The sequence below is a fragment of the Rhipicephalus sanguineus genome, chromosome 2, assembly GCF_013339695.2.
Source record: "Rhipicephalus sanguineus isolate Rsan-2018 chromosome 2, BIME_Rsan_1.4, whole genome shotgun sequence".
Lineage (NCBI taxonomy): Eukaryota > Metazoa > Arthropoda > Arachnida > Ixodida > Ixodidae > Rhipicephalus > Rhipicephalus sanguineus.
In genome coordinates, this window is record NC_051177.1 from 189,807,519 (window position 1) to 189,951,697 (window position 144,179).

The 144,179-nt window shown below is 47.7% G+C and overlaps 1 protein-coding gene and 1 long non-coding RNA gene across 3 annotated transcripts; one reads left to right on the forward strand and one right to left on the reverse strand.

The window, feature by feature from the left end:
* The first annotated feature begins 22,969 nt into the window (after nt 1-22,969).
* LOC125757525 (uncharacterized) lies at nt 22,970-25,711 on the forward strand. The gene is made up of 2 exons (XR_007415292.1): nt 22,970-23,672; nt 25,467-25,711. It is a non-coding gene; the product is annotated as an uncharacterized LOC125757525 (long non-coding RNA).
* A 9,486-nt stretch (nt 25,712-35,197) lies between these two features.
* LOC119383934 (uncharacterized) lies at nt 35,198-121,509 on the reverse strand. Of its 2 annotated transcripts, none has more exons than XM_037652210.2 (8): nt 121,313-121,509; nt 105,605-105,708; nt 71,667-71,869; nt 59,669-59,837; nt 57,112-57,393; nt 47,756-47,900; nt 45,227-45,496; nt 35,198-35,359 (listed from the first exon to the last, which is right to left on the reverse strand). In XM_037652210.2, the coding sequence occupies exons 1-8, from the start codon at nt 121,467-121,469 to the stop codon at nt 35,241-35,243; spliced, it is 1,449 nt and encodes a 482-aa protein (XP_037508138.2). In that variant the 5' UTR covers nt 121,470-121,509; the 3' UTR covers nt 35,198-35,240. The 2 variants fall into 2 exon arrangements, with proteins under 2 accessions (XP_037508138.2, XP_049268675.1); XM_049412718.1 differs by lacking the exon at nt 71,667-71,869 and adding an exon at nt 84,211-84,413.
* Between the last annotated feature and the right edge of the window lie 22,670 nt (nt 121,510-144,179).

Consider the following 144,179-nt stretch of genomic DNA (forward strand, 5'->3'; position numbering starts at 1 on the left):
CCAAATCGCCTTTCTCGTACAATACGTGTCGGTGACGTTCGTCGTAATGGTTCTTAGAGCGTTTCTGGGAAGCGAGAGTACAAAGGTGGGCGATACGCCGGGCCTCTTCTGCACGGCAAAGGATTTCGGCGAGAGTAGGTTGGTCGGTTTCAGAAAGCGGAAGAATAGTGTCAAGAGCTGTGCGGGGTTGGCGTACGTAGAGCAGATAAAATGGACTGTATCTGGTCGTCTCGTGCTGTGCAGTATTGTAGGCAAAAGTAATGAAGGGCAAGACGGCGTCCCACGTTTTGTCTCCGGAATCAACATACATGGAAATCATGTTGACGAGAGTTCTGTTGGTTCTTTCGGTTAAACCGTTCGTCTGCGGGTGATACGGGGTGGTGTGGCGAAAATGAGACTTAGCGAGACGAAGCAGGTCGTCAACTACATCGGCAATAAATTGCCGCCCACGATCACTCATGATAACACGTGGGGATCCATGGCGTAATATAATGTGCGACAGCACGAACTGCGAAACTTGAGTGGCCGTTGCCGCAGGTATTGCCGCAGTTTCGGCACAGCGTGTCAAGTGGTCGACGCCCACTATAATCCATTGGTTGCCGTTCGTTGATCGCGGAAAAGGTCCGAGCAGGTCAACACCAACGACTTCAAATGGAGAACCAGGGGGTGCTATCGGATGAAGTAGTCCTGCTGGCTCGTTTGTCGGACGCTTGTAGCGTTGACATCGCTCACAGCTCGCAACGTATGCAGTCACAATTTGACGCATTTTCGGCCAGAAGAAGCGTTCTTGTGTGCGCTGATATGTCCTGGAAAAAACCCATATGTCCAGACGTAGGGTCGTCGTGCATAGCTCGGAGGACGCGTTGTCGCAAACTTGTTGGCACAACTAGAAGTAAACGGGCGCCTATGCCGGAATAATTCTTCTTGTAAAGAACGTAGTCCTTTACGACGAAACTTCGTTGACCGTTCCTTCCGCAGATAACGAAAGGGGCGAGACTGTTGTCACTGCTTTGCTCTGCGCGAAAAGTGGTCAGGTGAGGAAATGGGGCATCGACAACCGCTAAATATTCATCGACGTTGTCTGCGTCACACTCGGTTGTCGGAAGGGGAAGCCGCGAGAGGCAATCGGCGTCGGCATGACGACGACCGCTCTTGTAACAAACTTCAAAGTCATGTTCTTGCAGTCGTAACGCCCAACGAGCCAGACGGCCGGATGGGTCACGTAGTCCAGTGAGCCAGCATGAAGAATGAAGTCTGTGATAATGGAAATGCGGCGTCCGTAGATATACGGGCGAAACTTGTGGACGGCGAATACGACCGCGAGGCATTCCTGCTCTATGACACTGTAGTTGCGCTCCGGTTTACTTAAACAACGACTGGCATAGGCAACGACGTGTTCAGTAGCTCCATGGCGTTGGACCAAGACGGCGCCGAGACCTACACCACTGGCGTCGGTATGTACTTCTGTGGCAGCAGATGGGTCATAGTGGCGAAGCACGGGCCCTGAGGTAAGAACAAACTTGAGTTGCGAAAACGATGACTCGCATTCTGCTGACCACCGAAAAGGCACATCCCTGTTGAGTAGGCACGTCAAAGAGTAAGCGAGGTCGGCGAACTTAGGCACGAAGCGACGGAAGTACGAGCATAAGCCCAAAAAGCTTCGCAACTCTCGTACAGACTGAGGTGGTTTGAAGCTGCTAACTGCAGCGACCTTCTGAGGGTCGGGTCGAACTCCATGCTTGTCAACCAGGTGACCGAGAACCAGAGTCTCACGGTTGCCAAAGTGACACTTCTTAGAATTCAGGGTGAGCTTAGCTTTCTCAAGGCAGGTTAGAACAATGTCTAGACGATGGTTGTGCTCATCGAATGTACGGCCAAAAATTTTAATGTCGTCAAGGTAGCATAGACAAAGTTGCCACTTTAGTCCACGCAAAATAGTGTCCATGAAGCGCTCAAACGTGGCTGGAGCGTTACACAGGCCAAAAGGCATTACATTAAATTCAAAGAGACCATCTGGGGTTATGAATGCCGTTTTCTCTTTGTCACTCGGATGCATGGAAATTTGCCAATATCCAGACCTGAGATCCACGGATGAGAAGTACGACGCAGAATGCAAACAATCAATGACGTCATCAATCCTGGGAAGCGGGTACACATCCTTCTTAGTAACAGAGTTGATGCGTCTGTAGTCCACGCAGAAACGCTATGTACTGTATTTCTTCCGGAAAAGAATCACAGGGGCAGCCCAAGGGCTACATGATTCTTGGATGACCTTTTTTTTAACATCTGTTCTACCTGTTCAGCAATGATCTTGCGCTCTGCAGATGACACACGGTACGGTTTCTGCCGGATAGGGTGAGCGGATCCTGTGTCGATCACGTGGCGAGTCCGCGAATCGGGTACACTTGTTTGCTCTTCATTCTGTGCAAAGTCGGAAACAGTGGCATGCTTGGCAAGGACTTTGACCAAGGCTTGGCGTTTTTCTGATGACAGCGACTTGTTTATCATGCTTAGAAAGTTGGTTTCTGCATGGTGAGTTGCCCGAACAAGGTCTACACTCTGGTCGCTTAAAGACGCAATCAAACTGTTCACATTTTGTTCGAAGAGAGCGAGCCGCCTTCCACTGGGCAGCATGACAGGTTCAGTAGAGTATTTTAACACCCACAAAGCCGATCGCCCATTGCTGATGGAAAGAACGCAACGCGGCACGAGCACATTTTTCTTGGCGCGATTAAGGGGAACCGGCTCCACAAGAACATCAAACGTGCCGGCGTCTCAGGCAGAGGTGTCAACAGGTACGTTCTTCATCGATTTGGGTGGCAAGATGACGTCCTCAATGACGGCGATGGACCCTTGGCAGCGCTTGGAATCGTCAGTAAATACCGACAGAAAAATTTCACCGGCGCCACAATCTACAGTGGCACCACACTCTCGTAGAAAATCGATCCCCAAGATAATGTAATGTGTGGAGCTAGCCAGGAAAGCAATTTCTACCTTGAACACCTTGTCGCCCAAAGTAACACTCACAACACACACGCCGATAGGGCTTAGCGTCTCGCCACTCACTGCACGAAATGTTGCACTGTTGTTCCAGCGAAACATCACTTTATGTCCTAGCCGCAGTTTAAAGTTAAAACTCATGACCGAAACAGCTGCTCCAGTGCCTATTAAAGCCATCGTAGGTAGTCCATCAACGAGAACGGGGACCTTATTTTGCGTCATAGAAACGGGTGGAGGCGCGGGGGGATGTAGTGACAAATGCTCGGCGACCTCACCTCCATCGGCCGCACCACCTAGTTTCTCGGCGGTGGGGAAGTGACGCGGCGACCAGGAGACGCAGAACGGTGCCGGCGCGCAGTAGGGGGCGTCAAGCTTCGTACGGAGGAGGGCGAGTCGCTGCGGAAGTTCTGGTGGAAATTGCGTTCGACGTGCGTGTCACTGCGGGCATTTTGCTGGAAACTGTTACCGACATACGTGTCCCGCATTGAGCGCATACCACCGCGCCAGCTGTTTTGTCGAGGAGAAGCCGGTGGTCCCTCGTAGTGGCGCTGTGGTGCGCGACGTCTTTGAGCGCAGAATCGAGCCACATGTACACGGAAACCGCAGTAGAAGCACACAGGGGCCTCACGCACGTCACCAAACCTACCACGAGGCACCGTGTACCTGTGATCGTCCCACGAGGACACCATTGTAGGTGGTTGGATGAACGCGTTCTGGAGACCACTGCGACGATGTAGGTTGTCGGTTGGTCGCTCCGGTGCTCCTGATAGGGGCACGTCGTAAACCGTGGTATCAACGGCAGCACACATTGCGTCGTATGACAGAGAGGCATCACTGGCACGTGCTCTTGTCGTGGTGACAGCATCACGTCGTCCAAGTTCTTCGCGCAAGATTTGTCTAATCGTTGCGGCAAGATCGCATGGTGGTGTTGGAGTGACGTCGACACTTGCAACGGTAGTGACGTTGGCAAGTCTACCAAACTTGGGAGTGATGCGCCTAGCCTTCAGAGTCTCAAACGTGCGGCAGTGTTGAATTACGTCCGCTACAGACTGCAAGGTGTCCTTTCCGATGAGGATATTGTTGACATCTTCAGCAATCCCTTTGAGGAGATGCCCAGCCTTGTCATCTTCTTTCATGCGTGGGTCTACAGACTTGCACAATTTCAAGATCTCCTCAACGTAAGTTGTGCAAGTCTCGCCGGGCACTTGAGCACGCTGCATTAAAGTTTGCTCAGCGTGCTTCTTCTTCATTGAAGGGTCCCCGAAGCAGCTCGCTATTTCCTTCTGAAACTCTTTCCACGTCGCTATTGTTTCTTCGTGGTTTTCGAACCACACCAACGCCGTTCCTTCCAGAAACAATCCGACGTTGGGAAACCGGGAGGCCGAATCCCAATGGTCGTATCTACTCACACGATTGTAGTGTTTCAGCCATTCGTCGACGTCTTCTCCAATCTTACCAGAGAAGGTTCGTGGCAATATAAAAGAGGGTGGGAAAAGGAAGTGCGGTTGAGGGCTGATGTGAGGGTGAGAAAGGAAAGAAGGAGGCGAGAGTGTAGTGCACACATAGCTTTGTATATTATGGTATAGGAAGGGGTGGGAAGAGAGGTGAGGAAGACAGAAAGGCGGAGGGGAGAGGGTGAAGCATAGCGTAGCCGTGTATAGTATAGCAAGGAGTGGGAAACGGAAGTGAGGGTGAGGAGGGATGTGAGTGAGGATGAGGAGGAAGGAAAGACGGAGTTGAAGGCCATCAAAATCACTGTTTCCTCAGTCATCGCACTATTGCGTAGCTACCCCAATTCTGTTGTTGTCTAGCAAAGTATGGCTGCGATCACCAGTTCCTTCATTTATGCAATCACAGCTATGCAATCACAGCTACCATTCTTAGCCTTTACTTCTTAGAAATGTCAGTATATATGTCAGCGCTTCTAATTTATTTGCATGAGAATAAGCGGAAATTCGTGTGTCCTTGTTTCCCTCACCCTCATTCTTGCGCTCTCTGTGAGTATGTATTTTGTAACGAAGTGCCTGATATTGCCACGGGGTCGTGACGTCGACGAAGGCAGCAGTCGGCGTATCAAAGGTGAAACTCTTTATTTGGCGGAACTTGTGGCCGGGAAACGGAAAGTCAAAGCAGGGGGATGAAACTTCGCGGTTTTTCTGTCCAGTGACCGCAGCGATCCTAATGTTTGGGGGCTGTACTACCCACGTACATAAATGAACGTTGTTCCATTTTATATTTATATTACCAGGTTACTTCTTAACTCCGGAGCTTTTAATACGCAAGTGATCCTAAAGGTTATTATAGTTCGAGATTACGAAAATACGAGCGCCACCCGGAGTGGAAAAAGGGAACTGCGCCGTCCTATCTCTCACGGCGAAAAAGGGGCGTGTCTTGTCGCACGCCGATGTATGCTACGGCCTACGGTGTCCCAAAGGCCACTTTTGCCACCGTAAAGTTTGTTTCAGCGAAACTGGCGAAACCCTTGCGAGCTTCAGCGAAACAGACGCATGAATGGATTCGCGCCGTGATCACAAATCGTGCTGTGCTGAGTGGTGTGGAAATTCTTCACGCCACACTGGCATCAAATTTTTTAGCATCCCGGCGGACGAAAGATACGATCTGCATGCTGCTCGTCTTGCTTTTCTACACTTGCACGGCATATCAGGATGCGGTGCAGCGGTAGCTATTCAAGTTGTGTTTTGCTGTGTGAATGGTACGCTTAGGCAATAAACTCTGTTCATTCTTCTTGTCTAATTTTTGTGTACACGTAAACAAAAACAAAGTCTCACTTAGAATAAATGGTGCGAAAATAGGTGGATGGGCAAACCTTCATCAATTAGAACGCAACGATTGCCGTTTTGATGATGTGGCGGGTTGTGCAACAGGAAGAAGGTCGCGCGCTCGCCATCTGAATACTTTCCACTCGCTCAATTTGGCTTGCTGGTGCATCCCAATTGAATTGGGCGCTAAATCACCCCCCCACCCCCCGCCTCAGTCCTCAGTAAAGATGATGTCCCCCAGTGCGTGTCTGCGCTGCGCCGCCATGTTTTAGTACCGCCCCCAAACACCAGGTGTTCGTCCGGCGCTGGGAGCGAATGTCGTGTTCCATGGATGATATAGGAAGTTTCACTTCCTTGGTCAAAGCACGGCAACACACAGTGGACAGACACTAAAGCGGCGAACAGAGAGCCGGCCGTCGATAATCTGATGATCGCTGGGACGCGTCGTGTTTTATACATCATGCATCGAATTTTCCAGCCTTATCACTGGGGGTCGCCCAAGCTCTGGAATATTCTTCACTATTCGCGTGATGTGCGCAATCTTAACAAAGTGATCTCCTACAATCTGGAATGTTCGCAAACATTCTGGCGTGGCTTGCGCAAGCAAGTAGTAACACGTGTGAGGGGGATTTAACAAAGAAAATAGAAAGAAAGGAGCGCGTGTGGCATCGCCCCTCTGAAGAGGCATCGTGTCGATGCTTAAACAGAAGATGGATGTGGATACAGAAATAAAGTGCAATAATTAAGCAAAACATTACAGTGCCCAGGTTCGCTAACGCGCAAAGAACGGCTTAAAGCGCATGACACGAACGATTTCAGGTCGTGCGCGGCGCCGTTGCGAGTTCGTTATGCCGTCCGGAATAATCTCGTAGTCTAGGGCGCCGAGACGTCGGAGCACCTTGTATGGCTTGAAGCATCGTCGAAGAAGCTTCTCGCTAAGTTCCCGTCGGCGTATGGGCGTCCACACCCGCACACAGTCACCGGGTTGGTATTCAATATGGCTTCGTCCAAGATTATAGTGACGGCTGCCGACCCTCTGCGGGTTCTTGATGCGCAGGCGGGTGAGTTGACGAGGTTCTTCGGCGCGTTGCAAATAAGCGGCGACGTCGAGATTACCTTCGTCGGTGGCAGTTGGCAGCATTGCGCCTAGCGTCATCGCTGGGCTCCTTCCGCATACCACCTTGTATGGCGTCATCTGCGCCATTTTCTGTATGGCCCTGTTCTACGTGAAGGTCACATACGGAAGCATACAATCTCACGTCTTAATCTCGACGTCGACGTACATGGTCAGCATGTCGGCGATGGTGTTATTTAGACGCTCGGTGAGGTCATTGGTCTGTGCGTGGTAGGCGGTGGTTAGTCTGGCTGTATCCGAAGATTCCCTGAGTTAGGTCCGCAGTAAAGGCCGTACCTCTGTCAGGAATGAGGACCTCTGGCGCGCCGTGACGCAGGACAATTTTCTCAACGAAAAATTTGGCTACCTCAGCAGCACTGCCTTTGGGCAGGGCCCTTGCCTCTGCGTAGTGGGTGAGGTAGTCGGTAGCTGCGACGATCCATTTGTTTCCGGAATTCGACGTCGGCAACGGCTCCAGTAAGTCCAGCCCGATTTGCTGAAACGGTCGTCGAGTTGGCTTGATAGGCTTCGAAATCCGGCCGGCCTAGTCGGCGGTGTCTTGCTGCGCTGACAGTCTCGGCAGGTTTTACGTAGCGAGCGACGTCGCTGGTAAGGTGCGGCCAGTAGTACTTTTCCTGTATTCTAGCGAGCGTGTAGGAAACACCGAGGTGTCCAGCGGTAGGGTCATCGTGTAGATCCTGGAGGACTTCTGGTCGCAATGCTGAGGGCGCCACAAGAAGGTAGTTGGCTCGAAGTTCTGTGGCGGTCCTGCCCTCGAGGTATTCCACAAGGCCCCTGACTTCCGGGTCGGCTCGCTGTCAATCGGCGAAGTCGCCGGCACTTATGGTTCCCAAGAAGCAGTCGTCCTCCTGGTCGTCCTGCGGCGGTGGGCCGACGGGGCACGCGACAGGCTGCCGGCGTCAGAGTGCTGTCTTCCGGACTTGTAAACGACGGTAATGTCGAATTCTTCGAGTGTCAAGCTCCACCGTGCGAGACGACCTGTCAGCTTTCTGGAGTGACAGCTCCAGCAGTTGGAGTGAAGTTGGAGTGACAGCTTTCTTGTCAGTGGGTGGTGGGAAAGCAGCGATGGCAGCTGTTTTCCGCGTGACTGGGTGCACTCTGGACTTGCTGATCACGTGACCTAAGAGACAATAGCTCCTCTTATGCAAAGCGGCACTTCTCAGGCTTCAAATGGAGGCCAGAGGTCTTGACTGCTTGAAGTACAGCGTCAAGGCACCGGAGGTGTTCGTCGATATTTGAGGCAAACACAATGACGTCGTCCGAGTACACGAGGCAAGTCCGCCACTTCAATCCTGCCAGTATTGTATCCTGAACGCGTTCGAAAGTCGTATGTGCTGAGCAAAGGCCAAAGGGCATGACCTTGAACTCGAAGAGGCCATCTGGTGTTATAAAGGCAGTCTTCTGTCGGTCTCTCTCATCGACCTCGATTTGCCAGTAGCGCGTGTTGAGGTCCATCGAAGAAAAGTACCGGACACTGTGGAGTCGGTGCAGGGTGTCGTCTATCCATGGGAGAGGGTACACGTCCTTTTTGTGATGTTGTTCAGGCGGCGATAATTGACGCAGAAGTGTAGGGTACCATGCTTCTTCACTAACACCGCAGGTGACGCCCACGGACTCTTGGCTGGCTGGATGATGTCGTCGCCTAGCATTTCGTTGATTTGTTTCTTTACGGCCTCGTGTTCTCGCGTTGAAATTCTGTACGGGCTCTGACGAAGTGGTCTGGCACTTTCCTCTGCAATACTGCGATGTTTTGCGACAGGGGTCTGCCGAATTCTTGAGGACGACGAAAAGCAGTCCTTGTATTGTAAAAGTATGGTTTTGAGCTGTTTACGCGTATACTTCGGAAGGCTGCGATTGACTTCTAAAGCTGGTTGAAGACATTGGTTCGTCGGAGTAGGCTCGATGAAATCCGTGAGGGCGAAAGGAGTGGTGGCTTCCACATTTTCTTCGATGTAGGCGACCGCCGTGCCTTTGTTCACGTCCTTGTACTCATTGCTCAAATTTGTAAGCATCACTGTTGCTTTCCCTCTCCGCAGCTCGGCTATTCCTCTTGCGACGCGAATCTCGGAGTTAATCAACTGGTGCTGGTCGCCTTCAACGACGCCTTCTATGTCTGCTGATTTCTGCGTGCCGACGGAAATGACGACACTGGTGCGAGGGGGAATGGCGACTTGGTCTTCCAGCACATTCAAGGCGTGCTTTCCCGGCGACGTGTGCGGCGACAAGTCCCGGCGACAAGTCCCGAAAACAGCTCTTGCTTGACTCCTCGCATTAGGAACCGGAGCTTCTTCTCAGACATGGCGGGGTCGACGTGACGGAAGAGGCGGCTCATTTCTTCTCTGTACATCCCGACGTTTTCATTTGGGAGCTGTACACGGCTATCCTTACACACCATACTTCTGAAGGTACCGAGGAATGTGGCGCGAAGTAGATTCCAGCTCGTCAGGGCGGCCTCTCTGTTCTCGAACCAGGTCCTGGCTTCATCTTCAAGGGTGAATATATGCGACCATGTTTCTCATCACAGTCCCAGTAGTCGAACTGGGCAACTCGGTCGTATTTTTCCAACCAGCTTTCCGGGTCTTCACATAGCAATCGGCGGAAAGTCGCCGGCTCCCTGGGATGATTCATGACGGCTCGTTGAGGTGACAAAACAGCCGTCATGGTGCTTGTTGTCTTCGTCGTCGCGGTCTTGGTCTTGTCGGGTACGGGTCCGTATTCTGATGGGAGACCTTGCTGCCTACGGCTCGCTCACTGGTTGGCGTTGATGTTCCCTTGACGGTGTGGGCTTGGCTCACAGCTGGAGGGGGGCGTTCGGTACATGGACCAGGAAACATTTCCACCAGATGTCATGGGGTCGTGACGTCGACGAAGGCAGCAGTCGGCGTGTCCAAGGTGAAACTCTTTATTTGGGCAACTTTGTGGCCGAAAAACGGAACGTCAATACACACTGCACAATACACACTACAGCAATACACACTGCACACTGATAGCGGCGAACAGAGCGTCGGCCGCCGATAATCTGATGATCTCTGGGACGCACCGTCTTTTATACATCATGCATCGAACTTTCCAGCCTTATAACTGGTAGTCGCGCAAGCTCTGGAATAATATTGACTATTCGCCTCATTTGCGCAATTTTAACAAAATAATCTACTAAAACCTGGAATGTTGCGAGACATTCTCGCGTGGCTTGCGCAAGGCAGTAGCAACACGTGTAAGGGGGTGGAAAGATAGGAGCGCGTGTGGAAATATATTTAGGAGTCTTTTTCATGTGAATTATGCGGATGTGTGCATTATGTTTACGGTACCGTGAAATGCGTGTTCGTAGTTGCTTTTGTTTCTAGATAAAATAATTTGTTGAATTTTTCTTCACAGGATAGCGCGCACTTACTACGGAGAGAGAGGGAGAAGAACATGACAACACAAGAGCTTGTGTCGTGTTCTTCTTGCTCCCTCCCCGTAGTAAGTGGGCACTATCCTGTGAAGATGACTACCTACTAACTCGCCCAGTTTTCTGCTTTGTTGCTGAAGTTTGCGTGAACGAAGCCACTATATGATTACATAGTGGCTTTTTTTACAAGCCGCTATGTATTATGAGGCACGCCGTTGTAGAGGGCTCCAGATATTTTGATCATCTGTTCTTCAACGTGCCCTGATATCGCACAATATTACGGCCTGTAGCTCTCGCCCCGAATGAAATGCGACCACCGCGGCCGTAATCGAATACGCCACCTTCGGATCGAGCACTGTAGCCGATGTAGTACCGTCGCGGTGGACGTGGCTTTTGTTTGTATTAGTGGCACGAGCACCGAGCGACGCTCTGCTATCTTGCAGACCACCCCGTCTTGCGCCACGGCGAGTGGTCCGAAAACGCTGATAAAATGAGAACGTATATAAAAGAGATGCAATAAGTTAAGCTTGGTGTTGTATATGATATAGTGGACACTAAGGTTTGTCATACGTTAAAATTAGGCTTGTATAACTGGTTTACATAAGTGTAGACAGCAATTACATCAGATACCCATCGGATGGCGCTCGTTCCGGCACGTGACGATCAGATCTCAAGCACGTGCTTCGCTCCACGCGGCTTGGGCAGTGCGCAAAACAGTCAACCTGCGCAATACACTAGGCCACACAATCCCCGAAAACATATATAAAAGTTATAATATGATTTGAGCTAAGCGATGCATATGGTAGAGTGGACATTAAAGTGCGTCATAAATTAAAATTGCCGTCAAATAATGAGTAGAAATTAGCATAGGCAGCAATCACGCCTCAGAAACCTATCGCATGAGGCTCGACACGCAAGAAACCACGAACATCCGCTGCGTTTCTAGTTTACCACGTTTAGACAAGCTTATCCAAAAGCCGGTGCGAGTGCCATCTCTAGACCCCGAACTCTTGCATTAGGGTCGCTTTAGGAATTTTTTGGCCTGTTGATAATTAACAATTTCAATCCGTGTTTCAAGATGTCATAATATTTAGTATTATTGTCACTCAGACATGGGTCAGACAATTTACCTAAATTTGACATTGAAAAAAATGTTATTTGTGTTTGTTTCCTTAATGTACATTCGCTGCTGTGCGTGTGGCAGGAATTCAGGCAAACACGGACAAATCAGCGGTTTTTTCTTGCCAGCTATTGTCACCGCTTTAGTCAGATTGGAATAAAGAAATTGATTGATTGATTGATTGATTGATTGATTGATTGATTGATTGATTGATTGATTGATTGACATACAGTGTTTCAGCCTCGTACATATTTTTTTTCTGCAGCTGTGTGAGACCAAGAACAACGTCACAGATCTGCATTATAACATCGTAGCCGATGACATTCAGTACGATGACATCGTGAACTCGTGCGGCTACGGCGAGTACTCCCGACTGCACGTTTTGAACAGACTGGCTGCATTCCTGGGGAAAAATTTCACCTCGCCCGATCAAGAAAGCGCCTGCAAATTGGTCACGTAGCGCACTATTGGCCAATACAGTGTTGTTTCTTTTGCACGACCCCTAACTTCTCGTCATGTATAGCGTCAACCTGTTTATACAAGTATTGTAATTTATGTGGCCCTCATAACATTTCCGCCTCAATTCACGGTGATAATGACACCGTTATTTGAAATATAAACTCCCTACTCGTAACTGGCGTTTTATGCCGTGTACGCATTTAAGTAAACTTTAGTAGAAGTCCACAAAGTCCACTCATTTTCCTTCATATCATGCTGTTTCCGGCCCGATACAACAATGCTGCACCTCGTCTTAACATCTTTTTTCGTCTTGACTCAACAATGTGGTGCACTGTGCGAATAAATTTTAACCACGATAATATCTCTTCAGCTCAATTTACTCGTAAAAGATTGTGCATGATAATAGTATTTTAATATGAGTTTAACTTTCATTATTAATTGTTAACTTACGAGGAACGTTGCAAGAATAAAGGAAGGTAACATCGTAGTTTTCCCATTGGAAGGATAATAATGTTGGAACTGAAAATTCCTGTGTGACTGCAATTCCCATGTGGTCACTCAGCAGTTCGTGTGTCTGCACGCGAAACATGCTTTTCTGCAACAATACTATGCACCCCTTTCACACGGAACATTATCTGTCATTCCAATTCAATGAGAATATGTCTTGATGTTTTCTTCTTTTTTGCCACGTCTTGAAGCACATACCGAGTGCGATTTCATTCGCCTAAGGAATGCGTTTCTCGGACTTGTGCATGTGTCACGTGTGCATGCGTGACTCGTGCACGGCCTTGGTGAATATACAAGGATTTATAAGAGGAAACAAATTGTGATCAAACTGAAGCTTCTGATGAATTTTAAATGCGGAGCATTTCTTAGCGAACCTCAGGCACTTTGGCCGTTTCTATCTACGTATCTACCTATCTAGCTGCCTACCTCTGGGCGCTCTCCTGGTCGTCTCCATAACTTCTTATATACCACAGTTGGCATAGCAGGGGATCAGTGCATGACGAACACGCTAGACTGGTCATGACATTAATACCGCAAAATGTCTGTCGCGTACGTATTGATACCCTTTCCCTCAGTCAGTCACGTGTGGCACGTGCCCGTTTACCACAGTTCATGTTATGCGGGCATGCGCCACAGTGTGATTCACAGTCTCATTGATAACTGCTTTGTGACACGCGAAGAAGCCGCCGCTTAGTGTCCCGACGTCATACGGCTATACTGCAACAACGTGCACTTCGACCGCTGTAATGCTCGTTGTCTCGGCGCTGCGGACGACGTTCTGTGTCATCCCGCATGCGATAACACAACTGGCTACAAGGACGAGCAGGTGCACAGGGATGCCCTTGCCAAGGTAGCCAAGATGAACGCAAGTGACAAGGGTGGGCAGCCGGGTTCAATTTGCCTGTGCTTCGGCAAGTCCTACATGATGACAGCCAACATCGACGTAAGCGACGGCCTCGTTAATGGAAACTTGGGCACCTTGCAGCACATAGGGCATCAACATGGTAACCTCGTACGACTGCCGCTTGAATTTCCGATGTACACGGTAGGCATTTTCGTCCAAACCAGGACAAAGCACGTCACTACCGCACATCCCTCAGTACCATTGAAATGGCTGCCCGTGGGACTGCAAACCACTACAACCACGATATACGCCAGGCAAAACATCTCGTGTAAGAGGACGCAGTTTCCCCTCGCGCAAGCAAACGCAATAACTATACATAACCCACAAGGGGCCACATGCACCAGGTAGTCAAGGAATACGACAAGCACGGTCGACTTCAGTTAGTCTACGTCGCCTTTTCCTGGGCTACCATCCTCGACTGCCTATACCTCACCGGGGAGGACCGCGCCTCTCATCATATCCGATGGCTTGAACATTTATTTATCAAGACTCAACAACGTCTGTTTCTTATACTACATGAAACAGGTTTTCGATGAAGCCAGAGCATCACAACACCCTAGAGTACATACCTTCCCACGTCTAGGACAGGAGGCTTCATAGATCATTTCTTCGTAAGATGCATCCACGATTTCCGACAGCTGGACTATACCTCGTACTTCACGACACGTAGAACCCTCGTGGCCGCGAAAAGGAGGTTTAAAAAAAACTTCTGGAGTGGAGGCGGGGCGCCGCCGCTGAAACCGACGACCGCCATATTGCTCCAGGGAGAAAACGTGTGGGTCGTCGCTTGAGCCCGCGCGGAAGTTCCACAGATGGGGAATTTCTCCACTCTTTTGGTGACAAGCGAGTGTTGTGGATGTCTCGTTTGTTGGACTGCGATCCACTCGATAACCACATTTACAATTTGTCGAAGATTGCCAAGCTGTACATAAAAAACGCCGGGCCTGCGCGGAGGGCGCAGCACAGTCACAGCGAAATCTGGAAGAGCGGCTTCTCTAGAGCTCGTTCCAAACTCCCTTGGGGAAACCAATACAAGTAAACTGCGAGGTACCCACTACGCCGCAAATCATAATTTTTGTAAGGTAGGGAAGCATTCACTATGCCATTATTCATCTTTCTGCGGATAGCGAAGTACCCGCTACACATCTGTAAGGCATATATGTGAACTTTGTTGATGGTGCCTGTGGCTGATGACTACGAAGAATAATGGCTGAGCCTTTTCTAATGGATTTGAAGCAATTAACAACCCGGTCACTTGTTGTGAAATTAGCATTGTGTGACGCCTGGTCATTATTTTACTCTTCTGACACGCTATATTACACATTTAACGCGATTCCTTTCGCGGTATGACGTCTGTAAGGATGTTTTTGCAAAGGAGTTCCAGTCACTAGCATCTGTGGTAGAATACTCGACTGCCACGCAGAGGACCCGGGTTCAAATCCCATCTGAGCCTGTTTATTTCATTTTTTTTTACTTTGCGCGATAGCGGTTACGGAAACCTGCGGCGGCGGGGGACAACTACCCACTGCCGTTGTGATCTGACAACAGCTTTCGCTGTAAAATCAGACTTCACATTTCAAAAGAAATCGACCGGAAAAAACTTTGGCAGATCCCACGCGTTTTGGGAATCTGTTTCATGCGAAGCAGTCAGCGAGTACTTCTATGCTGTATTTTATGGCTTTGAGCCAAGCGTTACGGGGTGGATCAACGTGTTATTGTAAATGTAGTAGCTGTGTGCATATCGTGGACTTACCAGGCACGTCGACAACACAGGCGTTTAAAGAGTAACTTAAGGCGCGACGTAATGTCAACCTTCACGTTAGAGTACATACGTCAGTAATATCGAAACCATGTGCACTTTATGGTGCCGCTATGTGGATATCATACGTAACTTTCGTTAATGTATTCCTCTGGGGTCGAGCAATGCTTCAATATATAGCTTGCTTAATCATCGGAATACAAATGTAATGTTTATTACACTGCTATAAAAGCGGAGCCAACACTAGAACCAAAGACGTTAATCTGATATGACGCCGGTATCGTAGGAGTACATACGAACTGCAGTGTGTATTGCTTTCTTGCAAAATTAGATGGCCAGCACTATAACCACACTTTACGTTGCACCGAAGTTACGCCTGCATAGGCTGCTTTTCCAAACTATATACCTGGCGTGCCTCTGTGGTAGAATACTTGAGTGCCACGCAGAATGCTCGTGTCCGATTCCTGCTGTGATCCTAATATTTATTCTTTTCATTCGTCGGGTCAACGCTGCCGATGTCGGTTTTTCTTAACGCTCTCGCATTTAAATTACTAATGTCTGTCCTCGCCGTTCCTGGGTAGATATAAACTGTCAATCACATGTGACGCATAGCCGTACACCGCGGCCCGTGGTAAACGGCTATGTGCCGCACTTGTCTGGAGGAAAGGGTTTGATGACGTACGCGACAGGATTTTCCCGTTATTCATGTCATGACCCGACAGTCATATTCGTCAAATCCTCTTACCCTCCCATGCCGATTTTGGTCTACACCTAATTAAGGACGCGATCATGAGAGCACCCAGACGTAGGCGGATGGATAGATAGATAGATAGATAGATAGATAGATAGATAGATAGATAGATAGATAGATAGATAGATAGATAGATAGATAGATAGATAGATAGATAGATAGAAACGCTCAAAGTGCCAAAGGTTCGCTAAGAAATGCTTCGCATTTAAAACTCCTAAAGTGCAGTAAGAAGGCGGATGACAAGGACTGTTATTTTTTAAAATTTGTAAACGAGTGTAAACAAGAGCTGCAGCAAGCTAGTCAATTAATCTGCTTTCGTATCTTTTTTTGCTGTGTTTAGTTTTTAAGGGCGTGTGTTTCATACGGTTACTTTTGTGACTGTCTGCATTATGATGCATTTTGAAGTTATTGTGTAACTTGTGGCTTTATCTATTCACGTATAAACCACATTGTATATGTTTCTTTTTTTCTTTTGAAATTGTATAAAAGCTGGGGCTGAATAAAATTTTAAGTACCACTTATTAACTCCACCATGTCATTTTCTTCGGGAATGCTGGAAGCGAATTCTACGTGTTATCAGGTACGCTTCAGCCCATGAACTTTGGCGTAAAAAACTGCCTTCTTCAATCTTGCAGGACAAAAAAAAAAATCGGTCACATAAGTGACACTAACTGTCCTGTTCTCCTGCTGAAACGCCCCCGTGGAAGCTCATAATTACGCTGCCCGCGCGCAAGCTGCGCTGCCTCTTGCCTGGAGCAAGATGGCTGCCAACCGGTTTCCCAGGCTTCACCCACTCGCGTGGGCGCGTATAGGGGACCTCCACTCCACAAGTTTTTTTTAAACCTCCTTGGGCCGCGATTATGCACGGATCCGATGACGAGTCCTGTCCAGCTGATGGTGCTCACTGATCACGGTGATGATGACCTTGTTCAAGAACTGTCAAGAGCCCCTTCCACACATGCACACGGTTTCGCGAGACGTGCGTGTTCTGCACAGTCACCTTCCCGCCGCTTGCATCGCATAACATCGACTCCGACGATACGTGGGATCTGCCGATTTTTTTGTTCATAATATTTTCATCTGTCTTGATGAAAAAAATCGCATCTGAAGCAATTTTAGGAGCTATAGCCTACTATTGCTTTCTACTCGCCACCGGTTCCTGTCGGTCATGTTTGTTCGCAAGTCGCCGTCCTAACAGACGTGTTTGCAGTTTTGCTGGCCTGAGTTTTATGCGACGTAGAAGACCGTAAAAATGCGTAAACTAAAAGCATAATTTGCAATGTTTCGTTACCAAAGCGCTCAGCCGATGAGCGATGCCACCAACTGCGATTAACACTTTTCATAAGCCCTGTAGACTAGGAACGCCAACAACAATGGCGTTCGGTGAGCGTCTTATTCACTGCTAATGATATTGTACACGCCATGTGAAAAGGATGTTGTGTGGAACAGTTGCCGTTTTCATTGGTCCCCCTCTCTTTAGATTCATTTTGTCTCCCCCCATATTATTCCGATTGTTTCAAAACTGTAGCAGTATTGAGTAGCATATCAGGGTCAAATGGTGACCTAAGAGCAAATTATAATGTATGAAGGTGAGAGCGCTCGCGTATCTCATATACAGGGTGTTTCTGCTAAAAACCACCGAGTATTAAAAAAAAGAAACATAGGTGCGACGCGTACCGAATTGACGCAGTGTTGTTCTGAGCTATATAGAACACATCAGGATATTTTTCCAGTCGGCCAAGCTCGGCAATTAACAAAGATTGCTGAATTAACTTCTTAAATAGTAACTCGAACGGAAAAATCTTCATTACCGAAATTGCAGCGCTTGTTCAGAAACATGAGATTTTTTAATCAAAGCTAACATAATTCTCCTGCTTAATTTTTTCCAGCCTTTCTTTAAAACGCGCGAATTCAAACAAATATCCAACGTGACTGCCGCCTAACGCGCGGTGCTCTTAGTGTCCTCAGTTGTAAATTGAACGAATCATCAAAGGCTGCTCTGCATGGAGATCGTATGAACAGGCTCTCGGTTACTGGGATAGACGTTAAACGATGGCAGGGGCAACCTGTCTTAAAAAAAGAAAAAAAAATGCCTTCGACGAAAAAGCGGCCGACACCTGTTAGTGAATCTTTCATCTCGCTCCTTCATCACGCTGTCACCCTCGCCCCTTCCATTGTACTTCTTCATTGATGCGAAAAGGAAAGAAAGAAATGCGTATTCGCTGCGCCATACGCTGCCTAAGGTCTCGTATAAGGCATTTCCACGCGCCGGCCACTTTTTCATTTAGGAAGTTTTTTCTTGTAAAAAACGGTATGCCCTTTTTTTCGCTTAACGTCCATGCCACAATCCCCGGCAGCCCGTTGAATGGATCTCTGCGCGAGGAGCAGCTTTTCTTAATTCGTTCAACTGACATTTGAGGGCACTAAAAGCGCCGCGCGTTAGGCGGCAATCACGTGGTATTTTTAAAATTCGCGCGCTTTAAAGGAAGGCTGCAAAAAAATTCGCTTCTGAACAAGCGCAACAACTTTTGCATTGAACATTTTTCGCTAGAGGTGCTACTTGAAAAGTTCATTGAGCAATCTTTGTTAATTACCGATCTTGAAGGATTGGAAAAAAAAATATTCTGATGTGCTCTATATGGCTCAGAACAATAGCACATCAATTTGAGATGCATATCGCCTACATTTATTTTTTTGTTCCTTGATGTGTTTTAGCTGAAACACCCAGCATTATTATTCATGGAAGGATATGAAATCCTCCTCCGAAATGCTGTGTATTCAAAAGAAATTTCGCACAGCTCGCTCTTAAAACTGCTTGTGCCAGTTCCAGAATTTTCATTGATGCGTAAGCCGTATTTTACTCGAAAAGCTACGCTGCCAAAATAAAGCCGCAACGTAAGCCAAAACGCTATCTATGTGGTTTTCCATTAAGGGCGAGTCGATGTTGGCAATCTGTGGCGGTCACGTTGTTTTCGTGGCGTTTATGTAATCCGTTCTGTACTGTTTACTCACTGATGGAAAACACGGCAAGTTACACGATTGAGCAGCCCGTCCAAATGATGAGATTTTATTATACAAATGTATGTTCGTTGGTGCAAACGTTGCGCCGAGAAATCATATTCGTTGACAGGGCGCATTTTTGGATGAATGGCTATGTTAACAAGCACAATTGCCGTATATGGGACAATGCCTACCCACACGAGGTTCGCCAGGTGGCAATCCATCCACAAAAGCCTACTGTCTGGTGTGGATTTTAGGCCAGCGACGCCATGGATCCATCTTCTTTGAGAATGAAGTTGGTGAGGCCATCGCCCTCAACGGCAAGTGCTACAGAATGATGATAACCGATTTTGTTTGAGCGAAATTGAATTAAATGGGCCTAGACGGCATGTGGTTCTTGCAGGACGGCGCTACGTACCACACAGTGGTGGTAATGGTGGACACTCTGCGTGAACGATTTAAGAGTATGGGTATCTCTCACGGAGGTGAACTGAATTGACCACCAAGATCGTGTGATTTGACTCAGCTAAACTTTTTCCTGTGGGGCTTCGTGAAGTCGCAGGTCTATGCCAATGAGCCACAATCGACCGTTGCCCTTAAAGTCAACATAACCCAGATCATCGCTAACATTCAGCCGGATCTATGTGGTAGAGTCATTTAAAATCGTACCATTCGTATGCGTGCCACCGTGAGAAGCCGCGACAGACATTTCTACGATGTTATATTCCATATCTAATGGCAAGTCTGTGCTTTTAAATTAAAAGAAATAATTTCATTAATACCTCACACACAGCTTCTTTTATTCCAGTTTAACATGGCCCCGCCTCTAATAGAAAACCCTATATATGAAATTTTTCAATTTCGTCAAAAACGTTGCTGATTTTTAGAATCACGGAAAGTTGAACTAGTTTTGGCGATTCATCTTTAAAGAGAGTAAGACGTGCACACATGGATATCGCAGAAGAGAGTGAGACAACGCCAACGCCAACTATCAACTTAAAGTGCGCGCTGTGGCCAAAGCGAAACTAAACACAAAATTTATCTGCGCACGCGTGATGTGTGAGCGTCACCTGTCATTCAGGCACACGTGCGGATAAGCGCAAGGGATCACAGTATAGGCATTTTATTTCTTGGCTATGCACGTTAACCGAAGGTTCGCGAGCACATACGCTTCCACTACAATTGATATTACCACGAGCCCTTATTTCTGTATTTTGATGTATTCGGGTTTTACCCAACGATCTACTAGCAGCGGTCGGTGCAGGCCGCACCGCAATGTTTCGAAGCTTCGCGATGGCTTGGGGTGGTTTTGTTCAGATTACAAGGTCGATTCAAATAGGTTGCGAAGCTTCGGGCGAAAAACGGTTCAGAACCTATTGCCAAGGACACCAGCAAGGAGAGTTATGGGTGCTGCGATTGAAGGGCGACTATGTTTGGAGGGAACAAACACTAATAGCGAAAAACCACGCTTTATTCAAGGTTAAAGCAATTTTTATGCTTTAAAATTTACATTTATTTCCCGAACAATATTATGTAGGTGCAATGTGCCAGGAATGTATGACAGTGTTTATATATTACGAAAAAACCCCAGGCCTGCGCTGAAACCGCAGCACAGTCACAGCGAAAGCGGGAAGAGCGGTGTTTCTAGAGCCCGTTCTAAGCTCCCTTGGGGCTACTAATACAAGTTCACTAGAAAGGTGCCTACTACGCCATAAATCACAATTTTTGTGAACTTGGGAAGCACCTACTAAGCCATTATTCGTCATTCTGCGGGGAAGCGAGTCACCAGCTACACGTCTGTAAGGCATTATGTGCACTTTGTTGACGCGACGACTGATGACGATGAAGAATTATGGCTCAGCACTTTGTAATGGGTTGGAAGCATTAAACGGCCCACTAGTTATGTAATTTGCATTGGGTGACGCGCGATCGCTATTTCCCTGTCCCGTCATGCTGTATAACATACGTTGACGTGGGAGAGAGACGGGGGGGGGGGCGAAGAACTTTACTGAGATCCCGAGGAGATGGATCATGCGCTTATGGGCTTCCTTGGCAACCAATACAAGTGCACGTGCGAGGAACCCATTACGCTATAAATCATTGCAATTTTTGAGGAGTAGGGAAGCAGGCACTGTGCCATTTTTCGTCATTCTGCGGAGAGCCGTCGTACCTGCAAAACGCATGTAAGACATTATGCGCACTTTGTTGATGCTGTGCCTGATGACGACGAAGAATTATGGCAGAGCCCTTTGTAATGGGTAGGAAGCATTCAAAAACCTACTCGTTGCACAATTAGCATTGTGTGATGCCTGGTTACAGAATTCGCGTTGTGCGACGCTTGGTGCTTATTTTACTCTTCTACCACCGTATATTGCATATGCTAATGTGGTTCCTTCCCGACATGAAGCCTGTATAGGACCTTTTTGCAAAGCAGTTTCAAGCACCGGCATGGCTCAGAGGTTGAATACGGGGCTCCCACGCAGAGGGCCTAGGTTCGAATCCCCTTCCATCCTGAAATTTTTTTCTTGTTTCTTTTTTTTTCTTATTTCGAGCGATAGTGGTTACGGACAGCGGCAGCGGCGGCGGCGGCGGCGGACAACTACGGCGCCAAAAACGGCCGGTGAAATGATCTCATAACAGCTTTCGCTGTAAAATCTTTTTCTTAGTGCCCCCTGAATAGAGGCGCACGTCATTGTTGTTCAGTGCAGCCCTTGCGGTGCATGGAAAGGCACGCTCGTAAGTTCCCCTGCGACGGTACGCCCCTGACATGTCCTGGTGTTTCGCACTTGCATGCGTTCTGCGAATTATTGTGGGGAGAATTTGACTTTTGCTGTGCGCGAAGTTACGAGGTGCGTTTCATCGTTGGTGAACGTCTTGGTTACGTTGTTCAACGGGCAACGTCACGGCGCGGCTAACATTTAACGCCGAACGCTTTTCGCGGTACTCGCGGAAACGATGTGGTGTTCCAAGGATCAATATTCCCACTGTCCGGTTTCCTTCGTGAACACGCGGTGCCTGCTATATTTCCTGTTATCGGTGAGCAGATCGCTAAGTTACCTGTCGTGCTACAATTCGCATGCATTGATAAGTTACACCTAAGGTTAATATATCGGAACATAAGGCAAAACATAGTGCACGTATTTTGTACGCACTATTTGTACTTATTACGACATTCGTTGCTCATTGTGTAGGGTTTGATAAAATTTCGTTATTGTGACCATTGCATAGAACTGAAATATCATTACTTTGGCGTGACCAGGCGTAATTTCTTCTCGTTAGAACTGAAGCACACATGCAATGCGCTCGTGAAGTCCCCTGCGCATGTGCGAAGCAAATAAGCAACGCTGCAAACATGAGAGGCGGGATCGAATCCCGGCTGCGGCGGCTGCATTTTCGATGAAGGCGAAAATGTTTGAGGCCCGTGTGCTTAGATTTAGGTGCACGTTAAAGAACCCCAGGTGGTCGAAATTTCCGGAGCCCTTCACTACGGCGTCTCTCATAATCATATCTTGGTTTTGGGACGTTAAACCCTAGATATTATTATTAAACATGAGAGGTACGCTGCTTCCTACTTTATTCACGCTGTGGAAGAAGACACGAACGCAGAATAAAAGCTCCAAGAATAAGGTATCCTGGAAAAACCAAGGCGAATTAACGGCAGTACACTTAAACACCGCTGTTTAGTCACGAGTCGATAATAGCTTAGCTAGCATTGGCTTCAAGCGCACTCGCCAAGGGCTTGCCGGCTCGCCGTAACGGGAGTCCTTAGCTATCAGGGGCCTAAGAAAACTATTCTGAGGTCAAATTTCACGCAAGTGCCAAAAATGACGTCACTTCTTTACCAGATATTGCGGCACATCAGCTTTATTTTGTTCCCTCCTCACACAGATGGCGCTAAGCCCCATGAGCAGCTGATGAGCAGCCATTTTCTGAACGTATGGGCTTCTATGGAAGCTTGGCTACCATTCTGATTACGCGCAGGACGCGATGAGTCAAGTTTATTCGAGAGCATGCGCGAGCGCCAGCGATGACGCTGGAATGTTCGGTAACTTTAAAAGCACGGGTTTCCGTCAAGAAAAAAAGCAAGGTTATCCAAGACTATAGCAAGGCGGACTTTGATGGAATGAACAGAGAATTAAAATTTTTTTGTTGACTTCTTTTTTGCTGGTTTTGAGCAGCGATCAGTTGAGCAGAATTCGTTAGAATATAAGAACAAATTGCTCTCACTTATTGATCGCTTTGTACCTAAAAGAAAGGTTTCATCAAATCCTCGTTCTCCGTGGTTTAATAACACGTTAAAACGCATGCGCAATAAAAAGAAGCGGGTATTCAGACGCGCGAAATTAACAGCCAGAAGTGACCGTTGGTCATCCTATCAGATATTTAATAGAGAATTCTGCACTGCACTTTCGAAAGCCAAAAAAGAATTTTTTGATAAAACTCTTCCTTCGCTACTCCGTTTTAACCCGCGTAAGTTTTGGAGCATCATCAGCGGAACGAAAACGCGACAAATTCAATTAATCGAGTCTAATGTCCCAGTTGCTCTTAGCGAGTGCTGCAATGTTCTGAATGAGTCATTTGCGGCACGCTTTCATAAAAGCACCTCTACGATATTCCCGCATTTAACAAGAACCAATTTCTTCCCAATGGACCCCATCATCATTGACGCAGTTGGTGTTGAAAGACTGATTGCCAATTTGAAAGTGTCTTCATCGGCTGGTCCATATTGTATTTCGTCAAAAATGTTGAAGTGTACACAAGTCTATTCTGCTTTAATATTGTCAAAACTTTTTGAACAGTCATTGCAGACGTCCACACTGCCATCTGACTGGAAGGCTGGGAAGGTGGTCCCTGTGCATAAATCTGGTGATGTGTCCCTGTGCATAAATCTGGTGATCAGTTGAGCAGAATTGGTTAGAATATAAGAACAAATTGCTCTCACTTATTGATCGCTTTGTACCTAAAAGAAAGGTTTCATCAAATCCTCGTTCTCCGTGGTTTAATAACACGTTAAAACGCATGCGCAATAAAAAGAGGCGGGTATTCAGACGCGCGAAATTAACAGCCAGAAGTGACCATTGGTCATCCTATCAGATATTTAATAGAGAATTCTGCACTGCACTTTCGAAAGCCAAAAAATAATTTTTCGATAAAACTCTTCCTTCGCTACTCTGTTTTAAGCCGCGTAAGTTTTGGAGCATCATCAGCGGAACGAAAACGCGACAAATTCAATTAATCGAGTCTAATGTCCCAGTTGCTCTTAGCGAGTGCTGCAATGTTCTGAATGAGTCATTTGCGGCACACTTTCATAAAAGCACCTCTACGATATTCCCGCATTTAACAAGAACCAATTTCTTGCCAATGGACCCCATCATCATTGACGCAGTTGGTGTTGAAAGACTGATTGCCAATTTGAAAGTGTCTTCATCGGCTGGTCCAGATTGTATTTCGTCAAAAATGTTGAAGTGTACACAAGTCTATTCTGCTTTAGTATTGTCAAAACTTTTTGAACAGTCATTGCAGACGTCCACACTGCCATCTGACTGGAAGGCTGGGAAGGTGGTCCCTGTGAATAAATCTGGTGATGTACATTCCCCTAATAACTACCGTCCGATATCATTAACATCCATCCCAGTAAAAATCTTGGAACACGTAATATACTCGCACCTTATAGATTTCCTCGAGTCTAATTCCTTCTTTAGTATTTATCAGCATGGATTCCGTAAAGCAGTTTCGTGCGAAACGCAGTTGCTGTGTTTTACTAACGACTTATTTATTAACGCAGATCTTGAACTTGATACTGACTGCATATACTTAGATTTCGCTAAAGCGTTCGACACCGTCTCACATGAACTACTCATTTTCAAACTTAATCAGCTCAATATTGACCCCAACGTACTTGCATGGATTAAAGAATTTCCAGTATGTGACAGCTAACAATTTTTGTTCCCCTAATTCCGCTGTAACCTCTGGTGTACCACAAGGGTCCGTTTTAGGCCCGCTGCTTTTCCTAATTTATATTAATGATCTTCCTTCTTGTGTTTCTTTCTCAACAGTCCGACTATTCGCAGATGACTGCGTAGTTTACCAAAAGATTACTAGCCATGCCGATCATCTTAACCTCCAACGCGATCTAGATGCAATATATGAATGGTGCAAGAAATGGCTCATGATACTTAATATTACTAAATGTAAGAGCATGCGAGTTTCACGCCACACCACTACCCACTGTTCGCGTACATACTCCCTCAATAACATTCCGTTACCATCTGTTGAAAATTATAAATATCTTGGTGTTCATATATCTTCTAATCTTTCATGGATTATGCACGTAGAATATGTGAGTAACAATGCTAACCGCATGCTTGGTTATCGGCGTCGAAATTTTTCCTCTGCCCCACCGTCCATCAAGCTAACACTGTACAAAACATTGGTAAGATCAAAATTAGAGTACGCATGCGCCATATGGGACTCAACTCATGCCATTCTCATTCAAACTCTCGAAGCCATTCAAAATCGCGCAGCGCGTTTCATCTTATCGAATTATTCACGTCATTCCAGTGTCACATCCATAAAGAACACCCTAAACTTGCCTGACCTTTCGTTGCGCCGCAGATTGTCTCGCCTTAACCTTTTTCACAAAATCTATCATTACAACAGCTATTTGAAGGACGCCCTATTTCATCCACCTCGTTTCATATCACCGAGGACTGATCATCGCTATAAGGTGGGCCTACCATCCTGTCGCACCAGACTGTGCAATGACTTGTTTGTTCCTAGGACAAGCGCCGCCTGGAACCACCTTCCCGCCTCCATCGCCTGCATAACGGACGAAAAAGATTTCAAGCTCGCCGTACATGATGCCCTGTAACTTCTTTCTTTTTTTTTCTTTCTTTCTTTTTATTGTTTGTTAACTGCACTTGTAATTGTTTCCCCCACTCCTTTCTGTAGTGCCTTCGGGCCTTGAAAGTATCTTTAATAAATAAAAATAAATAAATAAACTGATGTATATAAGACGACGCGATCTGCTCATGTCAAGATTACCGGTGGCCGACAACTGCGATGGCCACAGTCAGCGTGCAGCGCGTACTGCTTGTAATTTTAGTTTTCATTTCCTGGGCAATGTTCGCCCGATAAAGAGTTTTTCACCTCTACCAGCTTGTGCTCATGCGTACTTCACAATCACGACCATGTGGTATTTGGCGTGGGTACTTGTCCGTTGATGTTCCGGAAGCCCAAGGAAAGCCGTGGGCCAAGCTCGAAGAAGATGACTCTAAGGACATCCCGGATCGTCGAACGAGCCGCAGGCAGCAACGACAGCCTCCACAGTACGAGTCCCTTCCAGATGACAACTGTCAGGCCAAGTCCCTGACATCGATAGCAGCAACGACAACCGATCCAGTGCCCCAACCGTCAACCCTGCAACCATAGGCGTGCGCAGAATCCTCAATTGAGGGTAGGTGGCGAAGCGAGGGTAGGCGGCCACACCTACCCTCGCTGCCTGTACAGCGAGATGGGCCTTCGTGGCGTCGCCATCGACGCGCTACACCCAGGGCGTGGTGAACGGACACGGGATATCGCCGACTATCTCGTGGCATCCGAGTGGACACCTCGAGGGCCGTCGTATTTACTTTTACCAGGGCGCTACTTGTCGCCCCAACGCCAACCATACACAGGCCCAACTCAGGGTTGGTCGCTTAGCCCGTATCCAGAAAACTAAAAATGGCAACAGATAAAAGTGCGATTGCTGCTCTAACACATCTCGAGCTAGTTGGTTGATCATGATCACCAAACTAGCTCGAGATGTGTATGCACAAGGCAAAAAACAGTGCGCACTTCACGAGGACGGACAGGAGGAACACGCCTGTGCTTCAGCGCGTGTGCCCTGTGTTCCTTCTGTTCGCCCTCGTGAAGTGCGCGCTGTTTTTTGCCTTAGTTGCTGTTCGTCGTAACAGCGAAATTTTTCCGGCGGCGACTCTGCGAAGAAACATTAAGAACAGGCCGTCAGCCAAACGGGGCCTTGAAAATGAAACTAAATGAAACTTCACAGTCAGAAGACCTGACGACACCACGTAGGAGCAGCGGAACAAAGCGACGCAACCGTGATCGGACACCAAAATTTAACCGTAACCGAAGACGACGAGCGTTCGACATCCACGTACTTCTTGACGGCCACGCAGTCACTGCTTTACTGGACGCCACAGAGGTCTACTCTGTTATTAGTGGATCTTTCGCCGCCGATATCAAGAAAGTTAGGTCTGCATACGTAGGCCGCCAAATTCTAACGGCTGAAGGGCAATTGATTCGCGTGTTTCACGGCCTATAGGTGTGGCTACGCGTCTTACAACATGGCGCCCAACTAGATTATTGCGCCGAGCCATGCTTCTGCGGAAAGCTGAAAACTCACTGCCTCTGGCGCGTTTCTTGTAACTTGTAGCTGCCACTTCGCGACACTATGAAAGCACTCAACCCTTTATCTACCGTGGCTGTCTTCTTCTGTGCCTCCTATGAAGTCCTTTCCGTGCCCAGTGCGACACACATCAGGTAAGGTTTCTCCGGAAAGGCGCTTTGATGCGTGGTGCTATTCGAAATATTTGGAGGGCACGCACGCGGCTTAAAAAAACAAACAAAAATAAACTTGGAGGACACTTGCACCTCGCTTTCAAGCGTAGAACTCGATAACGTAATCGGACCGTGTTCGTACCGCCTCGCCAATCGCTAGCCTGGCTTCGCTGCTTGGTGGAGACCTAATCCATGCCGCAGGGAAAGCAAAGTGCGGACGCCCTCTGGCTCCAATATCCATTCATGCGGTGCGAAGAAACATGGGCATCGCCCCGGGCCACACGGCGGGGCGATGCCGTTTAAAAGGGCGCCCGTGGGCCCTTTGCGCCATCTCGCGGGTTGTAGCCAAGCCGCTGAAGAACCTACAAGATGTGCTTACCACCAACGCTAAATGCTATATATAAATAGCTCGCCGTCGATGTGCTAGAGGATGTATGTGGGCAGCCGAGCGGCTAAATGCATGGCGCCACGGCGTGATGGGTCGACACGGGTACCAATATGGGCTTTTTGGTTCATTGTAAACTGGCTAGTAGCATAGCGCGGGGTGGTAGCGCTTGTGTTCGTCTCGTACTTCTTCTTCGTCCGTGTGTCTTTCCGCGGTATGCTACTCGCCAGTTTACGATGGGTCGCAGGTTCAAATCCCCGGTCCCACTCCAACCAAAGGTTTTTTATTATTTCTTTTTTTGTATCTACCTCGAATTTCCGCTCACGGACAACGCTCATTTTTCGCTCACTACCAGCGACGCCGCCGCCGCCGCCGCCGACCCCGACACCAGACTTCCTGCGCAACGAGCTCTTCAACGCTATCGCTTTAAAAAGGAAACGTGGACTGACAAATGAACAACGACCACGCTCAAGCAACGCCGCACGTGAGAAATGGCAGCTGCTGCCGGCGATAATCGAGATGGTGTTTCCACCTCGCGCCGCATGGGGGCGCATTGATCTGTGAAGCACGCGAACAACGTAGACCGGCATCTGCATGGCAAGTGCCCGTTCATGACCGGATTTATCTAGCGGAATTCCTTATCTTGAAATCAGGCTGGCGAGAGGTATTGCTTAGTATTGATACGTGGTTGTGACGATGACGAAACCGAACCTGTGAAGGCGAGTGAAACTTTATTGGGCGAACTTGTGCCCAGTAGAAGAAGTATCACATAAAGTGGTACGAAGGCGGCAAGTGCAGAGTTTGATCGTACTATTATGACCTGTGCTAAAGAGCGTCGGCTCGAATACATGTGGCATCGAAGATTCTAGTGCTGTCTTTGATAACCGTGTTAGTTCCAGAATAAACTATACTCTTCGTGTTGCGCGCCCAAGCTTATCAGAACAATGTGATATAATGGGCAATATCCCACATTCAGGTGCGCCGCGCGCAAGGCCGAAAAGGAAGCGTGCGTGGCACTTCCCCTTCCACCCCCCCACCCCTTCCTCCTCTGAATAAGCATCATTCCGATGCTGCAAAAGAATACGAATTCGAATAAAGAAACGTATACATGAATATAAGGAAAGTACATAAACAAGCGTTAAAACGAAGTTCTCAAATTTCACCAGCGCGCATACAACGGTTTTATTCACCACATGCACGACCTTGGGGCGTGCCCAGCTCCGCTGAGAGTTCCTGATGCTGTCGGGGGAAACCTTGTAGTCGAGTGCGTCGAGACGTTGAAGTACCCTGCACGGTGCCAAATATCGCTGAAAGAGTTTCTGGCTAAGTCCGCATTGGCGTATCGGCGTCCAGACCCACACACCGTTGCGGGGCTGAGATTCTATGTGACGTCGTCAAAGGTTCTAGTGATGGCTGTCGATCTTCTGCTGGTTCTTGAAACGCAGGCGGGCGTGCTGCCCAGCTTCTTCGCCGCTTTGCAAATAAGCGGTGACGTCTAGATTGTCTTCTTCGGTGGCAGTTGGTAGCATGGCGTTGAGTGTTGTTGCCAGGTTTCTTCCGTAAAACACCTTGAACGGTGTCATGTGCGTTGTTTCTTGCACTGCCATTTGTAAGCGAAAGTTACATAGGGACGAACGGTGTCCCAAGTCGTGTGTTCGACATCGACGTACATTTCCAGCATGCCGGCGAGGGTTTTATTCAGACGCTCGGTGAGGCCATTCAATTGCAGTTGGTAGGCAATATTCCTTCGGTGAGCCGTTGGTCTTTATTTCACGATCCCTTGCATTAAGTCTGCCGTAAAAGCCGTAACCCTGTCGGTGATAAGGACTTCCGGGGCGTCGTGACGCAGTACGATGTTCTCGACGTCATTCTTCGATGTCAACCCAAGTCTTCCCGCTTGCCAACAGCAACGGGTCCGGTGCCTTCTGCAGCAATACAATCACTGTTTCTCATCGTCAAAGATCCGACAAACGCCACTTGCTAAGCACCGCATCATAACGGCAGAAAATGTTCGACCCCTCCGTCAGAGTTTCTAGCAGGTTTCGACACGGCAACGAGAAGTTATAAAGCGACAAGTCGACGAAATCCTGCGGGATTACATCATGCAGCCTTCAAAGAGTCCGCGGACATCACCTGTGGTCTTGGTGAACAAGAAGGATGGAACTCTGCGTTTTTGTCTGTCGATTACCGTCGCCTGAACACGATCACAAAGAAGGACTCATATCCGCTTTCACGGATAGACGACGCCTTAGGTCGCCTGTGTAACAATTTTCTCCGAGTGAACTCAAGATGCACTGTTGGCAAATTGAAATCAGTGAGACAGACCGCGAAGAGGCCTCCTCTATGACACCCGAAGGCCTGTTCGAGTTCAAGGTCAGCCCATTTAGACTTTGCGCGGCGTCTGCGACGTTCTAGCGCGTTATGGAAACAGTGCTGGCAGGTTTAAAGTGGCATACTTGTCTTATCTACCTGAATGACGCAGTCGTATTCTGTCCCATTTTTAACAAACATCACCGACACCTTGCAACAGTACTTCAGGCAAAGAGGTCACCTGGCCTAACACTCAAATCGTAAAAGCGCCGATTAGCGTACGAAGAGCTCCACTTACTAGGACAGGCCATCAGCAACTCATACACCCGCCTCGACCCACGGAAGACCGCCGCCATCGCTGCATTCCCGACACCCGCCAAAAAGAAGCGCGCGTAGATGTCTTAAACCACTATGGGGCAGTCATCGACCTGAGATACGAGTCAATAACGCTATCCACGAAAAGAGCACTACCACCGCAGAAGATGCCAGGAAACCGAGCCTTAAATGTGCTCGAAGGCCATGTCGCCATTCCGCGTCGTTCCACTGTCATTCCTCGTCCAGTGTTAAGAATCTGAAGACTTAGCAGCCGTCGATGAGGGTGACCAGTACATCTTGCTCAACTGTGAGATTTGTGTCGCCAGAGGCATAGCTGAACTGCACAGCGGGAAAGCGAGGGCGATGGTCACCCATTTCAGCCACGAATACAAGCACGTAAACAAAATCGCCCTCATAGAGGAAGTTGTGGGTGACACCGACGCTTTCGCCCTCAATGACTCTACCGAACCTCCTCCGACGATCCAAGTTCCCGAACAAGGTTTCGACGTGAACCCGACGCTTACATCGCATAGGCAACAAAAGCTCAAGGGCCTGCCCCGGCAATAGAAGGACTGCTTCTCGTCGTCATAAAGGATTCCACAAAGATCATGTTGCCACAAGCCGCATTATAACCGAGGAATATGCCCGTCTGCGCCGTCAGCGCCCGTACCGAGTTTCTGCACGCAGATGCGAGGTCATAAAGCAACAAATCGACGAAATGCTGCGTGACAAAATCACACAGCCGCCCAAGAGTCCGTGGGCATCACCCGTAGTATTAGTGAAAAAGAAGGATTGGTCCTTGCTGTTCTGCGTCGATTATTGTCGTTTGAGCAATATCGCGAAGAAGGATGTCCTTCCCCCTTGGAGTGAAGACACCTTGCTACAGCTGTGCGATACAAAGTACTTCTCGTCGATGAATTTGAAAACGGGCTACTGACAAACAGACGTCGACGAAAGGGATCGAGAGAAAACCACCTTCATCACGCCAGATGGCCTGTTTGAGTTTAAGGTCATGTCGTTCGGGCTTTTTTCGGCCCCTGCGACGTTCACACGTATAATCAACACAGTATTCGCAGGCCTGAAGTGGCAGTGCTGTTTCGTCTACTTGGATGATGTAGTTTTTCTTGCGAACTATGATGATAGTGTTAGGGAAAAGTCGACATTTTACGGCAGGCTTAACCCTTTGTGGGGCAGTGGGACTCATATGTCGTACTTCTTTCTTCATGTTCGAAATTTTTTAGATCAAAACCACTGAATCGATTGATTTCAAACTTTTAGTGCGACCGCGAGAATATTCTAGAAAGCGGTTTTGCTGGTTATTTTTATGTTATTCGCAAGGTGTCAGCAGGTAGCCGTGTTCCAAACGAACCATTCCACTTGGTATCCTTTTATTGCGATAGCAGTTATATGGACACTTTCGGTTGGTTTTTGCCGTCGCCGTCTGTCGACGCCGTCATGTCCCGGGTATGTATATGTGTGTATATATTGTGGCGAAGCAGTTGGTACTGTTTAACGGTCGCGCTCTCCAGCGGCTCCTAGTGGGTCGTCCTCTTCTAAACACCGCTCGCGCTCGGAGCCCATGCCTTTACCTTGACTGTCCCCACAGTGCATTGTCGCCGAGTGCCGTCCAATAAACAGCTTAACAATATCAATAAAATCCACAGAGAAAAATAAATCAGAACAAAAAATCACAGCATATCCACGGAGTGAATGATGATGAGTGGGCGAAGCTGCGGAGGTTCATCGGTAAACCGTGAATCTTCCGTGAATTCTGCCCAGTACATCATCGCCGACGTGAGCTCGGGCGCGCTTATACTAAACGTTCGATGAGTTATGACGACTTGCACCTCACTTTAATTTTACATGTACGCTGTGAATTTTCATTGTTTAGAAAACCATTGCTTTAGAAAACATCTGGCGTCTTTCGTTAAGCAGCTGGCGTCTTTTCGTTTTGCTTTAAAAACATCTGGCGTTCTTTCGTTTTGCTTTTAGAAAACATCTGGCGTCTTTCGTTGGTTTATTTCATCAGTCAATGGCGTTTTGAACAAAATTTTTATTGTTTAATCACGCACAGGAGAAATCTCACCAGGCACTACCTTGGAGGTAAACAATGGCTGCTAATGGGAATGAGAGACAGAAGCAGTCGGCTTTTAGCTAACACTTACACTTCTACTTCTACTAACGTTTCCTACTGGAACATGCCAATGGCTGCTAATGGGGAATGAGAGAGAGAAGAATTCGGCTTTTAGTTAACGCGCACGCTGCGAATTTTTTATTGTTCAACAACGCACAGGAAAAATCTCCCACCGGCACCACCTTGGAGGTCAAGATCTGGTACTAGCGTTACGACTGGTTACGTACTACTACGAGGGACGAACGGGTGCCGCCTTAAGGAGCTTCGCCCCTAAAAATTTTCGAAGCGCAGCACCGGCATTCGAATATTCAACCTCTCGCTCCGCAGTGCGCTGCTTTAAACTACTCGACGACGCACCTCCGGCTGTTTAGCATATCAACGTCAAGATATTTATATACACCATATAACGCTAACGGCATGTAGAGTTCGGAGGTGCTACAGTATGTGTAGTATAACCCGCGAGATCGCCCGAAGGGCGCACCTAAAGCAACGCTCTTCCATTTTTCTTCAGACGCGCACTAAAAGGTGGCCCCTTTCTGTAGCCACTGACGATATGAAACACCGAGCGAACGATGCGTCTAACGCCACCGCGTGGCCGGAGACGCGGAGAGGTCACTCCACGTGCCGCAATTTTAAAGAAAAAGAAGTCTGAGAGCGTGGGTTTGTAGCGCGCTGTTCAAATACGCAGAAGTAACAACCGCAACAGTTAGTTCACGCTCGCCCTGTGTGTACCTGTGCGTTCTTTTCGAGTGTCCTTCCTTGTGTTTGAGCAGTGCGCTGCAAGTGTCGAGCTGTGACCGTTGTTAGTTCACGGTCGTCCTGTGTGTGTTCTTTTCGCCACTCCTTTGCGCTCGAGCGACGCGTTGCAAGGACTGAGCTGCTTGCCGTTCTTCGTGTAACATTCTATTTTGTTGCTATCGCATTCATTGCTTCGCCGTTGCGGTGAAACTATGACTTTTTTGTCTTCAGACTTTTGCGCGCTCTCCACCCGATTCAGCATGATCAGTATGCTCGAAAAGTTTGCTTCATACTCACGAGTTCCTAAATGTGCCAATATAGCAATTTTATTCATTCCTACTCATACAGTTTCCTCTATAATTTGTGCAATGAAAAGTTGACAACCATTCAGCGATATATTTTCGAAAGCACAGCCAGTCTAAGATTATGTGCAACTGATTGCAGTGTCCCATTTACATTTTGCGTCACGCAAGAAAGTCTCTTCCAGTGGAGGATGCAGTTGAGCTTCTCCACGGGCGAAAATTAGACTGTTGCAGGTATGCCCAGTGCCAACATCTGCTGCTTGAGTGCCGTTAGCAAGTGGATGTCCAATAGATATTAAGTTTAATTGTTTGTGATAGAGAGTACGTGTTTGTAGGCTTTGTTCTTTGTAAGGTAGCAGCACTTCCCATAAAGTACTTTTTTTCTGAAACGACTGTCTTTCAGTGGTTAGTAGGACACATATATTCCACATTTTTCTCGAAAACCCTTAACCATAGAGAGGTCAAATTTTGTACATATTATAAGACGCTCATAGAAATGACAATGCCGCTCTCAATAGGTGGCGTGCGTTGTTCATAACATTATGCGCCATAAAGATGCATTATTATTGTACTCTCTAAGGTGTTCAATAAAGCAAGACAACTATCTTTTGTTAAAGCAGCACCTATTGTATTTCTCTTGACAAACACTTGGCGCGTAAGCCATACGAACTATGCGAGACACAATAAAAAAAGCATGCGGCGCATCACGCGCACGTAAAGCGATAAAAGAACGGCGCAGACACAACGAAAGAGATAAAAATTACTGCAAATCCAACGTGCGCAGTTTGAATGACTGTGCGCATGTCGAAGGCCGCCGACTATGCTGACGCCTAAAAGGTAGGTTATGATCGCACGTTTCGCACGGCGGTACTCATGTACGTTGCCCCACCCTCTGACAAGATGAGTGTTCCACGCGAGTAGCGCTGGCTGACACTACCAGGGACCACACTAAGAGAGATATCCAACAAAGTTGAAGGAGGAACATCCTCTGTCTTCGGTTAATCCGTAGAGCGCATTCGATGCATAATGCAATGGTGGTAAGTTTAGGCAGCAACGACGTAAACGGTGTCTTTTCGTCCTCTTTAATCAATTTCAAGTTACATAATAAAAGGTACACTACAGTTTAAAAATCAACAAATAATGTGCTGTGTGCTTTCCTTGGCTTATATGTCTGTCGTATTCACTTCGTTATACAATGTTAGCTAGTGAAAAACGAAGCTGCTAATGATGGGTGACAGTAACCATTGATCCGGTATCGAGGTCCTGCCAAGAGATCTTTTAGGGGTATATCAGTTGCTACATGTTTTGTTCCGGCATATCATCAAAGTTATTAGAATGCTCGATACTGTCCGATACGCGGGAAAGGAAGAAGATAAAATCGCAACGAAGATTAGTGCCATGCTATCGTGCGACCAGACATTTTGCTTTTCTTCCCTTCTCGCCTGTTTTCGCGTTTCTTCTTTTGTTTCAATGGTGTCAAGTAAGTTAAACTTGCACCAATGCTATCGTACGCAGCACATGGTTGCGTGCGCATTTGAAAGCTCTGTGAACGGGGCTCCATATATGTACAGTGATAAATGAAGTTCAGAGGCTGCTGACTTGAATTATTGCCATTTTCACATCAAAAAGAGCATTTCACAAAAGTCATAACGCAAGACATTTTATTAACGCCAAGTAAAACAACATGTCTAGACTTTCAAAAGAGAGCGTGCCAGGGCTGTTCTGTTGACTTTCGCCGTCTCGGTCTTCGGGAATGAGTCCACGAAGAAGACTCCACCATACAAGTGCTTGTGAACGGCAAGGCTGGCTGCGAGATCAAGTAAAATTTATTGTCGAATGGGTCGTCTGACATGCATTCCACATGTGACAACAGTTTCAAAACAATAAGATGCCGCAAAGGACCACGGATGATTCTCAATAATAGTGGGGGATGATTACTGCATCTACTTCAGAAGTGCGAAGACGCAACTGCACGACATACATGGTGTTTATCTGTGACACACTTGTTTTTGAGTATTTATGCACAGTTATGTATGGTAATGTAATTCTTCTGGATACCACTTCTCGTATGTCAATGCAACACTTTCCTTCCGCCATATGTCATGATTCGTTAAATAAAACAACTTATAGACTTACTGGCGCATTGACACCCGACTGAGTTAATGCGCTGTTTCGCTATAGTGCGCAAAGAATCCATACTCTAGATGTGCATCCTAACTGTTTAGTGAAATCGTGCATCTATCATCCGGTTTCATAGAAAAGCAGACCAGTCATAAGGTATGCTGAACGAATGGCAATATTTCGCATTTACCACGTGCAATGAGGCGCTTCCTTTGCCAACTCCCCAATCTGGAGCTTAACGTGAACATGACAAGGAGTCGTCTCATTCTCGTATTAACTGCGCTTGAGATTTACTTTCCAACGGCAGTGTCTTTGCTAACTAACATAAAGCTTCGCAAGTTTATTGTTCAGCTTCGTGTGTTGTACCATAGAACACTTCTTTCAGGGTCAAAGTGGTCATCACTAATGGTTGTGTTATAATTTCTAAAGCGCTCCATACATATTATTGGGACAGGGATTATATGGGTCATCCAAGAGCATATTTGCCGTCACCCTCAACATCAGCGTTGCCGTGATGTACTCTACAAAGTCCAAGGACGACGAAATCGCCCTGCGCATAGTATGTTCTATGTGCGAGTGAAAGCGTGCGAGGCCAGCCGACGATCGCGGCTCAAGCAGAGAGGAAACGCGCCGTGCGTCTTCAGCAGGGGGCTGCGTTGGCTGCGACACTGACTGCTTACTTTGAGCTTTTAGGAGTGGTAGCGCACGCACTATCTTGAGGGGGTTCAGGGGAAGGCTCATAGCTTTCAAGTACGTGCTATGTTCTCACAGGTCAGTTTTCGTTGAAGCAATACACAGCGCGAAGGTCGCTTCGCTCGCTGCAGTGGCCATGTTTCTTTACGACAACGTTTTGTTGAGTCAAACCAAGTTGGATGATAAAGGAGTAAGCTGCTCGCCTTCCTTCGCACAGCCTCCGAATTTGTTGCTCTCGCATTGAGGGGACAGGGTAAGCCCTATTCTTCCCTTGATTTCTGGGTTTATTGTGGTGGACTTTTCTCAGCTTGCTCACTAACTAATAAAGGTAGAGGCCACATGTTTGAATAATTTTGTTCAGTTCCTCGTCTTCTACCCAATGAACTCACATAGTTTAATCTGCCCCCCCCCCCCCCAAAAAAAAAATAGCAGTTTTTTTGTCCAGTACAAGATATCAGACAAATTTTTGTATATTTTCTTAGCCTCCAATTAAAAATGATTATTTCTACAGCCTCAACTTTAGTTCAGTACATTGCCACATACACGTTTATTATATGCGCTGAAAAAAAATCAGTGTGCTATCTCCTGTCCTTTTGAAAATAATCGCACAAACATGACGAAAAATGCCGTTATGAGAAAACAAGGTTCAATGTAAATAACTTCAATTTCACGCTTTTCACTATGACAGCATTTTCTGACTTACATATTCACTCTTGGCTAAAGTTGCGTTGTCAGACGGCATTTCGTTTCACATAAAAATAGAATTGCTTCATTCCCTTTATCGATTTACGATGATAGGAAGCTAAGTAAACAGCGTCTGTAAATGGTACATGAGACATATTTCAAAAATAAATCACTTATTTTTTTTTTCAAATGTTCGGTTACCCTGTCCCCTTTTATGCTTAGCGTTTGCGGCGAAAGTGCGACTTCTTTCCAGACCATCTTTGTAATTGCTGGTTCACAGCTTGTTTACGATACACTCCTTAACTCAATTACTGACATTGTATCAAGCTGTGTTTGGGTGCAAAACTTAGTCCTGAATCGGGACAGATAAGTGCCTTCATACAGATAAGTTGTATTCATAGAGCGTAAAAAGCCGTTTGCTTGTTGTTTATTCGCTGTAGATATCTGGTGCCCTAAAGGACCACACTGAATTTTTTCATCCATTTATTACTGTACTTTCTGCCCACCTTCAGAAAATCTTTAGGTTCTGACTTAGTTATATTCTCGTGGAAGGCTGCAACACTTGTGCCTTTGTAGAAATAAGATTATTAGAAGGGTCACTCTATGTAAAGAAAGACATCTGTATCTCCATGTTTCCAAACAGCATCAGGTCATAATATGCCTACCCATCATACTTCAATAGTCCAGCAGCAGTCTCACGTCTCTTCACCTAAATTTTCTTCATAGCTGCTTTAATATGGCGTATGTGCCTCGATTTATTTATCGCGTCAGAGCGAACATCTACTTAAATATTCAAACTGATGCTGACATCGTAATGTTTTTTTATACGCTTCGTTATAACTTATTTCCTGAATTGAACGCTGCAGATAAACCCAGCGTTATTTCTTCGATTCCCAGAATTCTTTTTCTTTGCTCATTATCGGTTTAGCGGAATTTTCTTGTCATCCCAAGGTAATGTTAGGTCGGGTGTTCCATAAAAATAGCATTGTCTTTATTATGATTAATAGGGGGAGACATTCTGTGGCTATGCATCTTAAGCCATGGGGACGTAGCTGGCAGATCTATGTATCTACGGAAGTAGTACAGAGATGCTTCGCGCCCCTTTTGGTCTGAAAATTGGTAGGTCAGCTGCAATCTCACTATCAGCCATTCGAATCCTCTACATCTAGTTGATCCAAAAAGCGGCAAGAAGTGGAAGATGGAAGCTTGCGATGAAAAAATCCGTAAACAGGGGGTGGGTGCTCGAGCCGACGTTTCGACAAGTGGAGTTGTCTTCATCAAGGCTAGAACCAGCCTTGAAGAAGACAAGTCCACTTGTCGAAACGTCGGCTCGAGCACCCACCCCCTGTTTATGGATTTTTTATTCACTACACCTAGTTGGTTATATTTCTCGTAAACAAAAAAAAAATTGGCCGCGTATCTGCGTGCTTCGCTGCAAATGTCGTGTAAAGACGATAGAAGATGCGCTGTGTGAGATATGGACGCCATCTGGCAATACGTCGGGAAACATGAGTGCTGTGTTGCGTGCTGGTAGTCCCGGCGCAGGAGCAGGCGAAGACCGGCGGTGACCAACGTGACCGGCGGGGACGCCGGCAAGCCCGAAAACGCGGTTTGCGCGAAGCGCTGAAGCAGAGAAACGTCCGCACTCAACGAGTACTCTCCACACACTTTTATTTACACGTCGCCTGGGTAAAACAGGAACGCCAGAGCGGCGCCCACAACCGGCAGCCTGAAGGCGGCCCACAACGCTGCTTTTTCATTTTTTAAATATTTTTTTTTCACCTTCTTGGCCTTCTCAAAACTAAAGTTTTTCAACACCAACCCATGGCATTCGTACAGTGCAATACAGAACCGAAACCGAAACACAACAATGAGCTCGTGCGAAGGGCACGGAGGAAGGCAAATTTCAGCGCAGTCGCACTTTCAGCTTTGTTGAAACAGCGCTCACTAGACGACGACGAAGTAAAAGAAGGCACAGGACAGGCAGCGCCTGTCCTGTGCCTTCTTTTACTTCGTCGTCGTCTAGTGAGCGCTGTTTCAACAAAGATGAACGCATACCAGCTCGCTCAAGCTTCCATTCTTAGGCATTTTCAGCGCAGCTTAAGAAACTAGGGTCCTTAAAATTACGTATGCATGCATTTTCTATTAAAGGAACACGCCACCTAATACTTACCTAGTGATGTTGCACCTCAGATATGCATGATATTTACTTTTTGATCGACAACGTTCACAAGTATGAACAGCCGTACCAGTTCAAGACGGCTGGCCCTTGGGCAAGTGGTTCAACTTTGGCCGAGTGGCTGAATCGAGGGAAGTGCCGACAAACAGAAAGACAGACAGAAAGACAGACCAAAATTTCTGCGTTTAAGTTCCCCAAGAAAGACTATCGTCTTTAAAAGGCACCCTGTGAGTGCGTCTGTGTTGTAGTTTGCGCCGACGCGTCTCCCCCCGGTGGAGCACAGCGAAGTGGCACCATGCCTCGGGAATGTTAAAGTTTCCAATAATTTTGTTTTGTAAACAGAGCGCGACGTGATCACTTCTTGTTGCAGCTCCGCTTGAGGGCGTATAGTATGGTATATCGACAAAGAAAGCATTTTTTTTTATTTCGTTACTAAAATAGTACAGTCTGAGGAGTAAAACCATGCACTGGCGAGCCCGTAGGAGCGCTCGAAGCCACTTAGAAATGGCGCCATGATCCACGCCTCCTGGCGGATGCAAGGGCTTCTTTACATGTTGTTTCCCATTATCGTTTCTGCATGCATCTACTTTTTAACCACATTTATGACTCACTCGATTAAATATGTTCATTTCCTACCGTTTTCATAAGTTTTGATAGGAAATTTTTCCAGAAGTAATGATTTTGCACCGCAGTCATTGGCTTATGGTGCGAGTACTTTCCGCACGTGTTTTGAAACTTCATGTACTTTTTCCAAAAAACTATCCGACCGATGGCGCAGAATTTTTCTGAGTTATACTTAAGTTCCTTCCAAATAGTCTCAACCTAATAATATGAAAACTTTTGAGTTATAATTAAGAAACCTAATTAACTCGAAAGGCCCTCCTACGGCACGCGACATGTCCAATAATTCTTTTTTCTTGTAGATATATGTACAAACCCGTTTTCAGAGCCAGGAGTTGATGCCACTACCTTGTGAAACTGGCATGCCAGATTTTAGGGTCACACTGCTTTTCGTTTCTGAGAAAACGTACATTTATTTTACAGTCTAGTATAAAATATGGCACAAAAATACAAATGAGTAACGAAAACCACAGAGCCGAAATTGCGTGAAGTAAAGGACAAAAACCTTCTCTTTGAGCACACAAGATTTTACAATCTGAAACAAAGATGGCCCGCTCACCTTACCGTATCCCTTTAATAAACATTGATTTAAAAAAACACATAGGAATATTATTGATTTCATTATTGTAACGATGCGCTCGAATTTTCATTGTCGTAAAGCGAAGACATAAATTTGGAGCTATATCAACCGGTGCTGTCACACATTCCTGCTCTGCAGCTTTCTCTGAAGAGCCACTGAAAATTATAGCGGAGTAACATCTGCCCCATAACACGCGCTACCGATAAGAGGTACACAAAAAACCGATAATATTCCGACAAATAACATTCTGCTGTATACACAAAGCCTAATGGCAAATGAGGAACCTCAATTAACCGAAATTCGGCCTTTTGCTGACGATTGTAAATTCTATAAAACTTCTGAAACTACTGAAGCATCCCGCTCAGCGCCTTTAGTGGTTTAATACGCGGCATAATTCATGGGAAACGAGTATTGGTTGCAGTAATGCATGTAGAATATCAAACATTAATTATTGGGGAGTTTTGTGCGCAGTTATAAGGGGAAACTACTGAATTACAATGGTTATTATAATTTTTCTAAACGTGTCGAACTGACAAAGTTCTCTGGTAAATAGTTATGCCTGTTTGAAAAAGCTATTTCATATTCTCACAAAAAGGAAATGTTAAATAAGAAGGCATTTAAAAAGACAGGACAGTTACGCCGCATATCAACTTATGCCCGACATAATATCAAGCTTGTTTTGCTGAAATCTTTCTATATAAATTTTTAAACAAAATCATTCGTTGCAATCAACACCCTTCTTAAGTGCCATTTGGCGTTTTAGTATCCTTATAAAAAATTCTAAGTAGGTTTGAAACTCTATTCGCTTGATATGTTTCAGTCAGTTACAGTTTTTCGGCGTTTCATCGGCAGCCGTTTCGTCCTCCCTAAATCTCCACGTATATTTTCTGCGTTATCATATTGAATCACTACCTTGCTCTTGGCGCAGCATAGCCCAAGTAGCTTTTGCGCCAATAAAACCCAAACAAACAAACAAACAAACAAACAAACAAACATATTGAATCACTGAAATTTGTGCATATCCTCATATGCTTAAACATTTTTGCGTGCAGCCATGTTAAACGTTAAGGAATTCTGGCATTTAACTTTATGTGATCATATGTCACGCTAGAGAGCTGATTGTCAGTTCCGATTCGGGGGGTTAAGCGGGCACTTATCTCTAAACCCCGTTCCTAACGAAAAACTTATGAGACCGCTGACACATTGCGCGAGTGGGTAAAACGTCGATTGTCACAAACAAATCAGTAATAATTTCTGGGGTTTTAGGCGCCAGAACCACGATATGATTGTGCGGCACGCCGTAGTGGAGGGTGCCGGAAATTTTGAGCATCCTTTGTTTTTTAGCTTGCACTGATATCGCAGGGTGCACGCGCGTCTAGCAGTTCGCTTCCCCGAATGCAACCACCGCGCAAGGGATCGATCCCGCGACTTTCGGGTCAGCAGCCGAGTACTGTAACCACTGTTTCACCACGGCGGTTGTCTGAAGACAATCAGAACGCGGCATTACGAGGGAATGGAAGGCGAGGTGTGCATAGACGCGGCCGCCGGTTAACGCTGCCTGCTAGCAATAATAATAACTAATGTTGGGGTTTAACGTCCCAACATCACGATATGATTATGAGAGAAGCCGTAGTGGAGGACTTCAGAACTTTTGACCCCTGGAGTTTTTTAACGTGCGCACACGGGCCCCTAGCATTTTCGCCTCCATCGAAAATGCGTCCGCCGCGGCCGCGATTGGATCCCGCGACCTGCGGGTCAGCAGTCGAGCACCGTAAGCGCTAGACCACCGTAGAGGGTAAACCCCGCCAGCGCAGCTGTCATATATTATGCACAGCAGCAGCGCTCCAATGCTGCTGGCGTTCTAATACGGCCGTGGTCACATCCCTTAGCCATACTCAGCGAAGATGCATGTGCTAAAGAATTTGTCCGTTTGCTAGTGTGAAAAAAACCTCTAGCCCATGTATGTGCCACAAAAACTGGCCAAACCAAAATATTCACCACTGGTACATTCAATATTAAGAAGGAAGCACACTGGCGGCAAACGCCAACGTCACAAATACGATAAACCCCTCTACTTACCACTGCTCCACTAAGCGCATGCGGCTTGCGGCAAGGCCTAAAAGACGTATATCGCACCAAAACGACGCATGCTCCTCAAATGGAAACTTTAAAAGGGCATACGCTAAATTCAAACGGGACTTTACGGATACACATTACGCGTTAAGGCTCTGGGTGTGTGATCGACTGTGGTTCGAAATTTTGTGCAATTTTGTGTTATGAGCTAAACAGCTTCGTTGGTCGTCCACCTTCGCAGAGTGGAATGGCTCCTCAAAATTTGTGACAACTCGTTGCTGAGCACTTCTCTGTTCTGCGACTGTTAGCAATATCTTGTTCACACTTTCTACATCACGCCTTATATAAGGCAATATAGGTTGGGCGAGTTGGTTTCTAGCTTCCCTATTTACAGCGCGAGACGACACCACAGAGAAAAAGTACACAGCACACAGAGCGGTATGTCTAGTGTGCCTTTTTCCCAGTGGTTTCGTATCGCGCTGTAAATAAAGATTTTATAAGACGCCATTTCGAGGACGTCTTTAAAATAATGCGAGGAAATGGAAATTGAGTAACTACCTATACTTACTAAATGTTTACAAACAGTAAGAAAAGATCGTGCAATAATGTTAGCTAAACATTACAGAAAAGAGGATCTGGATCTTTCCGCGACATCTTCAAGATGTTTGTAAGTGAAAATTCATGGAGCATCTCCATTGAAAGAACGAAGATGTGTGAACCGTACAGGGTCAGGGGACAGCGACAGATCTCTTATCCTGATTTTAAAGCCATCGAGAAGCCTGTAAACAAAGCATAAAGAAACAATTTTCAGTGTGAGTCTGCGCAAGTGCCGAATAGCTTCTGATAATAAAAAACTTTACTGCTAACAAAAACTGCAGAGCCGATATTGTGGTCTTCACAATTAATGTAATCTTTCTCAAATTAACAAGTGCAGAAATGAAGACCCAGGGACGTGATCCATGCAGGTAAGTGAAAAAAAACATGGCTGATCCCTCAGTCATAGGAATCGGTATAACACGAAAGTGAAACTTGTCATCACAGAAGTAGCGCTTATTGGGTAGCGATATATGAGAGCTTGTACAATGGCTATTCGTGTTTGGCAGCTATAGCACTGTTTGACGTGGATACACCCATGTTGACAGCATGTCTCTATCGCGACGACTAACGCCTATGATCATGGTTAAACCGTTGTGGTAGCTGACGGTGTGAACATATATTTGCATACAGCGAATCGTGAATACCGCGTAAGGATGATATCAACAAGCTCATAATCAACACTGGTACCCGGTATGCACTTCCTTCAAAGCGTCGTCAATTAAGGAGAGAAACGGCAGGGTTTGCGCTTTCTAGTAATGGGTAGCCAAAGCCTGCGCTCATGCATACACTAACACACACTGCGCTTCAACAACACGGGATGTAGAGGTTCGTAGCTTGAGCCGCAAACGCGTGCGTCCTGCTGGTTTCTGTGTCGCAGGCGCTGCTCTCGCTCCACCAAGGCACGACATTCGCCCGTCGAAATCGCGTCCTTTCTGCAACGCGTGTTGCAGCAGTTTTGTTAGTCGGTGCTCTCGCAACTGAAGCAGTCGGCGGCGGAGAAATCCCGTTGGTGCACGTGGAAGCCGCACTACCCCGATGAGCCGACGCACGCTAACACGAAGCCAAAGGCAAAGAACGTAATTGCGTCGCTGCGTCAAGGGTGCCTCGGCGACGCCAGCGCGGCCAGTCTACCTCTCTGGTATCGAGACGCTTTAACCATGACCTCCGATATCGCGTGCAATCTCGGAGTAAGCGCTAGTAAGTGTCGATCGTGAAGCATTCTTTTCCCATCTCACAGACGGCGGCACCGCCCCGCTCCGCCCGTCGCGAAAGAGAATGTGTGAAAGGTAAGGCGCGTTCGCGCCGTGCCTAGCATCTCTCGAGTTAGCTTAGTCGGTAGCGCGTCGGGCGCTTGCTGTCGCGTCTGTAACGTCGTGGGTTCGATTCCCAGCGGGGTATCTTTTTCTCGGTTTTTTCTTTCTCACTTGTTGGCATCCATTTTATCAACGTCATATCCGTGACGGATGTACTTGGTGGACCCCGGCATAAAACACGTTCGTGTTAAAAACTCACAGGGTTCGTTATGGATTCGCCTAAGACGACTCGAAGGCGAAAGCCATCATCTTATCTTTCTACTCGGCCGACGTATGGCTATTTACCTCTCCCCCCGCCCATTCTTCCCCAAAGCTTTCTCCACCGAACATGGTTTTGCACTGCCTCCAGGATCGTGGGTATTGCAAGCTTCTTCGCCATGACTGGTTTTGCACAGCCTCCGGGGTCGGCCCACCCCAACCTTCGACAATGTGATGATATCGTTGGATGATGTCATCATGTGACGTCATATTATGAGGCATCACAGAGACGTCATGATGACATCACAAATTTTGGCAATTTGTGGCCTCAGGAAGCCGTTACATCTGATCACGTGGCTTTTTGCGTCGTTCGTGTTGACGCCCATGGTCAGGTATCCATGGCTTTCGCCTTAATGATTGGCAGTACCTCTCGTTGTGTACCGGCTTCTGACTACTCCCGAAAGTAGTCACATTACTCTGAAGACACGTAGAGTTCTGTTGTGTATTTTATGCGCCGTGTGTAATGTACACACTAGTACATTACACACTATGTACCTCTGTAAAGTCATTTAGAGAAAGCAATTTACGCTTCAGTTTTCTCTACAAACAACTCACTGGAAATAGTGGACTTTATCTTCTCGGCGAGGCTCTGCAAGTCCTGCTCTCTGCCTTTTTCCGTAAGGACGATGGCAGCCGCAGGTGCCTCGCCTAAGTCCGGGTGCGGAACGCCAACCACAGAAACCTCCTCAATCTCGTCCGCATAGTGGCGGAGTAGGAGTTCCTCCAACTCTGCAGGGACGACCTGGTTGTCCATGCACTTGATCATCTGTTTTAGCCGCTCGACTATGTACAACCGACCGCTTTCGTCGTAGTAGCCTGCGTCACCTGCATAAAAATAATAGTCAGACTACACAGACCCACTCGCTCAGATGATGAGGCCTCCACAATATGTTACGTACATGCAGAATTCATCATAAATTCAAAATCAATCCTATAACACTACCTTACTAAATTATCAGCTTGTGTGATAAGGATGCATTCATTCATAGGAGACCCGCCGTGTCGACTTGGCGGCTGCGACGTTCCTCGGCTATGCACGATTGCGCAGCTCTGATTTTCGGCCGTGGCGGTCACATTTTATCGGGGTCAATGTCGCAATGGGTTCCATTGTCTTGCTGCAACACATTGCACCTAAACATTGCTTGTCCTTGTTCCTTCGTTTTTGTCTGTTGTCTCCTGCTGCTATGCTTCTTAAAAATAAGTAGAAAACTTATCGAGCTTCACACTTTCCTTCAATACCCCTGTTTACTTAAACTTGGATGCAAGTTTAACTACCATGATTGCTCAAAACTAATGCAGACTCTCCGTTTATGGCTTGTCTGATAATGACATCATTGATTTCAGTGGTAAACCACTCGAATTCGGGTAACATAGCATTGATCTATACAAGATGTTTGATGTAACAAGAACAAAGGACTAAAAAGAAACCAAGAGCCCTTGCCCTATCGGGAAAATGGGGGGCAAGCAGTGCTCGGCGGGAACGTGCCTAACCAACCAATTCTCTTTCTTTCTTTCTTTCTTTCTTTCTTTCTTTCTTTCTTTCTTTCTTTCTTTCTTTCTTTCTTTCTTTCTTTCTTTCTTTCTTTCTTTCTTTCTTTCTTTCTTTCTTTCTTTCTTTCTGTCGCATTGCGCAATGATTCCTCGTAACTGTTTCCTTCCTCCATAAGGAGAATTGGACCGTCATCAGCGCTTAGCAGCTCAACACTTCAGTCACTGCAGGCAACAACGATGGTCAAGTGGTCAGATCTACATAAAAATACAATATGGCAACGTGAAAATACAAGCTGCCGTGATAACCTTGACAACAGAACCAATTTCCACATCAGAAACGTCTGATCACCGATATGTCCACGATCGAGAGTCCTTCAATTGAAGCGGCACATTTAAATACGCAGGGGACCGGCGCACGTTCGAGGGTCGCATTTCTGTGCTGTCACACTTACTACGCCAGCGACACTTGTGAAGCAGTAGCAGTGCAATCTTATTTGAAAAAGAGGTCAAGAGTAACTGAATGAGACTAAAGACATAAGGCTTGCCGTCATGTGGCACTCGTTATGATATTTTTATGTTGCGCCAAATTAGTTAATCATTTAGATCGATTATGAAACGTTTAACTTTTCACTTTAGGGCGAAGTGCATTTCGTTACGTTCTAGAGGGCACTCCAGAGCGACCGATCAATTTTTTTCTGGTCAGGTATATGCTGCGTGGCGATTTTTCTTCCGGCGTTTAAAGAAAGCCCGCGATATATGAAATCAAACCGATTGACTGCGTTTGTTCGTTACCGTGTCGCAGCGCTGTCAACCAAGGTTCGAGCGAAACAATTCTGCGGAAACCTATCGCTTATCATGGATGACGGCAGACTTATGAATGGACATATGAATGGCCTACGTACGTTCCACTTGTGGCGGGACGAACCTAGGCCAGACTGGACGCTGCCTAAACGACCGCTTGCGGGAACATGAGAACAACGTAAGGAACAAGCATGGCAGTAATCTGCGATTCGCTGTGCCAAATGCGGGTGCGCGCCTCTGCTTTAGGTCACTAAGGTAGTGCGCAAGAAAAAAGACAATCGCGCTCGAAAATTTTTCGAGACTTTCACAATAATGCGCAAAGGCTCGATGTGTGCCAGCGCCCTATCACTCATCCTTTATGACAAGGAATACAGCTCCCTACAGCAATCTTAATGATCTACCCGTCTGCTATCATCATCAGTACCACGTGCATCTGCAACCATCTTCCTTTCTACTCCCCCCACCACACACACACATTTTTATAAGCTATACTTCTGCACGCGCAATAAAAACTTTGTTGGCAGTCAGTACCCGTCCTCGTGTGATATTTCTCTGTCCATGTTTAAACAAATACTGTGTTCCATTCATATCCATTCATCGGTATGAACGGAGACCGAAACTTCCACAATGGCGGACTTCTTGAACATGCCCAATGGTTAGAACATCCAGTGGCGTTTGTTTCAATTCCGTAATGTTCCTTAAACGCAAAGAGAATGCATAGCTGTGCAGTCATGTTTTCAGAGCGTGCCAAAAGCAATAAAACTGCAACTGCGTTGGTAGCCGAATTCGTACCTGTTTTACACCAACCCTCTTTGTCAAAGAGTTCGGCCGTTTCCTTTGGTCGCTTGTAATAGCCCTTCACCACAGACAGTGAGCGGAAGCAAATCTCTCCTGTCTCGTGGGGGCCTAGTTTTTGACGAGTGTACACGTCCACAACCTGTGAATAGAAAATTTACTTTATCGTTCAGGTTAAGTCGAAGGAAAATTGTCGTGATGATTTATATACAAGAGCTTCCTGAAGGAATGGCATGTTTTTGATGAATTGAGTGCGATGAAGTAAGAAAAATACGGACAATAAAGAGTCCGCTAGAGCGTTCGACAAAAGCTAAGCTATACTCATCTCATAACTACCTAGCAGTACTCCCGAAGCTACAAAGAATACATAGGCATATCCTTGCTCTCCATATAATATAGCTTTCTGAATTATTGTAGTGGTTACCGGCTAGTAACCGTAATAACCACCCTAACCACTATGACGTACAGCAACATGGCAGCGCCAAAACCGTCCGCTTCCTTCCGAATTTATGATTTTTCGTTAATGCATTAAGCTGGGCTGGTCGGTATTGATTTTATGCTTCCATATTGCTAGCGAACATGCACAAAGGACGACATAGAGACAGAACAATGATTTTTGTGATCTTTACTGGCTTTCTGCCTGGACAGTAAGAAATAGATGGCATAATCTGTCATCGCTTAGTCTCACCTAACGTTGCGGGCAAACCATCAGATTTATTTTGTCGCTATTATTTAGATAAATTGATTGTTTTGATGCTGCTAGGGCTACCAAGGCGGTTCCCGATCACTAAAATGGTTTTGGTGTCAATTGAGCAGATGTCGCCACAGCATTAGCGCCGGTGATGCGTTGACGATACGAAACGCCTTGAATGCCTATAATTGTTTACTGCGCGAATACTTTGATGTTGCGCACAAGAATGATACGTGATGACGGTTGAAAGCGCGTTGAGTTAATCAACGGTCCGCTATAGGACAAAGATCCAATTTTTTCCGAAAGAAGCAAGGGTTAGTAGCGCTAAATGTGTTTTGTTAGACACAGCCGGCTTTTCCCGTCCGGCCTTGGGTTAGTGTGTACTAGAAGCCTTTCGGTGCGGTCAAAAAAGAACTCGGTAAAAGCGGCACTATGAACGCTATTATAAAAAAAAAAACCTGGTTCCTCATAAACGCCAGCGAGCGCGTTCTGTAAAAGTGGGTTTCTGAACATCAATTAAACGGCAAGGTGACGTTTCCGAAGAAGTTCTCGCGTGCGATCCTAACTGCTGGAGGCAGTTACAGAAAAAGCAGGCGAGCTGACGCCAAAGAGACGACGAGCGGACGACGCCACGTGGATGAACTCGTCCTGAGAGCCTTTCGTCTCTCCTATTGGCAATAAGCCCTCCAGCTTCCACAGTGCTGCAAGGTACTTCTGAGATGATGTTCTGAGACATGGAGTTAATTTCCTTTCCCTACTATCCTCTGCTAGCTTCAACACTAGCTAAGGAGGGAAGGTGTTTGAGGTTCGAATCGGCGCCCCTCGATGACTCGAGTGCACGGTGGCAGCGCGAAGGAAGAGCCGTTGTCCAGTGAAGAGACGCTTTATTGCCACGCTCAGGCGTCTGCCCGGGTCCAAGCCCGAACCTCCGCTCTCTTCTCACATCCAAAACAGCCTCTTTTCAACCTTCAGTTAGACAAAGAGTCTCTCAACAAACCAATCACACTTGGGGGTTGGCATCACCACAACCAATGGCACAAACACTTTCATGACAGACACGGCATTGGTCCAACGTACGACACAATCTACAACACGCGAGGGGATAGGTTCACTGCGCAACACGTGTCATCTCACTCTCCCCTACGTTATAGCCTGAGCATGCCCCTGACGTCCGCCAGCGCCGAAAGCTCGGCTCTGGCTCAACAGGCCCGCGTACCAACGTCTCTTTCAAGAAGCCGCCACAAAGCAGCGCGAATCTTCCCAGGCCCTGGCCACTGGCGAAATGTGTACGCGATAGTGCGTTGCACGCCAGTCTAATGACACTCGGTCATTACATGCAGCTGGGGGCCGGTTCACCTGAACGCTTCGAGTTCCGTAATTACGACCAGACAGCGATTGTACACAAAGACATCCCCCGGTCGCATCCGGCCAAGCGGTCGCAAGACCAATTCCTCGCGTTCCCTTTTGCGGCGCCGACACGTGTTTCTTGTTAGCAGCAGGTTCTCGGAACGGCAGCGCAGGTAAACGCTCAAAGGGGTGCATGCGGATGCTAAACAATAACTGAAACCAGACGGCCGTGTGTCGCGGTCGTCCCACCGGCGCGATGGTTCTTCCCGTTCCGCTTGTATCTCCTCCCTTTTGTTACCAGCAAGGAGGCGGCTTTGGCGGCCCTGCGCTTTGACGGCGTCACCACAGAGTCGCCTTTCTTTCCCAGAGCGGGGTTTTCCGCGTCTGCTCTTTGCGGCGCCGACACGCGGGATTCTCTCTGCGCTGCGCAGAGTTTGTACACTGAACCACACAACAACACGCCGACTCTGCATGCCTCAGACTGACTGCATGCCTGCATGCCTCAGACTGACTCCTCCCCCCTCAAGAGTGTTACTGGACACTCGATGTCCACGTAACACGATAAAAAAAAAACAAAAAAAAAACACCGCACAAAATAAATAGGAAACTCTTCACGCACGCAAGTGCTGGACCAATTTCCATTTCACACTCAAAATAACAACTTTCTCGACATACTGCGGAGAAGAAACAAACAAAATCCGTGCGACGAACAACAATTATGACACACTCTGAATGAAATCAACAGTATTAATGAGCTCATGGTAGCTTGACACAAGGCACGCAAACTTTTCGGAGTCATGTTGCATAGTGTCTCTCACATTCACCACACCATCATTGTCCCAACACATGAGACTCACTTTGTGCGCCCTTCAGGCCCCGCAGAACACACTCAAAGGAGGCGACGGACTCCGCGTCAGCTATATCTATAGGCTCAAAGGATCGCACCCGGTTCGAAAAAGAATCAATACATTCCCCAAAACATCGCTTCATTACATAGCAACACTGGCCCTACAAAACAAATCTGATACAACTATACACACAGTTCTATGACTTAAGGGTAAGTCTACACTGCAATAACAAAAGAAATGCCTACGATAACAATACATTTTCATATATACACAAATGTTCGTCTTTCTGAGCTACGTTACAAAACACTTGACACTTATATCCGAAATGCAAAAAGAAAACTTGCTCATTCATTCGATCCAGAGTAACTAGTTCAATGGCTACCGATAAAGTAATAAACAGTCTGCGTCAGACATAACAGGCTACTTACATAACATTTATAACAGTCTACTGACATAACGGTTATATGAACACAACCCAAATGATCATCCGAGACGCGAAAGAGCATCAGCAGCCTTGTTCAGCGCGCCTTTGATATGAACAATTTGTATGTCATAATTTTTGGATCGCCAATGCCCACCGCATTAGCGTAGCACTTGAGGGAGCCGCGCGAGTCAGGAAAGTCAGCGGGTCATGGTCAGTCTTTATTTTGACCTTTGTGCCAAATAGCCACGTACCCAAAGACTCTAGCGCCCACACAATTGCAAACGCCTCCCGTTCAACTGTGGACCACTTTTGTTGCAACGGGCTCAATTTCTTACTAAGGAATGCAACTGGCCGTTCATTTACCATGCCGTGCGACCCGTCTTTTGCCTGGCGCCAAGCATCGGCCAGTGACTCATCTCGTTTTTGCTCCTCTACGAAAGAACTCGCAGTGACCGGCCCAAACCGCTCGCTGTCCTCAATAATATCTTCTCCTACAGAATTCTGACTTTCCAACTGCGTGAAATAAGACACCTGCGGTTCCAACGCCTGTGCGTCCTGCTCCTCCTCTCCTTTATCTTCTAACGAGGTGTTTGTCTCACCCTCGGTGTTAGGTACCTGTTGCTCACAGCTTGGTGGTTCCTCTAATGTGCGCTGCACGGCGTTAGCACTAGGGTTAGAGCCTTGAGATACCTGCTCTTGGTCTCTCAATGGTAAATGCTGCTCCGGTGCCATCTCCTGTGTAGTGCAGCTGATTCCCATATCATACTCCTTCAGGTCACTCATTAACTCTTGACGGCAGAGACGAAGGCATTCGTAATCTTTCGGAGTAAGTAGTACGGACGCACTGGTACTCAACTCATCAGTTACGGCGCAAAGTAAAGTCACACGCTGAGTAGCGCTCCCTGACGAGTGTGGAAGGCCGAGAGGCACATACATTAGGCGCGCTGTAACGCCCTGACCGAAAGCAACAGTTAGCTTTATTATGCCACTACTCTGACCCAAAATCTCGGCGGTTACCTCCTTCGCTCGTATCACTGTGATATCCGCACCTGAGTCAATGCGCGCGAAACAGGGCTTGTCTCCGACGAAAATTTCAATCCTCGGATCTCCCATCAGTGAATTGTTCATAAAGGCAGGGTACCGCGACGGTGTGGCTGGGCTCTCAAATGACCTTTCCTTCTGGGGAGCTACGCACGCGACCTCTGCTTTCTTAGCGGCAGTGTCTCGTGAAGACTCGCAATCCCTTTGAAAGTGGCCCCTTTGTCCGCATCCAAAACATACTCCTGAGTTAGGGCTGAAGTTTCGACCAGTGGATTGTTTGGGGTGCGGCCTATAATTCTGATTTCTTACTGCAGTGCCGCGGTAATTGCTCTGCCTGCTGCCGTCGAGGCTTTCTTCAAAATTTGCGGCTAACTCCGCTATATCCTTGGGCTTCAACCAGCCCTTTACTTCCTGCTGAGTGACCAGTGAGCGGAGATCATTTGACATTAACTGCTTCAGCCTATCAGCTATCAGCAATTCCTGAAGGCTCTCAAATGACTGCACCTCTCTACTTCTGAGGTAGTATGTGAACATTGTCTCCAGGCGTGCCGTCACTTGGCTCCAAGACTCGTCTGCCTCTCTTTTAATTTCTAGAAACATTCGGCGGTACTCACTTGGAGTCATCCGCAGTTCCTTTAAAACTTTAGATTTTAGATCTGGGTACGCCATTACCCCAGCCTCCGATTGATTGGCAACAAATGTCCGCATCTTGTCACTTAAGAATGGCAATATAACAGTGCCCTGCACTTCCTCAGGTATGCTCAACGCCGCAAAAAAAGCGTCCACATTCTTGAACCAGGCGGGGATCATTGGCTCATTAGTGGGCATGGGCGCAAGGACTGCTTTCAACTCTTTCGCGTACCATGCAATACCGCTATGCCGGTTCCGGATTTTCGGCTCCTCTGAAGAGGCACGCGACGACCTCATCTTCTCCAGCTCAAGCTTGAGCTTTAATGCTTCTATCTCAAGCATCAACTCCCGAGTGCGATCCGATCCATTTACACTGTCACCGTCCATAACATTTCCCTCTGAATCCGACATCTCCCAGAGTGTGCCTGAACGCAAGTGCATTCAGTAAAAAGGGCCCCGAGAGAGCACAAAGCGAGCCTCACCTTGCCGTGATGCGTCGCCCACCGTCGTTGTCAGTTGCAGCTGCGTCCGTCCCGTCTCTGACGCTTGTCGTTACGAAGTCGCTCGATGCTCGCGGTGCTCCACCGGACCACTCTCGCCGTTGCGTCAGTCCCTCACGTCGACGTCTCTTGCCGCTCTCCTCCCGATGCAGGACACCGCAGCGCCTCGTCAGTCGCTCAACGAAGTCGTTCGGCTTCGCCCTTGTTCGCTGACACCTAGCGCTCACGTGTCGCTCGACTCCTGGCTCCAAAGTTGACCGGCAGGCTCGGAATGTCAATACTGCTTCAGGCAGCTCACCAGCAGGTCCCAATAGCAGCGAGCGTCTTGACAGCTTCGCCGGGCTTCAGCACCTTCCTCGCTGCGGGCTCTCCGATCCTGTCGACTGCGCCAGTTAATTTCCTTTCCCTACTATCCTCTGCTAGCTTCAACACTAGCTAAGGAGGGAAGGTCTTTGAGGTTCGAATCGGCGCCCCTCGATGACTCGAGTGCACGGTGGCAGCGCGAAGGAAGAGCCGTTGTCCAGTGAAGAGACGCTTTATTGCCACGCTCAGGCGTCTGCCCGGGTCCAAGCCCGAACCTCCGCTCTCTTCTCACATCCAAAACAGCCTCTTTTCAACCTTCAGTTAGACAAAGAGTCTCTCAACAAACCAATCACACTTGGGGGTTGGCATCACCACAACCAATGGCACAAACACTTTCATGACAGACACGGCATTGGTCCAACGTACGACACAATCTACAACACGCGAGGGGATAGGTTCACTGCGCAACACGTGTCATCTCACTCTCCCCTACGTTATAGCCTGAGCATGCCCCTGACGTCCGCCAGCGCCGAAAGCTCGGCTCTGGCTCAACAGGCCCGCGTACCAACGTCTCTTTCAAGAAGCCGCCACAAAGCAGCGCGAATCTTCCCAGGCCCTGGCCACTGGCGAAATGTGTACGCGATAGTGCGTTGCACGCCAGTCTAATGACACTCGGTCATTACATGCAGCTGGGGGCCGGTTCACCTGAACGCTCCGAGTTCCGTAATTACGACCAGACAGCGATTGTACACAAAGACATCCCCCGGTCGCATCCGGCCAAGCGGTCGCAAGACCAATTCCTCGCGTTCCCTTTTGCGGCGCCGACACGTGTTTCTTGTTAGCAGCAGGTTCTCGGAACGGCAGCGCAGGTAAACGCTCAAAGGGGTGCATGCGGATGCTAAACAATAACTGAAACCAGACGGCCGTGTGTCGCGGTCGTCCCACCGGCGCGATGGTTCTTCCCGTTCCGCTTGTATCTCCTCCCTTTTGTTACCAGCAAGGAGGCGGCTTTGGCGGCCCTGCGCTTTGACGGCGTCACCACAGAGTCGCCTTTCTTTCCCAGAGCGGGGTTTTCCGCGTCTGCTCTTTGCGGCGCCGACACGCGGGATTCTCTCTGCGCTGCGCAGAGTTTGTACACTGAACCACACAACAACACGCCGACTCTGCATGCCTCAGACTGACTGCATGCCTGCATGCCTCAGACTGACTCATGGTGTTAGTTAAACACACAAAGTGTCCCTACGACCAAGCACTCCGTCTTCTGCCAAACCTCGCAGGTCAACCAACAACAACAGGTGGTGTTAGATCACCTAATTTCTCGTGCCAGTGCGCGAGAGGCATGCCTTGCGGTGTCAGAAGAAGTGCGAGCAGGCACGAGGCATTGCAGGCGCTAACACAGCGGCCCGCTGGCTCACATAATAGAAAACTCCTTCGGGCAGTCTTTCGCTCTCTTTCGTCCTCGTTCCCTCTATCGGTTGCGCCGCCGACAAAGGCGATGCTGCTCAACGCAAGAACGGGTGCCTAAGAGCTGCGCTCTAAAGTGGCTAGCTCTCCCCTAATCTAAAGTAGCTGTAAGCATAAGATGTCTACCGGCGGAGCAGATTGGTTAGATATTATAATAGCCCCAATCTTATACATGTTTGCAAGGCCACAGACCACCAAACTACATCACGCTACACTATGCACTGTTCAATATGGACGCAATCGATTGCTGCCACTGTGCGAGATAAATCTTTGGCTTTGTCTAGAATATGCGACCGATACGGCCACGAGGCAACAGGAGGCTGGTGTGCCTCAAGCAATGTGGCACCATATCTCGATGAATGCACTAACCGCGCCGCGAAACCGCGGCCTTCAAGATTACCACTGACAGCGTGGCGTTAACTCGCCCACCGCTGACGTTTAAAAGCGCTAGGGTATGGTGCCATATATGCATTTCAAAGGCCGCTCTTGTAAATTGTACATAAGATTTTCAGCCTACAAGGAGTTACAGCTTCAGTGATAGTGTGAACAAAAGCAAAAAAAGTACTGCGAAGAAATATGTTTTGTAGCTTGTTTTGTAATATTTTGCAATAAAACTAGCAGCTGCAATGTAGCACATTCCATTTGTGTTCAGCACCTACTCTGTTAAGGTCATTTGTTGTCAGGACTCCCGAAGAGCAACGTGCCTACGAGGAAAGACGAAGGGAAAAGTGACGGGAATTTCAATGACGCCGGCGGCCGACAAACACCAGTGAAAATTGTGCAATGGGTCAGCCGAAAGGTGAATGCGCCACCTTGAATGTGCTTTGGAGAATACAATAATAGTTACACACAGCAATCGGGCTTCACTCTTATTTTTCGGAAAACCCTCCAGATGGTCAATTAGCTAGTATTACAGTCACTACAATACCGGGAACCGCAAGAAAGGTAAGTTATCTGTTCGGGATGAACAGAAGGTTAAAAAGCAGGAACTAAAGAAAGTTGCCTCTAATTCTCACCGAGGTCTCCATCCTGGTCAAATACAGACCCGGCTGCTACAAGGATCACCATAGAAATCCATGCAGTGTCACCAAGACCTTTCGAAATCAGGTTACTACAAAAGCAATGCGAAGGTAACCGAAGCTAACTCCGGCGCATGCGTGACTCCGTATTATCCTATTTAGAATGGAGACAGTGGCCGCCGGGAATTTGGAGTGCCGGAAAGTGTGCGAGACGAATGTCGCCTGCATCCCTTGGCCGGGATAAGGGAAGAACGGAGAACTGAAGCAAAGCATATAAAATGCAGGAATGGCTCGCTTCGTCCATGTTGCGGTCTCTAAAACAGCACGCATTGCAAGGGCATACAGAAGCCCATTTTATCAGAGGGATGGTAAGGCGGCCATAACATAAAACACAGCATTTATGATATAACGCTCTTTATGCCCTTATCTACATAACATATTTATTTCGGAATTTGCCACCTATATGAAAACATGACATCCTTCCCGAGAGAAAACTGTTCTTTGTCAACGAGCAACCACGTAACCTCTGGTTTCTAGTCTATGTGGCCTGAAGTAAAGATATGGTAATTTTTGTTCCAAAAGTATGCTGCTTTCGCACTAAATTAATGTAGAGCCGAAGCAACCGCTTGAATTGAGTCTGCTCATAATAATATGTCTTGTATATACGGCGCACACCAGCAAAGTTTATTCATATTCTCAATACTAATTTATCAACCGCTTTAGAGACCAACGGTGTTTCACATTATGTTGCATTCAAATGCCTATAGATGTTATGCATACTACTTATTTAGCCAGTTATCGGTATGGTTTAAGACGCAACGAAAATATTAAGGATATTTACGAACAAATCACCACAGTCACTGTTTAAAGTGGAGCGTTTATCCGAACCCGAATAGCTGTTACATTTTATTTTGATTCGTATATAGTAATTACAGCCGCAGGCAAATGACGTATATTACGCGGTCTTCATGACCATTTCGCTAGTGTCAGCTGAGCTAGGTAGTGCAGAACTTCATCTGTGATTACAAATGAAAAGAATTTTTTTTTGTTTTTTTTTTGGCCCTCGGATGTTTCAAAGCAGCGCACCTTTATCTGAACACCGGTTCCTGGAAAGCCTACATCACCGTTGGTGTGGATATCGCCTGTCTCCGATTGACCTGCGACAAGGCCACATGATTCTGTCATTCCGTACATATTGAGCAGGTGCTTGAGACCAGTGAAAGATTTGCGCGCTGCCTCGGCTGTGGAAGCCGAGAGCACACTCCCACCGACGACGACCGCTCGCACAGTGGGCATCCCCCGGCCGGTCCGTTGCATTTCACGCACCACAGCTTGCAGCTGAGTCGGGAAGAACAATGCTGCCGTCGCCTGTGTTGAGAACACAGAAGAATGCGTGTTACCATTTGTAGTTTGGTTAGTATTGTACGCGGGAAGGCTTGTAAGAAAAGCTGAATATTCGAAAGCTAATTCGCAAACGGCGAATATTTTTACTTTGCAATAAAACATCGCAGAGATTTCCAGATAATAGGGAGCACTCAGTGTGATGGCACTCATTTTGAAACACCTAATCAAACGACAGTGCTTTTATAAGGTACTTCAGTATTAAATCCACGTCATGTCACACAATAAATAAAACTTGTCGCGTTTCAGAATTGTTAGCAGAATCGCAAGACACGGTGCATATTAAAAGGTGCAACATTTTCAGACGGAGGCCCAAAAGTAAGAACTGTTGGAGGGTTTCCTATCAGAATCGATCAACGCTAAGTTTGCACAGGAATGGATTGATTACAGAGATTTGGATTTACTGCACACATGCAAGGATAATAAATAATAAAAATACATGGAAGAACATATTTCGAAGCAACGTAAAAACTGAATGAAAGATTAATTATTGTGTCGAAATCAGGTCTGTTTCCAAAGACGTTCTAGAACAATTTAATGATAATATATTTATTACAGAGTTAAGAGTGCTCCGAACATAAATCCACGGAAACAGGCAGCTCATTTACCATAATTCGTAGTGTCTTTTTGTTGCGGCAATTTATTTGGCAGAGGATACCTATGTGTACTCTTGTTAGTGAATCGATTAATTGGAAAGGGATCAATACAAACTTTGCGGTTGATGACTTTCTAGAGCAGGACCATCAGGCTAGCTTCATATGGGCAAACAACATGTAATACACCCAGTTTTAGAAATAGGGGCTTTGACGATAAATGAGGGAATGTTGAGATTATAAGTTGTAATGTGCGTTACTGCATGCTAAATAAACGAGTACGTGAGTGCAATAAATATTTCACCAGGCAGTAACATAATATTTTGTGTGTATATAGATAACGACGAAATAAAGCGATAGAAGTGCATTAGCGCTCAAACTTGAATGAGTTTTAATTAATGCTCTCAGGCCGAAGCCGATGTTTCAACTATTGAATGTGAGCATCACATTTCAACTGGAATTTGCAGTGACTCCTAGTAACTTCACAAAAATTGTTTCTTTACTTTCAATATTGTCATCTGTATGTCTAAATTAAATGTCATTAATTTATGAGAACAGTAAAGACTACAAACTGAAATTCATCAAGGTTTATGCTTATATTATTTCTATGACATTATTGTTTGAGCGTGCCTATAGTGTAGTTTAATTTGCCTTAAAGCGGAATGGGGTGTTTGGCAGAAGCTACAGTCGCCGTATCATCAGCGTAAAGAAAACATTTGGGATTATATACGTGTCTGCTTAGTAATATAAATCAAGAATAAGAGTGGATAAATAATTGATCCTTGGGATGCCCTTTGATAACGAGCCTATGTTGGCAAAAGGCGCCATTAATGTAGATAGATACTTTGTACACGTTTGAAGTACTAAACACGGACGATAAATGTCAAAATGTTCTAACTTAGAAAACAAAATCATGTGGTGACTATTGTCGAAGGCATATTTTCAAATGAATGAACACTGAATCTGCTATCAATCCGCTGTCCTATGGTGTTCTAAACTAGTCAATAAAGCTCTTGATAGCGTGTTCTGTTGAAAGAACAGCGCGGAGCCCAAGCTTAGGCAAAGAGAGAATGTTAAATTTGCGTTGCGAAGTAGCTAGAGATAAGGATTTCGATTAATGTTTCTACTATTTTACTGAAAAATGAGATTATGAAAAACGCTCTGCAATTTCCTACCAGACTGGGGTTTCGAATTTTCAAATGCGACACATTTTTTAGCGAACATTTGGGACTTTGGTCGTATCTATCTATCTATCTATCTATCTATCTATCTATCTATCTATCTATCTATCTATCTATCTATCTATCTATCTATCTATCTATCTATCTATCTATCTATCTATCTATCTATCTATCTATCTATCTATCTATCTATCTATCTATCTATCTATCTATCTATCTCGCAAGTACGACGTGGCAGATAATTTTCAAAGAAAGGTAAAAAACATCAGGGTCGTTCTTTATTCATAAATCATTCAGTGATTTGTCGGAAAACTTTTCCACCTTTTCAAAATATTTTGTTAACAAGCGCGAAGATGTTCAGCTTTGAGGACAGAACTTAAAACAGTATTCGATAAATTGCATTACTTCTTCGAAACACGACACTTTTTAAGTTTTCACTCCCAAAATGGGACATCAGATAAAGGTTACCTGGTACTTGTCGACAGCGTCCACGATTTCCCGAGGGGTCAGCTTCGCCGACACAAGAGCGCAAGTGGCGCCATCCAGCATAGCTGCCATGGGAAACACCAAACCGGACTGATGTGTAATGGGCAGCGCACCGAAAAAAACATCTCCTTCTCCCCATGGCAAGTGTAACCTGCAGAAATATTATTGCGACAGGAATTATATGGACAGTCTCGGCTGGCTTTTGCCGTCCCCGTCGCCGCCGTCATGCACGTATATATATATATATATATATATATATATATATATATATATTATGAGACGACGCCCACTTCAGTATTCGAAAGGTTATATTGCAATGTCCAAAGCGGCGCAGCAGCCCGCGTGACAAACGAAGATGATGATTACAATGGTTTCTGTACAGATGAAGATGAACTATATAGTCAGCGCTCGCACTATTTTCCCCCTTCGCGAAAGCGGGCAGCAGGTTAAGGGTAGGAACGCCGAATATATGGTATCAGGCGAGAGACATGAGCGATCTCGGTGCGACGACGATCAGTAGCCGCGCTGGCTGTGCTTTCTTCATGCGCTCATCAGGTAATCTTGGGCTGGGACTTCCTATCGGCTTCGTCGGCTGTCATTTCGTGCGGTCAACCTCTCATTCGTATTACGGACACTGAGCTTTCTTCTGCTGCCGATTTTTCACTGCCCAACCTTGTCACAGCTGCGGATTTTCTCCTGCCTTCAGGGCAAGAACGTGTACTTACGATCAGGTCACGAGACGTTATAGATGGCGACGCGGTGGTTACACCTTGCCAGCGCTGTATTTCTCGAGGCATCGCCATCGCATCTTGTCTAGTGCGGTTCACACGTGGTTATGCAAGCATCACCGCCTACAACACGACGCCAGAAGCCCTACTGCTGCCAGAGGGGACTACTGTTGCCAGCATTACCGAAGACGCACTGATATGTGTCGTCACTGTTTCAACTGACTCGTCATTTCCACAGTGTACGCCCGCGGAAGATTCATCGCGTGCTCTAAAGGCCACTTTGAGTACAGATCTCAATCCGACCCAGACTGATGCCTTGCTGACCATATTAATGAAACACAACGCTTGCTTTGACGTTTGTTCCGATGGCCTGGGTCAAACAACAGAGGCCGCTCATCGCGTCGACCCAGACGGATCTCGTGTCATTCGTCGCCGCCCTTACCGTGTATCAGCTTCTGAACGCAAAGTTATAGAAGAACAAGTCAACAATATGCTCGCACGCAACATTATCAGGCCTTCGGCAAGCCCGTGGTCTTCTCCTGTTGTGCTCGTTAAAAAAAAGGATGGCTCGGTGCGATTTTGCGTTGATTATAGAGCGCTGAACAATATTACTCGTAAGGACATATATCATATGCCTCGGATCGACGACGCTCTTGATACTTTACAAGGTGCAGAGTACTTTTCGAGCCTCGACTTGCGCTCCGGTTATTGGCAGATCCCGATGCACGAGTCCGATAAAGAGAAGACTGCAATTGCCACACCTGATGGACTCTTTGAATTCAATGTAATGCCTTTTCGCCTCTGCAATGCCCCAGCCACATTCGAACGAATGATAGATACGGTACTGCGTGGATTAAAATGGAAGACCTGCCTTTGCTACCTGGACGACATCGTCACCTTTTCGTCCAGCTTCTCACAGCACCTGGAACGGCTAGACGAAGTTCTAACCTGTCTAGCTAAGGCCGGTCTCCAGCTAAACACTAAGAAGTGTCGGTTTGCCAGCCGCAGCATCAAGGTATTAGGTCCCGTTGTCAGCAGACATGGCATTGAGCCCGATCCCGACAAGGCTGATGCAGTACTGCACTTTCCTACACGAACCACACTTAAAGACCTTCGCAGCTTCCTCGGCTTAGCGTCGTACTTCCGCCGCTTTGTGCGTGATTTCGCCACTATTGCAGCTCCTTTGCACAAACTTTTGACCGCGAGCGCAAATTTTGTCTGGTCGGATGAATGCACAGCAGCTTTTCACACTCTCAAGCGATGCCTCACATCGCGGCCAGTGCTTCGGCATTTCGACCCTGCAGCGTCTACTGTCCTACACACTGACGCAAGTGGACATGGCATCGGTGCCGTCCTGCTGCAGCGGAACCACGCTTCCGAAGAACAAGTCTTGGCCTACGCGAGCCGCACTCTTTCTCTTTCGAGAGGTACGGGGATCGATACCCCGCACCTCCACCACTTATGAGACGACGCCCAGTTCAGTAATCGAAAAGTTATATTTCAATGTCCAAAGCGGCGCAGCCCGCGTGACAAACGAAGATGATGATTACAATGTTTTCTGTACAGATGAAGATGAACTATATAGTCAGCGCTCACAATACATATATATATATATATATATATATGCGTAAAAGTCCCGAACGAAAAAGAATTCAGAAAAATGCTTCCGAAGGGCGGAATCGAACCAGCAACCTCTCGCTGCGCAGCGCGTGGCGCTAGCCATTACGTCACAAAGAACAAATCATTCAGATGGCTAACGGCGAGCGTTATATACACACCCTTTACCACTGGCAGGACTCGGAGACGGCAGGCGCTTGTAAGCGTTTCTTCATTACCAGCGAGATGGCGCGAGGAGCACAACGGGCGTCGGGAGCCTTCATGTGCGCGCCTCCGTGCCTCGCGCACATGAAGGCTCCCTAAACGGGCGCATTTAAAAGTCTTCGGCCAGCTCGTTCGCTTCCTCTAATACTTGAGCAGGTAGAACCTTGCCCTTCCGTTGTCTGCTCGCGCGGTATACTCGCGGAAAACGTTTCTTGGCAGTAAAGGGAAAGCTACGGGGCGGAGCGTCTGCACATGTACTGCTACGCGAAGTAGTCCGGTTTGGCGCGCGTCTCGTAATGCCGTGGAAAGTGATGGCTAGCGTTGCATTTCGACGCAAACGCTGCTTAGCGTGTAAGGTACGGGTAAAAGGCGCGACTTTTTCACGCACGCAAAAACGCAAAATGAGAACGTATAAAGTAAAAGAAATACATATATCTCGCTTGTGAGCGCTGCGTTCCGCCTCAAAAAGCTACATGTAGAAAATGAAGGAGTATTTCATATATCTCACGCAGAAAATACGGACGCAATTGTGGCACTACATTCATTAGTGGTAGGATACGTGCATTGTGGCTCTGTAGGATTCGCTTCATTGCCAAGAAAAGTTGTCCGCGAGTATAGTTGCTGCCGTGGGGCAGATGTTTATGCAGCGTAGCAACGCGTCCATCACGGGCCGCTTTTCTTGTGATCGCCTTCATTGCTTCGCCATTGCGGCGAAAGTGTGATTTTTTTGTAAAGCGTGACAGTATTGAGAACTGGGAGAGTTGTAATTGATCCAGTTTGTGTGAGCGCTGCGTTATAACGTAATGAGCATTGCACTCATAACTGAGGGTGCTTCAGCAAGTTTTTCAGCCACTTATATCTGTAGCTACTGCGCAGTTTGCGATAAAAATGCTGAAAAATATTAAGCGAGGCTCCTATGAGTTACAGATTTCGGTGACGGCGGCATAGTTCCCAAAAACGAGGCGCCAGCGAGTGAAAGAGTTCGAGTGTGCACAAATGAAGCCCTCGATTTTCACAAGATACCTCGCAGGTGTATTTATTCGTGCAAAGTGGCAAGTCATCTGGCCTGCGCCAGCGGATAGCCCTATTTTGCGTATGATGTTTGGTGCTTATCTGCTTCTTTTGCGCTGTGCTTTAGAAAACCGTGATTTCAATATTTGCGTTCTTCGTGAGGCATAAAACTCAGGGCCAGCAACTGCGGCGTTTCTACTTGCAGACAGGCGCAATAGTTTTTCACGCCTGTTTATACTCTAAGAATGAAACAGATAAGCATGACATATCGCACGCAAGGAATAAGCTGTCTACTTGTGTATTTCATAATCCTTGCCGATTTTTCCGACCAGATTCTACTTCGGCGCGCCTTGGTTCATATCACGTGTAGTTCCCGTCTGACGGTACATTGTGGTCGCGTTTCCTGCGCACCGGGCGCGATCAGTTTAGATATCGCGCTTAAAATTCCATTATGAATATCGCGAATTCCGTACAACTTTTCTGATTTCAATATGTAGATGTGCCATAAACTAGCATGCACTACCACATTCTAATATAAGCAACTTTTTCAAATCAATAAATAAAAAGTTAATTAACGAGGTTTTGTTACATGAACGGGTGAATGTCGTTTTAGCTGCGTCAAAGTATTTCGGTTTCGACGTAGAGTGCGCGTGCGAAAATGACAGGAACCTTAGCATCTTTGTAAAAAAAAGCTTGTATTTTCTGCAAAAAAACTACCCTGCATAACTTACACCGTGTCCTTGGCGAAACACGCGAAACACTACAATGATAGTAGCACTTGACGACGGGTTTGTTAATTGCAGCTTTCGCCACAGTTTTATTGTAGTAACTCTTTGTATTTTGTTTCATTTTTGCGAAAACCATTTCCTGTCAACAGATTACGTGAACACACGTCTGTACCGACGTCAAGACAGAAAAGTTGTCGAAGTCCCAGTGAAATCCACTTGCTGACACACTGCAGTTCCAAGCTTGTTTCCTATCTGCCTTGCATGTTTATCACCTCCACGGGCGTATGTTCGAAATGTACAGGATCAGAAAATAGTGCGCCAGGAAGTCGCTTCTGCGCAAAACGCAATCGATACCTTTTGTTCCGGGGCTCTAAAGCTGCTTGCGTTCGCAATCCCTTGCGTTCCTTTGTATTCTCCGTGGGTGTGAGTGGGAGTACTAAGGAACGCAAGAGCGTGCGCACGCAAGCGGCTTGTGGTCCCCGGGAATAAAGCTTTCTAATAATGGTTTCATAACAAACTCAAGCTCAAGAGGAGGCCATAAGTAAGATCAGTAGCTCCACAGACTTCCTCAATGCCTTGCAAAGCCTTGAAGATTCTTTCATCCGGGCGGTCATCAACAGAGTCGAAGGGACTCGAAGGTATTCTTCTTGAACTTGGCAGTTCATTCTGTTCCTGCGGTCTGTTCTTCCGTCATTGTGTCTAATGAGCTTCGCGTAGAAGTGTATTTGGTGTACTTCGCGTGGAGGAGTGTGGTGATGTGTTTGCCCATGAAATGGGACCTCACAAATTTGAAAACAGAGGTGATTGAACAGATTCACAAGGAGATCTGCTCTCAGCCATCTGAAATAGTACTTGAAATGATACAGCGCATCACGCGAAAAACAGAAAAAAACTGCCGAGCCCGCCAGACGAAAGGACAGAGCGCTCTGTCCTTTCGTCTGGCCCGCTCGGCCGTTTTTTTTTTGTTTGTTTTTGTTTTTCTCGTGATGCACTGTACCAGTTCGATTACGACGAGCCAGCTCACCTAATTATCAACACTCATCTGAAATAGCTCGTCATCTTCTGGCATGAGTTTTAGCTTTACCTGAGGAGGTAAGGGCTGCTCGGAACTGTCTAGTTGCGGTGCTCTATTAGCGTATCCCTTCTTTTAATCTTGGCTGAGGAGGCATCACGCTTGTCGCTAGGCTTTCATCACTATCTCAACGCTTTATCAAAACCCAGAAGGGTGGTGAACAAGGTAGATGCAAAAATGAATGTGAGGAAATGGTATTATAAAAGCCGACTGAATCTTTCTATGTTAGAATAACTTGTACATGACCCTTTTGTTCTCATAAAATAGGCACTAATCTAATAAACATCTAGATTCGTGTGTATGGAAGAGACCGTTTGAAAGAATGAAAAGCGGACAATGAAAAATATCCATCGGGTTGGCGAAGTAAATGTTGGGGAAAACGATGTTTTAACAATTGTGAATAAAATTTGTTCATGAAGGGTCTTTCAGACAGGCTGGGTGGCCTCCGGGGCATAGGTCACGCACTTTACGCGGATGACATCACGATTTGGTGCCCAGGGGGTTCCCTAGCGGACATCGAGCAAGCTTTACAAGCGGCCTTGGACGAGACGGAGACCTACCTCGCGGACACGGGTCTCAAGCTGTCTCCGAGTAAGTCGGAGCTGTTACTTTACAGACCGGCAAGGCAAGGAGTTAGAGGTCTAACACCTTTAAACCAGCTCCCCGTGGCATTATATGCGAGTGGACAGAAAATTCCTAGAGTCGACTCAGTCAAAATCCTAGGGCTGCTCATAGACGCGAGGGGCTGTAATGCCAAAACAATTACCCACGTTACAGCCAAGACAGAGAATATGCTAAGGTTAATCGCTAGGGTGTCCAACCGCAAGAAGGGGTTAAGTGAGGACAACCTCCTTAGGATGTACCACGCGTTTCTTATGAGCCATATTAATTATGTGGCGTCAGCTCTAATATGGACTAAAACAGAGAAAAGGAAGTTAAATACGCTCATGCGCAAGAGCATCAAGAAAGTCCTAGGCTTGCCTATTTTCACGAGCTCCGACAGGCTAGATCAACTCGGGATGCACAATAACATAGACGAGATAATAGAGGCGCAGGTCACTGCCCAGGTGGTTAGGCTATCGTCAACAAAGGCTGGCAGGAGAATCCTTGACGAGGTTGGCATGGCTTCTAGGATCATGGAGGAACGGCGGACAACACTGAGTAGGGAAACGAGGGCGACCTACATGGTGGGGCCCTTCCCGCGAAACGTACATCCGCAGTATAACGAGGGTAGACGTAAAGCCCGTGCACGAGCCATCTTGAGGAGAGTTAAAGATGACATGGACTCCGCCGTCTTTGTCGATGCAGCGCAGTACGGGAACAGGAGAATGTTCGCGCTGTCGGTTATAGACGGGCGGGGGGAGCTTCGCTCCTCTGCCTCAGTAAGGGCGGCCACCCCGGGTATAGCGGAGCAAATTGCGGTAGCGTTGGCCTTGTCTGACCCAGAGCGTTCCTACATTTACACCGACTCGAGGGAGGCAATCAGAGCTTTCGAATCGGGCAACCTCGCTCGAGAGGCGGCCTCCATTCTAGAGAAGAGGGCTTGTCCCGGCTCTCATTTTATCACTTGGTTTCCTGCACACACGGGGAAGAACGTTCTCGAGGGCTTCCCAAACATCAACGAGCTGGCCCACGATCGTGCGCGAGAACTCACGCGCCGCGGCGGTCTGGAGGCTCCGGAGGGGCAGGAAGAGACTCAGCAGAATGATCCACTTCTGACATTTAATGAGGTAACAAAGCATTACCAACTTGGCAGGAGAGTCTATCCTCTTCCTCACCCGAAGCTCAGCAGAGCTCAGTCAGCTACTCTGAGAATGTTGCAGTCGGGGTCTTTCCCGTCGCGGGGCATTCTCAGTAAGATGTACTCGGACGTTGACCCCGGTTGCCCCGACTGCAGTGAAACCTTTTGCTCCATGGCTCACATGCTCTGGCGATGTCCCGCGTTGCCTCAAACCCTTCTCTCCAGCGAAGCCGAATGGGAGGAGGCCATCAGAAGCACGGCACTCCGACAGCAAGCCCAGGCTATCCAGAGGGCCCAGGAAAGGGCGGAGCGTCACGGCGTTCTGTCCTCTACGTGGGCGCGGCCAGCAGTTACAACGGCCTCCCGTTAGGTCGTAACTCCTCAGGATCCAATAAAGTTCGTTGTCTGTCTGTCTGCACCTTGTACTACTCGGTTTGCGCTCTTTGTCAGTCTACAGTCCTTTTTTAGTCCAGATAGCATGCAGTTTGCGTGCCTTAGCCTAAATAAATGTTACCTCAATAAATAAGGTCAGAGATGCCTTGTTCCAATATGTACAAAATGTCATTAGTCAATGAATTCAAAACACCACAAGAGGATGCTCCTTTTTATGATAGATTCATCGCGATGAATTCGTAGGCGCCAGTTATTTCTGCGTCAATTTTACGTGTCCTGCTTTGGAGCCGAATCACTTATATGGCTAGATTTCTACCAGTTTAACGGGGTATGGATAGCAAAGCCAGGTGTATAATTACTACTGCCCGTAACTCTGTTAGATTTAAAGCAAAGTATACCAAATTTTGCATGCTGATTGAATTGAGATTTGACTAAACGTTTTATGAATTTGGCTTCAAAATAGCGAGCCATTTTAAAAAAATAATAAATAAATTCTTTTATAACTATTATTTTTGAGGGAACATTTGTGAGATATTTTTGCATGTAAAAAGGCGAAAACTCTTGTGGTGTTTAAATGTTCACGGGGTGGCTTTCTGAACCAACATAACAACTGTAAGCATGACCATTCCTTAGTGAAAAACTTAGATGTTTGACGAGTAGAATTTTAAAGCCATTTCTAAGGAAAATATTTCATAAAAATTAAATTCTGGCGGCGACACTATTCTTTTCCTTCAGAAAGGGCGCATGACATTCGGAAACAAGTCGCAGAAATCTCCACTTGATAGATGCAGCGGTTACAGAGAAAATGGTCCTTTTTGACGAAAAGTAGTGCTTTGTAGAAAACGCCATTTAAAGTTCGAGTTACCGTGAAGTCTAAAATGGTCCTGCTGCATATTCTTCGCCATTATTCATAATGGTCACCAAGGCATGTCTATTATGCGATATTCAGATGAGTTTGCACCCGCATCATCAAAAAAGAAATCTCGCGGGGCGCTTCCAAACTTGGCAGCACTTGCACTGACTGGCGGCGGTTCGGTGTGTTGAATGTACACTGTGATGAACTGGTTCCCACAGAATTTTCGCGTCTTGCATGGATTTGCTGAAAACCGAAGAATTGATGCATCCTCACTGCGCCTGTGAGACAGATCACAGCTGTGAGCCGCCCTAAATGGCAAGAATTGCACAACGCACGAGCACAACGTGCGTATGGCAAAGGCGGTAACGCAGATGTAAACACTTTCGCGCGCAAACATGAGCGACTATCACATCCCCCTTTGACCTAGAATTGAACTAGCTAAAAATACTACCATGATTATACCTATACGTGCACTTGAGTGTCATTACATTCACAACAAAGCAAACGCTACAACGCCTTGCCAAAACTCGCTCCGTAAGTAGGTGCACTCAAGGGGTCAGGCGCGTTTGGCGCCATTTTTAAATGCTTTCCGTGGTGCATATGAAGGTGCAACTTCGTGGACACACTTGTCAAGAATGCTGGAATAACGTCCAATGAAAATTGAAAAGTCGCATTTTCAGTCAATTTTGCGCTTCCTGACCCCCCTTAAAGGGGTCAGGAAGCACCCCATGGGCTTTTTGAAAAAACACATCCTGCGGAAAGCTGACACGGCTATGAACTGCTCTGCCAAATGTTACAGTCGTGCGCGCCGCGTAAAGGCCACAAGCCGAGCGCGAAGTTGCCGTTTCCTCAGGCGCCCTCTTTTCAAACAGAGGCCGGTTCTCACTCTCGTCGGTGGGCGGGGCGTCGGCACGTTGACGTCGCGGATCTGCCAGCTTATGTCGCAAGAGACAAAGCATGCTTATTGGCCGATAGCCGACGTAAATCGAGAGCGGCGTTCAGATCAGATGCGCTTCTTGCCGCGGGGTGCCGCCACTTGCCGGCGCCGCATCCTCAGTTCACGGTAGCCGCACTCGCGCAAGCGAATCACAGCGGGAGAGCGATCGCGTTTCATGACGCGCGCTGACGTAACTTCTTTCCCCCGTGCCATCCTTCCCTGTCTAGCTTTCAGTGCGCTCGTCGGCACGAGAAAAGAGAGAAAGCGCTGGGAGCGTGCGCCACACCCCCATAACTCCGCTGATTCTTGACGGATTCGAGAAATTTTTGCGGCAATCGATTCGGGAAGCAGTAAACTCCGATACTGAGGTCATTAGATCATTACTTGGAAAAGTGGTTCATGACCCCTTTAAGCAAACCAGTAATTTGCTGAAGTTGTAGGGATCACGCCGCGCGAAATAACGCTACGCGAAGAGAAGCTACGAATGTAGACGCGGCCAAGCCAGATTTCTCACCCCTCGCATATGCGCGGCGTCACACTGGCGAAAGGAGGCCTTAGTTTTTAAACCACGGAGCTGCTTAGGGGTTAGCCGTGTCCGCGGAGTGTCTGGTCGTCACGAGGACCGCACATCTAGTACCCCCGCAGATTCTCCGCTGGGTCAGGTGGCCTTGCGGTGTAGCGAGAGTGAGGCTCGAGAGAAAAGGGAAAGGAATGCACTTCGCCGAACGTATCGAGAGAGAAGTTCGCTCGCAGGAGTAGTAGGTGAGGAGCGTGGTTATGTGCTTGCTTGGATGCGCAGAGGGCATACATTCAACGACGCCGCGCCAAACTTACTTGGCGAGGCATGCATGTTATGCACAGCAGCAACGCTGCTGCGCTCTAGCGTGGCCGTGATAATAATGCGCGTTTTGGGCGAGTGCCAGATGGAATGGGCCACGCCAGCAGTGGAGCGCTAGTGTAGCGTTCCAGCACAGCTAGGAATTAGCATACCGTTGCGGGAGATCCAAATGACTTAACCCGAAGAACGAAAAAAATGGCCGCGTATCTGCGTGCTTCGCTGCAAATGCCGTCGAAATACGATAGGCTTCTGCCGGCAGTACTACATGATTCCTTTTCCTCTATGTTGAATCGCCGCATCGGGCTCATAGCGTCGCATTTTCAGCGCAGCCCAAGAAACACTAGCTTTTTCAGCGCAGCCTAAGAAACACTAGGGTCTTTAACATTGCGTATCTATGTATTTTGTAGTAAAGGAACACACCACATAATGCTTACGTATTGATGTTGCGCCTCAGATATGCGTGATAATTGCTTTTTGATCGACAATGTTCACAAGTATGAACGCAGCTACCAGTTCAAGATGGCTGGGCGTTCAGCAAATGCTTAAACATTGGCCGGGTGGCTCAATCGTGTGACAGACAGACAGACAGACAGACAGACAGACAGACAGACAGACAGACAGACAGACAGACAGACAGACCAAAATTTCTGCGTTCAAGTATCCCAAGAAAGACCTTCGTCTTTAAAATTGTTACTGTAAACTGCCGAAACTTAGCAGCGAAATGTAACACCTGACGAAAGTGGCAGCAGCATATGCTTTTGCACTAGCAGATGCAACAGTACAACAAAGCACTACCACGACCACATAGCTTAACATAGAGTAACAAATAAACAACTATGATACGCCGTAGAAATACTTAGACATGATGACGACTCGTCGCACGTATCATTGTCTTGTGGTGCACATGCATCTACAAGGGTACCAATATGGGCTTGTTGGTTCATCGTAAACTGGCTAGTAGCATAGCACGGGAAGACACAACGACAAAGAAAAAGTACGAGACGAACACAAGCGCTAACTTGTGCATCTGCTGCCCTCGCGAGGAAATTCTCATAGTTGGAAGATTTGCCACCTCGTTTGAGCTCCACGGAATCCTGAAATAAGGATGTGAGCAGGACGTAAGTATTGCCTCATCAACATCATTTCTATAAAGCCCAGAAATCCACTTCTGGGTGCGGGACAGGCAGCTTGAGAGGCAGCGATTTTAGTCGGCATAGGCCAGCAAAACTGCCTCCAGGATTCTGCCGTGGCTGGCCTCAGGCGCTGTGCGAGTGGGTACCCTTCGCTGCCTTCCCTGGGTCGCCGACCAGCGGCGCGCCTTTTAGTGCTTTAGCCAAAACATCTTCATTTTCGTCTTAGAAACATGTCAGCTCATTTTCGACAAAAAAAGGTAAAAAGGTACCCATGTTCTTGGCAGTATCGCGATATAATCGATGCATCTTAAACATAACTCACGACTGAGATACAAATAAAATTTCAAATATATGTTGATACAGAAATAGAGATACTACCGCGACACTCCCCATCCCTGGACGAGGTGGAACACAGCGCGGAATTCGGGAGTGATATGCTTTAACAATTCTCTTGATTTCCTGCGATCTTTTGTTTCTTGGGAGCTATCGTGAATATATAGCACAAAGCACGACGGAATTTCAGATATGCTGCTAACGAATGATTGAACGCTAAAGACAGTTTCTTTTAAGATCATTATTCTCCCGTAAGCGATTGGGTTTTATGTTGACCGACGTATGTCTTTAGGTTAAAATGAATACCCTTTAAAAATTTTTAGCAGGTAGGCTGCTGGTTGTTAATTAATTCAACTGGGAGGAGTCTCCTCCAAATATAGCTGCCTCACCATAATGTGTGGCAGCAGGCGACGTAGTTGTAGTGCGTTATCTCAGCACCCTTTGGCATTCCTGTAGTTCCTGATGTGTAGCACACCGCTAGCATGCTGTTGGAAGGGTCACCCATGGGGCAATCACGGAACCCTCGCTCGTCGAACTTCGAAAACTCAGTGACCGACACGAAACCGTTTGCACTTCCCACGCAGAAGAGGGCCTGCAAGAGGAAAGGAGTTAGAGCTTATGGATTATGATTCAAATGACAATTAAAAACAGACCTATCAGCAGTCTTGCAAGTATTTCGCCACCAAGAAATGCTTGAAACGTCTGTAAATACATCAGCCTACAGCTACAAAAACAGCACACACAAAAAAACGTCTTCTGTAGAAAAAATTGCTATAGAATGGCAGTAGAAAAACAGCCATGACAAGCAGACATGATGTCTCAAATATTCCCTGCATCCTTCGAAGAAGCATTATAACGAAGGGATTGGGAAGAATTAAGAACAAAACTTAATAGAGATCATCTGATCAACCTACGATTTCTCGATGACATATTACTTTTCAGGAAGGCTGACCCCGAATTGCAAAAACTTCGTTTAAGACCGAAACAGAGAACATATTTATAATAGGGCCAAATCTCAATATCATAAAGACAAAGGTAATGCTCATGAGCGTGACCAAAGTGAATGAGTTCACGACTGGGAAATTTTGAACTCTCTACAAAAGTCTGTATAAGGGTATGTAAATATGCACAGATCAACTAATAATGGCGATGCCCACAGAAAAAAGTTGTTATAGAAGAAAAGGAAGGATTGGAGCGCATATGGCAGACATTCGCAAACCATGACAAGCAATGCGCCGCTCTCCCTAAAGCGCAAAATGTGCAATCGTCGCATACCGTCAGTTTTGGCGTATGTGATGACTGCGCACTTTCGCTTTATTGGGTTTTAGCGCATGCTTGCAGCATGGCAAAGACACTCAAGTATAAAGTAAGAGTAATATAGACCAAAATCATTCAGTATTTCAACCCCCCCTCCCCCACTTCAAGAGCTAGAAAACTTCTGTGTGACGCCATAAATTAATTTCATATTACAGCACCGTCCCGTGGAATACCATAGTGGTGACAGCAAACCAGTGCGCCGTCTGCTACATTTCGCACGCGTGCTTCCACCTCGCGGCAGCAGTTCTTGCGGAACGCGCAGCTGCGTCCCGCGGCAGCGACAACATGTCGTCATCGCTGTCTGCATCGGGGGAATTGTACCATGAGCGTCCGCCTGGACCTGAGCTAGCCGAGGTGGAAGACAGTTTAGTTTTTGAATACGAACGCTAAGTGGAGCGAGCCAATCATAGCGCTAGGCTATGCAGGACTCTCCGCGATTTTCCATCTTTTCGCCAGTCTTTCCTACGGTGTGCTGAATTTCGTGTGCAATATGGGATGCTACAGGCCTATGGTCTTAGATTTATGTGCACGTCGAAGAACCACAGGAAGTCAAAATTTCCGGAGCCCTCCACTGCGGCGTCCCTCATAATCATATCACGGTTGACGGACGTAAAACCACCTCAGTTATATCATGCTGTGGCCTTTCTCTCCGTCATCGTTGCAGTGGGATTGCGTACTTTTTTGTGGTACCAAGACAAAGAATACAGATTTCAGTCACTTCCACATTGGCCGGTGCATGAATTACCGGCAGAACCACGTTACATCTGGTAGAAGAGCGGGGTACCGGTTAAATTAACTCTAGCAAAAGCTGTCACTTAGAGACAGCTTGGCATCACGATACTTCGCACAAGCTGACAAAGACTGAGGAATGATTTTGCTCGCCGTGATTGAACACATACGTTTGCCACTACACTCAAAGAAAAAAAAAGTCAAAAGAGGGTTACGGCATCGTGAGTCTCCTCTGTTATCCACTTGACCCCATTTGGAAGGTAGAAGCAGAAAAAGACAGTTACCATTTCTGCAAGAGTCACTTGACTCTCGAGAAGCGCGCTTCGATTGGCTTCCGTGATGAAGATGCCGCCGTATCCGCCTCGTGCATCGGTATGGTGGCGCCACCGCTCGGCTCCCCTGGTGACTAGCGAGGAGAAAGGAAGATGTGCCCTCTCCCAACCCCCCATAGGATCCCATGCATTTTGAATCAAGTTTGCGATTTCGTTGCGCAAAAACAAACTAGCGCCATCTCTCGACAATACGCCACACCGACGACGCAACACGTCCTCTTGCTTCCACCGACTGGCCATGCTCCAAGCTAACTCCTCTCTCCACTTTCTTTTATTTCTTTCGGTGGCCGTGAGAGCGCGCGCTGTGCACTGTGCTGTAGCGTACCCGACAAGACCGGCTGGTCTCGTCGCGTCTTCCTTGAACGTTGCAACGTTAATATTGTGTTAAGGCGGTGGCCACACGTCGGACGACGAGCCCTGATTTCGTTCAGCTGCCATCTCATCAACGGCAATGTTTCAGACGCCTCAGTTGTGTACTTTTGTCCGTTGGTTGCGGGACAAGATGGCCTCCTGCAAGACCGCGTTTTTCCAAGTCAGCTGTGTGTGTAGTTCTCGGCGTCGTAGCAGTTTGATGACGCGAGGACGTCAACTACACACTGACGCAAGTGGACATGGCATCGGTGCCGTCCTGCTGCAGCGGAACCACGCTTCCGAAGAACAAGTCTTGGCCTACGCGAGCCGCACTCTTTCTCTTTCGAGAGGTACGGGGATCGATACCCCGCACCTCCACCACTTATGAGACGACGCCCAGTTCAGTAATCGAAAAGTTATATTTCAATGTCCAAAGCGGCGCAGCCCGCGTGACAAACGAAGATGATGATTACAATGTTTTCTGTACAGATGAAGATGAACTATATAGTCAGCGCTCACAATACATATATATATATATATATATATATGCGTAAAAGTCCCGAACGAAAAAGAATTCAGAAAAATGCTTCCGAAGGGCGGAATCGAACCAGCAACCTCTCGCTGCGCAGCGCGTGGCGCTAGCCATTACGTCACAAAGAACAAATCATTCAGATGGCTAACGGCGAGCGTTATATACACACCCTTTACCACTGGCAGGACTCGGAGACGGCAGGCGCTTGTAAGCGTTTCTTCATTACCAGCGAGATGGCGCGAGGAGCACAACGGGCGTCGGGAGCCTTCATGTGCGCGCCTCCGTGCCTCGCGCACATGAAGGCTCCCTAAACGGGCGCATTTAAAAGTCTTCGGCCAGCTCGTTCGCTTCCTCTAATACTTGAGCAGGTAGAACCTTGCCCTTCCGTTGTCTGCTCGCGCGGTATACTCGCGGAAAACGTTTCTTGGCAGTAAAGGGAAAGCTACGGGGCGGAGCGTCTGCACATGTACTGCTACGCGAAGTAGTCCGGTTTGGCGCGCGTCTCGTAATGCCGTGGAAAGTGATGGCTAGCGTTGCATTTCGACGCAAACGCTGCTTAGCGTGTAAGGTACGGGTAAAAGGCGCGACTTTTTCACGCACGCAAAAACGCAAAATGAGAACGTATAAAGTAAAAGAAATACATATATCTCGCTTGTGAGCGCTGCGTTCCGCCTCAAAAAGCTACATGTAGAAAATGAAGGAGTATTTCATATATCTCACGCAGAAAATACGGACGCAATTGTGGCACTACATTCATTAGTGGTAGGATACGTGCATTGTGGCTCTGTAGGATTCGCTTCATTGCCAAGAAAAGTTGTCCGCGAGTATAGTTGCTGCCGTGGGGCAGATGTTTATGCAGCGTAGCAACGCGTCCATCACGGGCCGCTTTTCTTGTGATCGCCTTCATTGCTTCGCCATTGCGGCGAAAGTGTGATTTTTTTGTAAAGCGTGACAGTATTGAGAACTGGGAGAGTTGTAATTGATCCAGTTTGTGTGAGCGCTGCGTTATAACGTAATGAGCATTGCACTCATAACTGAGGGTGCTTCAGCAAGTTTTTCAGCCACTTATATCTGTAGCTACTGCGCAGTTTGCGATAAAAATGCTGAAAAATATTAAGCGAGGCTCCTATGAGTTACAGATTTCGGTGACGGCGGCATAGTTCCCAAAAACGAGGCGCCAGCGAGTGAAAGAGTTCGAGTGTGCACAAATGAAGCCCTCGATTTTCACAAGATACCTCGCAGGTGTATTTATTCGTGCAAAGTGGCAAGTCATCTGGCCTGCGCCAGCGGATAGCCCTATTTTGCGTATGATGTTTGGTGCTTATCTGCTTCTTTTGCGCTGTGCTTTAGAAAACCGTGATTTCAATATTTGCGTTCTTCGTGAGGCATAAAACTCAGGGCCAGCAACTGCGGCGTTTCTACTTGCAGACAGGCGCAATAGTTTTTCACGCCTGTTTATACTCTAAGAATGAAACAGATAAGCATGACATATCGCACGCAAGGAATAAGCTGTCTACTTGTGTATTTCATAATCCTTGCCGATTTTTCCGACCAGATTCTACTTCGGCGCGCCTTGGTTCATATCACGTGTAGTTCCCGTCTGACGGTACATTGTGGTCGCGTTTCCTGCGCACCGGGCGCGATCAGTTTAGATATCGCGCTTAAAATTCCATTATGAATATCGCGAATTCCGTACAACTTTTCTGATTTCAATATGTAGATGTGCCATAAACTAGCATGCACTACCACATTCTAATATAAGCAACTTTTTCAAATCAATAAATAAAAAGTTAATTAACGAGGTTTTGTTACATGAACGGGTGAATGTCGTTTTAGCTGCGTCAAAGTATTTCGGTTTCGACGTAGAGTGCGCGTGCGAAAATGACAGGAACCTTAGCATCTTTGTAAAAAAAAGCTTGTATTTTCTGCAAAAAAACTACCCTGCATAACTTACACCGTGTCCTTGGCGAAACACGCGAAACACTACAATGATAGTAGCACTTGACGACGGGTTTGTTAATTGCAGCTTTCGCCACAGTTTTATTGTAGTAACTCTTTGTATTTTGTTTCATTTTTGCGAAAACCATTTCCTGTCAACAGATTACGTGAACACACGTCTGTACCGACGTCAAGACAGAAAAGTTGTCGAAGTCCCAGTGAAATCCACTTGCTGACACACTGCAGTTCCAAGCTTGTTTCCTATCTGCCTTGCATGTTTATCACCTCCACGGGCGTATGTTCGAAATGTACAGGATCAGAAAATAGTGCGCCAGGAAGTCGCTTCTGCGCAAAACGCAATCGATACCTTTTGTTCCGGGGCTCTAAAGCTGCTTGCGTTCGCAATCCCTTGCGTTCCTTTGTATTCTCCGTGGGTGTGAGTGGGAGTACTAAGGAACGCAAGAGCGTGCGCACGCAAGCGGCTTGTGGTCCCCGGGAATAAAGCTTTCTAATAATGGTTTCATAACAAACTCAAGCTCAAGAGGAGGCCATAAGTAAGATCAGTAGCTCCACAGACTTCCTCAATGCCTTGCAAAGCCTTGAAGATTCTTTCATCCGGGCGGTCATCAACAGAGTCGAAGGGACTCGAAGGTATTCTTCTTGAACTTGGCAGTTCATTCTGTTCCTGCGGTCTGTTCTTCCGTCATTGTGTCTAATGAGCTTCGCGTAGAAGTGTATTTGGTGTACTTCGCGTGGAGGAGTGTGGTGATGTGTTTGCCCATGAAATGGGACCTCACAAATTTGAAAACAGAGGTGATTGAACAGATTCACAAGGAGATCTGCTCTCAGCCATCTGAAATAGTACTTGAAATGATACAGCGCATCACGCGAAAAACAGAAAAAAACTGCCGAGCCCGCCAGACGAAAGGACAGAGCGCTCTGTCCTTTCGTCTGGCCCGCTCGGCCGTTTTTTTTTTGTTTGTTTTTGTTTTTCTCGTGATGCACTGTACCAGTTCGATTACGACGAGCCAGCTCACCTAATTATCAACACTCATCTGAAATAGCTCGTCATCTTCTGGCATGAGTTTTAGCTTTACCTGAGGAGGTAAGGGCTGCTCGGAACTGTCTAGTTGCGGTGCTCTATTAGCGTATCCCTTCTTTTAATCTTGGCTGAGGAGGCATCACGCTTGTCGCTAGGCTTTCATCACTATCTCAACGCTTTATCAAAACCCAGAAGGGTGGTGAACAAGGTAGATGCAAAAATGAATGTGAGGAAATGGTATTATAAAAGCCGACTGAATCTTTCTATGTTAGAATAACTTGTACATGACCCTTTTGTTCTCATAAAATAGGCACTAATCTAATAAACATCTAGATTCGTGTGTATGGAAGAGACCGTTTGAAAGAATGAAAAGCGGACAATGAAAAATATCCATCGGGTTGGCGAAGTAAATGTTGGGGAAAACGATGTTTTAACAATTGTGAATAAAATTTGTTCATGAAGGGTCTTTCAGACAGGCTGGGTGGCCTCCGGGGCATAGGTCACGCACTTTACGCGGATGACATCACGATTTGGTGCCCAGGGGGTTCCCTAGCGGACATCGAGCAAGCTTTACAAGCGGCCTTGGACGAGACGGAGACCTACCTCGCGGACACGGGTCTCAAGCTGTCTCCGAGTAAGTCGGAGCTGTTACTTTACAGACCGGCAAGGCAAGGAGTTAGAGGTCTAACACCTTTAAACCAGCTCCCCGTGGCATTATATGCGAGTGGACAGAAAATTCCTAGAGTCGACTCAGTCAAAATCCTAGGGCTGCTCATAGACGCGAGGGGCTGTAATGCCAAAACAATTACCCACGTTACAGCCAAGACAGAGAATATGCTAAGGTTAATCGCTAGGGTGTCCAACCGCAAGAAGGGGTTAAGTGAGGACAACCTCCTTAGGATGTACCACGCGTTTCTTATGAGCCATATTAATTATGTGGCGTCAGCTCTAATATGGACTAAAACAGAGAAAAGGAAGTTAAATACGCTCATGCGCAAGAGCATCAAGAAAGTCCTAGGCTTGCCTATTTTCACGAGCTCCGACAGGCTAGATCAACTCGGGATGCACAATAACATAGACGAGATAATAGAGGCGCAGGTCACTGCCCAGGTGGTTAGGCTATCGTCAACAAAGGCTGGCAGGAGAATCCTTGACGAGGTTGGCATGGCTTCTAGGATCATGGAGGAACGGCGGACAACACTGAGTAGGGAAACGAGGGCGACCTACATGGTGGGGCCCTTCCCGCGAAACGTACATCCGCAGTATAACGAGGGTAGACGTAAAGCCCGTGCACGAGCCATCTTGAGGAGAGTTAAAGATGACATGGACTCCGCCGTCTTTGTCGATGCAGCGCAGTACGGGAACAGGAGAATGTTCGCGCTGTCGGTTATAGACGGGCGGGGGGAGCTTCGCTCCTCTGCCTCAGTAAGGGCGGCCACCCCGGGTATAGCGGAGCAAATTGCGGTAGCGTTGGCCTTGTCTGACCCAGAGCGTTCCTACATTTACACCGACTCGAGGGAGGCAATCAGAGCTTTCGAATCGGGCAACCTCGCTCGAGAGGCGGCCTCCATTCTAGAGAAGAGGGCTTGTCCCGGCTCTCATTTTATCACTTGGTTTCCTGCACACACGGGGAAGAACGTTCTCGAGGGCTTCCCAAACATCAACGAGCTGGCCCACGATCGTGCGCGAGAACTCACGCGCCGCGGCGGTCTGGAGGCTCCGGAGGGGCAGGAAGAGACTCAGCAGAATGATCCACTTCTGACATTTAATGAGGTAACAAAGCATTACCAACTTGGCAGGAGAGTCTATCCTCTTCCTCACCCGAAGCTCAGCAGAGCTCAGTCAGCTACTCTGAGAATGTTGCAGTCGGGGTCTTTCCCGTCGCGGGGCATTCTCAGTAAGATGTACTCGGACGTTGACCCCGGTTGCCCCGACTGCAGTGAAACCTTTTGCTCCATGGCTCACATGCTCTGGCGATGTCCCGCGTTGCCTCAAACCCTTCTCTCCAGCGAAGCCGAATGGGAGGAGGCCATCAGAAGCACGGCACTCCGACAGCAAGCCCAGGCTATCCAGAGGGCCCAGGAAAGGGCGGAGCGTCACGGCGTTCTGTCCTCTACGTGGGCGCGGCCAGCAGTTACAACGGCCTCCCGTTAGGTCGTAACTCCTCAGGATCCAATAAAGTTCGTTGTCTGTCTGTCTGCACCTTGTACTACTCGGTTTGCGCTCTTTGTCAGTCTACAGTCCTTTTTTAGTCCAGATAGCATGCAGTTTGCGTGCCTTAGCCTAAATAAATGTTACCTCAATAAATAAGGTCAGAGATGCCTTGTTCCAATATGTACAAAATGTCATTAGTCAATGAATTCAAAACACCACAAGAGGATGCTCCTTTTTATGATAGATTCATCGCGATGAATTCGTAGGCGCCAGTTATTTCTGCGTCAATTTTACGTGTCCTGCTTTGGAGCCGAATCACTTATATGGCTAGATTTCTACCAGTTTAACGGGGTATGGATAGCAAAGCCAGGTGTATAATTACTACTGCCCGTAACTCTGTTAGATTTAAAGCAAAGTATACCAAATTTTGCATGCTGATTGAATTGAGATTTGACTAAACGTTTTATGAATTTGGCTTCAAAATAGCGAGCCATTTTAAAAAAATAATAAATAAATTCTTTTATAACTATTATTTTTGAGGGAACATTTGTGAGATATTTTTGCATGTAAAAAGGCGAAAACTCTTGTGGTGTTTAAATGTTCACGGGGTGGCTTTCTGAACCAACATAACAACTGTAAGCATGACCATTCCTTAGTGAAAAACTTAGATGTTTGACGAGTAGAATTTTAAAGCCATTTCTAAGGAAAATATTTCATAAAAATTAAATTCTGGCGGCGACACTATTCTTTTCCTTCAGAAAGGGCGCATGACATTCGGAAACAAGTCGCAGAAATCTCCACTTGATAGATGCAGCGGTTACAGAGAAAATGGTCCTTTTTTGACGAAAAGTAGTGCTTTGTAGAAAACGCCATTTAAAGTTCGAGTTACCGTGAAGTCTAAAATGGTCCTGCTGCATATTCTTCGCCATTATTCATAATGGTCACCAAGGCATGTCTATTATGCGATATTCAGATGAGTTTGCACCCGCATCATCAAAAAAGAAATCTCGCGGGGCGCTTCCAAACTTGGCAGCACTTGCACTGACTGGCGGCGGTTCGGTGTGTTGAATGTACACTGTGATGAACTGGTTCCCACAGAATTTTCGCGTCTTGCATGGATTTGCTGAAAACCGAAGAATTGATGCATCCTCACTGCGCCTGTGAGACAGATCACAGCTGTGAGCCGCCCTAAATGGCAAGAATTGCACAACGCACGAGCACAACGTGCGTATGGCAAAGGCGGTAACGCAGATGTAAACACTTTCGCGCGCAAACATGAGCGACTATCACATCCCCCTTTGACCTAGAATTGAACTAGCTAAAAATACTACCATGATTATACCTATACGTGCACTTGAGTGTCATTACATTCACAACAAAGCAAACGCTACAACGCCTTGCCAAAACTCGCTCCGTAAGTAGGTGCACTCAAGGGGTCAGGCGCGTTTGGCGCCATTTTTAAATGCTTTCCGTGGTGCATATGAAGGTGCAACTTCGTGGACACACTTGTCAAGAATGCTGGAATAACGTCCAATGAAAATTGAAAAGTCGCATTTTCAGTCAATTTTGCGCTTCCTGACCCCCCTTAAAGGGGTCAGGAAGCACCCCATGGGCTTTTTGAAAAAACACATCCTGCGGAAAGCTGACACGGCTATGAACTGCTCTGCCAAATGTTACAGTCGTGCGCGCCGCGTAAAGGCCACAAGCCGAGCGCGAAGTTGCCGTTTCCTCAGGCGCCCTCTTTTCAAACAGAGGCCGGTTCTCACTCTCGTCGGTGGGCGGGGCGTCGGCACGTTGACGTCGCGGATCTGCCAGCTTATGTCGCAAGAGACAAAGCATGCTTATTGGCCGATAGCCGACGTAAATCGAGAGCGGCGTTCAGATCAGATGCGCTTCTTGCCGCGGGGTGCCGCCACTTGCCGGCGCCGCATCCTCAGTTCACGGTAGCCGCACTCGCGCAAGCGAATCACAGCGGGAGAGCGATCGCGTTTCATGACGCGCGCTGACGTAACTTCTTTCCCCCGTGCCATCCTTCCCTGTCTAGCTTTCAGTGCGCTCGTCGGCACGAGAAAAGAGAGAAAGCGCTGGGAGCGTGCGCCACACCCCCATAACTCCGCTGATTCTTGACGGATTCGAGAAATTTTTGCGGCAATCGATTCGGGAAGCAGTAAACTCCGATACTGAGGTCATTAGATCATTACTTGGAAAAGTGGTTCATGACCCCTTTAAGCAAACCAGTAATTTGCTGAAGTTGTAGGGATCACGCCGCGCGAAATAACGCTACGCGAAGAGAAGCTACGAATGTAGACGCGGCCAAGCCAGATTTCTCACCCCTCGCATATGCGCGGCGTCACACTGGCGAAAGGAGGCCTTAGTTTTTAAACCACGGAGCTGCTTAGGGGTTAGCCGTGTCCGCGGAGTGTCTGGTCGTCACGAGGACCGCACATCTAGTACCCCCGCAGATTCTCCGCTGGGTCAGGTGGCCTTGCGGTGTAGCGAGAGTGAGGCTCGAGAGAAAAGGGAAAGGAATGCACTTCGCCGAACGTATCGAGAGAGAAGTTCGCTCGCAGGAGTAGTAGGTGAGGAGCGTGGTTATGTGCTTGCTTGGATGCGCAGAGGGCATACATTCAACGACGCCGCGCCAAACTTACTTGGCGAGGCATGCATGTTATGCACAGCAGCAACGCTGCTGCGCTCTAGCGTGGCCGTGATAATAATGCGCGTTTTGGGCGAGTGCCAGATGGAATGGGCCACGCCAGCAGTGGAGCGCTAGTGTAGCGTTCCAGCACAGCTAGGAATTAGCATACCGTTGCGGGAGATCCAAATGACTTAACCCGAAGAACGAAAAAAATGGCCGCGTATCTGCGTGCTTCGCTGCAAATGCCGTCGAAATACGATAGGCTTCTGCCGGCAGTACTACATGATTCCTTTTCCTCTATGTTGAATCGCCGCATCGGGCTCATAGCGTCGCATTTTCAGCGCAGCCCAAGAAACACTAGCTTTTTCAGCGCAGCCTAAGAAACACTAGGGTCTTTAACATTGCGTATCTATGTATTTTGTAGTAAAGGAACACACCACATAATGCTTACGTATTGATGTTGCGCCTCAGATATGCGTGATAATTGCTTTTTGATCGACAATGTTCACAAGTATGAACGCAGCTACCAGTTCAAGATGGCTGGGCGTTCAGCAAATGCTTAAACATTGGCCGGGTGGCTCAATCGTGTGACAGACAGACAGACAGACAGACAGACAGACAGACAGACAGACAGACAGACAGACAGACAGACAGACAGACAGACAGACAGACAGACAGACAGACCAAAATTTCTGCGTTCAAGTATCCCAAGAAAGACCTTCGTCTTTAAAATTGTTACTGTAAACTGCCGAAACTTAGCAGCGAAATGTAACACCTGACGAAAGTGGCAGCAGCATATGCTTTTGCACTAGCAGATGCAACAGTACAACAAAGCACTACCACGACCACATAGCTTAACATAGAGTAACAAATAAACAACTATGATACGCCGTAGAAATACTTAGACATGATGACGACTCGTCGCACGTATCATTGTCTTGTGGTGCACATGCATCTACAAGGGTACCAATATGGGCTTGTTGGTTCATCGTAAACTGGCTAGTAGCATAGCACGGGAAGACACAACGACAAAGAAAAAGTACGAGACGAACACAAGCGCTAACTTGTGCATCTGCTGCCCTCGCGAGGAAATTCTCATAGTTGGAAGATTTGCCACCTCGTTTGAGCTCCACGGAATCCTGAAATAAGGATGTGAGCAGGACGTAAGTATTGCCTCATCAACATCATTTCTATAAAGCCCAGAAATCCACTTCTGGGTGCGGGACAGGCAGCTTGAGAGGCAGCGATTTTAGTCGGCATAGGCCAGCAAAACTGCCTCCAGGATTCTGCCGTGGCTGGCCTCAGGCGCTGTGCGAGTGGGTACCCTTCGCTGCCTTCCCTGGGTCGCCGACCAGCGGCGCGCCTTTTAGTGCTTTAGCCAAAACATCTTCATTTTCGTCTTAGAAACATGTCAGCTCATTTTCGACAAAAAAAGGTAAAAAGGTACCCATGTTCTTGGCAGTATCGCGATATAATCGATGCATCTTAAACATAACTCACGACTGAGATACAAATAAAATTTCAAATATATGTTGATACAGAAATAGAGATACTACCGCGACACTCCCCATCCCTGGACGAGGTGGAACACAGCGCGGAATTCGGGAGTGATATGCTTTAACAATTCTCTTGATTTCCTGCGATCTTTTGTTTCTTGGGAGCTATCGTGAATATATAGCACAAAGCACGACGGAATTTCAGATATGCTGCTAACGAATGATTGAACGCTAAAGACAGTTTCTTTTAAGATCATTATTCTCCCGTAAGCGATTGGGTTTTATGTTGACCGACGTATGTCTTTAGGTTAAAATGAATACCCTTTAAAAATTTTTAGCAGGTAGGCTGCTGGTTGTTAATTAATTCAACTGGGAGGAGTCTCCTCCAAATATAGCTGCCTCACCATAATGTGTGGCAGCAGGCGACGTAGTTGTAGTGCGTTATCTCAGCACCCTTTGGCATTCCTGTAGTTCCTGATGTGTAGCACACCGCTAGCATGCTGTTGGAAGGGTCACCCATGGGGCAATCACGGAACCCTCGCTCGTCGAACTTCGAAAACTCAGTGACCGACACGAAACCGTTTGCACTTCCCACGCAGAAGAGGGCCTGCAAGAGGAAAGGAGTTAGAGCTTATGGATTATGATTCAAATGACAATTAAAAACAGACCTATCAGCAGTCTTGCAAGTATTTCGCCACCAAGAAATGCTTGAAACGTCTGTAAATACATCAGCCTACAGCTACAAAAACAGCACACACAAAAAAACGTCTTCTGTAGAAAAAATTGCTATAGAATGGCAGTAGAAAAACAGCCATGACAAGCAGACATGATGTCTCAAATATTCCCTGCATCCTTCGAAGAAGCATTATAACGAAGGGATTGGGAAGAATTAAGAACAAAACTTAATAGAGATCATCTGATCAACCTACGATTTCTCGATGACATATTACTTTTCAGGAAGGCTGACCCCGAATTGCAAAAACTTCGTTTAAGACCGAAACAGAGAACATATTTATAATAGGGCCAAATCTCAATATCATAAAGACAAAGGTAATGCTCATGAGCGTGACCAAAGTGAATGAGTTCACGACTGGGAAATTTTGAACTCTCTACAAAAGTCTGTATAAGGGTATGTAAATATGCACAGATCAACTAATAATGGCGATGCCCACAGAAAAAAGTTGTTATAGAAGAAAAGGAAGGATTGGAGCGCATATGGCAGACATTCGCAAACCATGACAAGCAATGCGCCGCTCTCCCTAAAGCGCAAAATGTGCAATCGTCGCATACCGTCAGTTTTGGCGTATGTGATGACTGCGCACTTTCGCTTTATTGGGTTTTAGCGCATGCTTGCAGCATGGCAAAGACACTCAAGTATAAAGTAAGAGTAATATAGACCAAAATCATTCAGTATTTCAACCCCCCCTCCCCCACTTCAAGAGCTAGAAAACTTCTGTGTGACGCCATAAATTAATTTCATATTACAGCACCGTCCCGTGGAATACCATAGTGGTGACAGCAAACCAGTGCGCCGTCTGCTACATTTCGCACGCGTGCTTCCACCTCGCGGCAGCAGTTCTTGCGGAACGCGCAGCTGCGTCCCGCGGCAGCGACAACATGTCGTCATCGCTGTCTGCATCGGGGGAATTGTACCATGAGCGTCCGCCTGGACCTGAGCTAGCCGAGGTGGAAGACAGTTTAGTTTTTGAATACGAACGCTAAGTGGAGCGAGCCAATCATAGCGCTAGGCTATGCAGGACTCTCCGCGATTTTCCATCTTTTCGCCAGTCTTTCCTACGGTGTGCTGAATTTCGTGTGCAATATGGGATGCTACAGGCCTATGGTCTTAGATTTATGTGCACGTCGAAGAACCACAGGAAGTCAAAATTTCCGGAGCCCTCCACTGCGGCGTCCCTCATAATCATATCACGGTTGACGGACGTAAAACCACCTCAGTTATATCATGCTGTGGCCTTTCTCTCCGTCATCGTTGCAGTGGGATTGCGTACTTTTTTGTGGTACCAAGACAAAGAATACAGATTTCAGTCACTTCCACATTGGCCGGTGCATGAATTACCGGCAGAACCACGTTACATCTGGTAGAAGAGCGGGGTACCGGTTAAATTAACTCTAGCAAAAGCTGTCACTTAGAGACAGCTTGGCATCACGATACTTCGCACAAGCTGACAAAGACTGAGGAATGATTTTGCTCGCCGTGATTGAACACATACGTTTGCCACTACACTCAAAGAAAAAAAAAGTCAAAAGAGGGTTACGGCATCGTGAGTCTCCTCTGTTATCCACTTGACCCCATTTGGAAGGTAGAAGCAGAAAAAGACAGTTACCATTTCTGCAAGAGTCACTTGACTCTCGAGAAGCGCGCTTCGATTGGCTTCCGTGATGAAGATGCCGCCGTATCCGCCTCGTGCATCGGTATGGTGGCGCCACCGCTCGGCTCCCCTGGTGACTAGCGAGGAGAAAGGAAGATGTGCCCTCTCCCAACCCCCCATAGGATCCCATGCATTTTGAATCAAGTTTGCGATTTCGTTGCGCAAAAACAAACTAGCGCCATCTCTCGACAATACGCCACACCGACGACGCAACACGTCCTCTTGCTTCCACCGACTGGCCATGCTCCAAGCTAACTCCTCTCTCCACTTTCTTTTATTTCTTTCGGTGGCCGTGAGAGCGCGCGCTGTGCACTGTGCTGTAGCGTACCCGACAAGACCGGCTGGTCTCGTCGCGTCTTCCTTGAACGTTGCAACGTTAATATTGTGTTAAGGCGGTGGCCACACGTCGGACGACGAGCCCTGATTTCGTTCAGCTGCCATCTCATCAACGGCAATGTTTCAGACGCCTCAGTTGTGTACTTTTGTCCGTTGGTTGCGGGACAAGATGGCCTCCTGCAAGACCGCGTTTTTCCAAGTCAGCTGTGTGTGTAGTTCTCGGCGTCGTAGCAGTTTGATGACGCGAGGACGTCAACTGGTGCTACATCGTGGGAACCGCTGAAGTGACTGCAAGCTTGACGACATTGTGCCAGAATATTCTAGCGTACTGTACGCGCACGATTGTGCTACACTTAAAATACCGCGCTTGGCCTCGAGCGTCAACCTGGTACGCCTGTGTGCAACAGGCGTGTTGTTATCGTTGTTGCGTCGGTTAATATTGAATTGCAATTGGAATACCGTTTTGGCAAAGGTAAGTGAAGCTGTAAGTAGTTGTTCTGCTATATGCTCGCTACTCCACGAACATTACTTCTAGAATCGCATTTTATTTTGAGCTGCACGTACCAAAGGAGAATCTAGCATACGAGATACATTGCACGCGTGCGCATTTCCTATATAAATCTGAGTAATGCCACGGGTGCGCATTTCCTGTATAAGTCTGAGTAATACCATGCTCAATTTAAAGCGCATGTGTTAGAGGATTGTGGCTTCAATGGTGAAAGTGATTAGATATTCCGAAATATGTGATTGCAATGCAGTTAGAACTTTCTCATATGTTAATACGGTCTGTGAACAAAAAAAAAAAACGCTGTGTGAATGTTTGTTGGTCATTTGCTACAGTACTTTCACGCATTATTATGCAGCTGTGTGACGGCTGTTAAAACGTTCAGCAAGTTAGATTTTGGTTTTCTTGGCCTAGTTGAGTGCTACGAGTGTTGGGCGAAGATAAAATCGCGTGTCTTTTGTGCGTTTCTTAAGCAGACATACAGCCGTAATAGTCATTGTTGTACTGTTTGGGGTGTTCAATAAAACAAGAATGCTGTTTTGTACTGCAACAATTTTTATTTCATCTGTGTTAACAGATCACGCAAACAACTTGGACACATGCACGTAAGAAACGTACGCAGTGCATCGCGCGCACGCATTAAAAAACGGGCCTGTCATTTTAAAACAAATAATATAGAACAATGGACGTAACAGACGGCATGGTTGTCTAGTGGAGCAGCGTCGGCAGTACAAATATCAAACCAGAATGAAACATGAATAGAAAAACGGAGAGTAACAGGCGCTTTACCCACGGCTTCTCTGAGCCGCGCAGATCCACCTATCGCCACCGTCCGCCGTTGGTGGCGCCACCAGTACCACTGAAAGCAGCAACGCACGAGGCGGATACGGCATACATATCGCGTGTTTGGCGTTCGGCGTCGTCATGGCGCCGTGGCTCGCCGATGGAGGCGGGCGCTCCGATGGCACGGCGCCTCCGCCTCCTGTCCAGTCTCATTGATACCTTGGAATGCGTTGCGTTGGTTGCGTGGGCGGTGTGGGTTGCGTGTCTTCTAGTTTTGTGTTCGAGGGAACATGCGCATCTTCGATTGCGGTCATGCCATATTGTACGCAGAGGCTCCGTGCTCGAAGTGACGCTTGAAGGGCGGCATATTTATGGAGCTGCGGACACGAACAACGTGCGACCTTTAACGGTGAGTGTACTGCTTTCATATGTACTAATTATACAACTTTAGCTGGGCGTCTTCAGCAGCTCTGCGGAAGTAGGCTGCCAGCCATTCCCAGCAGCAGCCTGCGTCCACGCGCCTGTAGCGGATGCTGAAATAAAAGTGTCAGTTAACGAGCTGAGACCGTTATGCGCGTTGTTGTAAAAGCTACTGTAAAGTGAGCGATGCAATCAATTATCAGGGGCGATTGTTTGCTGATCGCACATTGTGTCTGCACTGCTGAAGGTGCACGATATCGGGTTGAGATGCGCTTTAGTCTGCATCATAATAACATTTCCATCCATATTGAGTTTGCAGCGTGCTTCAGCACATGGAAACGTGAAAAAAAGTCTCTGTACAAAACACTTAGATACACTATATATAATGTTTTTTTTTTGCTTAAATACCATGGTTTGAAGCGCATATATAGTACGATGCTTCCAGTACGTACGTGGTAGTCACTTAAGTTGGACACGTCTCGTCGGGAAGCTGAAAAGCTCAAAGCTTTCGACGGTGCGCGTTGTTGGGGCCGCCGCCATGGACTCTTTTTCCTCGTTTCTGTTTGCGGTTTTCGCTGTTTGCCGACATCTGCGATGACGTTCAGCGTTATAACAGAATGGAGCGAGTGTACGTCACTGTGGGAGCTTGTGATGTGTGGTGCGCGTACGAAGTGTGCGCCTTTCAAAAGTGCGCAACATGAAAAGAACAGCACGCGAAAACGGTGGACACATGAAAGAAGACGACGATGACGACGTCGAAATAACGTCCAGCACGAGAGCGCGCGGCACAAAGGATCGACGGACAAGTGGCCCAATAGCAAGTCACCACGGAGAATTCAGGGGCCAATAATTGGGCACCACGAAACTTGAGCATCGCCAATCAGGACGGGACAAGTTGACCCGAGACCGAGGAAAAGCATGGGTCGAAGAAGAGCCAGGGAGTTCGAAGGGAACGAGGCAAGGAGAAGGTTGTCACCGGACCGGGCGCTAAAGATGACTGTCGGGTTTCGGACCCGAACCACCAAGACTTCAACCGGCCGTGGCCTCCTGCCATCGAATTCCCGTGAGAAGCCATAGACATGGTGCGAAATCTCCACCCCAAGGCCTTCGGACTCCAATGCCGGCAGGCAACGTAGCAGCAGCAGTTGGGCTACGGGCCCGAGCTGTGCGTCCAGCTGCTTGGCCAGGTTGCCCTGGCATCTCAGTACATCGCCCATCAGCCACCGTTTCCCCTTTGTCGACACCAGCCAGACCCGTCAACTCCATCCGTCAAGCCTCGGCGATTTGGTGAGACTGAACTAGTTTTATTCCACGCTTCTCTGCTCAGCCACGTCAGAAGTAGACTTTACAGTTTAAGGCTTTGAACATGCTTTTTGTTTGTTGTTAAGAGTGTGTTACCGTGTGCAGTGAACCTTTTGTTAAGCGTTTACTGGTGTATAGTATTTCTCCGTCAGTGTATAATTAAACGTTTTGTGTGTTGTTTGTCAAACCAACGGCTTTGTCCTCAATAAAGCTCTCCGACGCTCAGGTCTTAGAGAGCTGTCGTAAACAGAAAAAGAACCTGCATCACAGAGCTATGCGCGGTAATTTTAGCATATTACATATCTGATCTGAACGTAGACGGCGTCCGCGCACGCTGGGTGTCGTTCGGGCGCTCGTACTCGCATGCGTTTATATGAGTCTTTAAGAATGGGTTACGTTTGTAAAACACGCTGTCACCGGAGGATACGCTTGGGTGTCGGTATATACGATATATACGACCGAAGGATACGATTGGGTGTCGCAAAGCCGGGCTTATTCCGTGAGCAAATTTTGAAGCGATTTTTCAGAAAAGTTACTTCATTCGTGCACGACCTGCGCCTATTGCGAAACGAGGTTCCCGCCTTCTTTTTCGTGAAAATTTGTTTTCGTTGCGAAGTTATTTAAAACAAAACAATCGTGTCAGATGTGTGTACAGTAACGGAGCATTGCATAAAAAGTGGTTTTAAATGGAAGTAATCAGCCTGGGTGTGTTAGTTATTCCTAGAATCCCTGATCGTTCCTCCCGCTTTTTCACTCCACTTGACAGCCACACTCGGAGAAAGTATGTTGCCGCTTTAGACATCAGACTCTGGAGTTTCTCACACGCGTAGCGCCACCTGTCGGCGCAGTATTGGGCAGTGCAAAGTCCGACTCCGTTGCATAGTTTGCTGTGGAACCAGGTGCAACTACCGAGTCCGAAACAACAACTGAGCCTAATATTGCGGGTGTTTGCACATTTAACACTGAGAAAGGGAGCTATAAATTTCTCTCCGCTAATCGGACGCGCCACCGAACCGCCACTCGCCAGAACAAAAGCGAAAAGAAAACAAGGTGCTACAGTTCTACGCGCTACGAAGAAACGCCGCAATCGACGCTGCTGTTGCGTTGTGAATTGCCACGGACGTAAGTGACTGAATGAGAAGCAGGAATGCGAGAGCGCTCGATACCGGCCATTGCGAACATGTTGGGTAAGCCAATTACCCTCGTTCTGCACAGCCGCTTGCATGAGAAAGTTTCATCATGTGGCTCTGCTGCTTTTGTTCTGCGTAGCCCTGACGATGAACCGTGGTAACCTCGACTACGAAGCTCAGCAGAGCTTCTGACGTCGGTGCGCGCCGTCTAACACAGAGCGAGCAGCTAAATGCGGCCTGTAGCCGCGCGCGATCAACATCACGCAAACCGCGACCTCCCATAATCTGAACTGGTCCTCACCACACAGCATTGCGCACGTACCTTTTGAAGGCTGAGAGCTCTGGTTTTACCTAGCTAATGCTAACACGTGCGTCATACAAGTAAATCGTAAAATGTTCGTCGTGACTACCTTGAGGTTTGTTTTGCCCATGGCCTCCGCGATTGCCGGAGCTAATCTCGGAGGCGACGGTTTTCTACTTCGTTGTATCCCGCTGGACAGGCACGTATCCCATATGCAGTACATACAAACGGAACACAACCGTGGACAGAACATTCGAGGATGCGTAATGAAACAACCTAACGCACAGGAAGCGAGAAATGAAAGGAGAATACAACTGCAAAGGCGAAAATTGCCGGGGCCATTCGTCCCCAATAAAGCGAGTGTTCTACCACTGATTGTGCCGTATGATACATAGATAACTAAACTGATCGTATATGTACTTCATCGGTTTGACATTATGAGTATACCCAAATTTTACGCATTTAGGCGCTGCAGATTGTAGGTCGAAAGGCTTGCCTCGAACTCGCTTGCACTTGCGAGTTACAGCGCGCTCAAATAACTGAAACGGGTTTTGCATTGTACCCGCAGTCCGCTTTGATATGCTTCCTAATTTTCTGAAGCGTGAATTGGCGGACGAATCTTTCCAGGTCCTTGATTTTCAGGAAACCGTGCCTCGACACCAACGAAAGAGGGGGGGAGTGCTTTGTGGCCTATGCACATCCGCTTGCGGACGGCTCTCTTTGCATTACCCAGTGAGGGCCAAGGCGGCGATAAGAGCGCTGGCAGTGGTGTTTTTCCAGCGCCGCCTGGGCAGAGTCTGGCGTCTGTGACCGGCGCCTCACCTCTCGTGATGGGAAAGTCATCAGCGGCGTTCGCCCCGTCAACGAGGCACTCGGTCCTACATTTCATTTGGTTGGACAAGACGACGTAGGAAAAGACGCGAGTGGTATCCACTGAAAGGAGACAAAACCAATTTCATCTGTTGAAAAGAGGCTCATCCATATCATATTACCGCGATAGCGTTGAAGAAATCGTCTTGCAGAAATTCCAGTGTAGGCGTCAGCGTCGGCCTAGGTGTCAGCGTCGTTGGTTGTGAGCGAAAAATCATCATCTTGTCCGTGACCGAAAAATCGAGAAAGCGGCAAATAAAAATAAATAATAAAACTGTTAGGTCCGAGTGACGCTGTTACATAGTGTTTCTGTACTTACTGTGGCTGGGTTTACTTGGCTAACACTGTTTCGTGCGTTTCGCTCGGCTGAAGCAAGGAGTAGTATTTTCCGAACCATCTAACTTGTTTCCGATCCTCTAATAACATTGTTTCCGTGTCGTGACTAGTGGTGAACAGCATCCAATCTGCGCAAGCATCGTTACTCATTTGGGTAGACAATTCACCCTGAATCATTCATAAATAGGCGCGCACGTGAGATTTATCTGACATACGACTGCGCTCGGCGCTAGAGCTGTGATTCCAGTTGTATTACCACGCACAAGTTTCCCAAATAAAAAGTCACAGTTTCGCCGCAACGGCGAGGCAATGAATGTGATAGCAACAAATTGGTATGTAACGCGAATAACGGAAAGCCGCTCGAAATTGCCAGCGCGTCGCTCAAGCCCAAAGGACGCACGAAAAGAACGCACACAGGACGAGCGTGAACTATCATGTGTCACAGCTCGATACTTGTAGCGCACGGCTGAAACATAAAGCAGGACACATGAAACGAACGAACAGGTACACACAGGACGAGCGAGAACTAAATGTCGCAGTTTTTACTTAGTTCTGTTTGAACAGCGCGCTCTTTTCGCAAACGCAGCCGCTGCAGCGAGCGAAGTGACCTACGTACGCTCTGTGACTTCAGCGCGGACATCGCGGGGAAAGCACAAGACATACAACCCCCCGCTCCAACCCCGCCCCCCTCGCCCGCTGCCTTTTCCAAGACGTTTATTAACGGGCACTCGGCGACGGCGCACGACAGCGACAGTCAGAGCGGGCCGACTCTCCGCACGAGGGGCGTGCTCTCAGAGAAGAGGACGATCCACTAGAAGGCGCTCGAGAGGATGACCCATTACTGAGTAGGAACGCTTTGCTACAATTACCCCGGCTACGAAAAGGGAGCCGCCTGGCGACCTAGCAGCTTGTCACTATTAGCGGGTCATGGTAGGGCTTCAGGCGCGCCACGTTGACAATGTCGCGCCCTCGACGGCGCATGTCCGAAGATGGGTCGATGGGTTCGATCAGGTAGTTGACCGGGGATGTGCGTTCGACGACACGGTAGGGGCCTTCATATTTGGGCAATATTTTGGGAGAGAGCCCAGGTGCAGTGGTAGGGACCGAGAGCCATACGAGCGCTCCAGGAAGGAACGTGGGCACAGAACTGGTGGTGCCATCACGAATGCTTTTCTGCCGCTCTTGGTTATGCGTAGTAAAGGTCTTGGAGAGCTGGCGACACTCCTCAGCAAGTCTGGCTGTGGCAGAAATAGCGCACTTTCAGATCGATCCGGCTTGTAGGGAAGGATTGTGTCGATGGTGTGCGACGGGTGCCTGCCATACAATAAGATAAAAGGTGAGAAACCAGCAGTGCTCTGAGGAACGGTATTGTAGGCGTACGTGACGAAGGGAAGAATGACATCCAAATTCGTGTGGTTAGCGGCGACGTATACATCGAGAGCATGTCGCCGAGCGTGCGGTTGAAGCGTTCGGTGAGGCCATTCGTCTGCGGGTGGTAAGCAGTAGTTTTGCGGTGAACAACGTTGCACTCTTTGAGAATGGCTTCGACGATTTCCGACAAGAAGCCACGGCCTCGATCACTGAGCAGCCCCTGGGGTGGACCGTGACGCAGCATGAATCGATGGAGCAGGAAGGAGGCCACATCGCTCGCCGTAGCCGCAGGGAGGGCAGCAGTTTCAGCGTATCACGTGAGGTGGTCTACAGCGACGATGGCCCAGCGATTACTAGCGGACGTCTGGGGAAGTGGCCCATACGAATCGATGCCAACGCGCCCAAACGGTCGGTCAGCGCAAGGTAGAGGTTGCAGACCTGCCGGCGACAGGTGCATTGAAGTTTTGCGGCGCTGACAATCGATGCAGGAGCGAACGAACTTCTGCACGTAGCGGTACATCCCTCGCCAAAAGTACCGTTAGCGAATGCGGTGGTAGGTTTTCGATACCCCAGAGTGTGCACACTGCGGATCAGAGTGGAACGACTCGCATATGTCAGAACGCAGACTTCGGGGTATTACTAGTAGCCACTGGCGGCCGTCGCCGTTGTAATTGCGTCGGTGGAGCAGGTCGTCGCGAATGGCGAAATGGGGGGCTTGACGACGCAACGAGCGAGTGGATGGTGTGGCCGATGGATCAGTCAGCAAGTCTATCAGTGAAGCAATCCATTGATCCTTGCGCTGCTCGGTAGCGATGGTGTGTACATTGATGGAAGAAACGACAAAGTGAGACGCTGAGCTGTGGTCATTGTCGTCAGGCAAGGGAGAGCGCGACAGGGCGTCGGCGTCAGCATGCTGACGTCCGTTGCGATACAGCACGCGGATGTCGTAGTCTTGCAGGCGAAGTGCCCAACGGGCGAGACGGCGTGAGGGATCCTTCAAGGACGACAACCAGCACAGTGCATGATGGTCGGTGACGACATCAAATGGGCGACCATACAAATAAGGTCAGAACTTCGTAAGGGTCCAAATGATTGCCAGGCATTCTTTCTCCGTGACGGTGCAGTTGGTCTCGGCTTTAGTAAGCGTACGACTTGCATATGCGACGACATATTCCGGGAACCCAGGTTTGCGCTGCGCAAGGACAGCACCGAGGCCAACACCGCTGGCGTCCGTGTGTACCTCTGTAGGGGCCGTAGGGTCGTAGTGGCGTAGAATGGGAGGAGACGTCAACAAACGACGGAGCTTTGCGAGAGCGTCGTCGCACTCTGACGACCACGAATTGAAGGGCCCGTTACTTCCAAGGAGCTTCGTCAGCGGTGATATGATAGTTGCGAAGTTTCGGATGAAGCGCCGAAAGTAGGAGCATATTCCTACGAAACTGCGCAGTTCCTTGACGGACGTAGGCTTGGGGAACTCTGTCACGGCCCGAAGCTTGGCTGGATCGGGGAGGATGCCGTCCTTAGACACGACGTATCCTAGTATCGTCAGCTGCCGTGCTGCAAATCGGCACTTCTTGAGATTCAGTTGTAGCCCGGCGTCGCTCAAGCGCGTCAAAACCTGCCGCAGGCGTTGAAGGTGTGTTGAGAAGTCCGGGGCGAAAACGACGACGTCGTCGAGGTAGCACAGGCACGTGTGCCATTTCATGTTGCGCAGAACGGTATCCATCATGCGCTCAAAGGTCGCGGGCGCATTGCACAGCCCAAATGGCATGACGTTGAATTCCTACAAGCCGTCGGGTGTGACAAACGCTGTCTTCGGTCGAGCGTCATCAGCCATGGGGACTTGCCAGTACCGTGAGCGCAAATTGAGCGATGAAAAGAACTCTGCTCCTTGCAGGCTGTCAATGGCATCGTCTATTCGAGGTAGGGGATAAACGCCCTTACGGGTGATCTTATTGAGTCGTTGGTAGTCGACACAGAACCGCACAGAGCCGTCCTTCTTCGCAACGAGAATGACAGGAGACGCCCACGGGCTGTTTGAGGGTCGAATAACATCGTGGCGAAGCAGGTCTTCGACTTGCTTGGTAATTACACGACGCTCTGTTGGCGACACGCGATATGGACGTTGCCGCAGTGGTGGTTGGGCACCAGTGTCGATGCGATGCGTTAGAGCAGACGTGCGGCCGAGAGAAGTTTGCGCGGCATCGAACGAAGAACGAAATTCTTCCAACAGGCATAGAAGCTGGGAACGCTCGACCGACGTAAGGTGTTCAGCAATCGAGGAACCAAATACATCAGCGGGTGACGAATCAGATGTGGAAACAGCACTGAGCGAATGGGAGCTGGCGCAGTGCGTGTCACCCGGTGCGTCCATAACATGTGCGTCTTCGAGGGCTTCCGCTCTGCCGAGACATTCCCCTCGCACCTACCTAACAATGTACGGCGATGGGTTCGTAACAAAAATATCGGTGTCGCCCTGAATGACTTGCATGGTCGCAAATGGCACCAACAAGCCTTTTCTAGTGAAGACGCGGTTAGATGGAGAAAGGTGTGCAACGGCGTCGGCGAGACCGGTGCAACAGACTGATACAGCCGTGACACAGACTGACCCAGTACCTCCACCAAATTGTCAAGACGTTTATTAACGGGCACTCGGCGACCGCGCACGACAGCGACAGTCAAAGCGGGCCGACTCTCAGCACGAGGGGCGTGCTCTCAGAGAAGAGGACGACCCACTAGAAGGCGCTCGAGAGGACGACCCATTACTGAGTAGGAACGCTTCGCTACACCTTCTTTACTTGAGATGAGCGCATGAAGGCGACCACGCCCTGTAGGGCGAAGAGGCCCGGCGCTCGCCGGAGCGGGGCGACAACCTTTAAAGCGCGCCCAGCGCCCAGTGCGCACATCGCGCCATCTCGCTGGTGAGTAAGAAAGCGCGCTGAAATAAATGGTGTGTATAAATAGCTTGCCGTTGGCATGCTGAGAGACGCTACTCTCCGTGGCTTAGCCGTCTAACGCCGCGCGTTTCGGAGCGAGAGGTCAACCGTTCGATTCCGCACGTCGGAAAGTATTTCTGAATTATTTTTTTGTTGCTTTTCCATATATATATATATATATATATATATATATATATATATTGTAGCGAAGCGTTGGAAGCCTCTAATGGGTCGCCCTCTCGAGCGCTTACTAGTGGGTCGTCCTCTTCCGCTCTTCTGGGACAGCACGCTCCTCGCGCTCAGAGTCGGCACCCCGCCTTGACTGTCGCAGTCGTTTATCGTCGCCGAGTGCCCGCTAATAAACGTCTTTATAATTTGGTGGAGGGTGCTGGGCTTTCACAACAACTTCGGCCCTCATTCGATGCCCCTAGCTCTTCGATCCCGTACCCTGCCGCCTACGATGCCTCAAGACGCCTCCCAGCAAACGGCCCCGCCTACACCGACCTCCTGCCCAGGTGTGCCTCGTATCCGCGACCCTCCGGTCTTCACTGGCGCAGATGGCACCGACGTGGAGGACTGGCTCGCGATTTACGAGCGCGTGAGTGTCCCCAATAAATGGGACGAGGCAGGAAAGCTGACTAACCTCGTTTTCTACGTCGCGGGTGTGGCGGGCTTGTGGTACAACAACCACGCATCAGATTTTACAACGTGGTCCGACTTCAAGACCGCCATTATCAATGTGTTTGGCCGCCCTGCCGTTCGTAAGCTGCAGGCCGAACAGCGCTTACGTGAACGCGCTCAGCAGGCCGGTGAATCATTCACCAGTTACATTGAAGACGTCCTCGATTTCTGTAAGAAAGCCGACGCCACCATGTCCGAATCAGACAAGATCCGGCACATCATGAAAGGCATCGACGACGACGCCTTCACCATGCTGCTCGCCAAGAACCCCAGCACAGTGGCTGAGGTCATAACGCTCTGCCAAAGCTATGAGGAGCTGCGCCGGCAGCGATCGATGACACGTCGCTCTCCATCACGCGACGCCGAGCTCGCTGGCTTGTCGACCATATCCGACCACTCCGCGTTGCTCGCAGAGATGAAGACATTCGTGCGCGAGGAAATCGCGCGCCAATTCTCTCTGCTGGACTTTGCTCGCCCGCAGTACGTCCAACAGCCGTCGACCACCCTTCTGCCTCCGCTCCGTCGAGCAATTGAGCAAGAAATCGCAGAGGTCATGCCCGAGTACCACCAGCACCATACGGCTCCTGCACCCTTGAGTTACGCCCAAGTGGTCGCAAGAACGCCCCCAGCAATCCCTACGGCTGCCCCACACATTTACGCCGAAGCCTCCGCTCGACCTCATTCTTTCGAAGCGGATGTGCCGGTAACCTGCGCCGACGTCACGCACAGGCCACGACTGCAGCCCACCGTCCAGTCCTATCACTTGCCGCCCCGTCAATCCCGTCCTGCACCATGGGCGGGCCCTGCCCCAGCGAACCGATGGCGCACACCTGACAACCGCCCCATATGCTTCGCATGCGGTTACGCCGGCCACGTGGCGCGGTATTGCAATCGCGTGCAGCCGCCTAGAGTCGCGTCGCCTGCCACCAGCCCGGCGAACCGCCCATATTACGACCCACCTACGCCACTGTCGCCGACGTCTCGCCCCGCTCCATCTACCCGCCGTTCCCCGTCACCACGACGCCGCTCGCTGTCACCGATGCGGCCACGTCTGGTCCCACGAGACCAGGAAAACTAGTCGTCGCAGTCCACGAGGCAAGGGCTGCGATGCTGTCGAACTGCGAAAGCCCTCAGCGAAGCCCATCGAACGTGATAGACGTGTTTGTGGACGGTGTGTTTGTGGACGGTGTTCGTGCATCTGCCCTTATCGACACTGGAGCCGCCGTATCCGTTATGGACGCAAAGCTCAGCCGAATACTGCGAAAAGTGACGACGCCACTTTCCGGGCTCTCCCTCCGTACAGCCAGCGCCCAAAGCATTCACCCTACAGCGGTATGCACAGCCCGCGTCATGATTAAGGACGCTATGTACGCCGTCGAATTGATCATAATTCCTGCATGCTCTCACGACGTCATCCTCGGATGGGATTTTCTCTCCCGCCACGACGCCGTAATTCATTGCGCACCCGCCGAAATAGAGCTCTCACCATTCTCTAATTTGACGCCGGCAGACAGTCCATCGGCTGCGAGCAAGATACTCGTCAAAGACGACATAAAAGTGCCTGCAAACTCGTCAACGGCGGTGTCAGTCTACTGCGCCAGCCTATCCGACACCGTTGCACTCCTCTCGCCATATGACCGTGTTTGCACGAGGAAAGGCTTGCTGGTGCCTTTCGCGACCGTTCAAGTCACCCAGGGCAGCACCTCTATTTATGTAATCAACCCCTCCCCGTACAGTGTTACGTTGGTGCGAGGGGAATGTCTGGGCAGCGTAGAACCCCTCGAAGACGCACAAGTTATGGACGAGCCCGATGATTCGCACGGCCGAAGTTCGAGCACGCTCAGTGCTGTTTCGACGTCTGGTTCATCACACGCTGACGTATTTGGTTCCTCCATAGCTGACAACCTTACGCAGGTCCAGCGTTCCCAGCTTTTGGACCTGTTGGAAGAATTTCGCCCTTCTTTCGATGTCGCTCAAACTTCTCTCGGCCGCACGTCGGCCGTTACGCATGGCATCGACACTGGCGACCACCTGCCACTGCGGCAACGTCCATATCGCGTATCTCCTGCCGAACGCCGTGTAATCACCGAGCAAGTCGACGACATGCTTCGACGTGATGTCATTCGACCCTCTAACAGCCCCTGGGCGTCTCCTGTCGTTCTTGTTGCGAAGAAGGACGGTTCTGTGCGGTTCTGTGTGGACTACAGACGACTCAACAAGATCACTCGTAAGGACGTGTATCCACTGCCGCGAATAGACGACGCGATTGACAGCTTGCAAGGCGCCGAATTCTTTTCATCTCTCGATTTGCGCTCAGGGTACTGGCAAGTACCTATGGCTGATGACGCTCGACCGAAGACCGCCTTTGTCACGCCCGACGGCCTGTACGAATTTAACGTCATGCCGTTTGGGCTGTGTAATGCGCCCGCCACCTTTGAGCGCATGATGGATACCGTTCTGCGCAACCTGAAATGGCACACGTGCTTGTGCTACCTCGACGACGTCGTCGTGTTTGCTCCGGACTTCTCCACGCATCTTCAACGCCTACGGCATGTTTTGACGCGTTTGAGAGACGCCGGTCTGCAACTGAATCTAAAGAAGTGCCGGTTTGCAGCACGGCAGCTGACAATCCTCGGCTACGTCGTGTCCAAGGACGGAATTCTTCCTGATCCCGCCAAGCTTCGGGCCGTGACTGAGTTCCCCAAACCTACGTCCGTCAAAGAACTGCGCAGTTTCGTAGGACTGTGTTCCTACTTTCGGCGCTTCATTCGAAATTTCGCGACTATCATATCGCCACTGACGAAGCTTCTTGGAAGTAACGGGCCCCTCCATTCGTGGTCGTCGGAGTGCGACGACGCTTTCGCAAAGCTCCGTCGTTTGTTGACGTCGCCTCCCATACTACGCCACTACGACCCTGCGGCCCCTACAGAGGTACACACAGACGCTAGCGGTGTTGGCCTTGGCGCTGTCCTTGCGCAGCGCAAACCAGGGTTCCCTGAATATGTCGTGGCATATGCAAGTCGTACGCTTACTAAAGCCGAGACCAATTACACCGTCACCGAAAAGGAATGCCTGGCGATCATCTGGGCCCTTACGAAATTCCGACCTTATTTGTATGGTCGCCCATTTGATGTCATCACCGACCATCATGCACTATGCTGGTTGTCGTCATTGAAGGATCCCTCAGGCCGCCTCGCCCGCTGGGCACTTCGCCTACAGGACTACGATATCCGCGTGCTGTACCGCAACGGACGCCAGCATGCTGACGCCGACGCACTCTCGCGCTCCCCCTTGCCTGACGACAATACTTCCAGCTCAGTGTCTCACAATGCCGTTTCGTCTATCGACATTCAAACCATCGCCACTGAACAGCGCAAGGATCACTGGATTGCCTCACTGATAGCCTTGCTGAGTGATCCATCGGCGACACCATCCACTCGCGCATTGCGTCGTCAAGCGCACCATTTCGCCGTTCGCGACGACCTACTCCACCGACGCAATTACGGCGACGGCCGCCAGTGGCTACTCGTAATACCCCGCAGTCTGCGTTCTGACATATGCGAGTCGTTCCACTCTGACCCGCAGTGTGCACACTCTGGGGTATCGAAAACCTACCACCGCATTCGCCAACGGTACTTTTGGCGAGGGATGTACCGCTACGTGCAGAAGTTCGTTCGCTCCTGCATCGATTGTCAGCGCCGCAAAACTTCAACGCACCTGTCGCCGGCAGGTCTGCAACCTCTACCTTGCCCTGACCGGCCGTTTGGGCGCGTTGGCATCGATTTGTATGGACCACTTCCTCTAACGTCGGCTGGTAACCGCTGGGCCATCGTCGCTGTTGACCACCTTACGCGATACGCCGAAACTGCCGCCCTCCCAGCGGCTACAGCGCGCGATGTTGCCTCCTTCCTGCTGCACCGATTCATGCTGCGCCACGGTCCACCCCAGGAGCTGCTCAGCGATCGAGGTCGTGTCTTCTTGTCCGAAGTCGTCGAAGCCATTCTCAAAGAGTGCAACGTTGTTCACCGGAAAACTACTGCTTACCACCCGCAGACGAATGGCCTCACCGAACGCTTTAACCGCACGCTCGGCGACATGCTCTCGATGTACGTCGCCGCCGATCACTCAAATTGGGATGCCATTCTGCCTTTTGTCACCTACGCCTATAATACCGCCCCGCAGAGCACTACTGGTTTCTCGCCCTTTTTCTTATTGTACGGCAGGGACCCGTCGCACACGATCGACACAATCCTTCCCTACAAGCCGGACCCGTCTGAGTGTGCGCCTATTTCTGCCACAGCAAGACTCGCTGAGGAGTGTCGGGAGCTTGCCAAGACATTTACTACGAATGACCAAGAGCGGCAGAAGAGCATTCGCGGTGACACCACCACTTCTGCGCCCACGTTCCTCCCTGGAGCACTCGTATGGCTCTCGGTCCCTACCACTGCACCTGGCCTCTCTTCAAAACTACTGCCGAAATACGACGGCCCCTACCGTGTCGTCGAACGCACGTCCCCGGTCAACTACGTGATCGAACCCCTTGAACCATCTTCGGACATGCGCCGTCGAGGGCGCGACATTGTCAACGTGGAGCGCCTGAAACCCTACCATGACCCGCTCATAGTGACAAGCAGTTAGGTCGCCAGGCGGCTCCCTTTTCGTACCCGGGGTAATTGTAGCGAAGCGTTGGAAGCCTCTAATGGGTCGCCCTCTCGAGCGCTTACTAGTGGGTCGTCCTCTTCCGCTCTTCTGGGACAGCACGCTCCTCGCGCTCAGAGTCGGCACCCCGCCTTGACTGTCGCAGTCGTTTATCGTCGCCGAGTGCCCGCTAATAAACGTCTTTATAATATATATATATATATATATATTGTAAGGGAAACAAGAAAACCAGAGACAACGCCCGTTCGTGGGCCGGCTGTTCTTATTCTGCTCTTCGTCCTTCTCCTCTTCGCGCTAGCTGTGCATGCGCCCGTGCCCGAGAGCTGTCTTCATTACACTCGGCCACGCTGCGAGCATCGAGTTCTGCCCGAAAGTGGCCCTTCTCTGGCGTTGGTCATTTCTTCGCTGGTGAAAACATTCAGAGGTCCTGGGTGCTGTCCATCACAGGTAGCGCTAATGCTTCTGGCGGGCGCCATTGGCTGCCTCGCGGAGGCCGGTCACGGGTCGGGTGTGGTTGTGGTGGTCGCGACTTGTTCTGCTGTGCTGCCAAACGTTCTGGTGGACGGCACTGGCTGTGTCGAAGTGGTCTCATTGATTGCAGGTCTTCGTGACAACTATCACGTCGCAGTTGATAACAAAGGGCAGGAAATCGTGAATGTAGCACCGCCACTCTCCAGAATGAGCGGGGGCATCTGCGCTGTTCGCGGTGTGTCAACGGGCGACGGGGCGTCTCGCTAGACATCTGCAGCAACGCAGGGCGAGGTTCACGCACTGGCTTATGAGGCAAGTCCTGCTCTTGAGTTAATGCTGATGTACTTGTTCTCGAGCTTGTGGTTCTTACCAAAGCGCCGCGTGCAGTCAAGCCGTCTTGGGCAGAAGCCGTGTCATCATCTGCAAACATGGGCTGCACGACCAGGTCTTCGATGACAATGGCCTTAGGTGGGATAGGCACTTCAGCTTCTTTTAGGGAGACGGTGCTTGGCAAGTGGCGAGCGACCGCACACTCGGCCAATGACTGCGGTGATAGCCCGGGATGATGTGGCTCCTGGTTGTGGACCAAAGCCGGAGTGGTCGTTAGTGTATCGTCACCGGCTGGTTGGGATAAGGCTGATGTCGGCACACGGTGGAAGTCACCAGACGCCTCCAAGCACTCTAGCACTGGCCAGCTTGGGTGGTGGCTCACTGGCTATTGTGGCTTGGAGGCGGTCTTAGTCTCGGACAAGGAAGGTCGTGAAGTTGGTCGCGATGCGGAGTGTGAGTCCTCAGCCGCAAAGCCAATCTTGTGGCCTTTGTCAGTGTCTGTCGCTGGGTGTTCCGCTAAGCTTGCTGTGAAGGAGCTGCACGACACATATTCATCATCGCGGTGTTGCCCCTTAGGAACTCGGTATCTGAGGGAGGGCTCGTTAGTGCAGGGCACAACTGCACCGCCAGGACGGCGCCCTTCACGATCTAGGTCACAGAGGGAGGGCAAGCTGGTGAATGCCCGAGCTGCACCATCGAGGTGGTGTACCTCGCGACTCCCATGTGTGGTAGTGACTCGGTCGGCAGGGAAGGGGTCGCCGTCATGAAAAAGCGGGCGAAAGAGACGTTTCAACTTAGCACACCATTCAGGCCAAGTTCGTTGCCTCATGCCTTCGTAGGCATGCCAGGCCTTGGCGGCATCGCGAAGGTGGTCGATGGCTACTAGCCATTTCTGCTGGTCCGTCCAGGCATGGTGGTCGCCGAGCGAGTTGATGGTCTTGATCCACAGGAAAACGTCGTCCTGGAAGCCGCGAAACACTGGCACTGCCCAAACAGCCGACGATGGTGAAGCGGCAGGTGAGAACCCGGAGTTCAAGAACGACATGCGGTGAAGCTGACGATAGTTCCTCCAGGACACGAAAAAGTTCCCCACCGTTGTCGGTTGAGGCGCCCGAAGAGCCATAGGCGGTGTTCGCAGAGTGCACGGCGGTCTCGGTGCTCACGGCGGCTGGATCCATGGCCAAGGATGCGTGGACGGCGTCCCTTGTCGTGAACAGGGATCACGGCGTCGGGGAAGTGGTGTGGAGCCGTCGAGGAGGCCTAAACGCCGTCCCCGAACGGTGGTTGCAACGGCGGCAGGTTAGTAGGTGCTGAGGAGGCCTGGACGCCGCCCTCAACTCGCGCTTACTGCGGCTGCAAGCTGGCGGGTGCCATGATCGAGGCTCGCGCTTACGGTTCGATGGTCGTAGACTGCGCCATTGTAAGGAGAACAAGAGACAATGCCCGTTCGTGGGCCGGCTGTTCTTATTCTGCTCTTCGTCCTTCTCCTCTATATATATATATATATATACATGTACATCTACGATGCATGACAGCGGCGACGGCAAAAATTAGCCGAGACTGTCCATATAATTGCTATCGCAATAAAAATGTCGTTGCGCAAAACACCATGAGAACCGCAAAACAGATATCTACGGAAACGTCGAGTCGCGCAACGGTGATGCGTATGGTGTTCCACGAGTGGCAAAAAAAGTATGGAAGGTCCACTACTGTGACCCTGAGGACGTGCGTAGCAGGAGCAACCAGCGCTCTCCGTTAGTAGACTTCCAACTGCTACATTTACCTAAGCGTCTATGACGCCAATGTTTGAGGTAGGTATGCAGGGTTTCCACAGCATGACTAGAATCTTGTTAGGGAGATTCGCAAACTTGGTGTGCGACATGTGGGTTACTTTTTGCTGCGCTTCATCGACTTCCTGCTTCTTATAGCAGTTGAAATACGCGTCGTTTGCAACGACTTCCGTCAGGTAGTTTCCCTTATCAGATGTAGCAGCGCAGCGCCAGCGAAGCGTCGGGGGAGGGGAATTCACTCGCTCGGAGAGGCGGTGACGCCCTGTCTTGCTCTGCCCCGGAGTCAGCCGCAAGTTTTCGAAACATTTTTAGTTAATTTAAGCTAATTATTACGATTACTTCTTGGTTATTTCTATTATTTACATTATTTTAGACCTTGTTCGTTCATTTTACCCCGGTTTGAGATGTACGGATGGGCGACAAGCCGGGCCCCTAGAGTGCTCCGCACGTAAAATATTAAGTTTACGCTTTACCGGCTCGCTGCTTTATTCTGCACCATAGGCGTGCGCACGGGGGAGGCGCTCCCCCCACTCACTTAAAAGAGGGAGGTGCAAAATCTTCCCAATACATTGATTTAGTAGGAGGGGGCGCTGCTATGAACCTTCGCCTCCCTTCCTATGAGGAAACCCTGTGCACGCCTATGTTCTGCACCTTCACAATCATCTGACGCCTGCTTACGACGAGGGATGAGTCGTGGTTGAACAGGGCATGCCACTGGAGCCATTTCTCGCACGGTTGCTTTTCTGAGCAACATAGCTCCAAACTAATGCAAATGTTGTCCAATAAAGCATATAATTAATTGGCCTAATACAAAGACTTCCAAATCTATGGTGTGTCTACTCAACACAATGATTTGCACGGTGAAATGTACGATATTTGCTGCAGTTCTCACTTACCACTAAATACATGCTTGGATATATTGCCTGATTTTAAATGAATCGGTTGTTGTTTGCACCGCACGACATTGCCAAACTAATGCTTATCTTGTGTATTTTAACTAAATATTAACAGATCCCTTCTGGTTTCCTAATAGGTCTAACGGGCGTTAGACGCAACGATTATCCGTGGAACTTGCGTTAGTAATATATCCGAATTACTTTGTGGTTTCCCTTTAGTGGAGAAGTTAGACATTTATGTACCGGTTCATATAATAGGCACTGAAACAGTGAGTATACGTGGTTACCTACCTTCATTTTCATGTTTGAAACTGCTTTCTTGGCTTTCTCTGCATATTGCTCGTCTGTGATGATATGCGTGCAGTCACTGTCTTCGGCCTGGTAGCGGAGTTCCCCTGCAGAAAAGTGCCCCCCAATCAAACACCTTGTGAATAAACTTTTCTAATGACATTGAACATGTGTCCGCAATGATTTCCCGGCAACTCGTGCATTCTTCAGCTGATATATACGTAGCGCATACCAGCTCTTTGTGGCCGTGATGTCCTTTTGGCAGTGAAAGCTTGTAACACTGCAGAAACATTGTTTCATCAAAAGGGTAACGTTGCCCAGATGTGAGAGGTTAAAAAAGCGCTTCCATTCTAAGGCTACTGCTTGCAAAAAGTGTCACAAGGTATATCAGTACCCCGCAAGTCGTCAACCGGCAAGCACAGCAATAGTCGAAAAGGATAATCGGCTACGGAACAATAATATCTTCGACATCTTTTGAATGAGTAGGTGTCGTAGAATATTTCAAGAATTGTTTTTTTTGTTCATGATATCATATCACAAAAGTTTCACGACAAATTTGTCCTTAGAGCCCGTTGCGGTGGGCCTAGGCATGCCAGCCCGTCATGCGTGAAGCCATTAGCTCATGAAGGGCCGTCCCGAGCGTGAGCTCTTCAGGACCTCAGTAAAGTTAATGTCATGTCATGCTTAACTATTTAACATTTTAGAGGGCTTTTGTTTTCGTAAGCGAAGGAATGGTCTATTCTTGTGGTGTCTGCAACACCGCGCGCTACATTGAGTCCAGATGACGTTCCTGCATTTCCCTAAGTTGTCATACTTAGAATAACACTTCTTACCAGCCTGCAATTTTCTCAGCATTCTGGCACTTGCTCAAGGGTAACATTAACAAAAAAAGACGTTGCTTATTATTTAGCATGCCGAATAAACTTCTAGCGACTTTCTGTGCCCTATGGTACACTTACAAAAAATACCTCTCTGATAGCATCGTCTTGACCAAACATGGAAAAAGTAATTTTAGGGGCGACGCATCTTAGGGTCTAGGCTTGGCCGTTGTGTGGTGTCCGTGCTCACGGCACATCACCATGTAAATCCCCTAAGAGGTTTAACAGTAGACTAATATCAATCATAATTGTGACAGAACAATGTAAAACACCCAGAAGCACAAACTCTTTACACTAGTCGGCGATTTCAACGTAGACATTATGGACGTTAGGACCTAGCTTTGTCGTCGACGGTCACTGTTCGCTGTCATGGTGATTAAAAAACTGTTGCTATAGTTGAAACTTATGTGTCTATGTGAATAAAAACAAGGTTTACAATAGACGAACAACAATCATAATCGTGACGAAACAATATAAGGCACCTACAAGCACAAACCCTTTATACTAGTCCGCGACTTCAACGTACACATTATGGACTGAACATTGTCGTCGACTCTTTATGTCACTTTATGGCACTTAATTTATATTATATGAGGATCGCTCGGGTAACATATGTGAAGCACAAAAAAAGGTTGAGCAGTAGACTAATATCAATCATAATTGGGACAGAAAAATACAAAACTGCCACAAGCACAAACCTTTGATACTAGTCGGCGATTACAACGTTGACATTATGGACCTTAGGACCTAGCTTCGCCCACTCCTCATCATTCACTTCGTGGAGTTCCTTTTTTTGGTAATGTATTAGGTCACAGAGGTTTGTATACATAAGGCGCGAAAATATAATGCAGCTCATAAACTACAACAAACTTATTTCTATACAGCTTGTTTTTTTATTATTGGACATCCGGTCATCGAGTTTAAGGTGCGATTTGTACTCAATTGCCACTTCATGAAATTCTGGAGCTTTATATAGGAATCGGCCACGGCGTTTCTGCGCACCAGCCACTTCGAAAACACTTCTAAGCGGGTAATATTCATGGTGAGAGTTTATCCAATTTATCCAAGCTGACGGCTTCCCCGCTGATTTTAGAAAATTGCCAATAAAGTCAACGTGCAGAAAAGCAGCAACATTCTCGGTCAATTTCAGACAGGTTGTCTCCGTAGCCTATGGATGCTTAAGAAATGACTCACATTATGCTATGATAAATGAAACGTGGCTTCATTTATAGACAAGTTTTCTGCATTTTACCAAGATATTATAAGAGGAGTTCTCTCTTCTGACTGTTAGAGGGAATACGTGCTGCCAAATATGTAGTTAATACTTATGTTATTACCAAACAGTTTCATTTAAAAGCCCTTGACGCCATTTAATAGTGGTGTTTGATTTGTACGGAGAAAAACCTGCAGGGGCGAAAGGGCGGTTGAACAGGACAATTTGAAAGCGGCCTGTAGGCCTAATTATCAACCGCTATTTTTACATTATTGCGAGATAGTTAATATACGATATATAAGGTACTATATGTTTAGCATTATTAACATGCTGAAGGCTGTAAAGGACTACTACTCTTTACTGCAGAGTTCAAATATTATTCGCTTTACCGCCAGTAAAATCAGTGTCAAACACGAGGCTGAAGTTACAAGCGTAACTATCCACTAGTTAAGAACTGCTCTCAGATGCAAGTCCAGCGGGAAAGCGACCGGGCAATACAGTAGATCAGTCAATGTGATTATAGATGAGGAAGATTTTATGAATAAGAAGCTGCTGACACTCTACTAATTATGCCTTAAAATTTCAAGTGTAGAGACAAAAACGAAAGATTCAGTGTACTGTTTATACGCGATGGGGGTAACGGAAAACGCTTGGGGAAACACCGACCGATCAGCTTTCTTTGAGCATTACACAAAATATTCTGCAATGTAGCTTCGAATAGGATGATACACACACATGACACTAATGAAGGTTGTAGTTGGGTAGATTTTCGGAGCCACAGCTGAAGTTTAGAGTACCCGAAAGTAAGTGTGCCAATAGCTTACGAAAATCAAACATCGGGCGAGTTCCTAGAAATTCATATTCAACAAGTAGCGCAAAACAGGGACACAAAAAGAAAGAGGCGTCGATTTCTGAGAATAAACTTTAGCTTGAAATTTGCGTTCATGTGGTCTTCCCATTTCTTCTTGTATCCCTGTCTTTCGCGCTTCTTGTTCAAAGCGCCAAATTTATAGCCATATGCAATATAAGCCATATTGTGAATAGTTTCGACAATTGAACAGTAAACGATGTCATTCTGAATAATAAAATGATCGAACAATCAGCAGGATTTTTTTTACTTGCTTAATCTTAAAGCAGCAGGTAGGTTGCAAACAAAGGAGTAAATAACTAATAAAAATAATCAAAATTCGCCTACACATAGCCCGCTAGGGAGCTAATAATAACACAAGCTAAGCATTTTTCAGTACAAAGCATTTATTAGGCACATATTGAGAATTTCGATGAATTACTTTCTGTAAATAGTTCTAAAATGCAAACGCACCGGCCATGTATATACAGGCATGTAATACTGGCCATCTGAAGACAGCATGTAAATCTACGGATGTGGAGTCATGGATCGACGAATAGTGCTAGGCCAGGGTCTGTTTCATTTGACCTAGTCGCTAAAATCACTGTAGATAGTGTTTGCTACAGTATTTTTTCAACATTTCAACCAAGAACTCAGTAAGGACAGTAAACGTCGAAGCAGTTTTTCTTGGAGCCGTACAGCGAAGCACATTAGTAGGTTAACAAAATCTGTTGCTGGGATAGTAGTTCAAAGTCATAAACACTGGATAGCGCGGATTTGACAAAAGAAAGGGAAACAACACTGATGCACAGAAGAAGCGCAACAGGACAAGTACTGATGTTCAGCGGCTTGTTCTGAGCGTCAGTGTTGCTTCTCTGTCCTGTGTCGAATCCGCGCTATCCAGTATTTAGGATAGATTAAGAGAGTTACCAAAAATCTAGTCTAGTGTCCCGTAATAAATGTGGTTTTATGTAAACAGTCCAGTTTCATTTTGTTGTGGATCTCTGTTTTTTTTACAGGAACAGTGACACAAAATTTCAAGGTTGAGATGTGGCCTTCCCTCAATAGGTTGGTATGCATAAGATTTGTTCGCGAAGTATAAATTGCGTCCGTTACGTGGAAGGTAATTTATTTCGAGAGCGAGCGGCGTACGAAGGCTCAGCGGGGCGTTCAGCACCATGCGACATCGACACTACTATCACGCGTTCAGCGGGCTCCCAGGCCACGCCCCAGGCACTGAGTGACGATGTGCTAGTTACGATAAATTCAATGATCTCAGTGTTCTCATCATGGTGTCGGCTGCCGGCGACGTATGGCTTAACTTCGATTGTTTGGGAAGGTTCCTCTCAAATCCTGCGCCTTCGCCGTGCCGCTTCGAATGTTTAGTGCCAGCATCTCGTGAAACAGTTGCGCGCTAGTTACACTAGTGGCCTTTCAAGTACACAGGAAGAAGGAATGTCTTTGTCGCGGAGTGCTCCAACGTTCGTTTATAAGAACTTCAAGGTAGGATCTTATTGTAGATTGTATGAGCGGAAAACAGCAGGAACAGAGGCGAAGAACTTGACAGGACAGGCGCTCAACTTACAACTGCAGTTTATTGGAGATTTTTTTCTCACACGAGAGCACAGAATCGCGCATGTGCAACCACCTTATCACTAAAAAGACAAGGCCAACAGGAAGCTTACTTATCCGAACTGATATGTTCCGCGTTTAACTATTTAGATAGGCTATTTCCCTATCGTTCAACGCTACCGAGGCGACACTGATGCACGTGGTTGAGTTTGATTTAATCTGTCCAGCTTCCGTGATCTCCCTGGCCAGTCTGTGTTTTGATTTACAAAGAACATTAGTGCTTGCGAACAGCGGATTACACCCGCAATCTTTGCAGTGAAGAGACAAGTGCGTGCCACCTGCGTGAACCTTCAAAGACGAAGCATGTTCTCTGAGTCTGTCATTTAGACATCGGCCCCTCTGGCCGATGTACACTTTTCCGCAGCTCAGCGGAATTCTGTACACAACTTCCCCGGTACAGGGGACAAATTGCATGGCATGTGTTTTTTGTGCAACTTTTCATGCTCATCTTTCCCTTCACATGATTTTTAACCACGGAGCACAGCTTGCAGGGGGTTTTGAGCACGACGTCAACCCCGTGCTTGCGAACAATCTTCTTCAAATTGTGCGACACAGAATGCACATACGGCATGACAACAATTTTTTCTGTTTTCCTTTTTTCCTGGATGTTGGCAGCACTTGTCCGCTTTAACTTCTGTAACAACGTGCCACCCACCGCAACTAGCATACTGTCAGGGTAACCCGAGCCGATCAGGCGAGTCACTTGCTTGCGGAAGCTATGCTCTATGTTATGCACACACCATTTCTTCAACGTTGTACCAGAGTCATTCAATGCTTCTTATGGTCACGAAACTGCCGCATCAGTTTCATATGGAGCCATCGGCCGCCGCCAGAGGCGCAGCTGTGCTTGAGAGGCGATGCGAACGCTGCTACGCTGGCGTTGTGTGTGGGACAGCCTCGGTGGTTTAGCTTTCTAACTTCCGCAACAGTGGCGTTGCTTTCACACTTTTACTTTTAGCACTCGGCATGCATAAATACATTCCTGAACGAGTTTTCTGTCTTAAAATGAGCACTCGGGAGGAAAAAAAACCAGTATCGGACACGTTATTCGAAGGTCGCAGGTTCGGTCCCTGCTGGCGGCAAGTTATCTTTTCGTCCACTTTACTTTCTTCACATTTATATCCCAATTATTACAAATAACACCCCCTATACTTTCGTTGGCATTACTGTCTGTTAGTTCTCATTATTATTGTGTCTAACAAAGAAAAACGAGCCCTTAAAAGTAATCATCTTTCCTTCAGCTCAAGACATGCAGCTCGCGTTGGTATCAGCCGAAAAAATACGAACATTCGGGGATTAACAAAAAAAAATACCAAGATATAATTACGAACGCCATAGCGGGGGACTTCTGAATGATTTTTGCCACCTAAGGTCAAAATGTGCCTAATTATCAGCGCACTGGTGTTGTTGCGTGTCGACCCCATCAAAATGTGGCCGCTGCGGCCTCGCAAGCTCCTTTCGCCTCAACACTACGACACTACGATAGGTACAGCTTTTTAAAATTTCCTTCAAATTAAGCACCGTGCATTCGCAGCAAAGTGCCAGCGGTGCCAGTTGTAAGCATATGCAAAAATACGAGCTGTTACACGCCCATTCGTGTGGCTACGATGCGGTATAAACAGGGCGTCGGCCATGCTCGCAGCTCTTCACAAGACGACTCACGTGGTCGTTTGCATAGTGGTCGCATTGTCGATGAGCGAGATCGAGGTTGGCGCTTCGTGAGATACGAAGGAAGTCCTTCAAAAATCGTTGGAGTGGCGTCAACCTTCAGCGTTGGTTTGTCGCGTTTCAGGGACGCGGAGTCGCCGTTGATGTTAAAGTTATACGCAGTGACAATGACCGAGGCGTCGAAATAGTTCGCACATACACGTGTATAGTTCGACTCAAAGTTAAAATCGCCACTTTCCTGCCGCGATATGGCCCGCTTCCCTTTCTCGCGCTGCTGCTTGTCTAATGGTAAAGAAAACAACGACACCTTTCTGGTTTCCTTGTAGCCGGAACGGCACCCCGGCGCACACAACATCTGTTAGGCATCCTAGTCCTGAGGCAACGTTTACGCTAACTTAAACATATCATATCCAGCAGCTTGTCTCGCACTGCGCGAGTATCTCAATACGCGGACGGCGCAGACGGTCGCCCCTGTGGCGCAGCGGCGGCGCGTTGCGTCATTTTAGAGCAGCGTATGAAGCTCGCCCATAGCGTGACGGCGCAGTTTCGTGACCATAAAGAGAATTGAATGACTCTGGTTGTACTAAGGCAGGAAATAGCAATAGCTCTTTTTACGAGCTTACTGTGTGATGAATCATATTGTCACGTGGTCGTGACGTCGACGAAGACAGCAGTCAGCACGTCCGAGATGAAACTGTTTATTTGGCCGAACTTGTGGCCGGGAAACTGAGTCAAACTACAGCAATACGCTGATAGCGGCGAACAGAGCGTCGACCGTCGATCAAGTGACAAGCAGTCAAGCGCGTCGGCTTTTATACAGGCGCTATCGAATTTTCCAGCGATATCGCTGTTGGCGGCGTTATCTCTCGACAAAGCTGGAACATTCTCGTGCGGCACGCAATCTTAACGGATTGTTCCAAAACAATCGCGAAGCTTCCTACACATCACGGCGAGGCCTGCGCAGCGCGTTACCCACAGTCTGTGTGGGGGAAGCTTCAACTCACGAAATATAAGACTCGCGACAATATGGTAACAGATATTTCTAGGACCTTCGCGAAAATTCCCAGCAAACATGGTCAACTCGATTAAAAAACAAGGTAACATCTAAAAGCTGCAAAGCATCATTGGCTAGTTGTTCATGAGTGAATGATAATGACCCTGCACATTTTTTAAAACAATCTAAAACGTCGTTGGCAACAGATGTGTGGACAAGTTATGCGTTATGTTCAAAAATACTAGAAAGTCGTCAACATATATGTAGACTATGACTACAGATTGTGCCACAAGCTCGGCTTGAAGTTGCCTGTGAAATTTTGCTAAAAATAATTTACAGAGCACTGGAGCCACACAGGAACCATTGCATATGCCTTTGTTTTGGACCCAAGCTCAGATTTTTAAATTTCACCATGGTCGCGCACAAGTAACAATGTAGAAACTCTAAGAAATTTTCTACATTAATTAAAACATTATTTTGAAAGGTCACTACACCGAAGGAATCAATGGTTTCCCTTACAGCTAAAAACAGTTCTTCTTGCGGGATCGAATAAAACAATTCTTCTACGTCGACTGATATTCCGTAATTAGCTCCAAGCAGACCTAACGACAAGTCTTTCATTAAAATGTCCGAACACTTCAGTGTGAAGGGGTCAACCGGTGCCAATAAGTTTTGGTGTCGTTGCCGGTACGAGCTGACGATGTACTGCCAACATCCCCTTTCTGTGACAATGGCTCGCAGAGGACACATGACCTTGTGGGTCTTGGCCGAAAAGAACACATCGAGAACGTCACCCTTGCAAGACTTCACAGCTTTGGAGAGGCTTTCCAGTCCCATGTCCGATAGGAGCTCTGTTGCTCTTGATTTCGCCTTGGCGAGAGACCCGCAAACTGTTTTAAAATTCTTCTATATTGCTAATTTCGCTTTTTCTTTGAAGAGTTGTTCAGGCATTACGGCAAACCCACCTTCTTTGTCGCTCTGTAAGATTTCGTCAAGAGCAAATGAGCTCCTATCGGACATGGGACTGGAAAGCCTCTCCAAAGCTGTGAAGTCTTGCAAGGGTGACGTTCTCGATGTGTTCTTTTCGGCCAAGACCCACAAGGTCATGTGTCCCATGCGAGCCATTGTCACGGAAAGGGGATGTTGGCAGCACATCGTCAGCTCTTACCTGCAACGACACCTAAACTTATTGGCACCGGGCAGGGCTGGGAAGTATCGTGATACAAGAGTATCGCGATAGTATTTCAGAGATACTTTTGAGTATCTGTATTTTTGTATCGAGATACATTTGAAAAATGTATTTGTTTCTCAGTAGTGGAATACCTTTACGATGTATCGTTTGCATCGCGATACTATGCAGGACACTGGTATCTCGTTACATTTTTTTTGTGTCGGAAATGAGTTGAGGCGTGTTTCCAAGGGGGGAATGACGTTTCTTTTTGTTTGTTTTTGTGCCAAGACAAGCAAAGGCGCACCGCCGGTCGCCGACAGAAAGGGCGGCAATGCTTTCCCCTCAAGCACAGATTGGTCCATGTGGTAAAGCGCGCGACGCCACAGACGGCAGAATCGCGGAGGCAGTGTTGTCGGCCTCTGCCGACGAAAGTCGCTGTCTCTCAAGGCCAGTGCAGCACGCCTAATTTTTTTCGGGTGGCAAGCCATTAATTACTTCGTGACCCCCCGCGCGGATACCGCCTTGGAACAGAGGATTTGCAATGCTTCGCGTGCGTTCAGTGCTTAAAGGGGCCCTGCAACACCTTTCTTAGTTATATTAGAATAGTCTCATTATTGACGTATGACTCTTCACGAGTCATATGCCGCAAAAATTTTTCGAATCCGTCAAGTCTAAGTGGTGCTACCAAATTTCAGAGATCACGTTCCGCAGCTTTCTCCCTCAACTCAACGCAGCGAGCGCGCGGAAAGCTGCGCGCGGCGTGAAGGGAGGGAGGGACGGCGGAGGTGCAAGGAGGCGATGTCAGCGCCGGCCATGGCGCCGGCGGCATTTTTTTTTTCATTTTTTTCTCTCTGGTGTCTCGGCGCAACCACGTGGCGCAACCACGCCGCTCGACGACGACCGCGCGAGCCACTTCCGGTCGGCTCGCGCGGTCGTCGTCGAGTGGCGGAGCCCATGGCACCGTGTATCGCGCGTGCTTGAAAACTGCGAGTCGGTTTGGTAATGTTGGGTGTGCACCTCGAACTGCCGTAGTGTTTTCATCGCTCTGCCAACCATGGACGCAAACTTGCGTGCGCGTTTGGAACGAATGACAGCTGAGATGGGTTTCGACCCACACTCCGATACACCGCCTCTTCGCACTGCTCGCGCTTGAATCGTATTCAACACGGCAAGCTGCGTGCACCATTCTCCCAGTGGCGGTACTTCGATGCTGTTTGCTCTTCGAATGCGGGCGCACAGCGAGTGCGGGCTGACAACAAAGAACTACAGACTAGAAGAAAGGATCGTGGGGCATCGGGCCGGCGCGGACCCATCCCCCGGCTGTCTGCAGCTACCGTGAAAATGCGAATCTGCTTGGTTGCTGTGTCGCGGTTTCTCGGGAACCTGAGACTACGGGGAGGATACGCCGAGGTACGGCTCGATGACATACTGAACAGACAGCGAACGGGACTCTCGCCATACAGCGAACACAGATATCCTAAGCTAGCCGGCGCCAGCATTGTCATCGGAGAAATGCTGCACCGCTGCCTCGGTCGGTCGTGAGAACGTGCCGACGATGCAGTTTCCAGCTGACGAGGCAACACTCGAACGGCTGCCACTCTCAACGGCAACCGGCGATGGTCAAAAGCACAGAATTTTTTTTATTTATTTATTTATTTACAAATACTGCAGGCCCTACTCGGGCCCAAGCAGGAGTGGGAACAGCATTAATATAAACAATAACAACAATACTGATTACAACAGTCGCTAAATTACCGGTAAAGCAAACGCAAACTACAATCAACATATGCTTCGCAATTCCAAACACACAACATTATAACAGTGATAAAACATGCACATACAACAATTCAACACATGAGGTAAATTCTCTATACATAAAAAAATGAACGTGGGAGTCAACTGCCAACATAGCTGTTCAGCATAACATAGCTTTACATGTCAAACGAAAGGTTATTTAAAAACTGAACAAACGATTCTGTTGTATTAGCGTTAACTACTTCTTCGGGTAATTTATTCCATAGTGATATTGCATGCGGAAAAAGGGAATGCTGGTGTATTTTAAGATTACTAAATGGCTGTTTAACGGTTTTGTTGTGGTTTGTACGACCCGACCGCATGGGGGGCTCAGTTAAGTAACTTTCACGAGGAATTTTATAGTGACCGTGGTACAGCTGAATAGTACAGAGTACAGAGTACAGAGAAATATTCACGATTTCGGCACTGCACATGGTGAAGAAAACGCAACCACGCAACTACGAGCAGACGAGCTGTCGGCGAGACCGGAAGTGGTAATATTAATGTTTGTTCGGTGTTTTAACGGCATAACACAATATAAACATACATATTATCTACTTATTGAATTCAAAATTAACAACTAAGGTAATAATGAGGGTGTTATCGTGATTAAAACATCAGCCAATGGTGGAACTGCCGACAATCGCGTCATATATTGCGGACTAATACATCATTTGTCGAGAGAAGAGGGAGCGATTTTCAGCTGACTTTGAGAATTTATTGTAAATTCCAGGCCGCTCGCTTCGCTATAATATTTGGCTCGCGTGTTCTCGGGAGCCTCGACTACCGATTGGCGGCGCTTTTTGACCCTGCTCAAAAAGTGTTGCAGGGCCCCTTTAAAGCGGCTGCCCTTCCAAAAGCACTTCCCGTAGTTGCGGCGGAAGTGACTAGAAGAACGCTATCTTTTTCGCACTTTCAGCCACCTCGCCACATGGCAGGGTGCGTTCCTAATTGGTTACAAGCGTGAAACGGTCTTTTGTACCAGGCTCTCCCACCACCGGAGCCGACTTTGCCTCTTGCGGCTTGCTGAAATGAGAGTTTTTGTGCTGGGGACCCAGAGCCACCTGCGTACGCACGCTCTTGCGTTCCTTTGTACTCCCAGCCGCATCCACGGAGAGTACAAAAGAGCGCAACGGCCCGCGCGCCCCCAAGCCCGCGGGAACCCAGCAATAAAAGAGTGACCCTTTCGGCCCAGGCGACGAGTGCTCGTTGTAGTTTCTGATGGGGCGCTCTGAGCAGCTGTCGCTGTTTCCACGTCTGTTTAGAGAGCTGGCAGGAGCGACTTGGGGAGGGCTTAAACCCTCTCACCCCCAAAGAACGTGATATTAGGAAGCCAATGTCTGAATTGTGCTGTATTTACATATTGGGCTCCATTGCACATAGGCAATTATGGCCGGCCTACATGGGCAGCGGAATTCTCAGCCGTCTGACCCGGCGCCGACCGGGCCAGACGGCTGAGGATTTCGAAGATGGGGACCGACTTGGGCTTCTGAGCGGTCAGAACAACCCCACGTCAGGGCCGAAGTGTTTCGGTATCTAGATGACCCGAGAAGAGATATGGCCTGCTGCAGGCCTATCCGGCTATGAAGGATGTATTTATTTACTATAACACGAATTTGTGATCGTCTGCAGCGGTAGAGACTTTTTCTCTTTCGCGAGTCTTGCTCTGAGGCCGAACTGACGCTGTCTAGAAGACAACCTATTTGAGATGCTCTCACAGCAAGCTTCTCAGCAAAGCAGATTTTATGTGCAAAATAAATGTATACTTTTTCTCATTTCACTGGTGTTCATTAGTGATTAGTGATTTGCTTAAACAATGCTATTTCTAGCAGAGATCTCTTTTGTTTTCACCAAGTGTGTCGATTTCGGTGTCCAATGCTTGTTACTGTTGCTGTGAAATAGTGTACTTTTATTGCAATTGATACGTGCGATTATGTCATTATTACTCATTATGTACATTGTAAACCCCCGGTAATGTCTTAATGGCGCTGAAGGTACTGAAATAAATAAATGAACTGAAAGTTTCAATGCGCTCCAACTTTATTTACAACATTATGCTGCACTTATAAATGTGTTTGCGGAGTATGAGCATCCTTGACATAAAAAAAAGTATTCCAGTATCTGTATTGCTGTATTCCGGAATACTTTTTCGTCTTATTGCGAAAGTATCGCTGAAATATCCCGTTACGGTAAAGGAAAATGTATCTCAGTATCTGTATTTTAGGCTTCCAGACCATGTATTTCGATATCTGTATTATGGAATACTTTTCCGAGTATCTCTGCCCAGCCCTGGCACCGGGTTACCCCTTCAAACTGAAGTGTACGGACATTATAGTGCAAGACTTTTCGTTAGGTCTGCTTGGAGCTGATTACAGAATATCAGTCGACGTAGAGGAATTGTTTGATTCTATCCCGCACGACGAACTGTTTTCAGCTGTTCGGGAAACCATTGAATCTTTCGGTGTAGTGACCTTTCAAAATAATGCTTTAATAAATGTAGAAAATTTCTTAGAGCTTCTACATTGCTACTTGTGCGCGACCATGGTGAACTTTGAAAATGTGACCTTGGTCCAAAAGAAAGGCATATGCATTGGTTCCTGTGTGGCTCCAGTGCTCTGTGAAATATTTTTAGCAAAAATTGACAGGCAACTTCAGGCCGAGCTTGTGGCTCAATCTGTAGTCAAAGTCTACAGATATGTTGACGACTTTCTAGTATTTTTGAACGTGACGGATAACTTGTCACCTACATCTGTTGCCAACCACGTTTTATATTGTGTTAAAAAATGTGCAGGTTCATTATAATTCACTCATGAACAACCAGCCAATGATGCTTTGCAGTTTTTAGATGTTACCTTGTTTTTTATTCGAGTTGACCATGTTTGCTGGGCATTTTCGCCAAGGTCCTACAAAGACCTGTTACCATATTGCCGCGAGTCTTATATTTCATGAGTTGAAGCTTGACCCACAAAGACTGTGGGCAACGCGCTGCGCAGGCCTCGCCGTGATGTGTAGGATGCTTCGCGATTGTTTTGGAACAATCCGTTAAGATTGCGCGCCGCACGAGAATGTTCCAGCTTTGTCGAGAGATAACGCCGCCAACAGCGATATCGCTGGAAAATTCGATAGCGCCTGTATAAAAGCCTACGCGCTTGACTGCTTGTCAGTTGATCGACGGTCGACGCTCTGTTCGCCGCTATCAGCGTATTGCTGTAGTTTGACTCAGTTTCCCGGCCACAAGTTCGGCCAAATAAACAGTTTCATCTCGGACGTGCTGACTGCTGTCTTCGTCGACGTCACGACCACGTGACAATATGATTCATCACACAGTAAGCTCGTAAAAAGAGCTATTGCTATTTCCTGCCTTAGTACAACGTTGAAGAAATGGTGTGTGCATAACATAGAGCATAGCTTCCGCAAGCAAGTGACTCGCCTGCTCGGCTCGGGTTACCCTGACAGTCTGCTAGTTGCGGTGGGTGGCACTTCGTTACAGAAGTTAAAGCGGACAAGTGCTGCCAACATCCAGGAAAAAAGGAAAACAAAAAAATTGTTGTCATGCCGTATGTGCACTCTGTGTCGCACAATTTGAAGAAGATTGGTCGCAAGCACGGGGTTGACGTCGTGCTCAGAACCCCCTGCAAACTGGCCAAGCTGTGCTCCGTGGTTAAAAATCACGTGAAGGGAATGATGAACATGAAAGGTTGCACAAAAAACATATGCCATGCAATTTGTCCCCTGTACCGGGGAGGTTGTGTACAGAATTCCGCTGAGCTGCGGAAAAGTGTACATCGGCCAGACGGGCCGATGTCTAAATGACAGACTCAGAGAACATGCTTCGTCTTTGAAGGTTCTCGCAGGTGGCACGCACTTGTCTCTTCACTGCAAAGATTGCGGGTGTAATCCGCTGTTCGCAAGTACTAATGTTCTTTGTAAATCAAAACACTGACTGGCCAGGGAGATCACGGAAGCTGGACAGATTAAAGCAAACTCAACCACGTGCATCAGTGTCGCCTCGGTAGCGTTGAACGATAGGGAAATAGCCTATCTAAATAGTTAAAGCGCGGAACATATCAGTTCGGATAAGTAAGCTTCCTGTTGGCCTTGTCTTTCTAGTGATAAGGTGGTTGCACATGCGCGATTCTGTGCTATCGTGTGAGAAAAAATCTCCAATAAACTGCAGTTGTAAGTTGAGCGCCTGTCCTCTCAATTTCTTCGCTTCTGTTCCTGCTGTTTTCCGCTCACACAATCTACAATAAGATCCTACCTGGAAGTTCTTATAAACGAACGTTGGAGCACTCCGTGACAAAGACATTCCTTCTTCCTGTGTACTTTAAAGGCCACTGGTGTAAGTCGCGCGCAACTCTTTCACGAGATGCCGGCACATAATGCAGTTGAGATCATCGCTCCCAATTATCACACACTGACAAGCAAGCGACTAAACATTCGAAGCGGCACGGCGAAGACGCAGAGGTGAAATAAGGTGAGCCCGGCGTAATAGAAGAACCGGCAGACGCGAATGAAATTCTGAGCAGTGCGGAAGTATTTAACCTCTAATAAACCGTCGAATAAATGTCTGTTGTAGTTAGCTACAAGACTGGTTATTTTTGTGGACAAGATAGAAGCGCCTGTGCTCTCCATAACGTTTCTTCCTGTTCCGTGTTCTTACCATCCAATATGGCCCAAGCGTGCGTCGCCAGGTGCCTCCTTGTCGCTGCTCGGACAGGCACTGATTTCAGAATCGCTGCTTTGCAGAGGATCGAAGCGAAAATGATTCACGACATCGCGAATGGCAGCGATTCCATATTCCTCAGTGTTTTCTTTGTCACAGGTAGACAGCGATGACAGCGGTGATGATGATGGTGACGGCACGCTGCGTGCCTAGCAGACGAAAGGTCAGCTCAAACTCGTGTCACCGTTTTGTGTGGCCACGTAATATGATGGGCTTTCGTGACGTGACCGCAGGAGGTGACGGCGCGGCAGCGCTGCCAGCGCTGGAAATTGGCTGGCTTGGCACCCGTTTAGAATACCTGCTTGATGTTTTTCATACTAATCAGTATTACAGATATTTATTCGTCCATCCTTTGCATTATCAGTAGCAAATCGTTACTAGTGCGTCGATAACTACACGTAGGCGCAGAAAATGCGAGATGCGTAAAGTTGACGTCACTGCTCCTTTAAGTTCAGTCGAGAACATGCGCTATGCAACACAGTTAAAAATTGGTTCGTTGCGTCGGCAACGATGGTGGGCAGGCTGAGCAGTGTGGCACTGAAGCATTTTCCAACATGCCCATAACATCGTCACTCCATCTTTACAGACGCGCCGCGCGTTGCGTTGAGCACCTCGATGCGTGCCAGCCCACTGGTGGGAGGGGGATATGCCTACGCCTTGCTTGACGCAAAATAAGAGCTTGGAAACCATAGAGCTTAGGAAACACAATATAGGAATTTATCCCCATTCGACATTTTGCAATCAATGCGACACTGTCGCAACCTCTACACAGCAATTTGTTTACGTACTTTCAGTGAGCGATGTCTTGGCTAACACAACCGTGGCTCCAGCCAGGATGCAGCCGTACATGACTAGTAAATTCTCCACTCCGTTGTTGAGGTGAACGCAGATCCGGTCTCCAGGAAGCAAGCCATACTGTTGCAGACCCACAGCGTAGCGTTCCATTCCAGCCAACAACTTAGCTCGTGTAAGGCTGACGCCATCGCTAACCTGCACGTATCAATAAAAAAATGAAAGAAATTTGACGGACAATTACGACAGTGCCTGCGAATTCTGAGAGCAGCTATTTAGGTGCTTTGATTCGTCGACGGGTTGAGGCACGACTTCCTCGTTTACTTGGAGACCTCGGAAGGCAGCGATTAGGCGCGTTGCACAACAGCTGCCGCAGACAGGCCTCCCTTCATGCAGGGCTTTATTTCCATATATGATATCGGCAAGCGCCCTCGCCGCATATCTTAGTGATGGCGCCGTCGACGACGGCGCCAAGGGTTCCGCGGCGGCCACCCGCCGCGGAACTCTTGGTATCGCTGCTGTCGATGCCTCCTGCTTGCGCTCTCCTCGCTATCACCATATTTCATCCTCCGCTGGGTTCCGCCTTCACTCTGCCGGTTACGACGACGCCGATGCTGTTCAACGCAGGGACGGGCGCCTAACAGCTGCGCTCAAAAACTTGTTTATTATGGGCGAACTTGTGCCTGGAATAGTAGATGGCAAATGTAAGAGTCCGTTATAGCGTTCCATCAGCTACTTCCATACACAAAGTGTTCCTTTGACCAACCCACGTCTTCTTCTCTCAAGCCTCGCAGGTTAACCCACTTTCTCGTGCCCGTGTGCAAGGCGCATGCGTTGCGCTGTCACAAAGAGCGCGAGCAGGCATGAGGCATTACAGAGGCTAACACAACGGCACGCTGCGCTCCGCGTTCGCTCTCTTTCTTTATCGTTCGCTCTATCGGTTACGCCGACAACGGCGACGGCGCTCGACGCAGCATCGATCGCCTAAGAGCTACGCTCTAAAACACGCGTTGCGTTGATTTGCAGCTGTTCAACCATTGCCATTGCTCTCTAGACTGCCTACATGACCGGCCGGTCATATGGGCTCCATATTGCTGTCGGATTTGAAGTGTCCTCTTGCGAATTCTGTCAAAATGTACATAAAATCATATTTTACATACGTAAAAGACGGCAGCGAGGTTTCCTTTGTCCATTTGTTCTGGTGATTGATGCTGCTTCTCTTTGGTCCGCCGCAGACGGCGACGAAAAAAAGGGTATTTCAGCTCTACTAACGTTAAACCTGCCGAGAGGCAAAGTATGCAGAGTGCGCCGGTGTTTCCCACAGCAAGCTCACTGCTAATGGGCAATGAGAGATCGACCAAAGATTAGACACACAGTCCCGCAGGCCGCTTTTAGTTAACGTGCACGCTGCCAATCTTTATTGTTCAACTACGCACAAGAGAAATCTCCCACCGGCACTACATTGCAGGTCAAGATCCACTGCCTATTATACGGGGTGGCCGGTGAACGGTTGTGCAGCGCGAGCAGTCGTTTTTAGGGGCGAAGCTCCTTAAGGCGGCACCCGTTCGTCCCTCGTAGTCGTCGTGGTCGTAGTAGTGAGTAACAAGTCTTACGCTTTGACCTCCAAGGTGGTGCCGGTGGGAGATTTCTCCTGTGCGTTGTTGAACAATAAAAAATTCGCAGCGTGCGCGTTAACTAAAAGCCGAATTCTTCTGTCTCTCATTCCCCATTAGCAGCCATTGGCATGTTCCAGTAGGAAACGTTAGTAGAAGTAGAAGTGTAAGTGTTAGCTAAAAGCCGACTTCTTCTGTCTCTCATTGCCATTAGCAGCCATTGTTTACCTCCAAGGTAGTGCCTGGTGAGATTTCTCCTGTGCGTGATTAAACAATAAAAATTTTGTTCAAAACGCCGTTGATTGATGAAATAAACCAACGAAAGACGCCAGATGTTTTGTAAAAGCAGAACGAAAGAACGCCAGATGTTTTTCTTAAAGTGTAGTAGTAGTAGTTGCATGTAGCCACCTCGCCCGATCGTCAACGGGCGAGGTGGACCGGCAACGGCGCGAGGACCCTGCCGTACGAGAGTTAAATCACACTAAAAGACATACTTTGCGGGCGATACACTCTAGTGAGCTTTCAACTTTTCGTCTTAATGTACATGATAAAGAAATTATTTCTACGAAAAACGCAAGGCACACCTTGAGCAATATGTTTGGTTTTGGGACGCTAAATGGAACCATGAGGCGATGCGAAGCCGGAGCACTTGCACGATCGCGTTCCGTTGGCTTTCATTGGGCATGCTACCGACCTCGCGTCGTGGGACGCGCGTCCTGTCTTCCCTATAGCCTTGCCTTTAATTCGCACAGGGCGAGCGGGGAATGCGGTCGCTCTTGGCGCTCTTTCGCTCGGGAGCGGACTTCTTCCTTGCATTTCACCGATCACAAGTGATAATGAAGGGACCACGTAAACCAACAGTACAATAAAAGTTTGATGTTTAATATATACACGATGTTTCACACTCTTTATATTATGTACTGGGCGCATTTCACGGAAGAGTTTCACGGTTTACAGATGATTCCCTCCGTAGCTTCGCCCCACTCATCATCATTCACCCCGTGGATATGCTGTGATTTTTTTTTCAGTCAAGAAACTCGCTAGCAGGCGCTACCTGCGTCGGCGTTGTCTCTCGCGGGCGAGGGTGCGTTCTCGTTCCTTGCGAGCTGGCAGTTCAGCGTTCATAGCGAAAACAGCGTTTCCATAGTCAACGCGCACCGTTCGCTCTCTTAACCAGACGGCGAGGGCTGAGGCGGTGGCACCCTCTCTCGCGCTCAAGCAAATGGACCATCCCGACAGCAGACGACGATGCACGATGGACGCCAACACGCCGGGACCCTAAGGTGCTTCGCTCCTAAAAGGCATTTGAGGGTTATAATACGAAGTATTAAACACAGGACAAAGGCATTCGGGAAGTTTATGCTTCGCGCTAGAACTATTTCTTGTGATGGAACAGAAACTCGCGCAAGCGGCTACCCTTTCAACCAATGAAGCACTGTAAGCTGTTCTGTATTTAATCGCTATAGCTTTATTACTAACATTGCTGCTGTTTTCTTTTGTTTGTTCTAGTTTCGTCGTTTAATTCAGAATTGAAGAATCAAACTTTGCGTTGCTGCTGTCAATATGACGTACAGCCAACTAGGCCGCCAGTATCGCCTAAGCAAGTTTATTTCCAGTTATTCGGGTGTCCTTCATCCCCAAGAAGACTCTGTGTGAGATGTTAATTGCTGCGGCCGCACGCAAGGCAAGAACATTTGGTTCAGCGCCTATGCATGTGCGTATCTTTGTTTGCCCACGTTTACTTACATTTTGCGCAGATGTTCTCAAGAACGTGAGTATCCGGTTTGTCTTACCTTGGCACATGCTGCCTTGAGCCCTACTCGCTACAATTTCCGCTAAACATAGATAATATTGCTTCATTCGCCTGTTTTTACAGTTCACTCAGCGTGGTCAAGATGTTTCTGATTAACTATGACGCAGAACTGAAGAAGCCTTGCGCTGAACCGCTTACTTATTTTGGCAATCATGCTAAAGAGACAGGGCGTGCAGATACGGACAAAAGAAAGAAGTCAAGACATCACAAAGGCCTGATTACTTAGCAACCAGCTCAGCTCTGTTATTCTAAACTTTATTAGGAGCGGAGCTCCTTAGGCCTGCACCCCGCCGTCGCCGTCGAAGCCCCCTCCTCTTTTGTATCGCTTTAGGTTGCAGTGGCCGGTCATTTAGGAGGACGTGTTTAGGGCTTGAGCAGTTTGGGTGTAGCACACCAGAAATTTTAGGTTTAAAGAAATAAGCCCTGTGCACAACTGGTATAATGGTCGTCTTCACTTTCACCGCCTCTATCGTGGATTATGAAGTGACAACCATCATTATAGCGCACTACGGTCGCTTTGTCCAAGGTAGTAGCAGATGGTCTCCCCACCCGGCGCCGGCGCGTCAAGACAATAAAATGTTGCGCGCGCCGAACGCCGCCGCCAGCGGCATCACCGCTCGCACCACACTCCCACCTGTCTCCCTCTCCCTGCGCTGCGCGCGCCGCGCACTCACTCGCTCAGTCGTTCCCGCCACCGAGCGCACCAGATGCTCTCCCCACCCGCTCCCCACCCTACCGCCTTCATGAAAGCCAGCAGCGAGATCAGGCGCATAGTCGTTTGCGTCCCATTTCTAAGGAGCTTCGCTCATCGGTTGTATTCGCAGACGGAACAACTGCTAGTTTTTAAGCGAGCGCCTCAATCTTTCGGAAAGGTAGACTGACACAAGCTCTCACGATCTCTCTGGCGAAGTCGACACCTATGTGTTTCCAGACATCAGTACCGCTCGGCCGAAGGACAGCTGCGGTCAGCCAATGCTTCTAGTCTAATTACGTCATTTGAGTCAAGGTAGTCACACGGGACCTGGTATATGTCTATCGAACGCATTTTAAAACTCAAATCGTGGGTCACAGCTGGGCCTTTGTCGGCATTGATGAGCGCTCGTTTTTATGCGGTTGCTTTAGCGTTGTCATCATTAACGTAGCTCGCCACGGAGCGACATTATTGGCGATAGACGACCAATTCCAGCCGTTGGACGAAAAGAAACTAAGCGAAAGGAAAGGGCCGTGCACACAAGCGAGGCGTCGGCTATACAGTGTCAGACAGTCGGTGACTCTCCGCTATCAGCAATTCAAGTATTGTCATTATTAAGTAGAAAAACGATAAGCGGTACTCTAGTATTCCGGTTATAGGGGGCAGAAAAACTATCAGCGCTGCAGCACTGTTCGAGTCGGCGCTCACATTGGATTGTAAGGCGGTAATGTGTAAAGCTGGGCGGTAAGGCGCACACTACTGTGGATGTTTATTTAGGGATCGTGTAAAAAGTAAAACCACTGCTTACCAAAGCAATCTTGTGCGGATCCGTGAGCAACTTTCGTTTCGCGAGAGTGTAGAAAGAGCACATTGGAATTTTGATGTCGGGGTACGGCGAGTAGATGACGTTATCCTCGATGCGAGCCTTCATCTGCGAGGTTTTGCACGGTCAACCGAACCTAAAAAAGTGAAAGAGATGCACGCGTGACCGAAATAATCTTTTACAGTAATCGCCAAATACTTGCTGCGCGTCATAAAATCTCATCAAACACGTAGTGCCATTTTATGCCGTCAATTATACTGTACAATTCTTTCACTTAACAACGACGTAAGGCTTATTTGCGCGGGCTTTCGTTCTGCTTTCCGCGGCAGCAATTCAATGTTATAGTTCGCCACGCGGGTATATACCCGCTTGTCATCGTCACTGGGTTTTTGCTCTGACATTCACGGCAGGCCAGTGATCTCATTGTTCCTTTTTGAACGCGCACAATGAACGTCGGTTTTCAATCCTGGATATTAGGACGACTTTCTTTGTTTCTAATGCGCTGCCGTCCTCACAAGGTTTATTTCGGTTTCTCATACCAGGCTACTGTTTGCTTATCACAAAGGTTAATATTAGGAAAGGACGTCTTTTTCTGGGAATTTCGAGATTGCAGCATGTGTGCAAGAGATTCTCATAACACTCAAAATCGCCTGCAGTGCAGCATTTTAAGCTTTATATTTTTGTTCTGGTTGCAACTACTTCAACGATCTTAGCATGTGTTGTTAACTTGTTCACATATTTCACTCACGTCGATTGGCCGTGCTGCTTCCCAAGATCTGTTCATGATGTAACGCATTCCCTATTACCAACACAATGCCTTTGCGGCCTAGTTGGTGTGAATTCAGTGTTTTTTCAGCGTAAAGCAACAAGACAGAAGGCAGGACAAAGCGCCTGAAAGTGCTTTGTCCTGTTTTGCGCTAAAAATGCACAACGGATACACTATTTTCAGCCGCTCTTCCCATACACACTTAACATTTTTTACACCCTTAAGGGTGTAAAAAGGGTGTTAGTGACATTAACACCCTTTTTTCCATTGCACAACATCCTTTTTCCTTTATATACACCATAAGAGAAGGGTGTGCGCGGAAAAAGGGTGTTAATGTCTTTCATAATGGTGTTAATGGAAGAAGTGAAGGGTACACATTGAAGCACTAAGCTGCATCCATGCATGCATATTAAAATCGCGTGCATTGCGTAATGCGTCTGTTGTTGTACTGCCTTTTCTAAGGTTACGATGTCAGTGACATTACGGAAACAAGGAAATAGTGGAGCCATTGGCACAATGCGAATTCTCGTGATATTTTATTTTCACATACGGTCCCTACGTGGGAGCGGCCCGCTGCGTGTTGAGACACGCCCTGCAGGACCTCAATAAAGTTTACCACACCATACCATAGACAAATGACGAAGTATCATTGAATAAGAGGCTGGGTCCGAGCTAGTTGGTACACTGACATTATGAAACCGTTAAGCGCACAAAGACGGGAACAAGAAGACGACACACATTGCTTCACATCATTGCTTCACAAAATACTACAAGACTCGAGAAAATGTACAAGAAAATCAGCAAACACTTTTTTTTTGCACAGGCTCGAGGTGTGCCCTACCGTTTCATATTTTCCACTATACATATCAACCGCATGCACATTTATACGAGGGCACATAGACAAATGTAGCAGCAATTTAGAACAAAAGTTGAATTCATTGCAAAAACTTTCTGGGTATAAAGCTGTAAGTGGGACAGAAAACATCCCGCCGGCATGAACACTTTTTACAAGTTTCAGTATGAACACTTTAATTGTTCGCTTAGCCAATAAGACGGACAAAAAAAGAATTACTTTGAACAGACCAAGATATAGGCTAATATAGTACAATTGTACATGTGGAATGTATACAACATAGAGCACGCAATTCTGACATACATAAATATGCATACATTACACACTGATGCATAAAGTTTCACGACCCATTGTTTACGCGCGTGCAGTGGAAAATGTATCTGTGATAGGAATTTTTCGTCCACAAACATTAGAGTAAGCTGAGGCCTCACTGGAGGTCCATTAAACAAGATGGGACACAATGACACTTGCCTTGTGGTACTAATTAGCCAGCTAATGTAAACATTACGGAAGCTAACACTTCGACACCCGAATTCGTACCACTCATCCATGCAAGGGAAACCTGCAGGGAAATCATTATCGGTTCCATATACGATGTCAAAAACTGGCCGCACAATTTCTCCACGTTATTTCCGCACAGAAGCACTTGGAAAAGGTAAGCAAAGACTCGGATGGAAATCAATGCCACCTAAGGGGACACACATGAGTAACAATAATGTTAGCACCTCGCTAACGAACGAGGAAAATGAGAACATAGGCGTGCTCAGATTTCTCAATCGTGGGGGGAGGGGCAAGTCTCACTGCAGCACCCCCCCCCCCCCATTGCACTTTGTCGAGTCCGAAAGGAACAAGATCAACGATGGATGAGCCATGGATGCAAAACGAAAATGAAGCGATGGTGTGCTTCTCCCGACGGCCACCCGGGGTAAAGGTAGGAGGTAAATTGTGCTTCGTATTCACCATCGAAGGTCCTCTGTTGACATTATTGTCGAAGAGCATGCGCAGCCATAACCCTGCGCATTAAAGATGACGCGAGAGGTTCGACAGAGTAAATGTATGGGGCAGAATTGGCACCCCTTTACAGATTACTTGAGAAAGCGGCCGCACGCCCCCACCTCCCTGCGCTCACCTTTGCGTAAGAGAGTTCCTAGGACACCACGATCTCCATGCATGTATACATGTCGCCTCACATGCTGCGCCGATTTAGCGCAGCGCGTGCATGACCGCGGATGCTCGTAAAACTTACGGCATGACAATAAATGCAAGTCATATGCTGTAAACCCAATGATGGCTGAATGCACGGCACGGGGCACGCACTGCCATCTCCCATCCCACTGGTCAAGGGTGAGAAAAGTCGAAGACTACGGCAACTGCGGGAGGGAGCGAGAACTACGCACGCTATGACATCGTATTTGAAGTGTAAGGTACACACACAGAGCGTCACTTTCAACAATGTTTACTTCGAAAACAGCACAGTTTATAAGCCCATCACGCGCTATCACAAGCGTGTGCGTGCTGTCCGTCGTCGTTACCGCGCCTTACACTTCAAATATGCTAAACCAACACGCCCAGTCTGCCATTCTTACAAACTATGCCATCGCCTCCGAGATAGCGCTGATAGCGCACCTTCCATCTCGGAAGCCAAGGCTGTGCGCTCCCTCCTTTGCTCCTAGCGCTCCTGTCGATGGAAACAGTCGGCAGTCACGTGATAGCGCGTAGAATTCCGTGGGGTGCTTTTAGCCTGGAAGCCAGGGCTGCCAGGGCGGCCATGGGGAAGCCGCGCCGGCCGCGCTGTGCTTCGTTCTCGCTTGGCTGTGGTGGCTGTGGTTGTGCGTCGTCGTGCGGTATAGTTTGGTTTTCGTTCGCGTACAGCGATGTGTTAACTTATATGTTGTGCAACTGTAATTGATATGCGCGTGGTATGATCTAAGATGTCGCCCCTACGTTGTGCGTTAGCCATGCGTCTTCTCAGCGAAAGTGGCTGTACGCTGTCGAAAATGGATACGTCGAGATTCAGCCGTGTCATTGTGACGCCATTGTTGGCAGTACGGGATCTTCTCATCACGAATGTTCCAGGCGAGTACCTGCTTTCTCTTTTATGTTGTTGTGGTTAGCGTTTGTGTCTTGCGTGAGATGTCGTTGTATGTACTGAACGGTTCACTGCCAAATGGAACAGGGAAGCTTGGCGGCTGCTTCCGCCTGCGAAGAATTTCGCGCAGGCGCAGCACCTGTTGTTCTGAACTCTTTCGTCCTTTCTTTGTTTGCTGTCGCGCCAGCCGCGCTTCGAATCCGCGCATTTTTCTCTGCCTTCGTGAAGCGAATCGTTTCAGCGTCGAAAGTGCGCCGTCCGCGGTGTCGGGGAGCGGCTGTCACGCGCTTCATGTTACATTTGGCTGTGGACCGCTGCGCACAGCCATTTTGTCACTATACCTCAAAGCGCGTGTGTAATACTCGGATGTAAGTGAATGTCTGCCTGAGCTCGTAGAATGCGGCGGGACACCTACCTAGGTTATATAATGCAACAGGGTCGACAGTTGGGCGACTTGGGGACTCATAACGCCCGTGTTAAGCTGCACACGAAACAAGAAAATTATGAAAAAACTTGTAAACGAAACACTCGCTAACGCTGCTTGTTCGTGTTTTCTCTGCATTGTGCTGTTTCGGGTGTCGCTCCCCCCCCCTCCCCCTCCCCCCCACACACACATACACACACATCATGATCTTTGGCACGTGCAGTTTCGCGTTTTCCAACCAGTTGAGTTGATCCTCCCCTTTCGGCCTCATCGCGCGCGGCGTGACTTATTTTGACGGTCCATGTTCTCAGCGTTATGGACGGTTTGCAGTCAAAGCAAACGAATTCGTGGAACGAACAATAACGTACAAAACTAGAGTGGAAATCACGTTTGTGTTTAGCACGCATCTCCTAAGGTTGCAATTTACAAACAATCGCTGTAATGCCAACTGCAAGCAATTTTTGTTCTTGTCTAACCCCATATGAGGTCAGAACTGCCATGTCGGTCTTCAGATAGGTAGTGAAAAGAGGAGAGAGGTCCTGACGTTGTGTGGGGGGCCACGTAATACTGCCCCGCGGGCTTCAGGTTGCCGACCCCCTGTTGTAGAATATTCTTCGCACCCGCTCCTTTCCTATCAGAGCGCAGGTGCCCCGTTTAAGTAAGATATTACTAACACGAATTCGTTCCAAGCCTGATAAGGTTAAGACGTAATTGCGACGAATCGCCCCTGTCGTAGTGGCTGGCCATATGCCTACCGGTTGGCGCATGCCGCGATCACGATTTGTCGCGGAAAGATTAACAGTGTCCCTCAACTCTTGATATGGCCGACGCCACGCAAGAGGTCTTTCGTCATTTGGGAAAGCGAAAGGCCTTGCGAGGGCCAGCTGTTTTAGTTTCCGCGACGGACGCGTACTTCGCGGTTCATCACAAGGATCACAAGGAACGAAGGTGGCAGCCAATAATGGCGGCCAGGCGCGTTTGGCTCGTCACCTATTTAATCCGCCAGCACGCATACAACAGCGCTGTGGCAGATGGCTTCACTTTCTTATGGTTATAGGGCTGTGCCGTACTGGCAAGTTCATTGATGGCCATAACCGCGTTTTTCGTGCTTTCCGGTGGTTATCTGTAACGGCGTTGCCGCATGCATTCGCGCTGAAGTCAGACTTATTGATAGGCCTTTCGCTTTCCCAAAGGACGAAAGACTTTTAGCGTGGCGTCGGCCATATCACGAGTTGAGGGACGCGGTTATTCTTTCCGCGACAAATCGTGATCGCGGCATGCGCCAACCGGTATGCATATGGCCAGCCACGACGACAGGGTATAGTCTTGGTTGCGATTCGTCGCAATTACGTTTTAACCTTAGCAGGCTTAGAACGATTACGTGTTATTGTATCTTACTTGAACGACATGAATGCGTAGCACTCACGTCTTCATTTGTTCGAATTTGTCCGAATATTTCAAAAAGCGTGATTTCACATTTTTAGCCCAATATGCTAATAATTAATATATCATCGAAATACTCGATTCGTATTCGAAATTCTGAATACATGCACACACCTATGTACTACCGATCAAGACACAACTATAATTGTTATTAAAGTAGTTGTTCGAGGGCTAGTTTCTTTCTTAGACAGCGCTTATATTGTCTGTTGGTTTCATTTGTTGCGTATATGACAGTTATTACAGCACAATATTTCGCCTAGGTTGATCACAGAGCTAGTAGGTGCTCCATATATTAACAATTTTTTCCAGCTCGTAAAACAGAAGCAGCTGTAGAAAAGGTTCACCACTGTGTGCGCCTTCTTTTTTTAATGCACAGGGAGACCAGTAGCGCCCATAGCATCAGCTTTGTTCCCTTTGCCGTTTGTTCCCTGCGCAACTAATTATGCATGCCGTTACACTGGCACCAAATTTTCTGCACTGTACAGGACATTATACTGCAGCGAACAATATACTGTAGCGAACGGGTCTGGGGAAGTATTCACGTTGTATTAGTGCTCGAACACACAAGGACACAATAAATAGCGTGAACGTGTTTACGATTGTGTTTGCGCTGTAGTACAAGGTGCATATGCAGTACACACTCACAATGCATTTTATTTTTCAATGCAGGGTGACATTCTTGCAATCCTTTGTGCTCCATCTACTGACAGCGGTATTTCAGAGGTGCCATATGTTGCATCAACTAGACAGTGGTGTTCCAGTAGGTCCAAGTGCATCTACTTGCGGTTTTGCAGATTTCCCCTACCTCGAGCTCAAACATAAACAATTTCTGTTAAGGACAATGAAACGGCTTGCTGTTGAAAGCGCCCGTTTCAGTTTTGCAATTTTAGTACAACGGGCGATTTTCGGCATCTGTTTGCTTGAATTATATTTTTAGTGTTGATATAATGCAAAGGTCTGTTAGTTTTCGAGCACAGTAAGAATGTTTTAGATTTTTTGACTATTCAAGACATCTTAATAAGGAATTCATCATTTTAATTTAACAAATCATTTTCAAGTATCACGCACCCTCACGATCAGCTTATGTTTGTTGTCAAAGCGCACATAACACGAATTTTGTTGTACGTAAAAAAAAAGTTTGATCATTACCCATGCCTGTTTTTTCCCAATTTTTCATACCTTTCTGTATCACAGCATACAATAAATATTTTATATATTTTGAAAATCAAGTGTTATGTTTTGCAGACCAGTTTGACTGGATGTGGAAGCCATATTAAGCATTGCTTTGTACATATGCTCGTACATGATGATGTATATACATATTTATATGTGTGTACTACTTCTGATTTCATTTCATGATCCTTAATATGCAGCACAAGTGGGTGATGACCGAATTTGAAGCTTCAGATGAACACACGAGGCTTACGCATGGATCACTGCAGATTTCACTAATTCGGGGTGTCTTTCCAATCAAGCCCTCCTTAGGTGAACACGACCTTTGCCAAACCAATATGAAGACGCGTTTGTGCAAATTCGGTAGTACACCCCGAATTAATGGCATCCGCAGGAACACATGCATGACGCCCTTTGTGACCACCTAAAGCTTCTGTTTCGGCCATTACACATGACGCGAAAGGAATCGTGTACACCCTTCCAATATCCATACAAAAGGGTGTTAATACGAGCTAACACCCTAACACCCCATAAAATTTTTGTTGAACGCCCTTTCTTTAGGGTGTTAAATTAACACCCTAATTGAAGGGTGTAGTCAATAACACCCTAAGGGTGTCCGTCTGGCGACAAACCGATTTACACCCTTAAGGGTGTAAAAATGTTTAGTGTGTACTTCAGGCCTATTTTTGCAAGCAGATATAAGCCACGTGTTTCACAGTTCACTTTTATAATTACAAGTTAAATCTGGCGCCACAACGGGATATCCAATGGAATTTAAAGTTTTTTCATAAGTTGATAAAAACTCAAATTCATTGCTACTATTAAGCGAGCGCTGACATCGCGCTATTTGGTACTGATCCATTACTTCTGTAAGCTCGAAAGACACGCGCATACAGAAGCTATGGGCCACTATTTAAACTGAACACTAGAAGGTATTCACTGCGTGAGCAAATTATTCTATGCAAGGATATCATACACCTTCGAACCCTTTTAAATTCATTTCATAAATTAGATCTTGAGTTGCAAATAGCTTTTGCAAGAGCACTGCGCAAACAATTCACCAGTATATGCTTGCATGATAAATAAGAGCACTATCTTTTTTATATTTTTGTGATATAAATGTGCATTATTTGTCAATATTTAGTTTTGGAATAAGTGTTCTGTACCTTTATTTCTGAGTATGTGTGCTATTTTTGCCTGCCTTGTAGAGGTGGCTGCGGGCCTTGTGAAGTTGCTTGTGTCTGAACAGACTTTTACCCGCAGTGTCCTTAGGGATGGTCGATTAAAATTTTTAATCGTTTAATCGTTAATTGTTAATCGATTTAGCCTTTAGTCGATTAATTGCTTTCGGTGAAATGTTTTATTCGATTAATCGACATTTTTAATGGGTGCTTTAAAACTGATATCTCTTTGAGAGGCATCGTTCGTGTTTAATATGGGCCCAAATCTTTTTATTAGACGCGTTGACGACCCAAAATTCCCGCTTTCGAAAATGTCGACGACGGACCTCTTGTGTCCACTGTACGAAAATTCCTACTTTCGCACACTGAACACAAAGGGCCCGTCGTCGTTGGTTGGTGTCGCGGATTCACGAATCTGTGGCCATCATCCCTGGACTATTCGGCAGCAGGTCGTATTTTCTCGAAACCCTGGACTAAGGGACTCTCACACCTAGAGTGACCCCAAGCTTACGAGTTCGGGGACACTATTTTGGCAAATTAAAAGTTTATTTCATCATCATCATGCCTACTCGAGCTCATCGAAACCGGAGGCGCGTTCGGGGACCACACTGGTTGGAAAGTCGCAGTTGAAACATGCAGTGTGGCGGAGGGTGAGGAAATCCCGAGAAAGGTAAAAGAGAGACGATGAGAAATTAAGACGCTCGCTCTAGTAAGCAAGGCATCTTTTCTCGGTTTGTCAGTTAGATATTGTGGAAGCCCTACATAATACTATAATTGGGGACTGACGCGATCTTTTTCTTGAGGTCACCTATGCAGAGATTACACGGAAATATACTGGCCTCAAACAGACCATCCGTACAGGCAACTGCGGGAAATAGAAGGAAAGATGATGACATTTAGGAGCTCGTTTTTCTTTGTTAGACACAATAATAATCAGAACTAACAGACATTATTGCCAAGAAAAAGTATAGGGGGTGTTATTTGTAATAATTGGGATATAAATCTGAAGAAAGTAAAGTGGACGGAAAGATAACTTGTCGCCGGAAGGGACCGAACCAGCGACCTTCGAATAACGCGTATTGACACAATAATACGAATAACGCGAATAGGCACAATATTAATTAGAACTAACAGACAATAATGTGAAGGAAAGTATAGGGGATGTTAAGGGTGTATGACAAAGAAAAACGAGCCCCTAAAAGTCACCTTCTTTGCTTCATTCATAGCGAGGGTCTCGTTCTGGCAGACTTGGTGCCTTCAGGTAGTATGCGTGGGATTATTGGTCAGCTGCCAGCTCGTAAAAAAAGGTCACTTGCTACGTGACGCAAAGAGGAAGAAAGAGAGTGTTCTACACTCGCCGCCATGGCTGTGATCGGCGCTGACTAACACTCCTAGGTTTAAATGCACATGTGTACCCTATGAAGTGGACGGGGGGATGACCATCGCCGTAGCTCAGTGGTAGAGCATGGGGCGCGTTATTCGAAGGTCGCAAGTTCGGTCCCTGCCGGCGGCAAGTTATCTTTTCGCCCACTTCACTTTCTTCACATTGATATCCCAATTATTACAAATAACATCCTCTATACTTGCCTTGGCATTATTGTCTGTTAGTTCTAATTAATATTGCGGGAAATAGAGTGACATGAGTTTCTGCCTCCCGGCTAGAAAAAACAGCAGCTGCGCCAGTATACTCCACAGGTGTCACCTGATCTTTGCCGTAACACGGCGCCACTCACACCTTTTCAATCGTGCGTACATCCTGAACTTTGAGCGCTATCTAGTGTACCAGACATTACAACATAAATTGCGCGACTGTCCTTTCTTGTCACAGCAGACGACGGGGGCCTCTAGCTGAAAGCTGTATTTCTCCCTAAATACGCGACCATGCAGCATTACTAAGTGCTTCAAGGTCACTTCTTCAATACTAATGCACTGGATGCTAGACGTTCGGTAAACCGACGCCCGTAAAGTTGCGGATAACAGAAAGGGTCTATAAGACCCATTCACAATTCGCGAGTGCTCATTCCTGCGCTACATTTTCTCTCAACTAATGGCAGCAACTTTCTTGCTTCAAGTGGAGACGAGGTCGTAGTTGCGCGTGCTGTCTATTATGCGTGTTCGTGTCAAGAGAGCCGAGTCTACACTTTCCGCGTCCCAGCGCAAGCAAACCGCGCTTGAACACTCTGTTTGAAGAAGTGACTATAGCTGCCATAAATTGGGCGAACTGCATCGTAGGAAAGTTAGCTCAACAATTATGAAAATCGTATATATACCCTATAAGACGGACAGTTGGGCTAGTTGGTATACAGCATAATAAAAGATGGTTACTAGCGTCCTTCTCCTCTTTACGCTAGCAAACGTGTCTTATGTATATACGGATTACCTAATCATCTCCCCATCATCGTACTTCATCACTCTTTTTCCCCCGTTCCGCTTTCCCCGGTGCAGAGTTGCAGGCAGGGGCGTACTAGCTCGGGCCACCCTCTCTGCCTTGTTATATATTTTCTCTCTCTCTTTCATTGGTTAAGAATATTTATTTGCTAAAGAGTAAAACAGAACGGCACTAAGAACCAGTGATGAAATATGCAGCGCATATTACAATGCCGCACTTACACAATAATCGAGTAAAATCTGAGGGTTGAATAAAATACAAAGAAAGTTTCGATAGACACTACAGGTGACGAAAACTACTCGTTTATCAAATGTAAGTAGACATGCGTTTATGCGGCAACACGATGACACAGCGCGGCAAAAAAACAAACACGAACAAAATAGGCTACAAGACGATGCGCTGGCACGTATGAAATTTACAGAAAAAAATAAACTTCTCTTTTGAAAGTTGGTGAATCCGCGTGCTGCTTACTTTCTCAACAGTCCCCTTTTTTGTTTTGTTTCATGAGGTTGCTGCTCCGAACCACATGCTTTTTTTCTACTGAGCGAAGAAATGTCAGTTGCCCGAGATGCTCGGGCGACAACCGACACCTCCTTTGGGTCGCCGCGCATCCAGCATGCGAAAAAAGGCGCTCGGATGCTACTGACGTTGCAGGAATTCGCAAATACTCCATTGCAACGTCAAACACATGACCTAGGCCAGTTCGCATGCTGTGCCAAGTCTCAAGTGAATTCGGATTGGTGCGGCGATCGACTACAGGGTTACTACAGTACGTCTTGAACTGAGAAGGCATTTAGTTCATCGGATCGTACTCCAGTGCAACGCAGTTGCGTAGAAGTGCGCGATCGACGGCATCCCAAATAGAACCAGAAAAAGTAGTAGTATTCGGCTTTGCAACTTCTTGCGTCAAGGATAGCGTTTAGGGTCTGCGTCTCAGGATAGCGCGCCTCGCAGTCATGCGCTCCGGCCAAGGGGCGAGGTTGGGGGCAGGAGTGGGGGCTGCCGTAATCGGTTAATCGAATAGTTTTTATCGATTAATTCGATTAATGGAGACACAAATAGGTTATGATTAATCGATTAATTGTGGACCTTTAATCGATTAATCGTTTATCGATTTTACCATCCCTAAGTGTCCTCCGTCGTTGATGAAAATAAACAAGGTATTCTTATTATATGTAGCAGTAAGCTACTGTGCAGCCTCATTCACGACCCACTACGAATGTTTGTAATATTTTTTTCTCCCTAGACGAATGTCTGTGCGAATGAACAGGAATTCAGGCACAACAGAGATCACCCGGAAGAATCATGGTGCTTTATGTCACCAACTGTTACTTATTTATTATAAGCCCACGTTCATGGACATTAAAGAGAGGCACTGGGTAAAAGGGAACGAAGGAGGCAACGAACGGCAGAGATAACACTTTCTGAGCGAGAAGTACACCTTACTTCCTATTTATGGACATTTTTGAAGACACGATGGTCCTTGATAACGAGTTTCACGGCGGAAAGGCAGCCCTTTAGTCAGTGTCAACCTAAGAATGAATACAAGCTGTGCCCCCACAACAGCGGCACTCCTGCCATTCATGTGCGCAGGAAAGTCGTGGTAGGCGGTTTCGTTTCCAATTTAATAATAATATCTGGGGTTTAACGTCCAAAAACCACGATATGATTATGAGAAAAGCCGTAGTGGAGGGCTCCGGAAATTTCGACCACCTGGGGTTCTTTAACGTGCACCTAAATCTAAGTACACGGGCCTCAAACATTCTCGCCTCCATCGAAAATTCATCGTTTCCAATCTTTAGTACTTTGTTGCGGCCAATGTAAATACTAGGAATATTAGGAATTAAAAGATCGTTGACCATCCTTAAGTATTATGTTTGGCTGCGCAGTAAAGACAAAATGTTTTTTTTCCGTGGCTCTGTCACGGCTCCTAGTGGTCATGTGATGCGACATGGACATGCACAGCCTGCTTTGTGTGCCCACATTGTTAACGTTTGGGCGTTCATCTTGTTCCGCTATGTGGTGCGAGAGCTACATGGTACTGCCGCAGCAGCGTTGGAATTGCCCCACACGTTGCCGAGCAGCGTGTGGGGCAAAGTATATTCACTCGACGAAATATCTGGCTTAAAAAAAGGAAAATTACCTCGAACCATGCGCATCTAATGAAGAAACGTCGAAAAGCCTATTCGCTCCTTCATTAACAGATTGGAACGAGCCCCGAACGTAGATCGAAATCTCTTCGTCCACCTCTTGCCAGTCCAACCCGCGCAGTCCAATCTCCGCCTTTTACCGGTGCAACATCGTTAGGCAGGCATACGCCAGTATAATATGAAAAAAAAAAAGATCACGCTATATCCACCAAGTGAATGATGATGAGTGGGCGAAGCTCCGGAGGTAATCTGGTAAACCGCCAATCCCCGTAAATTTTGCCCACTCGATCATCATACAAAGACCTGACACACAAACGCGGGGGTCCTCATATATGACGTTAAGCTCAGGGCAACGTTTATTGTCGACGTTGCCGTTTTGCCTTTCGAGGGCGAGAGCGCCTTCACGATTGCTTTCATCCATGGCAGAAAGAGAATGTGTGGTCTGCAACACGCTTATACTTCATGGTCATCAGCGTCCTGGTTTCACGTGTAGTGGGTACATTCCACTATACTGGAGCGCGCTCATTTTTCATGGTCATCAGTCGTCATCGTCATGGAACGCGCTTATACTTCATGGTCATCAGCGTCATCGTCATCGTTATCACGTGTAGTGGGTACATTCCACTATACTGGAACGCGCTTATTCTTCATGGTCATCAGTGGTCATCGTCATCTTTATCACATGGAGTGGATACATCCCACTATGCGTGGCTACATTAGAGCACTGCACGGGCTCGGGCCTACCCAAAAACCCGAGCCCGGCCCGGCCCGTGTTTTCACGGCGGGCCCGGGCCAGGCTCGGGTTTGAAGCTCCGGGCTTAGGGCCGGGCCCGGGTTTGAGGTGGCGGGCTCGGGTCGGGCCGGGCTTGGACTTTGATCAGTTCTTAAAGGGACTCTAAAGAGATGCAATGAATCGGTTAAGACTGATAAAGTAAGAACACGAATGGTTTGAAGGCCAACTCCGGCGATTTTTGAGCCATGTCAAAGTAATGGTGCTTTTAGTTCCTGAGACGCTCCTGTCACGGGCCCGATAGCAAAAATACTCGGCAAATTGGCGAATAATTTTAAATAAGCAAGAAAGCGCAACACCGAAACCGAAACCCAACCGAGCATACTGTCTTCGCGTGACGTCTAAGTAGGCAAAAGCAGGAAATCATGCAAGGCATGGCGGTCCAGCCAGCGCGTAGTATGAAAGCTGCGAAAGCGGCGAAGAGCAGACGCGCAGGGGTAATTTACTGATAATAGAAGAATTGTTTTTTTTTTCTTTAGTGTCCCTTCAAGTGTGTTCCTCATGCGTTGCGCGTACATATACGCTTCAGATGTTATCTCTATAAAACGATTCTTTTTTCTTTTCTTATATTGGGCAAGCTGTTTGGACAAGTTTTATGGGGGACAAGTACTGATCTTCTTTTGCCTCTTGCACATGGGGCTACTTGATTTATCTGAAACGGGAGAGCTAAAAGTAAATACACCAGGCGCAAATATAGTTAACATCTCGCTATTCCATGCTTTGTTTGCATTCGTTATTATTTTATATCACGAATGTTATTCTGTAATCGCCGTAATACATGTAATATAATAAGTTTATAGCTATAACTTATCATCGGAAGTGCGATTACGGAGCTTCCAGGTGGGGAAACGTTCTTGAATGTTCCAGCCCTCAACTAAAACGAAAAGACTTCGCGGAGTCTCGTTGCATAAAATCCCTTTAGAGACATTCTTTTTGCGTGGCTTTGTCTAGGTTCCCAGAGGTCATGTGACGCGAGATGGACATGCACAGCCTGCTTTGTGTGCCCACATTGTTGACATCTGAGCGTTCGTCTTGTTCCGCTCTATATCAGGGGTCTCAAAGCCGCCTCAGCTAACAGGCCGCATTCACGAAAATGTACTTCCGCAAGTTCCAGGACAGTGACGAAGGTAGGAGTAGAGGGGGGGGGGGGGGTGAGGGAGGAATAGGTTATACCAGGCCCGTATCAAGGACGGGGCCCTAGACCCCCCCCCCCCCTCCCCGAAATTTTGGTGAAGTAGGGGTTTTTACCAAACATAAATAATTAAAATAGGTGTTTTCCTCAAACATTCAAGGTTTTCAACAAATGCTTCCTCCCCCCCCCCCCGAAAAAATTTCCTGGCTACGGGCCTGGTTGTACCAGATGTCAGATGCGTTGCCGTTTGAAATACCTTTTTAATATATCATACATGGCTCATTTCTGAAGGGTATTTGGCGGCAAGTTTCCACCAACATATCGATACCATCTCAAAGACGACTAAAATCTCGACGCCAATTCCGTAATATAGTGTTTTGTTTCACGGGTATATATCAACACATGGTGGCTGCAGGCGGTGCCTCACGAAAAAAAAATGCTTTAGACCTGTCATGAATGTGTAGCTCAAAAACTTACTTATAAATAAATAAAAAAAGTGGGACGAAGACCGTAATGTGCGGGCTGCAGGCCGCTAGCGAGAGGTCCGCGGGCCGCGCGTTTGAGACCCCTGCACCGGATAGTGCGAGAGCTACATGATAGGGCCACAACAGCGTTAGAATGTGCAGGAATAGCACAAGTCCATTAAACATGTATATTCATGTATAAAGGCAAAGTTTATTAGCTTGACGAAGTATCTGCCTTAAAATAAGAATAAGTTCCATGCCGGGTGATGTTCACTCACCTCGAATCATATGCATCCAATGAGTAAGCGTGGAGAAGCTTATTCGCACCTTTATTACCAAACTGGAATGAACCTGGAAAATAGATCGCAATCACTTCGTGCACCTACTGCCAGTCCTTCCAGTGTAGTCTTACAAGCGTAGGCCACCTTCTACCGGTACAACGTCGTTAGGAAGGCATACACCATTATATTATGAAAAAAAAACAGAGCCCTGTGCAAGCCGTGCATAACAAACACTGCTGAAAACTGCAAGGACAAACTCTCAGAGGCATTTGTAGATTATATTGAAGAGTGACAGAACGTTGGGGAAGGAGAGAAATGAAGGGATCAGCTTGACAGCTATTGTCATTCAGCAGAGATCCAAAAAGACCTCCTCCATTTGCTCCAGTGGTGGAAGTTAAGAACGACGACTGCCGACGCCTTCACATTTCGCAAGGCAGATGTGCGCCCCTGGGGCTAGCGCAAGCAAGAAACTTTAGCGCGGCAGGACATGTGATGCAACGGAGCATGGTGTGCTTATAGCGGAATCTTTTTATTATAATTTGTTTTTTTTTGTACAATAACATGCGAGCAAATAAACTATAAACTATGCCACAAAAGCCCATAGACTGTACATAATAGCAGTGATATATGAAAAGAATGCTATGAGAAATAGTTTCTTTTTCTCCATTCCGCTTCTTATACGTATTTCCAAAGTGCACGCGGTGCGCGTGGTTCGTTATAATTTTTATCTAGGTTAGCGTAATTACAACAAATGTAATAAATCTGGCTTTTTCCCTCTATTTCTCTTGATGTGGAAAGGTGCTACTATGATGAAGATATATGTGCTACATATCCAGAAGGGTGCACAATGGGCTCTGTCGTTAAAGCACGCTTTAAAGGGACACTAAAGGGAAAAACGATTTTCGTCGTATTGGTAAATTACTCTCACAATTCCAAAATCCCCACGCGGGCCGCGAGAAGACTCATGGGAAGCGAGAAAACGCGCGAAAAGAAATTACGGCTGGTGACGCCACCTTGAAGTTCCCGCATCAAACGCGTCATAGATTTTGACGGCCTCTGCTAGGGCCTACGCTGTTCATAATCGGTAAAAATGAAGTGCATTGTTTTACGAGGGGGGGAGGCATGGACTTAACGTACGAAGCTTCAGGAAATTTCGACAAGCCAAAGTGGCCAAAGTACGAAAAATATGCTTTAAAATCCGTGTTGTCACGCCTGGAGATTTTGGAGCGATATTTAAAAATGAAACATTGACCTTAATTTTATCCTTTATTAATGCATCTCTGTTGGTGAAATTAACGACATTAGATTTCTCGGAGTACAATTTATCAATCTAAGCCGATTCATTGTTTCACTTTCGTGTCCATTTAAATTGCAATAGAGAGCGCAATAAAAACAAAGTTCTGTTCTCTCTCCCCTCTGTTTCTATTGCGCTCCTTATCGAAACCGGACTCATCCTGCAAATCACTCTTCTTCCAACAATATCTGCTACAAAACGCTCTTGATGATCCCGATTGCATTCCTAGAAAATTAGGTACAGTATACCACTGCCGAACGAACGTTCATCGTACTCAGTATGTCCGCTCAGCTGTTTCCACGGCGAGCCAGCCCCTTTTTACAAGAAAGTACCGTAGGTCAAAGTATACTTGCTAACGAAGCATGCGCCAAGCATGCGTACATATTTGCCACTTAAAACGCTTTGTGGTCGATTCTATGCTCGGGCGACACCACCTATAGATTAGTGGCTCGGGCCCCTGTCGGGCCCGATCTGTGGTCTGGCCGGGCCGGGCCGGGTAGGCTAAATTTTTTCTCGGGTTAGGGCCGGGCCCGGGTCCCGCTTCGAGTCGCCGGGCCGGGCTCGGGCGGGTAAATTTGAACGAGTCCCGGGCCTGGGCCGAGAATTCCGGCCCGTGCAGTGCTCTAGGCTACATACTACATACTACAAAGGAGGGACAGGCTCACACCCTCAGGAGCTTCGCCCCTAAAAAGAGCATGGTAAAAAACTTACATAATATACACTGCTGAAATCTGCAAGGAGGAACCCTCGAAGAGGAGTTTTATAGATTGTACTAAAGCGTGCCACGACGCTCGGGAACAAGAGGAACGAAGGAATTAGCTAGACAGCTTATGTTCATTCTGCAGAGGTCCGCCGATACATGCAAAATTCGATCCAGTGGTGGAAGTCTAAGAGCAACGACTGCCGACGCCTTCACAATTCGCAAGGCAGATTTCATGCGCCCCTGCGGTTAGCGCAAGCAATTAAAAAAACTTTAGCTCGGCAGGATATGTGATGCAATAGCGCATTTCGTGCTTACAGCCAGAATATATTCAAAACTTAACTTCTAGCACAATAACATGTGAAGAAATAAACTGTAAACTATGCCACAAAAAACACATAGACTGTATATATACTAGCAGTGGTCAGATACATGAAAAGAATTATCTGACATATATTTTCTTTTTCTTCCTGTCAGCTCTTTATGCGTATTTCGAAAAGTGCACGTGGTGTACGGGGTTCGTTATAATTCTTATCTAGGTTAGTTTATTTGTAGCAAAGGTAATAAATCTGGCTTTCTTCCTCTATTTCATTTGCTGTAGCACGCTGCTAATATGCTGAAGACGGGTGATACGTATCCTGAAGGATGCCCGATTGGGTTTTTTGGTAGAGCATGCTTCAAAATTTCAAGAGAGACTGCAATAAAAACAGCTTGTGTTGTGTGGTCATTCTTACTCGGTCCAGTTTTTGCGCTGTTTCCCCTCAGTATCATGTACCAACTGGCCCTTCAAAACA

Coding starts and splice junctions, on each gene's coding strand:
- LOC119383934 (XM_037652210.2), bottom strand. CDS start 121,469: ATGGAACGCTACGCTGTGGGTCTGCAACAGTATGGCTTGCTTCCTGGA. Junction 47,901..57,111: donor GAACCGGTGTTCAGATAAAG/GTGCGCTGCTTT, acceptor TTCTATTCACAG/GTTGTGGACGTGTACACTCG. Junction 35,360..45,226: donor GATAAAGTCCACTATTTCCA/GTGAGTTGTTTG, acceptor TTGATCTCGCAG/CCAGCCTTGCCGTTCACAAG.